This window comes from Eleutherodactylus coqui, chromosome 10, assembly GCF_035609145.1.
Source record: "Eleutherodactylus coqui strain aEleCoq1 chromosome 10, aEleCoq1.hap1, whole genome shotgun sequence".
NCBI classification, from domain to species: domain Eukaryota; kingdom Metazoa; phylum Chordata; class Amphibia; order Anura; family Eleutherodactylidae; genus Eleutherodactylus; species Eleutherodactylus coqui.
Genome location: NC_089846.1, coordinates 76,955,851 through 77,068,413, shown reverse-complemented (window position 1 = coordinate 77,068,413; position 112,563 = coordinate 76,955,851). Strand labels below are relative to the sequence as shown.

Genomic DNA, 112,563 nt, shown 5'->3' with positions numbered 1-112,563 from the left:
ATCTTTAAGATCAACATTATATAGTAGACAACAAATATACATATAATAAATTACAATAAATTTAGTTGCATTGATCTGATTATGCAGCATTAATATAAACATTGGCAGCATTATTTGATGGGGTGTGGCAATTTTTTTTTTTTTTATGTTCACCCTGTTGGACAGATTCCCTAGAAACTGCCCTGCCTACTGCTGGAGGGGAAATACAGAATTGAATTTGAGAGCAAATTTTAAAAAGTAGTTATTGATTCAAAATGTTGACTGACAGTGCAGGTATGGAGTTGGAAGGGAGCCGGCAATCTGCTTATGCATGAGGATCTCAGTTGTCTTCTGTCCGCCCCTTTGCCGAAGGCTGAGGTGGACAGTTTTAACTATACTATGCCCACAGGAGCACTTAGGCTGGGTTCACACAGGGCGGATTTGCCGCGGTTTTGCAGCGGATTGCCGTTGCATATCCGCACTGCGGCAAAACCGCTGCGTTTGCAGTGCAATGCAGCACAAATGAGATTTGCCAAAAAGCTGTTCTCACAGGACGGATTTTTTCCGCACAGCCGCAGTGCGGAAATGCAACTGCGGCGCGGTTTTAAAAGATGCAGCATGTTCATTCTTTCGTCGTTTCCGCAGCAGTTTTTTGTCCATAGACCTCTATGGACGCAGCCAAAACCGCACCAAATACGCGACAAAAGGAAAAAACCGCTGCGGAAAAAATTTTTCCGCAGCAAAATCCGCAAGCCCAAATTAACCTTTGAAGCGGTTTTGGCGCAGAAGCAGTTCTGCTGCGTCAAAACCGCAACGGAAAAACCGCAGCAAAACCGCAACAAATCCGCCCTGTGTGACCCTAGCCTTAGAATTGCACGTACTTCCATGCATAGACTGCAAAAAGTAGTTGCAGTAGAGCCGCAGACTAGTGTGCAGTAATTACCCATGCAGTTTTGTGTTATGACCAGCAGATGGCGGATGTGACCGATTACGTGAGGATTTGTCACGTTGTTCCCACAATGTTGCTAAAAGTAGTATGTAATGATAATAGCAATTAGCTCATAAACAGCGAAGCATTAATGATGTGTGATCAGCTTGTCATTATGTCCAACAGGTAGTATGTAGATCATAATCATCATTCAGGCTGCAGCTTATAGGGAGATCATCACTGATTCATCCTGGGATCACTAAGACTTATAATAACAATAGTAATAGTACAGTAATACACTTCCTCCCTCCTGAAATCTACCACCAGGTCATGCTCTATAATGCAACGGGACCAAAGACAGATGATTGACGTCACTTATAACGATGTAAATAAGGAGAAGCGCCAAACACGACTCATTGCGTGAAGACCATGTGGGGACTGGCTCTGTTTGTCCATAAAGAAAAAAAAACATGGCTTGTCCTGTCGATATAAAGGAGAAAAGTGACAACCAAAACAGACACAGATATAGCTGACAAAGATGGCGATAATTGTCCAAGCCCCTTTTAGCTACCAAAACAAATTAGAATGATTTTAGAACTCTTATTCTAATATTCCACCTACATACCAGTTTATATCTGTAACACAATACCCTTTATGTACAGGAATATAACTACTATAATACTGCTTCCTATGTACAAGAATATAACTACTATAATACTGACCCATATGTACATGCATATAACTACTATAATACTGCCCCTATGTACAAGAATATACCTACTATAATACTGCCCCCTATGTACAAGAATATAACTACTATAATACTACCCCCTATGTACAAGAATATAACTATTATAATACTACCCCCTATGTACAAGAATATAACTACTATAATACTGCCCCTATGTACAAGAATATAACTACTATAATACTGCCCCCTATGTACAAGAATATAACTACTATAATACTACCCCCTATGTACAAGAATCTAACTACTATAATACTGCCTCCATGCACAGGACTATAACTACTATAATACTGCCTCCATGTACAAGAATATAACTACTATAATACTACCCCCTATGTACAAGAATATAACTACTATAATACTGCCCCTTATGTACAAGAATATAACTACTATAATACTGCCCCCTATGTACAAGAATATAACTACTATAATACTACCCCCTATGTACAAGAATATAACTACTATAATACTGCTCTCTATGTACAAGACTATACCTGCTATAATACTACCCCCTATGTACAAGAATATAACTACTATAATACTACCCCCTATGTACAAGAATATAACTACTATAATACTACCCCCTATGTACAAGAATATAACTACTATAATACTACCCCCTATGTACAAGAATATAACTACTATAATACTGCCCCCTATGTACAAGAATATAACTACTATAATACTGCCCCCTATGTACAAGAATATAACTACTATAATACTGCCCCCTATGTACAAGAATATAACTACTATAATACTACCCCCTATGTACAAGAATCTAACTACTATAATACTGCCTCCATGCACAGGACTATAACTACTATAATACTGCCTCCATGTACAAGAATATAACTACTATAATACTACCCCCTATGTACAAGAATATAACTACTATAATACTACCCCCTATGTACAAGAATATAACTACTATAATACTGCCCCCTATGTACAAGAATATACCTACTATAATACTGCCCCCTATGTACAAGAATATAACTACTATAATACTACCCCCCTATGTACAAGAATATAACTACTATAATACTGCTCTCTATGTACAAGACTATACCTGCTATAATACTACCCCCTATGTACAAGAATATACCTACTATAATACTGCCTCCTATGTACAAGAATATAACTACTATAATACTGCTTCCTATGTACAAGAATATAACTGCTATAATACTGCCCCCTATGTACAAGAATATAACTACTATAATACTGCCCCCTATGTACAAGAATATAACTACTATAATACTGCCCCCTATGTACAAGAATATAACTACTATAATACTGTCCCCTATGTACAAGAATATAACTACTATAATACTGCTCCTATGTACAAGAATACAACTACTATAATACTGCTCCCTATGTACAAGAATATAACTGCTATAATACTGCCCCCTATGTACAAGAATATAACTACTATAATACTGCTCCCTATGTACAAGAATATAACTACTATAATACTGCCCCTATGTACAAGAATATAACTACTATAATACTGCCTTCTATGTACAAGAATATAACTCCTATAATACTGCCCCCTATGTACAAGAATATACCCAGCTGTGTTGTTGGCAACAGCTGCACGCTGGTCTTAAGCCCGGACAAATGGTGAGGCCTGGGGAAAGCAGTGGAAAACTACTCCTCTACCACTGCCAAAAAAAAAAGCAATAAAACCAAAGGCGTCCAAATATAATGATAGAAGGGTGGGCCTCCTTGGCTGGAAGGCACCGATCAAGCCACCACGGACGATCAAGGACGAAACTCGAAACAACTTGCGCATTAATGATGCGGGTATGACAAAGCCATGTGGTCGCTGGTCTGCTGATGCAGCTACAAGCAAAATGTTTTGTTTGCATTTCTCAAAGATTCACAATATTCGCACGTGGAACGTCCGTGGCATGAAGCCGGGCAAAATGGAAATCCTAAAAAATTAAAGGGAACGACTAAACATTAACCTGTTGGGTATCAGCGAGCTTCACTGGACAGGCAACGTTTTCGTCAATAGCGATGATTACACAGTTTGTACTCAGGCAATGACATCATCAGACGCAATGGAGTGGCATTCATTGCAAACAAGGCAGTCGCCAAAGATGTCTATTGCTTCAGTTCCATAAACGATAGGATAATATCTATACGCAATCCCTGCCAGCAGCCATCAACCGCCCCCTGCAGTCATACCGATTCAGCCACTATACGGACTAACCATTGTCTGTGTGTATAGCATCCCTCACTCTCCAGCCTCGCCATACCATGCACATCTCCAGCGTCGCCATACTGTGCACATCTCCAGCCCTTTACCTTCTGTATCCCCCCATTATCTGTAGTATGTAAGCTCATTGGAGCTCCTCACCCCTACTGTCTCCATAAACCGATCACTACATGTGACTGGCGTTTTGTTTTTATTTCCCCTGTCTTGTAAGTGCTATAGAATATGTGGGCGCTATATAAATAAAGATTATTATATAGTAGTAGTATCACTTATTATCAGTGCAGCTTGTACTGCATTGTGATGCCATATATCTGCTGTGAGGGTTAATAGGAAGTTTACACACTATAAACAGTCTCCGCTTTCACTTTCAATTTTAGGATCCTCCAACCTTGGCTTCACTGCTTGTGTGTTTCATAAGTATAGAAAAACCCTGCATAGAGTCAGCGAATGGGTGAATATCTGGCATTTCATGAATGGGTCACAAGAAGGCTGTCAGTGCAGGAGCCTCACCAGTTAGCATCAGGGGTCAGTACAGAGATCTCTCCCATTATCTATTCATACCCAGGACTGTAACAAGGGAACGCTCTAATAACTGTGTGTGTGTGTGTGTGTGTGTGTGTGTGTGTGTGTGTATGTATATATATAATATATAAAATATAATCTCAGGAGACAGTAAAGAGATCTCTCCCATCATCTATTTATACCAGGACTGTAACAATGGGGCGCTCTTTATGTCTATAGAAAAGGTTTCTACACTGACATAGGAGGGGGTTCTTTACTGTAAGAGCAGTGAGACTATAGAACTCTCTGCCTGAAGACGTGGGGATGGGGAACTCGATTAAAAGAGTATGAGGGACGTGGACATCTTTCTTGAGTGTTACAATATTATATTTTATCATTAATAACTTCAAGGTTTGGTGGTCCGGGGATTATTCCGATTTCCAAATTGGATACCGGCGATCGCGTTAAAGTCAATGTAAAGTAAAACAAAGTTAAAGTTTCAGCTCCCCTTGCGGATCCGATCCGTAAGGGGAGCTGAGAGTACTCCCCTCCGGTCCACCGCGCTGTCCGGCGTCTTCTTGATCCTCCCCGGCCCTGCCGCCGGCGTGTGCGCATGCATGCCAGACGCATTAAGTCACGCGCATGCGCAGAGAGCCGGGGGACCCGGGAAATTTAAAAACTCCCTGCTCCCGGCTAGTATGAGTAGCTGAATGCGGTTCCCGGTCACATGATCGCTGCTATCCAATGGATAGCAGCAATCATATAAAAGTTTTAAAAAAAGTTAAAAAGTGTAAAAAAAAAAAAAGTTTGTTTCAGCTCCCCTCATGCATCATATCCATGAGGGGAGATGAAATTAGGTACCTAAAGCCCCCAGATTTATCCGCGGACCTTGCCTGCCTTCTGCGCACGCGTCCATCGCCAAAATGGTGGACGCAGGCGCAAAAGCCGCAGATTGGCAGGGTAATTTAAAATCTCCCCGCACCTGGCTACTAAATGTAGCCAAGAGCCTGGAGATGTCATGGGGTGCCATGGTACACGTTTCCCATTACGTAAAAAGTAAAAAAAAGCTCAAATGTTTTCACCTCCCGTCACGGATCGGATCCGTGAGGGGAGGTGAAATTACTTAAATAAGGCCACTGGCGATGTCCCCTGATGGGATCCTTATCCGCAGACCTTTCCCCAGTTTTGGCGCATGCGCCCATTCCCAAAATGGCGGACGCAAACGCAGAAGCTGGGGAGGGCAAGAGAAAATTTAAAATCTCTACTAAAGGTAGCCAAGAGCTTGGAGATGTCACGGGGGGCCGCGGTAAGCGGTCTTCGGTCACGTGATCACCATTATCCAAAAGACAGTTAAAGTTTGACGCTTCGTTCAGTTTGGGCCCAGTTGTGCATCCAGACAGAAGATTAGGGCCACAATGGGTATGTTTCTGAACACGGGACAAATGGAGATATAAATTTTGGGGTGAAAGTCTTTATTCCTATGTGTGCTGTACAACAAAAAAAATATTTTTAAAATGACATAATTGCTAAAAAAACAAAAATCGTAATTTTTTTCCTTCTGCTTTGCTTTGATTCATTTAAAAACGGTGGGGGTGCAGTTTTTAAAATGGGGTCATTTGTGGGGGTTCTCTATCATTTTGGCCGCTCAAGGGGTCTACAATGGGGCAATGAGGCCTAAAACGCCTTCCAGCAAAATGTCTGTTCTGAAAACCACCCGTTGCTCCTTTCGGTTAGGGCCCCATTGTGCATACGGACAGAAGATTGGGGCGACAATGGGTATGTTTCCGAACACGGGACAAACGAGGGTATCCATTTTTGGGTGAAAGCCTCCATTCATATGTCTGCTGTCCAAAAAAAATGGTTTTAAAATCACATAATCGATTTAAAAAAAAAATCTTAGTTTTTTACTTCTGCTTTGCTTTGATTCATTCAAAAACTGTTGGGTCAAAATACGCAGTACACCCCTAGATAAATGCGCTAAGAGGTCTAGTTTCCAAAATCAGGTCATTTGTGGGGGTCTTCCGCGTTTTGGCCGCTCAAGGGGTCTACAAGTGAGCAATAGGGCCTAAAACGCCTTCAAGCAAAATGTCTGATCTGAAAGCCACCGACTGCTCCTTTCGGTTTTGGCCCCGTTGTACACACGGAGAGATTAGGGCCACAATGGGTATGTTTCTGAACACAGGACAAACAGGAGTATCCATTTTGAGATGCAAATTCTCATTTTCATGTGCACTATAGAAAAAATTCCTGTGTTTAAAATGACGTATTTGCAAAAATATGAAATTCTTTTTTTTCTACTCTAAATTGCATTAATTCCTGAAAAGAAACTGTGGGGTCAAAATACTCCTGACCCCCCTCAGTGAATACACTAAGGGGTGTAGTTTTTAAAATGGGGTCATTTGTGGGGTTAGCTATAATTCTGATACCTATGAGCCTTTGCAATCTTGGCTTGGTGCCAGAAAATAAAGTGTTCCTCAAAATGTTGATAATTAATGTTAAATTTGTACGTCTCCTAAATGGTTAAAAAACAAAAGTTTTTCAAACGTGCATTCAGAATAAAGTAAACAGATGGAAATATATATCTGAGCAAAAATTTGTACAGTATGTTTGCACATATTGGAGATATTACAATTGAAAATGTGAAAAAATGACAATTTTTTTCAAAATTTTCCCAATATTGGCACTTTTAATAAATATACACAAATTCTATGGGTCTATTTTTACTACCTAAATGAAGTACAATATGTGGCGAAAAAACAATCTCAGAATCACTTGGATATGCAAAGCCTTTATGGAGTTATGATATGTTAAGTGACACGTCAGATTTCCAAAATTTGGCTCCGTCACTAAGGCGCAAACGGGCTTCGTCACTAAGGGGTTAATATAAAATAAACCCAAACAGGCAAACAGCAAATACACAGTGTGTGTCAGTGGCATCAGACATCGTTCACAGTTTCCAGTCCAGCCACTATGAATTATTTGTAGGCCTTACATACCTAGCAGTGGTTTTCAGCAAACCACAACGTTAGTTGATAGGTTACCTAAAACTACACCAAGTTTCTTCTTCCATTCTACTTAGAGTTCTGTTTCTTCTCATCCCCCATCTCCCTCTCTTCTTATCTTCTCTTTTTCTATCCCCTACTCAGTCCCTCTTTGTCTCCCTCTTATCTCCATCCCTTGTTCTTTCTTTCTCTTTATTTACTATACCTTTCCTTCACTGTTGGTTTAACAATAGAGATGAGCGAGCACCAAAATGCTCGGGTGCTCGTTACTCGGGACGAAATTTTCGCAATGCTCGAGGGTTCGTTTCGAGTAACGAACCCCATTGAAGTCAATGGGCGACCCGAGCATTTTTGTATTTCGCCGATGCTCGCTAAGGTTTTCATGTGTGAAAATCTGGGCAATTCAAGAAAGTGATGGGAACGACACAGCAACGGATAGGGCAGGCGAGGGGCTACATGTTGGGCTGCATCTCAAGTTCACAGGTCCCACTATTAAGCCACAATACCGGCAAGAGTGGGCCCCCCCCCCCCCAACAACTTTTACTTCTGAAAAGCCCTCATTAGCAATGCATACCTTAGCTAAGCACCACACTACCTCCAACAAAGCACAATCACTGCCTGCATGACACTCCGCTGCCACTTCTCCTGGGTTACATGCTGCCCAACCCCCCCCCCCCCCCCGCACAACAGTGTCCACAGCGTACACCAAATTGTCCCTGCCCAGCCTTCAGCTGCCCTCATGCCATGCCACCCTCATGTCTATTTATAAGTGTGTCTGCCACAGGAAAAGCAGGCACACACTGCAGAGGGTTGGCAGGGCTAGGCAGCGACCCCCCCATAAAAGGGGCGGGCCGATAGTCCACAATGCTGTACAGAAGCAATGAGAAATCCAATCCTGTGCCACCTCCATCTCGAGCTGCACACGTGGGCATAGCAATGGGGAACCTATGTGCCACACACTATTCATTCTGTCAAGGTGTCTGCATGCCCCAGTCAGACCGCGGTTTTTTATAAATAGTCACAGGCAGGTACAACTCCGCAATGGGAATTCCGTGTGCACCCACAGCATGGGTGGCTCCATGGAACCCACCCGCTGTACATAAGTGTATCCCATTGCAGTGCCCTGGACAGCAGAGCTAACGTCAGATGAAATGCAGGTGGGCTTCGTCCCACACTGCATGCCCCAGTCAGACTGGGGTTCTTTACAAGTGGACAGATGTAGTAACTCCCTGTGGACCCACAGCATGGGTGGGTGCCAGGAAGCCACCGGCGGTACATAAAAATATCCCATTGCATTGCCCAACACAGCTGAGGTAGTAATGTCGTGCTTAATACAGGTGGGCTTCGGCCCACACTGCATGCCCCAGTCTGACTGGGGTTCTTTACAAGTGGACAGATGTAGGTTAAACTCCGTGTGCACCTACAGCATGGGTGGCTCCCTGGAACCCACCGGCGGTACATAAAAATATCCCATTGCATTGCCCAACACAGCTGAGGTAGTAATGTCGTGCTTAATACAGGTGGGCTTCGGCCCACACTGCATGCCCCAGTCAGACTGGGGTTCTTTACAAGTGGACAGATGTAGTAACAACTCCCTGTGGACCCACAGCATGGGTGGGTGCCAGGAAGCCACCGGCGGTACATAAAAATATCCCATTGCATTGCCCAACACAGCTGAGGTAGTAATGTCGTGCTTAATGCAGGTGGGCTTCGGCCCACACTACATGCCCCAGTCAGACTGGTAATATGTACCTTAACAGTAACCTCATTGGTGGTAATGTGGTGGTGACTGCGGACCTGGTAGCGCGGTTTTATGTAGTTGGTTTTCGGAATGTGGCCAGGATTAAGTGGGCCGTGGGGGATGGTGGTGGTGCTCTCTTGTTGTGTCGTTAAAGGTGAAATTCTTGGACTGCCACCAGACGGACCAATGCAAAGGTATTTGCCAAGAATGTTTTCATTGTTGGAGGAGGAGGGGGATGTTTTGGAGGCACTATGTGTCCTCTACACGTGTCCGTGGTTATATGCACCTTAACAGTAACAGCGTTGGTGGGAAATGGCCTCGCCGCCATCATGTCTTTGTGAAGCCTCTGTTTCCACACCCCAGTGACATACTATTAGCAGTGGTATAGGCAGAGCCCAGAATTATTAACATTTCAGCGGTAGCATTAGGGACAGGCCCCACTAACATATCACTAGCAGCAGTATAGGGGGAGCGCAGTCTTAGTTCCATTTCAGTAATAGTAGCACTCAAGACTGGTCCCAGTAACATTCCCATTGCAGCAGTTTAGGGAGATAACAGTCTCTTTCACATTTCAGTAGCTGCAGTACAGACAAGGCCCCAGTTACATTTATGTAGCTAAAGTGTAGGCCAACCCCACACACCTTTCTGTACCATGAGTGCAGACTAAGAACATAGAAATTACTATGATTACACTGTAGGTGAGGGCCCAAAAAAATTGGTGTACCAACAGTAGTAATGTACCTCAGAAAAAATTGGCCATGCCCAACCAAGATGGCAGGTGAAACCCATTAATCGCTTTGGTAAATGTGGCTTAAGTGGTAACTAGGCCTGGAGGCAGCCCAGTTTAACGAAAAATTGGTTCAAGTTAAAGTTTCAACGCTTTTAAGAGCATTGAAACGTATAAAAATTGTTTAGAAAAATTATATGAGTGAGCCTTGTGGCCCTAAGAAAACTTGCCCGTTCGGCGTGATTACATGAGGTTTCAGGAGGAGGAGCAGGAGGAGGAGGAATATTATACACAGATTGATGAAGCAGAAATGTCCCCGTTTTGGATGGTGAGTGAGAACGATGCTTCCATCCGCGGGTGCAGCCTACGTATTGCTTAGGTATCGCTGCTGTCCGCTGGTGGAGAAGAGAAGTCTGGGGAAATCCAGGCTTTGTTCATCTTGATGAGTGTAAGCCTCTCGGCACTGTCGGTTGACAGGTGGGTACGCTTATCCGTGATGATTCCCCCAGCCACACTAAACACACTCTCTGACAAGATGCTAGCCGCAGGACAAGCAAGCACCTCCAGGGCATACAGCGCGAGTTCAGGCCACGTGTCCAGCTTCAACACCCAGTAGTTGTAGGGGGCAGAGGCGTCACCGAGGACGGTGCTGCAATCGGCTACGTACTCCCTCACCATCCTTTTACAGTGCTCCCGCCAACTCAGCCTTGACTGGGGACCGGTGACACAGTCTTGCTGGGGAGCCATAAAGCTGGCAAAGGCCTTGGAGAATGTTCCCCTGCCTGCGCTGTACATGCTGCCTGATCTCTGCGCCTCCCCTGCTACCTGGCCCTCGGAACTGCGCCTTCTGCCACTAGCGCTGTCGGATGGGAAGTTTACCATCAGTTTGTCCACCAGCGCCCTGTGGTATAGCATCATTCTCGAACCCCTTTCCTCTTCGGGAATGAGAGTGCAAAGGCTCTCCTTATACCGTGGATCGAGCAGTGTGTACACCCAGTAATCCGTAGTGGCCAGAATGCGTGTAACGCGAGGGTCACGAGAAAGGCATCCTAACATGAAGTCAGCCATGTGTGCCAGGGTACCTGTACGCAACACATGGCTGTCCTCACTCGGAAGATCACTTTCAGGATCCTCCTCCTCCTCCTCTGGCCATACACGCTGAAAGGATGACAGGCAAGCAGCATCTGTCCCCTCAGCAGTGGGCCAAGCTGGCTCTTCCCCCTCCTCCTCATGCTCCTCCCCCTCCTCCTCAACGCGCTGAGATATAGACATGAGGTTGCTCTGACTATCCAGCGACATACTGTCTTCCCCCGCCTCCATTTCTGATTCCAAGGCGTCTGCCTTTATGCTTTGCAGGGAACTTCTCAAGAGGCATAGCAGAGGAATGGTGACACTAATGATTGCAGCATCCCCGCTCACCATCTGGGTAGACTCCTCAAATTTTCCAAGGACCTGGCAGATGGCTGCCAACCAGGCCCACTCTTCTGTAAATAATTGAGGAGGCTGACTCCCACTGCGCCGCGCAAGTTGGAGTTGGTATTCCACTATAGCTCTACGCTGCTCATAGAGTCTGGCCAACATGTGGAGCGTAGAGTTCCACTGTGTGGGCACGTCGCACAGCAGTCGGTGCACTGGCAGATTAAACCGATGTTGCAGGGTCCGCAGGGTGGCAGCGTGCGTGTGGGATTTGCGGAAATGTGCGCAGAGCTGGCGCACCTTTCCGAGCAGGTATGACAAGTGGGGGTAGTTTTTCAGAAAGCGCTGAACCACCAAATTAAAGACATGGGCCAGGCATGGCACGTGCGTGAGGCTGTCGAGCTGCAGAGCCGCCACCAGGTTACGGCCGTTGTCACACACGACCATGCCCGGTTGGAGGCTCAGCGGCGCAAGCCAGCGGTCGGTCTGCTCTGTCAGACCCTGCAGCAGTTCGTGGGCCATGTGCCTCTTCTCTCCTAAGCTGAGTAGTTTCAGCACGGCCTGCTGACGCTTGCCCACCGCTGTGCTGCCACACCGCGCGACACCGACTGCTGGCGACATGCTGCTGCTAACACATCTTGATTGCGAGACAGAGGAGGAGGAGGAGGAGGGTGCTTTAGTGGAGGAAGCATACACCTCCGCAGATACCACCACCGAGCTGGGGCCCGCAATTCTGGGGGTGGGTAGGACGTGGGCGGTCCCAGGCTCTGACTCTGTCCCAGCCTCCACTAAATTCACCCAATGTGCCGTCAGGGAGATATAGTGGCCCTGCCCGCCTGTGCTTGTCCACGTGTCTGTTGTTAAGTGGACCTTGGCAGTAACCGCGTTGGTGAGGGCGCGTACAATGTTGCGGGAGACGTGGTCGTGCAGGCCTGGGACGGCACATCGGGAAAAGTAGTGGCGACTGGGAACCGAGTAGCGCGGGGCCGCCGCCGCTATCATGCTTTTGAAAGCCTCCGTTTCCACAAGCCTATACGGCAGCATCTCTAGGCTGATCAATTTTGCAATGTGCACGTTTAACGCTTGAGCGTGCGGGTGCGTGGCGTCGTACTTGCGCTTGCGCTCAAACTGTGGCGCTAGCGACGTCTGGACGCTACGCTGAGAGACATTGCTGGATGGGGCCGAGGACAGCGGAGGTGAAGGTGTGGGTGCAGGCCAGGAGACGGTACTGCCTGTGTCCTCAGAGGGGGGTTGGATCTCAGTGGCAGGTTGGGGCACAGGGGGAGAGGCAGTGGTGCAAACCGGAGGCGGTGAACGGGCATCGTCCCACCTTGTGGGGTGCTTGGCCATCATATGCCTGCGCATGCTGGTGGTGGTGCCTCCCCAGCTAATCTTGGCGCAACAAAGGTTGCACACCACTGTTCGTCGGTCGTCAGGCGTCTCTGTGAATAACTGCCACACCGTAGAGCACCTTGACCTCTGCAGGGTGGCATGGCGCGAGGGGGTGCTTTGGGAACCAGTTGGTGGATTATTCGGTCTGGCCCTGCCTCTACCAATGGCCACCGCACTGGCTCGGCCTGTGCCCACACCCTGACTTGGGCCTCCGCGTCCTCGCCCGCGTCCACGTCCTATAGGCCTACCCCTACCCCTCAGCATGGTGTATTACCAGTGATTTGATTTCCCAGCCAGGAAATAAATTGGCGCAAGCCTGCTGTTAAACTTAGCTGGCTGCGTTTGATTTTTTTTACGTTCTCCACCCAGCACACACGTACCCAGAACGCTGAGGACTGTCAGAGGCAGGCCAAATAGAATTTTTTCCCTTTTTTTTTTAAAGGAAAGGCCCACTGCGTATATTCAATCAATAATAAATGTGTTGTGGCCCCTTCAATGTGTCACAGAACTGCAGTGTTGCAGAGTTATTAACTACAGCAGAGCGGTGATTTCCCAGGCAGGAAATAAATTGGCGCAAGCCTGCAGGCCAAATAGATTTTTTTCCCTTTTTTTTAAAGGAAAGGCCCACTGCGTATATTCAATCAATAATAAATGTGTTGTGGCCCTGCAATGTGTCACAGAACTGCAGTGTTGCAGAGTTATTAACTACAGCAGAGCGGTGATTTCCCAGGCAGGAAATAAATTGGCGCAAGCCTGCAGGCCAAATAGATTTTTTTCCCTTTTTTTTAAAGGAAAGGCCCACTGCGTATATTCAATCAATAATAAATGTGTTGTGGCCCTGCAATGTGTCACAGAACTGCAGTGTTGCAGAGTTATTAACTACAGCAGAGCGGTGATTTCCCAGGCAGGAAATAAATTGGCGCAAGCCTGCAGGCCAAATAGAATTTTTTCCCTTTTTCTTAAAGGAAAGGCCCACTGCGTATATTCAATCAATAATAAATGTGTTGTGGCCCTGCAATGTGTCACAGAACTGCAGTGTTGCAGAGTTATTAAAGGAGATGTCCCGAGGCAGCAAGTGGGTCTATACACTTCTGTATGGCCATAATAATGCACTTTGTAATGTACATTGTGCATTAATTATGAGCCATACAGAAGTTATAAAAAGTTTTATACTTACCTGCTCCGTTGCTGGCGTCCCCGTCTCCATGGTGCCGACTAATTTTCGCCCTCCGATGGCCAAATTAGCCGCGCTTGCGCAGTCCGGGTCTTCTCCTCTTCTCTATGGGGCTCCGTGTAGCTCCGTGTAGCTCCGCCCCGTCACGTGCCGATTCCAGCCAATCAGGAGGCTGGAATCGGCAATGGACCGCACAGAAGCCCTGCGGTCCATGAAGATAGAGGATCCCGGCGGCCATCTTCAGCAGGTGAGTATGAAGACGCCGGACCGCCGGGATTCAGGTAAGCGCTGTGCGGGTGGTTTTTTTAACCCCTGCATCGGGGTTGTCTCGCGCCGAACGGGGGGGGGGTTTAAAAAAAAAAAAAACCCGTTTCGGCGCGGGACATCTCCTTTAACTACAGCAGAGCGGTGATTTCCCAGGCAGGAAATAAATTGGCGCAAGCCTGCAGGCCAAATAGATTTTTTTCCCTTTTTTTTAAAGGAAAGGCCCACTGCGTATATTTAATCAATAATAAATGTCTTCTGGCCCTGCCTACACAATTCTGTCCCTGTAGTATTACTGCAGGGCGCAATGCTCTGCATGGCCGATTTGGAAAAAAAAAAATGTGCAACACTGCTAACTGCAGCCTCCACACTACTGCACACTGTTAGATGTGGCCCTAAGAAGGACCGTTGGGTTTCTTGAAGCCTACACTAACTCCTAACACTCTCCCTGCCTAACCACCACTTCTGTCCCTGTAGTATTACTGCAGGGCGCAATGCTCTGCACGGCCGATTTGGAAAAAAAAAAAAATGTGCAACACTGCTAACAGCAGCCTCCACACTACTGCACACTGTTAGATGTGGCCCTAAGAAGGACCGTTGGGGTTCTTGAAGCCTACACTAACTCCTAACGCTCTCCCTACAGCAGCTCCGGCACCAGCAGCACTGTCCCTCAGTTATCTCACAAGGCATCTGAGGCGAGCCGCGGGAGGGGCCGACTTTTATACTCAGGTGACATCTGATCTCCCCAGCCACTCACAGCAGGGGGGTGGTATAGGGCTGGAACATCACAGGGGGAAGTTGTAATGCCTTCCCTGTCTTTCAATTGGCCAGAAAAGCTCGCTAACGTCTCAGAGAGGAAACTGAAAGTAACCAGAACATCACGTGGTACTCGTTACGAGTAACGAGCATCCCGAACACGCTAATATTTGCCCGAGCATCAAGCTTGGACGAGTACGTTCGCTCATCTCTATTTAACAACCACTTGAGTTAATATTAAGCAATGTCCTGGTATTTGCGAGCCATTCTCTAAAAAAGCCAAGTAACACAGAGCCACTCTGAGCTAAAAAGTTTAGTAAGCACTCCAGAAGGGATCACAAATCTGACTATATACCAGCTGAGGTATGGACTTTCACCCCCAGCTTGCAGTCCTATCCGGAGTACAAATAGCTGGTCCTTCGGCGACACTGCTACAGTTAATTGTAATTATTACTTTTGAATTCTGTATTTGTTATAACTTTAAAATTAATAAAAAGATTAAACATAAAACTGCACCAAAAACTAAACAAATAAAATGGAAACATGAAGAAAGTAAGGGGCATGTGGGTGGTGGTGGAGGTGGTAGAGGATGGGCCAAGTTGGCACTTCAAGCAGCTCCCACTGAAGCAACAGCCCATATTCTGCAGGTGGCGAGGCAAGCCCGCTGCCATTCCTTAGAAGTAGTTCTGCCATGCGTTACATTCACAGCACACAGAACAGGTCATAGAGTGGATGACACAACATGCCTCAAGTACCAACACCTGCTCTTCCTCCTAGTCACACAGCAATAAGTCTACACCAGTCGGCCAGTCCCTACTTCATCCTATGCCAAATCCCTCGCACCCTTTGAAGCAGTCCAGATGGATAAGTCTAAAGAGCTGTGTGACCATTCAGTGTCATGGATGTCAACCTAGCAGTCCAAAAAACCAGAAGTAGAGGACCAAGACATTGACTGCACTGATGCCCAACCATTTTCTTTCTCCAAAGAGGAAGATGGTGAGTCAGTGCGTGCGCTCAGCCCTCTACAGGCAATGTGTACTCAAGAGGATGTGGAAACAGAGGCGACAGCTCCCGCTGCTCATAGAGTCCATTCAGGAGGAGAAGGATAATGAAGAAGAAGAGGAAGATGATGACGTGTTTGACCCAACATGGACAGATATGGAGAGTCATTATAGCAGCTCACAGGAGAGGAGGAAGAGGCGGATGTTGTGGGGCACAGCACTCTGCTAAGACAGAGAGTAAGGTGTCACAGACAAACATAAGGGCCATACCGCCACCATCAGCTACTAGCCGCAGCAGCGCCACCATCAGGCCACTTTTGCAACCTGGGTTTTCTTCTAAACCGCAGATGATTACAGTAGAGCGGTCATCTGTAAGATCTGTGGTAATCTTTAAAACACTGCAAGAATGTAAATAACCTCAACACAACTTGTATAAACAGTCACAAGAACTTCTCATCACCCGCTGCCTTGGACAGCCCACCCTGGCCAGAGGACAAAAAGCCAGCCTCATCCTGCTCCCTTTTCCATTGCTGTAGCTGCCTCTTCTGCCATCTCTCTGCCTGTTCATGCAGAAGCCTCTGAACATGAAGGGCCTGTGACTAGATAAGAAATGTGCCCCCCCCCCACCCCCCAAGTCTGAAAATTTTCGCAGTTGTTCCCTTCAGTTTTATTTTCCTGGCACCTGCCTTGTAAGGAATTAAAATAGTCCCCTTAGGTTTCCCTCACACAGGCGTTTACTGTGGTTTCAGCAGCGCTGACATGCATTCTGTCAGCGTTTTAGTTGCCTTTTCAGCACAGATGAAAACACAGCCATGGAAGCTGAATGCCAGAACTGTATGAGGGAGGCCTTGTATTCACCTAGCTGGTGCCGCCTGAGTCCCTCCCGCTGTTCTCTGGCGACCCTACAGGCTTCCGGGAACTTGTCATTGCCGACAGAGCATCTCTTGATGCTAATGGGGTATGAAAACCCCGCCTCCAGGAAGAGATTGCTCTGATTGGCTGAGCCATGCTGCCAATCACATTGCATGGCTGTGATTGGTTCATCAAGTGTTGGCTCTGATTGGCTGAGCCACCGCTTGATGAACCAATCACCGCAATCTCTTGCTGGAGGTGGGGTCTTAAAACCCCATTAGCATCAAGAGATGCTCTGTTGGGGATGAAAAGTACCCAGCAGCCTGCCTAGAGCTCCGGAGAGCAGAGGCATGCACCTGGATGGCGCCTGCTAGGTTAATGTTGTTTTTTTTTTGTTTTTTTTGTAGGTAGTACAGCCAGCGCTTGCGTTTAGCGCTGTCAAAAATATGGTACCAAGTTGTGCCACGTTTTCATCAGCACTGAAACCACTGCGCATTCATTTCAATGGACGACGCAGAGCTAAAAACGGCCAAAGATAGAATGTGTTAAAACGTTGCGTTTTAACACTTGTGAGAGCAGCCCCATTGAAATGAATAGAAGCATTGTACAGCTTTTAGTGCGGCGCTGAAAAAGCATTGCTAACTGCTGTACAAAAACGTCTGTGTGAGGGAGGCCTTAAGGGTGTGGTAACCAGTTGGTGGCCCCTTTAAGGACTGTAGAAGCTTTACCCCTCCTCTCCTGTCACCCTCCTGGTGTTTAGGAAGGGGCTGGGCTTACCTCTTCCCTCCTACAGCGGCTCCCTCAAGCGGATCATTTTTCCTCCTTCCCCTTAATTTCAGATATAATTTCTTTATTACTGCTTAGAATTTTTTTTTATAATATATATATTATATTTTTATAAATAATGAATGCATCTAATAATTCCTTCATGATAAACTTGAACAACATGATTGTTGCCGAGGTGAGGTGTTACTTTACATGTTTTCAGTTTTCTTGCAGTGTTTCTTGCAAGTCACAACAGGAAGTGTGGGGTGAGAAATGGGGAAGTTGGTGCTGTGACGGCGGGCGGGCCGGGTGGAGCCTGCAGGTGGTTTCTAAGAAAATGAAAGTTTGCATAAAAAAAAATGTTAATGTTCAGTTTTAAAGTTAATAAATGCTGCAACCAACTCATCCTCCAGCTATGGGAACATAAAAATATACCACCCCAACCATCCACAAGCGCAGAGCCTGAACACAAGCAGTACACAGCTGCTTGCAATGGAAATGCTGCCCTTCAGGCTCGTGGACACAGACACCTTCTGCAACATGATGCTCCGTGCCAACCCACAGAACCAGATGCCCAGCCGCCAGTTATTATTCAAAAAAGCCATCCCTGCGCTGCACCACCATGTGAGTGGTAACGTGTCCCTTGCACTGAAACGCTGGCAGGGTGCACCTGACCACGGACATATGGTCCAGCTAGCATTTCCTTAACCGCACACTGGGTCAATGTCCAGCAGGTGGGGCATGAAGCCAAAAGTGGTGGTTCACGTTTCATGGTACCCCCAAGAGTTGTGGGACATTCATGCTGGTGTGTCTCCTTCTCCTCTTGCTTCCCCTCCTCTACCTCTTTGTACCACCTTTCAGCACCCACATCGGCACAGATATCCATATGTGAGAAAATCCAGCCTCCATCCAGCAGAACGCATGGTAAACGCCAAAATGTTGCCCTAAAACTCATGTGTCTAGGAGTGCAGCACACGGCTGAGGGGCTGTTGACAGATCCAGGCTAGCACATGGCTGATCCTGCACAATCAGAAGCCAGGCAAGGCTGGCAGCCCTTCTCCTCGGCTCTAACACACATACCTTGCCTGGCCCATGTGATGAAGCTGGCAGTGCAGTGCTTCCTAAACAATTACCCAGGTTTACATCCAGTTTGGAAGGTCAGGAAACGATGCACACACTTTTAGTATTTACACCCAGCCGCCTCTCGTCTGGCGGGGCTGCAGAAAACACTTTGGGCTACTACCCAACTGTCATCTGTGACATGCCTAGGCAGCGTCCGAGGAGCGGGCCTACAGTCAAGGAGATAGCGGGGTAGATAGAGACCTTGTCATGGGGCTCTACCATCTCCTTCCCTGGGGGTAGCTTGGGACCCGACCAAGTTACTACTGGGGAAGGTCACAGGCGAATAGTAACCAGGAGTTACCTTTATGTCCTTTGTCACTCGTGATGCCACCGTCCTGCCCTCTACAGTGAAGCTTGTCGTTGGAAATAACACAGGGATAACTTTCTGAACAAAACCAAAAACGGTCTCTAATGTCAGTCTACTGGAACCTCATAATGATTTAACAATAGATTGGCACAGATACAGTAAGAGAAGGTGCTGCGACAGGGAGGATACTTGGGGCAATCCGGACAATCCACAGTCTTAGTTATCTGTGTGATCCTGCTCCAGGCAACTCTTTATCTCTCTCCAGCTCGCTACTGGTCAACACTCACACTTCCTGTGCCTGAATATGCCAAGCATCTCCTGACTCAGTACTTAGTGGTAGTCCTGATGCATCCTAGGTGGAGTAATCCCGGGCCGCACATCAGGGAATCACTCGGCCTCTTCCATGACTCCACACACCGACTGATAGGGCAGTGTCTGCGTGTAGGTAGACTCTTCTCTCACTGGCTAGCTTGCAGACTCTTGCCAGACTCACACCAAAGCTCAGAACAACCCTTGCCTTTTCCTTCCAAACACATAAATCTCACAAGGTCACATGATCTATAACATGATGCATTTCTCAAACATAACTCATACATTAACCCATTCAGTGCTGCAGAGGTGCAATACATATCAAATGCATACAACATAGAAGACGCTGACAATACCATTGCACAAGACAAACACATTCAACACTATGGAGGGACCTCACTAACTCTGGGCCACTACACCTACATGGTGGAATATCACATTGTTATGTTGCAGAGGGTAAGCCAGCAGCAAAGAGTGATCATGGAGTACCGGATGCTGTATGCCGTTAACAGGCGCTGTACGGAAGCCGGTCGCTTGATGCCTGTGGACTGGCTGTAGATTAAAGACATGTGTGCCTGCTTTGAGGAAGCGACCAAAATGGTCAGTCGTGATGAAACCATGATCATTATGGCCATCCCTGCTGTCTGCTTGCTGGAACACACTCAACAGGACTTCCGGGGACAATGAGGTGTTGTTGTCACAGGAAGAGGTGAAGGATGGATACCAATCTCCCAAATGTCTGGTCAGTCCGCCATTACAAACATATTTGGGCATGAAAGGGGAGGGCGAATTTTCCAACACTTTTCTCCAAAACCTTTTTTTTCCCCTGAAAAATGCCTCGCATCCGTGGTTAAATCACATGTTCACGAGTGCGATATCACGCTCAGCAGTGTGTACGAAGCATATGGGTAGGTCGAACAGACTTGTGGCATGCTGTTTTTCTATCATTGCAGCCTGTAGTAAAAGCACAAGGTAGGACTCCCAGCCAGCGCTTATCAATGATAGTCCAACAGTATGTCCGCTCCCGTGTGGATGTATTCAGACATGGTGTTGGCCCCTTTGACTTCTGAGTATCTGAGTTGGACGAGTGACCAGGACGTGTACAACATGATTTAGAGGTTCTCGCCTGCCCCGCTGTCAGTGTGGTGTGCTATCAGACAGGCTGTTCAGCACAGCTGGGGGGTGATAACTGACAGACTCATCTGCCTGTCCACAGGCAATGTGCTGCACCTGATGTTTATAAAAATAAACCAGGCATGTATTTCACCTGACTTCTGCACCACCGCGGCAGATTCCACTCATTAGTGAGCATGTCAGCAATATTTACTCACATATGACTGAGTATAGATTTATATCTCAAAGACCACACTGTGCCCTCAGGGTCCTGCTGCTGGTGGTGGTGCTGGTGCTGCTGCTACTGCTGGTGGTGGTGTTGCTGCTGCTTGTGGTGGTGCTGCTGGTCTTCTTCTGCTTTCACCATGTTTTCTCCTCCTTCTCCCAAAACGAAAATCTTCCAAAGCACAAGAAACATCTGTAATTCTACAGCTTTTCCTTGGAGGAGGTCCGTGCTTGACTGTTGTGTTCACCTGCCAGAATTTGTCCTTGTAAAATTGTATGACGTTGCTTTTAAAACAAGCATCTGACCTGCTGTCATTCTTGGCACCATTTTTGATCTAGGAGACCCTATGTGGGCCTTCTTGTTTTTTCAGTGACACCCCTGTGCTACAATTGACCCTCTATTTTGAACAATTTGTGGAAGGAGCGCAGTGTTCCCTAGAGCTCTGGCTGTATTCCTATGCAATCTGAGGGGCTTTGGCTGCGTTGGGGACCTTCTAAAGCACAAAGTTAATGAACCACTTTTTTTTTTTTAACTTCAATCATTTTTATTCATTTAAAAAAAAAAACATTTTACAGTAAACAAACAAAACCCTCCCCATCCCTGCCGATACACAATCTCCGCAGAAATCAGTGCAGTTATTCATAACGTATACCAATAGAGTCCAAATATAATATCTGTAGTAGTCTTTGTCTTATTTCCTCTGTATATCACCCAGCAAGTCAAGAACAGCCCAGCAATAAAATAAGCCCATCAGTGATAACAGAAGGTATGAAAACAAACAATGTCACATAACTTATAAAAAAAAATTTTCCACACAGTTTTAGTATTTTGCAGTTAGACCAATGTCCAAGTATTTTTTAGAAACACTCTGGGTGCATCAAGCCAGTGTTACGCAATCAATTTATGCAATATATATGTTGTGGTAACCTGCAGGTTACTCACTTTTTAGGGATTGCCATCTTCTCCATTCAGGATGTTTGGCACTATAAGCATAAAGGCTCAGGACCACGAAGTTACTTCAGATTCTGGCTTCCATCAGTCCTTATTTCATACACAGCAAACATGTAGATGTACAGGGTTCACAAGCACAGTGTCCCCGTCACTATCCCCCACCCAGGGTGTCTAGAGGGCGTCCTCTTTTGTCAGACCTTGTGACGGGCCCAGTCTGGTCCACGCCGGACGTCAGGCTCCCAGTTCCTGATGCTGCCTCTACAGCCTCTCGATCTGCAGATAGCAATACTTGAATCATTTTTGCATAGCATGCTATTGGCAGCATTTGCTGTGGAATCCGGAGTCGGTTGCCCGCTCCGGATTCCACAATTCAAATCTGCCCGTGTGCATTCACCCATAACCCCATTCTTTTGGATGAGGTCATACACATTAGCGATGCTTTCCTGCATAATGCAGGAAACAAATCGCAGCACGTTCTATCTAGCTGATCTCGCATCGCAGCGCCTATTGTTTATAATGGGAGAAGCCCTGCAATCCTCTGCCGCGGCCGACCGCTGCTCTGGAGGATCCCTGCATCCCCAAAGTGATGCAAGGCTGTCTTCCCATGAAAATGCCTCGCATCTATGGGGATTTCACATGGTGGGAGCGCGATATTGCATTAGTATATAATAACTTGAACCAATTTTTAAAAATTGGGGCCAAAACACATCGCTAGTAAAACTGTTATGATCGTGTGGGCAAACGGGGCCCACACAATCCGGACCAAGGAGGACTGGGTACGCACGCAAAAGTAGCACACAGGTTTCAGGCAATATATACCTGATTTGGAGTGAAGCAATTGTGAAATTACTGTGCATAATCTATTAGCCAATCCTTCTGCTATAATTTTAATGTCCACCGTTAGAAGTGATGTGGGCCTATAAGGATCAGCCACAAAGGGGTCCTTCCCAGGTTTAGGTGGAACGATAATTACAGGGAGTTCTTGCCTATTAATCGCTTCTTTAATCACTGCCTACAATTTAGGGAGCATCGTCCCACTGAGTTTCCTATATAGATGTACCAGTAGGCCATCCATACCGAAGTCTTGTTATTAGTCGTGGACTCTACTACCTTCTGTAACTCCTCCGAAGCGAATAGTGAGTCCAAGTAGTCCACCTGCTCAGCAGCTAAGCGAGATAAATAAATGCCCATCAAAAACTGACGGATCTGCTCGGCCTTATACTTAACCCTGGATGAGCACAAAATGAAAGCAAAGTCTCTAATACTAGTAGTATAAGTATCAACTTCCCCAGAGGAACTTCTCAACCCAGTGATATATGTAGAACCCATCGGAGCCCTGGCGAGTTAGGCCAACATGCGTTCGGTACGCTCCCCTTCCTCAAAGAAATGTTGTTTCCAAATCAGATTGCATCCAGACCTCCTGAGTGTCTGCTGGTTATTAAGAGCCCCGGGGTGTATGTATTCACTTTCCATCTCTATTAATCTGCCCTGAAGCTCCCAGCCAAGCTTCACTGTACCCCTTTAGTAGGGTAATATTCTGACTAAGGATAGGCCTTCATGGCGTCCCCTTCTACACATATCAGTAGACCAGTCATGTTTGGCTATGAATTCCTCTAGAGACCCGACTCCAGGCAGACCCAGTGTATGAGCTTTATCTGGACTGTTCCACTAAAGGCAGCACATGTGTTTGGTCACCACTGAGATTTGTTTCTCTGTTCAATTTTTTTTTACTTTTCTCTTGTTTAAACCCCTTTATTTCTGTTCCCTTTCCTCAATTTTTTAGATTTATTTGCTCATTCATTTTCATGCTTGGACGTGTTCCTGTTCTTCAGTATTCAGTGTGAACCGTTCTTCGCACACAGCAAGCCTCATCTAACAAATGAGGGTAACAAAACATGCAAAAACATTGGCACTGTAGAGAAGTCCCTTTCCCTGAGCGCACTCCATCTTTTGTCAAGGTCATAATTGTGTGGGTTATGTCGTAGCGGGCAGAGCGGCTCTTTCACACTCCAATTATAATCCGCCTCAGAAGATCAATAACAATCTGTAATGATTGATTGGGGGTCAGCGGAGAAGCCTTGCAGACGCCTGTCAGTCAGAGCCCAGATCGATGTCCGCTCTGTGAAAGTCCTTCTTCAGAACATACTTGGAATTTTAAAGGGTTTGTACAGGATTAGAAAAACACGGCTGTTCTCTCCCCAAAACAGCACCACTCCTGGCCGTAGGTTGTGTGGGGTATTGCAGCACAGCAGCATCAAAGTAAAGGGGATCTGAGCTGCAATACCAAACACAAGGTATAGACAAGGGTGGCGCTGTGTTTAGAAGAAAGCAGCCATGTTTTTACAGCCCTGGAAAACCCCTTTAATTGGGAAGAATTTTTTAGTCCCATCTATTTTTTTGTATTGTCAGTTTGTAGAACCAGTGGTGTACGCAATAGAAACAATTATCTTGTTTCCATATTGTGGTGAGAGGGGGTCTATTAAACCCTCCGAGTCCAGCTCACACCAACACAGTCCTCCACTCCTTGCTGAAACGTTGAGCTCCAGGACCTTTACACCCTCTCTGGTCATTTAGTGTCTATGGAGAGGGGAATCCCTTGTAGCCTTGTAGTTTCTTTTGCTGAAAAGCTAATTTGCATACTTTACCCATGGAGCATTGCCTGTATGGCTCCATACCAGCTGGGTTCCTCAATGAAAAAAAGTCATCCAAGTACAAAACTTACATCACCATATTGAATGGGGACAGGGCTAATCTAAATTTTGTGGCCAGTGCAATTTTCCCATAGATGGGAAAAATGAAGGCCAGCCTATCCATACCTTTGATATAATTCACAGCAGCTGCATGGCTCTGAAATCACCAGTTTTTGTCTGCATGCGTCATACACAAAATATGACCAAACCCTCCAATGGACCGTTCAATCCTCGGCAATGGTCTTGGCTCCTCCCCCCTTCTTACACATTAACACTGACCATTGTCAACTGGCCTAAATCTCCATCTCCCTTGAGCATCCCAGATATTGTTCATGCACAGTTCTAGGATAGGCATATGGCCGTGACCTGCGTACAGAGATCGGGCTTGCCCGAACCAGTTGTAGGGTGTGAACCGCCTATCATGATTTGGTCCTAATTTGCATATGCTGCTGATTACAAAACTAAATATCTGAATAGATTGATCTTCATTTCCCCATCAATTGAGGGGATTTATAGATGGGAGAAAAATGGGTGACAGTGTTAGTTCAAAGAAATTCCTCTCTTTGTTGGAGGTGAATAGAAACACCATATTTATATTCAGAAGAAATAGAAATATTTAATGTAGAATAAGATAGTCCTACAATATATAATACACTAGCGTACCCGTCGCGCGTTGCTGCGAAGACAGACAGACATACATACATTCGTTTTTATATATCTAGATGACGGCAGCAGCGACCACTGAGGTTTTGTAGGCGGCTGCTTCCCCCCTTGCAGGCTGAATAAAATAGCCGTTGTGTGGAACATCCAATTTATCCGGCTGCTGTGGCTTCTTGGGAAGATAGCCTAGTACATGTTTGCCCACTTCCAACTCCAATGGAGACTGACTGTAAATGGCTGGCGTGCTCTAGTATTTATGGTTCCAAGCTGTACGTGTCATTGCATACAGTCTATCTATCTATCTATCTATCTATCTATCTATCTATCTATCTATCTATCTATCTATCTGGGTTATTGCATACAGTCTATCTATCTATCTATCTATCTATCTATCTATCTATCTATGACATCAGGAAATGAGAGAATTAGATTCCGTACGTAAAATTTGAACGCTAATTCTTTGGCGCTTTGAATTGAATAATCGAGTTGGGACCCATTAACTTTTCCTATTTATGACATAATCAATGCTCGAGCCAAATTTCAAGTTTCTATGACATTGGGAAGTGAGAGAATTAAATTCCGTACATAAAATTTGGACGCTAATTCTTTTGCGCTTAGAATTGAATAATCGAGTTGGGATGAGACATAAGGCCTTGCCCATAAGCATTCCCCAACCTCCAAGAACTGAACCTACCTACCTGAATGAGATTTTGTAGGCCGCTGCTTCCCCCTTGCGGGCTGAATAAAATAGCCGTTGGGTGGAACATACAATTTATCCGGCTGCTGTGGCTTCTTAGGAAGATATCCTAGTACTTGTTTACCCACTTCCAACTCCAATGGTAATTGGCTGGCGTGCTCTAGTGGTTCCAAGCTGTACGTGTCATAATAGAGCCTTAATGACATCACAATGCAGCTTATGAGAACATGTTGGGGCATGTTCGCGCGTTGCTGCGAAGACAGACATACATACATACTACGTTTTTATATATCTAGATGACGGCAGCAGCGACCACTGAGGTTTACCGCTGGGGTATGTCACTCTTATTACTAATGGGGGGAGTGTCACTATTATTACTGCTGTGGGATGTCACTATTATCGCTGGGGTGAAGGTGTCACTATTACCGCTGGGGTATGTGTACATGTGGCAGAAATGGGCAGGGCTCTTTCAGAATAGACCGGGTGCAGATTTTGACTGCTTTTTAGATGCGGAAATGCTGCAGAATTTTCCACAGAAATCTCCGCTGAGCACATTCTGCAGTATTTCCGCGTCCAAAAAGCAGTCAGAATCTGCACCCGGTCTATTCTGAAACAGCCTTGTCCTTTTTAGAACGACGGGGGTAAAATCATACGTTGTGATAAGCCCCGCCCCCTGACGTGTTGGCACTTTGCGATACATAAGTGGGTTTTGGGTTGTAGTTTGGGCACTCGGTCCCTAAAAGGTTCGCCATCACTGGCCTAGTACATGTTTGCCCACTTCCAACTTCAATGGAGACTGACTGTAAATGGCTGGCGTGCTCTAGTATTTATGGTTTCAAGCTGTACGTGTCATTGCATACAGTCTATCTATCTATCTATCTATCTATCTATCTATCTATCTATCTATCTATCTATCTATCTATCTATCTATCAGGGTTATTGCATACAGTCTATCTATCTATCTATCTAATTAGATTTTGTAGGCCGCTGCTTCCCCCTTGCGGGCTGAATAAAATAGCCGTTGGGTGGAACATACAATTTATCCGGCTGCTGTGGCTTCTTAGGAAGATATCCTAGTACTTGTTTACCCACTTCCAACTCCAATGGTAATTGGCTGGCGTGCTCTAGTGGTTCCAAGCTGTACGTGTCATAATAGAGCCTTAATGACATCACAATGCAGCTTTATAGAACATGTTGGGGCATGTTCCAGGGCGTCCGATGTTGATGACATCAGTGATGACATCACAATAGCAGGTGGCTTACTTATTCGATCTACGTGGGGGGGGGCGTAACTTTCGACGACGCTCGCGCGCCATTTATCGTAGGATATTTGTACTATGCCTATAATCTTCCCAGGAGTGTACTCAACAACTTCCCAAAGTTTCATGGCGATCGGATGAATGGTGTAGTAGCGCATAAAGGACAAACACGCACGCACGCACGCAGACAGACATACATTCAATTTTATATATATAGATTGTACAACATGATGAGTGCTGGACCCACTAACTGGCAAACAAGTCCAGAGCAGGATAAGAACCTGGTGGACGGAGTCCAGAGAAGAGTATAGGGGTGTAGGTAATAACGGTACATTATATCAGCTCTACTACACCATCCGCTCCGGAGTATCTCGGCTTGCTGGGGCCTTATATCACTGCTCTGCTTTGTATGTTGACTCAGTAGCTAAGAGCACTCAATGTCGAGTGAGCACTGATTGCTGAGGTCATGTTTCAACTTAACTTGGTATGGTCCAAAATATGTTTCACTTTATACAAATTTCTAATTGACAAAAATGGAAATGGTAGCCAGAATTCGACAAACAATTCCAACTTCTCTTGGTCTTTCTAAATAATAGTTTAGTCATATGTTATATGATTATCTATAAACCCGGTATGGATGGGATTCACATTAAAGCCTTGGGATTGCCAAAACTAAAAGATGATGTAGGACATTGAGAACGACTGACGCCAACGATCCCTCATTTTTTTTGCTCCAACATACTCATAGCCATGTGGCATAGATTCGTTGTCTAGAAATATTAGGAACCAATGGCTATTGTGACCCACTGAGTCAAGGATTACTGCTGTGTACCTTGGTCATTGAGGTGTCTCCACCTTAAATCTATGGATTATCGTTCAGCAATAAAAAAGAGATTCCTGGACCAACATAATAAAATGGATAAACAGGATGAGAAAATTGCTGTTGAAAGCTGTAGAGGGGCTCATAGGTGTCCAAATCATAGAATGCAACCTTTCCATTGTCATAGTCTAGAAATGTTCCAACTCTCTGTATTCGTCTAGGTTCCTGTATTCGTATGCCATTGAGTAAACTGGGTCCATCAGGCCTTGGTATGTTGGTATGCAGATTAATAGGCTCTGGAGGTGTAGACAGAGCATAGTAACCTTCTACCGTTCCTCTGATGGCCCATATCCCAGCCTCTGGGCACTCTCGTTGCCCTCCTGTCCTCCGCACAGTCTTGTTAGCCACCCCAAGAGACCAAAATTTTCCATTTTGCTCATGGATTTCTGTTTCCCAGTAGTGAGTGCCATGCTGGAACGACTTCTGACCGAGGACACAGGGCTCTGTGTCAAACCTCTCATTATTATTGGGAACATTTTGAACAACTTCACTGGATGAGATGTGCCGTCTGTCCGGTGAGACAACGAGACCAGAGTAAGCGGTGAGAGGGTCAAAGAAAATGGATTCTGAAAATAAGTTAGAAGAGTAATAAGACATTTTTCCTTAGAACAAAGTGATAATCTGTACTCCTAAGTATAATTATGGGGAAGCTTGGGTGAGTGTAAGAAAATAAAAAGATGTCATGTGATTTGCCTTTCCAAGGTATTTCCTGTCTTGACTATCTTCAAGATATAGGGCTGTATTCATCTATCTCCCTCTGGTTGACAGACTACTGGGAGGGGCTGGTGAGGATACAGCGGTCATGCTACACATTGGCACTAATGACAAAGTTAGAGTGAGGTGGAAGGTCCTTAAAAGCAATTTCAGGGAACCTAGATGTAAGCTTAGGATAAGGACCTCTAAAGTAGTATTTTCTGAAATACTGCTTGTTCCACGTATCACACCAGAAAGACAGCAGGAGGTTAAGGAGGTAAACAAGTGGCTCCGGAGTTGGTGTAGGAAGGAGGGGTTTGGGCTCCTGGAGTACTGGGCTGAGTTTGCTGTCTGCTACAGGCTCTACCGTAGGGATGGGCTGCATCTTAATGGGGAAGGGGCAGCTGCGCTGGGGGAGAAAATGGCTACCAGTAGAAGATTGGAGGAGTGTCACTCTCTTTGTTCTTAGCATTGGACGCACAGGACATATGAGTAAGATCTAATAGGGTATTCATCCCATAAGAAACAGGCTCTAGAATGAATCACTGAAAAGTGATCAACCTCAAAGGTCCCTACAAATGGGGTGGTCTTCTGCTAGACCTTTAGGGTCCATTACTGTGCCAGAGTCAGGGGCCCACTAGAGGACCCACTTAAACTCTGGCGTGCCAGATCCTGGGTAATCCTATGAATAGTTAATTACAATAGAACAACAAAAAAAAATTCAGCAGTATGTAAGACCTGGCTCACACGAGTGTGTAGGTACAGCATATTCCGTGCGTGGGTCTTGCGTGTGTAATACGTTGTATCAATCTGCCATAGGCGGCCATGTTGCCACTCACAAGATTGCATGAAATACACGTACGAGGAAACTTGCAGCATGTAATATCTTGGTACATATTATACGTGCATACACCCCAAGATAGTACATGGTGGTCAGCGGCTCACAGCCATAAAGTATGTCATTGCATACTGACTGAGCTGCACGCTGTGAGATACGCTCATGTAAGCCCAGCCTGATTGTTAATGGATGTATAATGCATCTCCTACCTCTTCTGATGGATACTGTTCTCCATTCTGAAAATAAAGCAGGATAATAACAATAATAAATACACAAATAATTAATAAATACTAATAAAGTAAAAATGCAATCATCTTCTGTGACTAGAGGACGGCTGCACGCACATCCTGTAGGATTCTTGAAGAGTAACATGATCAATATATCAAGAAGGTCACATTGGAGCTAAACAGGTTGTGGGAATAATTAATGATAACGCCGCTCGCCAGGAACCGACGAGGTCAACGCGGCACGAACGGAAGCCGCCCCGGAGACCGCTAAACTGCTGGATTGGCAAATGTCAAAAATGATGCTGCACAATAAAAAACACTTCAGTTCTGTATTAGTTCACATAAAAATAGTGGTTGAACAATGCATATTTGTAATTTTCCAATTAATGTCTCGCTTCCTTTATTTCAGGCTGTACAACCCCTTTTAAGGGTTGTTCTAATGCCTCTGTAATAAACAGTAAAGCAACTTACTAAACAGGCGATTAAAAGGAAAAAAAAATTCCGTTTTGCGTATACAGCTCCTATGTAGACTTATGTGTCTCCATGGTAACAGACTACAACTTTTGTCATGCGTTACTCCGCTTCCTTTCCCCATTTACTTTCCTGTCTCTAGATAAATGGAATGGGAGCTGCGAACATGGAGGAGTTCATGACTGCAAGATAAGATTAGACAGGTTAGTTTGCCATCTGTCACCATGGAAACGCATTAGGCTGCATCGGAGCTGTGAACACAAAACAGTTGAATATTTGTAAAGTTAAAATCTTATTATTCTGTGATGCAAGGTAACCGAGGCGGGACAGTGATAGCGTAGAGCAGGAATACTCACCAACTTCCCATCTGAGTCGCTCTGAAAGTACAAGAGTAGAGATTTCAGATGAACATGTATGGATAGAGAGAGTGCTGAGCTCATAGCAGGGGCTACTTTACTGCAAGCTTCAGCAGGAGGTACAGGAGTCAGTGGGACAAAATACAACCAGTATTATTCACTACGTGGACTTTCTGAATCCTCAGCCACCCATGCTACTCCATGATGGGGAACCTGGAAGCAAAAGTTCAATTTCCCTGCAGCGTCCCCTCAGGGGAAACAGGGCATTACATTACATAACAACTTCATGCTTCATTTAACCTATGGTGGCGCTGTAGGAGAAATGAACACATGGTACTTGTCCGCTTCGCACTTCCAAATTACAGCTATTGTTTAGGGTTTTAGCACGGATGGGGGACACCCTGTAATCTGCTTAATGTCAACAGAAGAGATTTACACAAACTGGAAAATCCCTCCAACAAAATCCCTTTTTTCACCTTCCCAGGGGCACTATTACTTTGACTCCACCAGTAGAATCATGAGTGCAGCTCTGGAGTATAATACAGGTTGTAACTCAGGATCACTGCATGATAAGTAATGTATGTATACAGTGACTCAACCAGCAGAATAATGAGTGCAGCTCTGGAGTATAATACAGGATGTCACTCAGTGTCAGTACAGGATAAATAATGTATGTACACAGTGACTCCACCAGCAGCAGAATAGTGAGTGCAGCTCTGGAGTATAATACAGAATGTAACTCAGGATCAGTACAGGATAAGTAATGTATGTACACAGTGACTCCACCAGCAGAATAGTGAGTGCAGCTCTGGAGTATAATACAGGATGTAATGCAGTGTCAGTACAGGATAAATAATGTATGTACACAGTGATTTCATGGCATTTCTGTCAGAAACATCTCCTACACATGTGAACACAGAGATGATAGCAATACGCATTAAATTGGAAACCTCACTGAAGACAACATGTCTGGATTCATTATGATAGCAACTTGTGGCGCTAATTCTTGGATGTTTAGAAGGGTTTATATTAGGAAATGGAGAACAATAATTGGTAAAACATCTTGCCATCTTTTCAACCAAATGGGATCAGCAAAACATTTGCCATGGCCATAGGCGACATCTACCACCGAATCTAATGTCTATTGGGAGTGATGAGTGAACTTTTGAAAAGTTTGGTCTAACCTGTTCCCGAAATTTCAGTAAGAAGTTAAATTCTAACTGAATTAGTTTGAACCAAACAAGAGCTTCACCACTGGTGAATAACACTGTCCAAGAGCCATAAAAGTCCTGTAACATGTCCTGTTAACGAAGAAAAAGAAGGAAAAATAAAGAACAAAATGGATAAAAGGAGGAAAAAATAGGGCAAAAGAACAAGAATAACGAAAAAGAAGAAAAATTATTCTTTTTTCTTCTTTTTCCTTATTCACATTTTTTTCCTTCCTTTTCCTTTTTCTTCTCTTAGCATTTTCGGCCAAGATGAACAACCCAAGGTTCGGGTTTGTAACAACGTTAGACCCAAAACAGAGTTCGACTGTTTTGGTTCACTCAACACTATTTTTGGGGAGTAACAAACAGCCCCTCAACAGGACAAATCCGTAAGCTTGAGTCTACGTCCAACTTTAGTGATGACATAAACTGGTGAAAAGAGAAAAGTAAGGATGAGCGCCATCTCTGCTGGAGACACTGAGATGATGGTCTGAAGACCTCAGAATGTTCTGTCATGGGAAACCTTATATGGGCTGCTCCTTGTAGATCACCAAACCAGGCCATTGAATCCCCAGAAGGTTGGGATCTGTATGGCCAGCTCTTACTTTGATTCCTTCTGAGTAATACAGAAGAACTGCTAGTAAGTGCAGCTTAATTCGGTATTATTTTGAATATTCGTGACACAGTAACTGAACCTTCCGAGACATCTCAAGTAATTGTACAGCATAATAGAAGTCCTCACACGTGGACTCCCACAAGAACAAATTACAAGGTAGATTGATAGGAATTGAAGATACAGAAGACTGCAGCCAGGTGTAAGATTAGCAGTTCCAGCACTTCTACAATACTGTGTAATGAGTCAGCCTGATGAGCTGAGTCACAAGGGAACCACAAGAGCTTCTGTAGACCACATTCCCACACAGCGAAAATTGTGCAAAATGCATTCATCTAATTCAGATTTGGTGATATTAAACACAAGCATGACTTAGGAGCACTTACCGATACGGCTATCCTTTTCCTTGAGCTGCATTTCTGCAAATGTAAAAGTGGAAAATAGGAGGTTTAGAAGTTGGTTATTGTAGAATAGTTGAATTGTTGACAATATGAAGAGTATTACCTAGATTTTTAATAATTAAAACTACACAGTGAATTAGTGACAAAATACTTTAGGGGTGGGCTTCAGTGAGGAAAGTCATTGGTAATGAAAAGTAGAGAGAATCACATCTTAAATTAATGCATAGAACCATATATGGCTTTAAAATCCCTGCACACCCCTCCCACTCACCCTGCCCCCCCAATAACCCTCACTTCGGAAAATGCAGGTCAGTTAGGGAAATTAAAAATAGACGGATCCCAAATGACTTTTTGTACCTTTTAAGTTTTTTTTATCCCTCTTCTTCTAATTTCAATTGCACCAATTTCTAGAGGAGGGTTGGGGGGTTTTAGCCCACAATTAGGAGTTAAATGTTAAGCCCCATTTAGATGCAACGATTATCGCTCAAAATTCGCCCAAACGATGGCTTTTGAGCGAGAATCGTTGCGCGTAAATGCTTAAATCTTTCACTCCTTCTCCGAACGATGATTTTTTGGTGAGCATAAAATCCATTGCTCAGCTGGAGAGAGATAGTAGGGACCGCACGCTGTGTTCTCCATGGGAGCAGCTGATTACATTGTATTCAGCTGACAGTCCGCGGCAACCCATGCGAAGACAATTCAGCTGAGTGCAAAGTCCAGACCACTCGCTGGGATTTGCAAACAGCCTTTGGAGGCTCATTTACACGAAAATTAGTGCCCATTAGTACTTTATGCAAATGATCGCTACAACTCAATATTTCAATCGTTTGAAAGATTGTATTTGCGTGTAAATGGGCCTTTAAAGGTTAAGATGTTTATGACACTTCGAAAATATAAAAATTCTTTTCTTTATTCATTATATCAATAGACTATAAGTAAGCGAGAAGCTCTAAAGATCGGACGGAGGGGAGGCACTGCTGCACCGGAAGGACATCACCGTGAGAAGAGAAACATTTCAGGAGGAGAATGTAATGTGGCACCCCGCATGGTCCTCTCCTCACCAGCTTCACTGGGTTTACGGCTTCTTCTTGTTACTGCATGTGCTAATATGTTTACGAGAAAGCCTTATTTTTGATATAATGTAATGCTGTTATTTTTACACTCATTGTTACTTCAGAATTAAAAGTCAATAAAGATAAAGAAAAAAGAAAACTACAAAGTTAAACATTTTCAAATTTTCTAATCTGTTTTTATTTTCTGAATGGAGATATTTTATTCTATTGTCTGTACATGACTGTGTGGGCGGCCATCTTACCCGAGCTGCAGTTAACACCATTAAGAGATATGCTTTAAAGCAGTCTCATAGTCCATAGACACAAAAGACAGGAAAGACCCATTGACTTCTATCGGAGACTGTTGTAGGCATGCTCTATGGTCTGTGAAAGGGGTAGGAGGGGGTGAGCTGTGACATTACCTATAGGGAATGGTGGACCTGTGTTATCTATATATAGGTGTCACCTCTCAGTGTAATCCTGCCTGTGCAGGGAGAGGAGGAGGTGAGCTGTAGCACCACCTATTGTGAATGGTGGATCCTGTGTAATCCTGTCTATACAGGGAGGGGATGAGGTAAACTGTGACTATTGTGAATGTTGGCTCCTGTGTTATCTATATATAGGTGTTACCTTTCAGCGTAATCCTGCCTGTGATGAGATGACGGCTGAGAAGTTTCCTCTACAGAACAGGAAGTGTCAGACTATTATTACTGGTAGTGGTCAGTGTGCAGGGAGGGGCAGGAGGTGAGCTGTGACATCAGCCTATCATTAGTCCTAGTGGTTAGTGTGCAGGGAGGGGAGGAGGTGAGCGGTGACATCAGCTATTATGAATGGTGGGTCCTGTGTTATCTATATATAGGAGTCACCTCTCAGTGTAATCCTGTCTGTGATGATAATGAGATGACAGCTGAGAAGTTTTCTCTGCAGAACAGAAAGTGTCAGACTATTATTAGGCTTAGTGATTAGTGTGCAGGTAGGGGAGGAGGTGAGCTGTGACATCAGACTATTATTAGGTTTAGGGCCCTTTTTTTCAGGGAACAATTACAATTTAAATTGGCGTTGAATTGTGCAAAAATGCATAATAATTATTCATTGTAAACATGACCAACACATGAATGATGAACGCTAATTTGTTTCCTTATTGTTCATGTTACGCAAGCATAAAATTCATTGTTCGTCTTTTGCCTGTCATTTAAGTAAAAGGTGATTGTTCAGCCGTTAGCAGACCCTTCCCAGGCATTTTCAGACTTCCCTCACAGACCAACCAGGGACTGAAGAAGCTGAACGAAATTATGGCATATATAGCTGTCCTACACGGGACATATATAGCAGTGCTGTTGGTATATGGGCACTATATGGTAAGATCATTTAGACACGGTATGGGGGTATTTAGTCACTGAATAGTTGTATTATATATACTGTATATACACAGTTAATGAAATTACAAGAAAAACTAATTGAAGTGAGGGGTGCGGTGTGTGGGGGCATGGCTACTTTGTTGCCCAGGGTCGAATTTGCTATAAAGTTGACCCTGTCCTATAATTACAGTAATTAGGAATAAGGCCGGATGGGGCCATAAAGTAACTGCCAGGCCTCCAGTAGACTGAAGGTCAACCCAGGAAACTGCAAGTAGGAGAATTAACTGTAAAAGCAGGAAAATAAGGATTGTATCTGTACAAGTTCTGGCAATCAATGTAAAGAAGAATTAAAGGGGTTGTCAGACTTATTTTTTTTAATATAGCTGTGGAACCCCCGCGTCCAAAACTGTAAAAAAGCAGTATACTCACCACAGCGCCACAACATCTGACAGGTCCTCTGACCTGGGGAAGTCCCATATACCGGTCACATGACAGATTCAAATCTAGAAGCCCCAGCAGGTTTATGGGACGTCACTGATGACATCCAATGTCGGGGCCTCCTATTGGCTGCAGCAATCACGTGGGTAAACAACCACTTAAACACAGCAGTCCAAGTAAACAGCAGCCAGAGATCTAGTTGAGCATCAGCAGGGGGGCAGCACAATGCAGGGAGGTAAGTATTGTTGTTGTTTTTTTAATATAAGGTTCATCTCCCGACCAGCACCAAGACTGTTATTACTCAGAAAACTCCTTTAAAAAATGTTGGATACTTTACTATGAAAAAAATAACATACAGCACCCCTGACATAAATATCACATTTTTGTAATGAATTTGCTATTCCTGTGTGACGCTTTAGGTGAAAATGACTGAATGGGGGTGCTGTTGAATTGATGTCTATGGAAAGAACACGCCTGCAGTGGTAGATAGTGGTACTGCAACTGATGCATTGCATCGAAAAGTGCAAGAAAGTTGGAGGACATGATCCCAAATGAAAAGCCTAATCGTGAAAAGTTCTGCAAGATGTGTTATAAGATTATAATGTTTGCTTCATTTATAAAAATATTCTTGCATTGAAATGTGAAAATTAGCTCATCCATCTCGCTGTGCTTCTATATTACCGTTCCTCTTTTGTCTGGAGTAGAAGAGCCAACTCACTACTGCGGAAACAGCGATGGTGAGCATCAGGAGTAACCAAAAGACAATTGCCCAGGGCGAGGTGCGAGGAAACAGGTCATCTGCAAGATAAGTGACAGGAAAGGAAAAAAACAGGAAATTAATGATTGCCTATAGGTACAAGCTAAAACAGGCTATTACCAATCATTTTCAAAGAGACTTAAAGGAGATGTCCCGCGCCGAAACGGGTTTTTTTTTTTTTTAAACCCCCCCCCCGTTCGGCGCGAGACAACCCCGATGCAGGGGTTAAAAAACCCACCCGCACAGCGCTTACCTGAATCCCGGCGGTCCGGCGTCTTCATACTCACCTGCTGAAGATGGCCGCCGGGATCCTCTGTCTTCATGGACCGCAGGGCTTCTGTGCGGTCCATTGCCGATTCCAGCCTCCTGATTGGCTGGAATCGGCACGTGACGGGGCGGAGCTACACGGAGCTACACGGAGCCCCATAGAGAAGAGGAGAAGACCCGGACTGCGCAAGCGCGGCTAATTTGGCCATCGGAGGGCGAAAATTAGTCGGCACCATGGAGACGAGGACGCCAGCAACGGAGCAGGTAAGTATAAAACTTTTTATAACTTCTGTATGGCTCATAATTAATGCACAATGTACATTACAAAGTGCATTATTATGGCCATGCAGAAGTGTATAGACCCACTTGCTGCCTCGGGACAACCCCTTTAAGAATCTGTGCTTCTTTGTAAATCCCGCCCACAAATACAGGTCACACCCCCATACTGACAGCTAATGTGCCTCCATATCACGACAGAACGGTGCCAGCATAGTGCCCTCAATAAGCAATACTGCCAGCAGAGCGTTCCCCATGAACAGTATCATGACATAGGGACGAATGATAAAACTCTTTTTCCCTAGCCACTAGGGGAAGCTAACCGCATACGATCATACATAGCTCACAATGGGAACATTATCAATATATATGCAGTAGTTTTTCCCTAGTAGTGGGAACCTCCAGTATTTTGGGAGACTTCCAGACAATTTGGGGGAGTAGACAAGTATTCTATAATCCTCAATATGGTATTAATCTATTTAATCTCTTGGTGACATCGGGATCTGAACCTGCCGTATATGTGCTGAATGCTGGCTGAAAGTACAGCTAACATCCCCCCACATTTGTGGAGATAGGAAATAACTCTGGTCGAAGTCATTACTGCTTTAGATGTCACAGTGAGTGCTGACTGCAACATTGAAATGGCCTGACAGAGCTACCCCTCTGTCCCCCAAATGTCCTGACAGAAGTACCCCTCTGTCCCCCAAATGACCTGACAGAAGTAGCCCTCTGTCCCCCAAATGGCCTGACAGAAGTAGCCCTCTGTCCCCCAAATGGCCTGACAGAAGTACCCCTCTGTCCCCCAAATGGCCTGACAGAGCTACCCATCTGTCCCCCGAAATGGCCTGACAGAGCTACCCATCTGTCCCCCGAATGGCCTGACAGAAGTACCCCTCTGTCCCCCAAATGGCCTGAGAGAAGTATCATCTGTCCCCCAAATGGCCTGACAGAAGTACCATCTGTCCCCCAAATGGCCTGACAGGGGTACCATCTGTCCCCCAAATGGCCTGACAGAAGTACCCCGCTGTCCCCCAAATGGCCTGACAGCGCTACCCATCTGTCCCCCGAAATGGCCTGACAGAAGTACCCCTCTGTCCCCCAAATGGCCTGACAAAAGTACCATCTGTCCCCCAAATGGCCTGACAGAGGTACCATCTGTCCCCCAAATGGCCTGACAGAAGTACCCCTCTGTCCCCCAAATGGCCTGACAGAGGTACCATCTGTCCCCCAAATGGCCTGACAGAGCTACCCCTCTGTCCCCCAAATGGCCTGACAGAGATATACATTTGCAAAATAAACCGCAGAGCAGCACACAGGAATATTCCTTAAAATATATTCAGCAGCCTAAGATGCCTCCTTTAATACTTCTCCATAAAACTGGCGACCCTTCGGCCATAACACAGCCTTTGTCAAGCATAAAATCACACTTAAAAACAAGCTGAAATATAGCTATACACGTACACCAATCACATATGAGGACACAAGTCTCATATATGTCTGTCCCCCAAATGGCTACTACAAAGAGATTACAGGGTACCAATTGGTTGATTTTCTCCTATTAAGCCCCATCTGTGGCAGGGCTTAATAGGCTTAGGTTAAATACACAACAGGTTGGGCTCCCGATGTCACCAAGTAGATTGCACAAGCAATCAGAGGATCGCAAGTTCAAGTTCCCTAGTGGGAAGTAAAAATAAATAATTGTTTGATCATTACAATAATAAAAAAATATTAAAAGTTTAAATATTTATGTTTTAACATAAACATATTTGGTACCCGATCTATTAAAATAGTGTATTTTTTATTCTGCATGGTAAATGCCGTCAGAAAAAAAGATACACAATGCCCAAATTATGTTTTATTTGTTCACTCCATCACCAAAAACAAATAAAAATTCTATAAAAAAAACAACCCAATAACGTTTTACGTGTCCCAAAATGGTACCATTAGAAACTACAGTTCACCCTGCAAAAACCAGCCCCCCCTGCACCATTAGTGTGAAAATAAAAACGTTTTGGTGGTTAGCAGGTGGTAACAGAAAGCTATTTTTTCAAGATATTTCATTTTCTAAAAGTAGTAAAACATAATTAAAAAACATATATATTTGGGATCTCTCGAGTTATCATCGTTACTGCACCGTGTGCGCCGTAGAAAAGCAAAAAAAAAACCTAACAAACTGACTGTCTGCAGGCGGGTAAAGCACCATTTTAATGAAAATAAGCAAAAAAAAAGTATATATGTTTGATTTTCAAGGAATCCCCATCACAATCGACATGTGCGCCATTAAAGCTCCCACATGAATGGCAGATCTATCGGATGTAGCGCCAACTATCTGGGCTACTTTACCATTCAGCAACCTGGGTGACAATCTCTATCGGGGCTCCAATAAAAGCCAACTTGCTCCTACAGACTGGCGGCCGGGGGGGGGGGGGGGGGACACACAAACTTTTAAGCGTTTTCGTTTTGTATAGGTGGAATAATCCTTTTTACTTTCAGACACAAACCTGAGACTGTCACATATGAGCCGGTCTCTTTCCTTGTCACAGGATGTCTCATCCCGCAGTAGACCGCTCCCTCAGAGGAGGCATTCAGACGAATACGACTTGTCACACGGATGAGCTCCATCTTGTCTGTGTCATTATCCGCATTACTTGCTTCCAGGTCTCCATTTTCCTTCTTCCAGAACATCGCTGGTTTTGGAAACCAACCATCAGAGGAACAGGAGACGACCACGGCACCGCCCTGGAGAGCAACAGCGAGCAGCGGTGGCGACCCCGACCCTATGGGAAGCAGAGGGTTACTGCACATTGCTGGGACTAAGGACAGACTCGGAAGCTGTCGTGCGCCACTTTTATTATTACACAATGACACTTTTTACTATACATAGATGATAGGAATTATGGCAGCCGTGACAACCACTCAGCAATCTGCTTGAAAGGCGTTGTCACGGTGGAGGCGGTCGCCCACTTCAGACAACCTTTCTATGGAAGGGGGGGGGGGGGTTCGTTTTCTGCAGTAGTTCTCTGCTGTCCCTCCGATCCGCTGGTTCCAGGTCCCGTTACTGGCAATTCATGATGGCCGATGCAATAAAGTGACTAACTAATCCCCACAATGCATTGCTAGTGTTAGACCACAATGTACTAATCCTGCTCTCTGATTGGCCTGAGTGGTTTATGTGATCAGCACTGGCCAATCACACAGCCGTGTACATTATGTAGTTAGAAAAGCGCTACATCCATCTACAGCCAAAAACTGCACCCTCCACCGACCAACAGCCGTCCTAACGGGAAGTTATCACTGCATTACTGACCGTCATACCCTCCACCGACCAACAGCCGTCCTAACGGGAAGTTATCACTGCATTGCTGACCGTCGTACCCTCCACCGACCGACAGCCGTCCTAACGGGACGTTATCGCTGCACTGCTGACCGTCGTACCCTCCACCGACCGACAGCCGTCCTAACGGGAAGTTATCACTGCATTGCTGACCGTCGTACCCTCCACCGACCAACAGCCGTCCTAACGGGAAGTTATCACTGCATTTCTGACCGTCGTACCCTCCACCGACCGACAGCCGTCCTAACGGGAAGTTATCACTGCACTGCTGACCGTCGTACCCTCCACCGACCGACAGCCGTCCTAACGGGAAGTTATCACTGCATTGCTGACCGTCGTACCCTCCACCGACCAACAGCCGTCCTAACGGGAAGTTATCACTGCATTTCTGACCGTCGTACCCTCCACCGACCGACAGCCGTCCTAACGGGAAGTTATCGCTGCACTGCTGACCGTCGCACCCTCCACCGACCAACAGCCGTCCTAACGGGAAGCTATCGCTGCATTACTGACTGCCACACCCCCCCCCCCACCGACCGACATCCCATTTTCTTTTCACCAGTTGGGACCTTGCATTCATCAGGTCCCTGACTGTATGTAATTCAGCGGACCTAAAGAAGGGCTGTCGCCCCGAAACGCATATTTTAATGCTGACTGTTTAGCAATGAAGGAGAAGTTGAACCTAATGGTTCCAATGATTTGCCTCTAGAGCCATGCACCGAGCCCCAAGGAGTTTCTGTTCACTAACATCCAGTATCCAGCCAGCGGTGCCTCTGTAATAAATTCTACACTTCAAACCCACGCGGCCCTTGCCTATTCTTTAGGCCACTCCTACCACACAGGTTTTGCTCCACCCATTTGTTCTATTCTGCAGCTATATTCCAGATCACTGGGGAGTTTTAGAATAAAAGCACTTTGAAGTGTGACTGTTTGACTGAACTCTTGAGTCAAAGAGGCGGCTGCGCCGGACGTTCCCCACCGGCAGGATGCAGAATGATAGCTCTCTTGTACACAAAAGCAGGGAGAAAGCCGTCAATCCGCATGCTGTAAGTGGAGAGAGACCACTGCAGACCACCTCAACCGTGTTTATTCTGAAATACCGCGGCTCTTGAGAAGACTTACATGGGGTCAGCAGGCACTCCGGTCTTGGACTCATGCTGCCTTCTCCATTCAGGAAAATGTTAAATCCTGATCCCTAGTACCTTAGAGCAATGCATTGTGGGAGCCCAGTTTACATTTAGTGATATATTGGGTTAATCTAGGGCACCTATTGAGATAGAAGTCACTTTCTCCCGTGGTGACCCAGCAGAAGACCCTACGAGCTCGCCCTTCTCTGCGGCCCCAGTATGTGGCTTGTAGAGCAGCTTTATGTCAGGAACTTATTGAGCCCATCTATGGTTAACATAGGATGACTGACCCACAACACGGAGCTCCATGAAAGCCTCTTCGTCCTCCTCTGTAGCGGTGGAATTTTCCACGAAGCAGTGATATTTCCCGGAATCGGAAAGTTGGACCTTGTGCAGAAGAAGTGACAAATTGCCACTTTCAGGCCTTTCCTTCATGAACACTCGGCCCCGGAAACCTGCGCTCTGCTGCTGACGATCCTCAATTCCATCTTTCAGCAAGAAGACAACAGTTGTATAGAGGTTATGGAACCAGCGCACTTGTAGCCCAACCGCGGGCAGCGCTGGGTATAGGGTACACGGCAAGACAACATCTGATCCCACCTCTGCTACCAATGCTGTAACTGGAGAGCGGACCTCAAAGCGCCCTGTAAGAGATGGAAATGGGGTCAGAATGGCAGGACCATGAACCCTATTGTACCGCAGTATCTGATTGTATAGCCAGAGAAACAGGGGTTAATTAAAAGATAATGTGGTCTCCTTGCGAATGGAAGGGTCCTGGCTAAGTGAAAACCTTGCCTAGCTCAGGGAATGTTGGAAACTGGCGCTTTGCTGAACTGCAAACCATCTGATCCCTGGGGTCTACCCTCTAGAGTCCCCAGCAATCCCAAAACTAGCACCCCTGAATGCCCCAAGATGAGGAGCGGCAGTGCGCATGCTTGAGCGCCACTCCACTTACTTTTATGGGATGGAGGAAGATTGCCGAGCTCGTCCATCTCTACATGCCCCACAGAAGTGAATGGAGAGGTGGTCAACGATGTGCATGTCCACTCCCGTCTCACGGGGCATTTGGATGTGAAATTCTCTGAACTGCTGGATTCCCAATGATCGGACATTGGTGGACAGGGAACAAATGCCTTTAATGGGGTCTCAACTTGTGTCTAAACTTATTCTGGCATCTGCGCTTTTTCCTAATCCACAATCCTAGATCACTTGTGGAGGAACTCTCCAAAGTATCACTCCATGGATAAGTACCGCACCGCACAAACTTAGATACATAAACCCAACAGATGAGAGAGGATAGGATTAGATACACAGCTCAGCAGACTTTGGGCAAAAACACACGGCGGCACAGAGAGCAGCGGCGCCTGAACGAGAGGAACTTCTTCCCCTTCGCTGACAGATCAAACTCAGTTGGAATATTCCCGCAGGACATACGTGCCGCCTGATCCTCCCTGCATGAGGGAAGGACCCCAGCAGTGCCGCCAGGAAGTCCCAGCAGTGAAAACGAAACCACTGAACTCCATAGATATCAATGGTCTCGTTTTGTCCTGTTATGCAGCCGTCATTATCATGTATAGGAGAGAAAGACACGTCTGCTGCTGCCCTGTATCACACCTGATAGACTTAGATACAGCAGCTCACAAGGTAGTATGATAGGATTAGAAACACGGCTCCGCAGACAGTATCACACAGGACAGGATTAGATACATGTCTCAGCAGACTGTATCACACAGGATAGGATTAAATACAGCAGCCCAGCAGACAGTATCACACAGGATAGGATTAGATACTCGGCTCTGCAGACAGTATCACACAGGATAGGATTAGATACTCGGCTCTGCAGACAGTATCACACAGGATAGGATTAGATACTCGGCTCTGCAGACAGTATCACACAGGATAGGATTAGATACATGGCTCCGCAGACAGTATCACACAGGATAGGATTAGATTAAGTAGCAAAGCAGACAGTATCACACATGATGGGATTAGATACACGGCTCAACAGACAGTATCACACAGGATAGGATTAGATACATGGCTCCGCAGACAGTATCACACAGGATAGGATTAGATACACGGCTCCGTAGACAGTATCACACAAGATAGGATTAGATACAGCAGCCCAGCAGACAGTATCACACAGGATAGGACTAGATACACGGCTCCGCAGACAGTATCATATAGGATAGGATTAGATACATGGCTCCGCAGACAGTATCACACAGGATAGGATTAGATACAGCAGCCCAGCAGACAATATCACACAGGATAGGATTAGATATATGGCTCTGCAGACAGTATCACACAGGATAAGATTAGATACAGCAGCCCAACAGACAGTATCACACAGGATAGGATTAGATACACGGCTCAGCAGACAGTATCACGCAGGATAGGATTAGATACACGGCTCAACAGACAGTATTACACATGATGGGATTAGATACACGGCTCAACAGACAGTAGCACACAGGATAGGATTAGATACATGGCTCCGCAGACAGTATCACACAGGATAGGATTAGATACACGGCTCCGTAGACAGTATCACACAAGATAGGATTAGATACAGCAGCCCAGCAGACAGTATCACACAGGATAGGACTAGATACACGGCTCCGCAGACAGTATCATATAGGATAGGATTAGATACATGGCTCCGCAGACAGTATCACACAGGATAGGATTAGATACAGCAGCCCAGCAGACAATATCACACAGGATAGGATTAGATATATGGCTCTGCAGACAGTATCACACAGGATAAGATTAGATACAGCAGCCCAACAGACAGTATCACACAGGATAGGATTAGATACACGGCTCAGCAGACAGTATCACGCAGGATAGGATTAGATACACGGCTCAACAGACAGTATTACACATGATGGGATTAGATACATGGCTCAACAGACAGTATAACACAGGATAGGATTAGATACAGCATTTTATTATAAAAGTAAAAAGCATAACAAAGGATAACAAAATAACAGCAACATTTGAATACCTATATACCCTCTACCCACACCCATAAACCCACACCCCGTACCCATATACCCTATACCCATCCCCGAGTCCACTGCCAGCAAATACCAAACGTATTTGTAAAACATACAAGGAATAAAATAAATGCAGACCTCCTCCCTTTCCCGCAGGGCACCGACCAAACCCTTTCACGCATACACCCACTCATCCATAACACAAAACATAATACCAACCACCCACAAACACACATAATACACACAGTACACAATAAGACATAAAACATGACATAACACCAATAAGCCACAGCCCACATACACAAATACCTAAAAAGCATGGGCAACCCCGCCAGCCCCCACCCTCAGGCCCTCCCAGAGGGGTCCCGGTTTGGGTCCCTTACACAAGTAGCTGACAGCCACTCAGATATGGGTTCTCTTCAATTCCACATCCAGACAAAAGAGGGGGTCACATAATTTGCTTCCAGGAGACTGGGTTGTCCCCAAAACACATGTCAAAAAAAGCTTGGAATGGAGAGCTGATGATCCCAAGCAGCTCCAGCCAACAATCGCTAGTTCCATCAAACTGCAAGGACACTTGGATCCACGTCGACCGCTGCAAGGAAATGTCCCCCGAACCTCAACAATCTTCACAAGTCTGTTTTTATTATTCTGCATAGTTCCTGATATAAAGGGCCTCAATGACTTGTTAGAAGAGGACTGGGACAATAAGTTTGTGGAGCACCATGAAGTTATTGCTGATGGGTTTAGACAGATCAAATATCAGGAGCTGTTGGATATGTACACGTAGCCTGCTAGCCTCGAAGACCATATGTGGCCGGACCTCTGAAGCAAGGGGAACTATCAGTTGGTCAAGGATGCACCTGACTCCACTACAGGTAATGGTAGGAGCCCAGATATACGTTGCAGGTCGGGGCACGGATACAGGACCCTGGTTAATACTCAACTGCGTGCTTCCAAACCAATGTATAGACATTAGGGGAAAAGGCGTCACGCCAAAGAGGATAACAGAAGAACAGATGGAAGCAAGGAAGACGTGTGATGACCCTCCCTCAGTGCTGGAAATCACCCCCTTGTATAAGGGCTCCTGCACACGGACAAATTTGATTTCCGCTCACTGCAGAAAAATAGAAGCATGCTCCATTTCTGTGTGGTATCCGCCTGGACGGCTTCCATTGCAGTCAATGGAAGCCGTCCATCTCGCAGCCCTTCCACTATCACCATTGCAGAAAGTTTGCGAGATCCACATCATCTCTTAGTGTCGGCGCAGCAAAATCTGTACTGCGCATGCGTGCCGGCCGGCGCTTCTGCAGTACAGATAAAGAAGAATTCGGACAGGTATGTGGGGTCACCTGCTGGGCACAGGGTCAGATCCCGCTGCAGGATCTCGCATACCATATACGATCCCATTGTGTGCAGGAGGCCTAAAAGGGGTAACACCTCTGATTAGAGGAACACATAAACTTTACCATGTTTGCATAATAGAGAAAAAAAAAGTTCTTAATTATACTCCACTGAGCATGGGGTTGGACCCAATGACCCTGGTGGTCTTTCCCAACTCTACCATTCTGGAATTCTGCAGCAGTCTTTCCCGTTAGTATTTATACTAGTAATTATTAAGAAATTATAGTACCAGTGTTTCTGGTGGCACAATGCGCCATTTACTGATATAATATAGTGAAAGGGATTGCAGTTGGTCACAGGTACAAACTAACAGAGGCGGACAGCAGCTATATGCTTACAGGAACTGTAATGAGTCACTGGGGCTCTGAGCTCCGCCCTTGATCACATGATGGTGACGTCATCACAGGTGCTAAACCAGCAGAGCCAGACAACAGCCATGTGGAGTGCATATTAGCCTTTTACTCCCCAACTCCACACCACTCGCAACCTGATTGGTTGTTTGGATTTACTCATTCACAGTGATTGGTTATTTGGTTTGGCTGATTCACAGTGATTAGTTGTTTAGGTTGGCTCGTGTAGAGGTGGGAGTAAAAGGCTAATATGCGTGTGGAGCTCCGGTGACTGATCACATGAAATCCCTTATTCAGTGCACAGGAATGAAGGGCCTGTGATGACATCACCATCATGTGATCAGGGGTGGAGCTCAGAGCCCCGGTGACTGATCACATGACAGTGACATCATCACATGTAACTCAGATAGTCACTCACGGACAGGTGGTCGTTAGTATTTTGATTAGTAATTATTTGAAAATAATAGCACCAATGTTTCTTGTGGCACAATGCGCCACACAGCACCACTACATGCACGTCACACACACACACAGCACGGCTACATGCACGTCACACATACACACAGCTCAGCTGCATGCACATCACACACACAGAGCACTGCTACCCTGTTTCTTTGAAAATAAGCCCTATCATGATTTTCCATGATTTTTGAGGATGCTTGAAATATAAGCCCTTGTCCAAAATTAAAGGGGTTGTCCCGCGGCAGCAAGTGGGTCTATACACTTCTGTATGGCCATAATAATGCACTTTGTAATATACATTGTGCATTAATTATGAGCCATACAGAAGTTATAAAAAGTTTTATACTTACCTGCTCCGTTGCTGGCGTCCTCGTCTCCATGGTGCCGACTAATTTTCGCCCTCCGATGGCCAAATTAGCCGCGCTTGCGCAGTCCGGGTCTTCTGCAGTCTTCTATGGAGCCGCTCGTGCAGAATGCAGACTCCATGTAGCTCCGCCCCGTCACGTGCCGATTCCAGCCAATCAGGAGGCTGGAATCGGCAATGGACCGCACAGAAGAGCTGCGGTCCACGGAGACAGAGGATCCCGGCGGCCATCTTCAGCGGTAAGTATTGAAGTCACCGGAGCGCGGGGATTAAGGTAAGCGCTCCGGTAAGCTTTCTTTACCTCCCTGCATCGGGGTTGTCTCGCGCCGACCGGGGGGGGGGTTGAAAAAAAAAAAAACCCGTTTCGGCGCGGGACAACCCCTTTAAGCCCTGCTTACAGTTAATAAAAAAGTCAATTTAGATAGTGTCCAGGCAGCTATACATGTAAAAAAGTGAAATCTTTTTGAACAAAAATTAATATAAAACACTGGCTTATTTTCAGGGAAACAGGGTACATGCACGTCACACACACAGCACTGCTACATGCGCGTCACACACACACAGCACTGCTACATGCACGTCACACACAGCTCAACTACATGAACGTCACATACAGCTCTGCTACATGAACGTCACATACAGCTCTGCTACATACATTTTTCATCGCATACAACAGGGAAAACAAGCAGCACAGCAGAGTCCTGCACACACTGATCACCACCTGGTCATGTGACCCCAAACTCTTCCCACACAGGTGACTGTGGGACCAGAGGCGTAACTTGAAGCTTCTGGGCCCCAAAGCAAAACCTGTAACAGGGCTTTCAACTAAAACGCTTTATTCATAGTACTGGGCTCCCTATATGGAGACGAGGGGCCTTATGGGCCCCCTAAGGCTCTTGGACCCAGGTGCAACCGTATCTCCTGCATCCCCTATAGCCACACCCCTGCTGTAAGCACACGGCCGCTGTCTGGCTCTACATGTTTTTAATAAATTGAAGGACCTGTGATGAGGTCACCGTCATGTGATCAGGGGGCGGAGCATGTAACCCACCTACCCACGGACGGACGGACAGGTCGCCGTTAATAGTCTGATAGTGTGCCGACATGAAGCAGACAAGTGGTTCCCTAACATGACAGGGGTCTGCATCCTAGCGAGGCTCACACCAGCCAACTTCATACTTACACATAAGAAATTATCGTATAGGACTATCCCTAAACACCCCTTAGGAGAGCTGACAATCATGCTGCACCCAATGGTAAGCCTTGTGTTGTTTCTATGAATCCATTGAAGAGGGGCTTCAGTATGCTTTTCATATATCCCGCCCTCCTTTAGATGTGGGACAAAGTAGTGCAAGTCACCGACTACCTGGAGGATCAGATATGTGCAGTATTGGATCTGGTTAATCAAACGCAGACAGTACAATCCCAGATCACTGTGGTTACTGATCAACACAGCTTAGTACCTAATTATCTCAGAGCGGCACAAGGGGGCACCAAGTAATAGCCCCACAAGCTGCCACTACGTCCTCAGTATTTAATCCTGCCGATTGGGTTAAATCCATTGGGGGATGGCTCATGGGAATCATCCATATTACTATTGTGCCTCGCTACTTGTTCAGAGTAGCTTTATGCTACCTCCCAATATTCCATAAGCTTTGTAGGAAAGGAACTAATACGGTAACCAGTGTGGTACACGCTAGACCAATATGGTAACCAGGGTGGTACACACTAGACCAATACGGTAACCAGTGTGGTACACGCTAGACCAATATGGTAACCAGGGTGGTACACACTAGACCAATACGGTAACCAAGGTGGTACACGCTAGACCAATACGGTAACCAGGGTGGTACACACTAGACCGCAGCCCTATGATGATGTATATCCAATGCATTACATATACTGCCACCTACAAGGGAAAGTTTTCCTCAGTCCTGATGGAAAATGGGGTGAAGAAAGTCCTATAGGGCAGTAGCCCTAGTAGGTGAACAGGTTCCCATGATTCCTCCTTCACTCAAGCCGATAAAGATATACTCGTTAGGTAAAAGTATTATTCAAAAAAATGGGAAAATATTAAATTATATTTTATGCAGTAGTGTCATGTACAGAATATTTGTGCCGTGTGCATAGCAGGAATTACGTGTGCAAAAGCCACATTATACTGAAATTTCACTAACAGGGTCTCAGATGCTGAGCATGCAGCTTTGTCATAATTAACATTTGTAATGTTTTACTAAGTATCACACATGCTGTAGATTTTGAATTGTTTAACCTCGTGGTGGTTGTTATACTATATAACCACTTGCACTGGAACAGTAAGGCCCCCTGCACACGGGCAGAAATTCCGTAGTGGGATTTCCCGCAGAATTTCCGCCAGTGGAAGCTGCCATAGGATTGCGTTAGAAAACACAATCCTAGGCAGACGGCCGCGATTTGTCCGCGCGAAATCATGCGCAGAAAACAAATCGCGGCATGCTCTATTTCTGTGCGGGGCTCACAGAGCCCCGCACAGAAATGTCACTCCCCGGCCGCCGGCTCCGCTCTATGCATGCGCCGGCTGTCTGGCAGCCGACACATCAAGGAGCCGGAGCTGCGGGAGAGGTGAGTACCTCGCTGGTCCCTGCAGGGGCTCGGGTTGGGTCCCGCTGCGAGAATTCTTGCAGTGGGATCCGACTCGGCCATCTGCAGGCGGCCTATGACTGAAGGAACGCTAGAAACTGACAGGTGTTCCTGTGTTGACTTCTCTGGTGCACCGCCAAATTTAGATTCATTGACTGATAAGGCTTCAATACCCTTTGAGTATCACTTAGGAACAGCTGAATACTCTAACAGACACACCTACCTCTCTCTCCTCACTAGTTACACCAGTACATGCGCTGCTTTTTCTCTTACCTCTCCCAAATACTTCTCCGGTAGCAGATACCCAAACATTTAACACTGCACGTCCCCCCACGCCTGCAGAGGAACAACCCAGCCCCAACCCTTTCTTTAATAACATAAGACAATGGACTTCCAGCCACACATATGAGACGTCTTTCAGCCCTGACCCCCCTCCACCACCACCACCACCATAGCCATACCCCATGTAAGTCCGCCAAAAAATTATGGTGGGAAATTTCGCGATCATTTTTACGGGAAATGAACCCTACAGCCTTCAGCCCTGCTACCCGTCACTACATTTATAGCTTCACATGAGTAGCCCATCACCAGGCAGCCCCCCTCACTGGGGATTTTAGGGGGTCCCAAATGCCAAACCACCCCCCACATCTGCCATCTTAACAGTGGGGCCACATGGGCAACCCTCTTTTTTGGGCCAATCGCAGGGCTGTTTTGGGGCCATCCGATGCCAGATGACCCTCTTTTCCTCCACCTTCCTGGATTGCTTGGGATCACCCGTTGCTGGGCAACCCCCTCTCCCTAGGCCTACCACAGAGCCCTTCAAGGGCCATCCGATGCTGAATGACCTCCACCCTCTCAGTCTCCTTTTTTGGGGCACCCGTCGATGGGCAACCCCTCTACTCTGAGCCACAGGACCCCACTGGAGGCCACATGACACCAAATGACCCGCCACTTTTCCCACAGCTCTTTTTAATATCTTTGGGTCACCCGAGGCTAGATGACCCCCAAACTTAAAAGACACCCCTCCTGTTACTATGAACCTGGATAGGGGGGTTTGAACTGGGATGTCCAGCACTCTCCCCCTTCCTGTGCACTGAACCCACATTAGCAGGGTCCAGGCTGGGTCGGACAAGTGGGTTACCAATACAGCTACCTCCCTTTCCTGGTTCAGAGGCTTGCCCTGGGAGGCTGATGTACCGGTACTCCACATGGGTGGTCTTTTTGCCACCTTTTTTAAAACAGAGACTCTCTAGGGGATTCCACGTGCTTTATGTACACCATTAACCTTCCTTCCGGGCCGCTGTCCTCACCCTTTTCTCTACAGGAGTCTGAGCTTGAAATGAGGGTACCTTGCCTGGTTGGAAGCTCACTGCGCAGGGACTGCTGACTATCCGCTGCTCTCCAGCAGAGGCCTGCTCCATGTTGGACACTGGGTAGTATGTAACATCACAGACCCCAGCCAGACTCGGCTGAGACTCTTCAAACCGGTCACCATCCCCCAAATTCTCTGCAAAGAGACTTGCATCCTAGAGATGGCCACCCTCCTCTCAAGCAGGGTGAGGATCTCTCCTTTTAACCCCTGCATGACCTGGTTGTATTGAGCCTCCTTATAGGCCTCTGGCTGCCTGGAACCCCTCCTGGATCTTTCTGATGGTGCTATAAGCCTCAAGTTACTCCTGGGCGTTTGCAGCTATCCTGAATGATCCAGGGGCCGCAGTGTCCGCAGTCCTCGATGCTAGGAGGGCATTTGCTGGAACTTCTTGTAGCCCAGGTCCCGGAGGGCTGCTGTCCCCCAGCCTGGTTAGCCTGACAGCCACCTTAGGAGGGGTGCAGAAGGCACATCACTGCGCCTCTGGCTCGATCTCCTCAATCCTTCCTGGGTAGCCGTTGGCAGTACATCCCCGCCCTCTGCTGGCCCGGAGAGTGGAGACTGTGGACACGGTGTGCATGGGATAGGCTTAGATACACGGTGTGCCTAGGATAGGCTTAGATACACGGTGTGCCTAAAATAGGCTTAGATACCAGGTGTGCCTAGGATAGGCTTAGATACACGGTGTGCATAGGATAGGCTTAGATACACGATGTGCCTAGGATAGGCTTAGATACACGGTGTGCATAGGATAACCAGCAGCTTCCTCCTCACGTCACGTCCTGCGTGGGTATGTAGTCACTGCACTGGCAGCCACCAGGCCTCCCTCTAACCCTTGCCAACAAAGAGCAAAAGTCCCTCGAGGTAGCCAAAGGAGCTGCAATCACGTACACAGAAGCTGGACTGCACCACAGGAAGTCAGGCAGGGGTATAGCCGCTCAGCAGACGGTAGCATACATGGCAGGATTAGGCCTCCTTCCCACGGACGGATTTCCGCTGCGTAATACGAGGTGGAAATCCGTTGCGTTGCCCGCTGCTATTAGGTTCTATTGAACCTAATAGCTCAATGCTCACGGTGCGGAATTCCATCGCGGAATTCCGCACCGTGAAATCTCCCGTCCAAATAGAGCATGCTGCGGGTGTACGTGCGGCCGGCTTCCATTGCAGTCAATGGAAGCCGTCTGCTCACGCTATCTTCCGCTGTGGCACAGCGGAAGATAGCGTGAAATCGCCTCTCCGCCCACCGCCGCCGCGTCATATGACGCGACCGGCGCGTCATGTGACGTGGCCAGCGCGTCATGTGACGCTGTGGGTGTGTCTTGTGACGTGGCCGGCGTGTCACATGCCGCGCCGGTGTGTCACATGCCGCTGCGGCGCGTCACGCCGAAGCATGATGCGGGACCCAGGACGCCGGATCCGCTGGTAAGTATTGGGTCTCTGGGGGGCGCCGTGACGGGCTTCTCCGCGGCGGAGCCAGTCACGGCCGTGTACAGCCGGCCTTACATACAGCTGCTCAGCAGACGGTAACACACGCAGCAGGATTAGATACATGGCTCAGCAGATGGTATCACACAGGATAGGATTAGATACATAGCTTAGCAGACAGTATTACACATGGTAGGATTAGATACACAGCTCAGCAGACAGGATCACACTGGATAGGATTAGATACACGGCTCTGCAGACGGTATCACACAGGATAGGATTGGATACATGGCTTAGCAGACAGTATCACACATGGCAGGATTACATACAGTCGCTCAGCAGACGGTATCACACATGGCAGGATTAGATACAGTGGTTCAGGAGACGGTATTACATATGGCAGGATTAGATACAGCCGCTCAGCAGACAGTATCACACATGACAGGATTAGATACATGGCTAAGGAGACAGTATTACACATGGTAGGATTAGATACAGCTGCTCAAAAAGTATGATCCATGGTAGGATTAGATACAGCTGCTCAAAAAGTATGATACATGGTAGGATTAGATACAGCTGCTCAGCAGACGTTATCACACATGGCAGGATTAGATACAGCCGCTCAGCAGATGGTTTCACACATAGCAGGATTAGATACACAGCTGAGCAGTCAGTATCACACATGGCAGGATTAGATGCAGACGGTATCACACATGGCAGCCGCTCAGCAAACGGTATCACACATGGCAGGATTAGATACAGCCGCTCAGCAGACGGTATCACACATGGCAGGATTAGATACAGCCGCTCAGCAGACAGTATTACACATGGCAGAATTATATACACATCTGAGCAGTCAGTATTACACATGGTAGGATTAGATACAGCTGCTCAAAAAGTATGATACATGGTAGGATTAGATACAGCTGCTCAAAAAGTAAGATACATGGTAGGATTAGATACAGCTGCTCAGCAGACGTTATCACACATGGCAGGATTAGATACAGCCGCTCAGCAGACGGTTTCACACATAGCAGAATTAGATACACGGCTGAGCAGTCAGTATCACACATGGCACGATTAGATACAGCCGCTCAGCAGACGGTATCACACATGGCAGCCGCTCAGCAAACGGTATCACACATGGCAGGATTAGATACAGCCGCTCAGCAGACGGTATTACACATGGCAGGATTAGATAAAGCTGCTCACCAGACGGTTTCACGCATAGCAGGATTAGATACACGGCTGAACAGTCAGTATCACACATGGCACAATTAGATACAGCTGCTCAGTAGACGGTATCACACATGGCAGGATTAGATACACAGTTGAGCTGTAAGTATCACACATGCCAGTATTAGATACAGCCGCTCAGCAGACGGTATCACACATGGCAGGATTAGATACAGCCGCTCAGCAGACAGTATCACACATGGCAGGATTAGATACACATCTGAGCAGTCAGTATTACACATGGCAGGATTAAATAAAGTCGCTCAGCAGGCAGTATCACACATGGCAGCCGCTCAGCATACGGTATCACACATGGCAGGGTTAGATACACGGTTGAACTGGAAGTATCACACATGACAGGATTAGATACAGCCGCTCAGCAGAGAGTATCACACATGGCAGGATTAGATACACAGCTCAGCAGACCGTATCACATATGGCAGGATTAGATACACGCTTAGCAGACAGTATCACACAGGATAGGATAAGAAACAGAAGCTCAGTGTGCACTATCACACAGGATAGGATTAGATACACTAGCTCTGCACACAGTATCACACATAACTGAATTAGATGCAGCGGCTCTGCAGGCAGGTAGGCTTAGATACAGCAACTCATTAGGCATTATCAGAAACAATAGGATTAGATACAGCAGCTCAGTAGGCAGTATCACACACTATATGATTAGATTGAGCAGCTCTGCAGACAGTATCACACAATCAGCTTAGATACAGCAGCTCAGTAGGCAGTATCACACACTATATGATTAGGTGCAACAGTTCTGCAGACAGTATCACACATACTGTGTTCCCCTGAAAATAAGACCCTGTCTTATATAAATTTTGGCCCCGAAAGAGGCACAGGGTCTTATTTTCGGTGGATGTTTAATACAAATCTAGCATGGCCCATCCGGCTCCCTCCCACTAGTCTCCGACGTTCTTGGAGGCTTCCTTGCCGTTCTCAGCAGTTACAGAAGATCGCTTGCTGGTAATGGGGTTCGTAAACCACGCCTCAAGGAAGCGATTGCTCTGATTGGTTTTTTGAGCGCCGCGGCTCAGCAAATCATTGCGGCGCTTGATGAACCAATCTCAAGCATCGCTGTGATTGGTTCATCGAGCGCTGAGTAATCGGCTGAGCCGTGGAAACTTGGGAAGCAATCAGAGCAATCGCTTGCTGGAGGCAGTGGGGTTTACAAACCCCCATTACAAGCAAGCGGTCTTCTGTTAGCGCTCAGTATTGCAAGGAAGCCTGACGGAACGCCGGAGACCAGCTGGAGGGACACGGACGGCGCCTGCTAGGTAATTTTTTTTTGGTCACATAGTGTGGGGCTTATTTTGGGGTTGGGCTTATATTTCTAGCGCTCCCTCACTGAAAATCAGGGCAAGGCTTATTTTTGGGGTAGGTCTTTTTGGGGGGGAAACACAGTAGTAGGCTTAGATACAGCAGCTCAGTAGGCAGAATCACACGTGATAAGATGAGATACAATAGCTTTGCACACAGTATCACACATTATAGGCTTAGATACATAAGCTCAGTAGCACACGGTCTCTGAAGCTTATTTAGAGTGAAATTCAGTGACCTTACATGATAAGGCATGTAGCTGTATGTGTTTCTCTGGAGGGTGTATCACACAGGATAGGCTTAGATACACTGTGTGCATAGTAACCCTGACCTACTCTCCTTGCACTGTACTTGTGGTCACATATCACCAAACACTTCCTCCTCACGTCACGCCCGGCCTAGGTATGTAGTCACTGCGCTAGCAGCCACCAGGCACCCAGATGGCATCACGTTTTATTATAGGTAAATAAAGAGGAACCACCCACCAGTCAGTGAGACCACAATACTGGAGGGGTCGGGGACCCAAGAAGGTCCTGAAATAATGGGGAACACAGCCCTAACTAGTCAGACCACAGCTCTGGAGGCCTCAGGGACCCAAGAATGTCCTGAAATAAAGGGGAACACCGCCCTAACTAGTCAGACCACAGCTCTGGAGGCCTCAGGGACCCAAGAATGTCCTGAAATAAAGGGGAACACCGCCCTAACTAATTACTCAGACCACAATACTGGAGGCGTCAGGGACCCAACAAGGTCCTGAAATAAAGGGGAACACTGCCCTCACTAGTTAGTCAGACCACAATACTGCAGGCATCGGGGACCCAAGAAGGTCCTGAAATAAAGGGGAACACCGCCCTAACTAGTCAGTCAGAACACAGTACTGGAGGCGTCAGGGACTCAAGAAGGTCCTGAAATAAAGGGGAACACAGCCCTAACCAGTTAGTCAGACCACAGCTCTGGAGGCGTCAGGGACCCAAGAAGGTCCTGAAATAAAGGGGAACATCGCCCTAACTAGTTAGTCAGACCACAGCTCTGGAGGCGTCAGGGACCCAAAAAGGCCCTGAAGTAAAGGGGAACACGGTCCTAACTAATTACTCAGACCAGAATACTGGAGGCGTCAGGGACCCAACAAGGTCCTGAAAAAAAGAGAAACACTGTCCTCATTAGTTAGTCAGACCACAATACTGGAGGCGTCAGGGACCCAAGAAGGTCCTGAAATAAAGGGAAACACCGCCCTAACTAGTTAGTCAGACCACTATACTGGAGGCGTCAGGGACCCAAGAAGGTCCTGAAATAAAGGGGAACACTGCCCTCACTAGTCAGTCAAGTCCCAATACTGGAGGCGTCAGGGACCAAAAAGGTCCTGAAATAAAGGGGAAGACCGCCCTAACTAGTTAGTCAGACAAGTGTACTGGAGGCGTCAGGGACCCACAAAGGTCCTGAAACAAAGGGGAACACTGCCCTCACTAGTCAGTCAGATCACAATACTGGAGGCGTCAGGGACCCAAAAAGGTCCTGAAATAAAGGGGAACACTGCCCTCACTAGTTAGTCAGACCACAGTACTGGAGGCATCAGGGACCCAAGAAGGTCTTGAAATAAAGAGGAACACCGCCCTAACTAGTCGGTCAGACCACAGCTCTGAAGGCGTCAGGGACCCAAGCAGGTCCTGAAATAAAGGGGCCGCCGAGCTCTTCTAGAAAGATGCATTGGCTCGCATAGTTCAATAGTGTGTTCATTTCCTTCCGGCTTCCTGGAGACGCCAGGCAGCGTACGTGATACCGCTACATGGTGCACTGTCATATAGTACACAGATAGTTGTATCATGCTACATATCAGTGGCATGCAGCACAGTACCCTGAGGACAGGCCATTCATAGGCTACAGAATATCTACAACTATAACAAAAGATAAGATACTATACAGTACCAACACACAAATATTTAAGGAACATAACACCCATGACCTGCAAAATAATACACCGCAGAGCACCACCACAAAATGCACAAGTAAATACCACCATGCACTGCAGAAGTAATATACTTTACAGCGCCACGTGGGGGCAGTCAACAGAGAGCAGTAGCTTCTAATAAGGAGGCTGATGGGGATTTCGCCTACAGCTTTGTGAGAAGGGCTTGATCTGGTTGGGTTTCAGTCTTGCAGTTAGGCGATGTTGTAGGATGGGACTCTGAGAACTTCCCAGGCTGCAAATGAAAACAGCAACTTCTCCCCCAGGAAGTGCAGCTGCTGAATAACATCCGAGTGCCTGAGAAGCTCTGCATACCTGAGGCTGCAGGGAGCAGCAGCAGCCAGGTGAGCAGCGTCTCCATGCCCAGTCTGTATGATACAGGGTATCCTCTACTGTAGGAGAAGCGCCCCTCTCTGCCTGGCGCCGCCTCTCACACCCAATACAAGAAGCACATGATCAGAAGAGTCAGATATCACACGATCAATGGGAAGAGCTGAAGCGGAAGACACCGGCGAAGATGGAAAGTTGGTGCTTGTTTCTGACCCTCCTGGCTGCAGCAGTCTCAGGTACAGTGACCCCCAGATCTGGGGACCTCTATACTGATATAAAGGCGTGGGACTGTGTGCACTACTTATCATACTCGCTTCCTACAGAGCCAGGAAGTCTAAATATACAACAGGACAATCACATAGAGTTTAGAAAAAGAGGAATAGAAAGTTTATTCTAATTCTATCCACATGATAGTATAGTACAGTGCCCAAATAATAGTGCAATATACTGCACAAATAATACACCACTATAAAGTGCCCAAATAATAGTGCAATGTACTGCACAAAAAATACACCGCTATAAAGTGCCCAAATTATACACCGCTCTAAAGTGGCAAAATAATAGTGCAATGTACTGCACAAAAAATACACCGCTATAAAGTGCCCAAATAATAGCGCAATGTACTGCATAAATAATACACCACTATAAAGTGCCTAAATAATAGTGCAATGTACTGCGCAAATAATACACCGCTATAAAGTGGCAAAATAATAGTGCCATGTACTGCACAAATAATACACCGCTATAAAGTGCCCAAATAATAGTGCAATGTACTGCACAAATAATACACCACTATAAAGTGCCCAAATAATAGTGCAATGTACTGCACAAAAAATACACCGCTATAAAGTGCCCAAATAATAGCGCAATGTACTGTATAAATAATACACCACTATAAAGTGCCTAAATAATAGTGCAATGTACTGCACAAATAATACACCGCTATAAAGTGGCGAAATAATAGTGCAATGTACTGCACAAATAATACACCGCTATAAGGTGCCCAAATAATAGCGCAATGTACTGCACAAATAATACACCGCTATAAAGTGCCTAAATAATAGTTGCAATATACTGCACAAATAATACACCGCTATAAAGTGCCCAAATTATACACCGCTATAAAGTAGCCAAATAATAGTGCAATATACTGCACAAATAATATACCGCTATAAAGTGGCGAAATAATAGTGCAATATACTGCATAAATAATACACCGCTATAAAGTGGCAAAATAATAGTGCAATGTACTGCCCAAATAATACACCGCTATAAAGTGGCAAAATAATAGTGCAATGTACTGCACAAAAAATACACCGCTATAAAGTGCCCAAATAATAGCGCAATGTACTGCATAAATAATACACAGCTATAAAGTGCCTAAATAATAGTGCAATATACTGCACAAATAATACACCGCTATAAAGTGGCGAAATAACAGTACAATGTACTGTACAAATAATACACCGCTATAAAGTGCCCAAATAATAGTGCAATATACTGCACAAATAATACACCACTATAAAGTGCCCAAATAATAGTGCAATGTACTGCACAAAAAATACACCGCTATAAAGTGCCCAAATAATAGCGCAATGTACTGTATAAATAATACACCACTATAAAGTGCCTAAATAATAGTGCAATGTACTGCACAAATAATACACCGCTATAAAGTGGCGAAATAATAGTGCAATGTACTGCACAAATAATACACCGCTATAAGGTGCCCAAATAATAGCGCAATGTACTGCACAAATAATACACCGCTATAAATTGCCTAAATAATAGTTGCAATATACTGCACAAATAATACACCGCTATAAAGTGCCCAAATTATACACCGCTATAAAGTAGCCAAATAATAGTGCAATATACTGCACAAATAATATACCGCTATAAAGTGGCGAAATAATAGTGCAATATACTGCATAAATAATACACCGCTATAAAGTGGCAAAATAATAGTGCAATCTACTGCACAAATAATACACCGCTATAAAGTGGCAAAATAATAGTGCAATGTACTGCACAAAAAATACACCGCTATAAAGTGCCCAAATAATAGCGCAATGTACTGCATAAATAATACACAGCTATAAAGTGCCTAAATAATAGTGCAATATACTGCACAAATAATACACCGCTATAAAGTGGCGAAATAACAGTGCAATGTACTGTACAAATAATACACCGCTATAAAGTGGCGAAATAATAGTGCAATATACTGCACAAATAATACACCTCTATAAAGTGCCCAAATAATAGTGCAATATACTGCACAAATAATACACCGCTATAAAGTGCCTAAATAAAGGCTTACGTTTTTTTTTAACGCTGTGATATCGCTGTTTTTTTTATACAACAGCTAATATCATACTATACGACGCTGCCTCTCACCTGCTCCGTAGGCTTCCTGCTGTCAGCTCTCCCAGCAGCTTGTAGTGGCCTCAGTAATAATCGTGACCCCCACAGTGGCCTCAGTAATAATCGTGACCCCCCACAATAGCCCTTAATAATAATCGTGACCCCCACAGTGGCCTCAGTAATAATCGTGACCCCCACAGGGGCCTCAGTAATAATAGTGACCCCCACAGTGGCCTCAGTAGTAATGCTGACCCCCACAGTGGCCTCAGTAGTAATCGTGACCCCCACAGTGGCCTCAGTAATAATCGTGACCCCCCACAGTGGCCTCAGTAATAATAGTGACCCCCACAGTGGCCCCAGTAGTAATGCTGACCCCCACAGTGGCCTTTGTAGTAATGCTGACCCCCACAGTGGCCTCTGTAGTAATAGTGTCCCTAATAGTGTCCCTAGTAGTAATAGTGTCCTGCACAGGGACCTCAGTCATGATCGTGTCACCTACAGTGGCCTCAGTAGTAATAGTGACTCCCACAGTGGCTCCAGTAGTAATAGTGACCCCCACAGTGGTCTTAATAGTAATGCTGACCTCCACAATAGCTTCACTAGTAATAGTGACCCCCCCCCCCCCCCCACAGTGGCCTCAGTAGTAATGCTGACCCCCACAGTGGCCTCTGTAGTCATAGTGTCCCTAATAGTGTCTCTAGTAGTAATAGTGTCCTGCACAGTGGCCTCAGTCTTGATAGTGTCGCCTACAGTGGCCTCAGTAGTAATAGTGACTCCCACAGTGGCTCCAGTAGTAATAGTGACCCACATAGTAGCCTCAATAGTAACAGTGACCCCCACAGAGGTCCCAGTAGCAATAGTGTCTACCACAGTGGCCTCAATAATAATAGTGACACCCACAGTGGCCTCAGTACTAATAGTGACCCCCACAATGGCCTCAGTAGTAATGCTAACCCCCAGAGTAGCCTCAGTAATAATCGTGACCCCCACAGTAGCCTCAGTAATAATCGTGACCCCCACAGCGGCCTCAGTAATAATAGTGACCCCCACAGCGGCCTCAGTAGTAATAGTGACCCCCACTACAGTAGCCCCAATAGTAATGCTGACCCCTACAGTAGCCTCAGTAGTATTAGTGACCCCCACAGTAACCTCAGTAGTAATAGGGATGCCCACAGCAGCCTCTGTAGTAATAGTGAACCCTACAGTAGCCTCAGTAGTAATAGTGACCCCCACAGTGGCCTCAGTAGTAATTGTGTCACCCACAGTGACCCTCAGTAGTAATGCTGACACCCACAATAGCCTCAGTAGTAATAGTGACCCCCACAGTGGCCCCAGTAGTAATTGTGTCACCCACAGTGGCCCCAGTAGTAATAGTGACCTCCACAGAGGTCGCAGTAGTAAAAGTGTCACACAGTGGCCTCAGCAGTAAAAGTGTCCCACACAGTGGCCTCAGTATTAATAGTGACTCCCACAGTGGCCTCAGTAGTAAATGTGACTCCCACAGTAGCCCCAGTAGTAAAAATGACCCCCACAGTGGATTCAGTAGTAATAGTGTCTAAAACAGTGGCCTCACTGGTAATAATGACCACCACAGTGGCCTCATTAGGAATAGCGACCCCCACAATGGCTCCAGTAGTAATGCTGACCACTTACTTGCCTCAGTAGTAATAGTGCCCCCCACAGTGGCCTTATTAGTAATAGTGACCCCCCCCACACACACACACACACACAGTAGCCCCAGTAGTAATGCTGACCCCACAGTGGCCCCAATAGTAATAGTGACTCCCACAGTGGCACCAGTAGTAATAGTGACCCACCACAGTGGCCTCAGTAGTAATGCTGACCCCCACAGTGGCCTCTGTAGTAATAGTGTCCCTAATAGTGTCCCTAGTAGTAATAGTGTCCTGCACAGTGGCCTCAGTCGTGATAGGGTCACCTACAGTGGCCTCAGTAGTAATAGTGACTCCCACAGTGGCTCCAGTAGTAATAGTGACCCACACAGTGGCCTCAATAGTAACAGTCAGCCCCACAGAGGTCCCAGTAGTAATAGTGTCTACCACAGTGGCCTCAATAATAATAGTGACACCCACAGTGGCCTCAGTAGTAATAGTGACCCCCACAATGGCCCCAATAGTAATGCTGACTCCCACAATAGCCTCAGCAATAATCGTGACCCCCACAGTGACCTCAGTAATAATCGTGACCCCCACAGTGGCCTCAGTAATAATAGTGACCCCCACAGCGGCCTCAGTAGTAATAGTGACCCCCTACAGTAGCCCCAATAGTAATGCTGACCCCTACAGTAGCCTCAGTAGTAATAGTTACCCCCACAGTAACCTCAGTAGTAATAGTGATGCCCACAGCAGCCTCAGTAGTAATAGTGAAGCCTACAGTAGCCTCAGTAGTAATAGTGACCACCACAGTGGCCTCAGTAGTAATTGTGTCCCCCACAGTGACCCTCAGTAGTAATGCTGACACCCACAATAGCCTCAGTAGTAATAGTGACCCCCACAGTGGCCCCAGTAGTAATTGTGTCACACAGTGGCCCCAGTAGTAATAGTGACCTCCACAGAGGTCGCAGTAGTAAAAGTGTCCCATACAGTGGCCTCAGCAGTAAAAGTGTCCCACACAGTGGCCTCAGTAGTAATAGTGACTCCCACAGTTGCCCCAGTAGTAAAAATGACTACCACAAAGAATCCAGTAGTAATAGTGTCTACCACAGTGGCCTCACTTGTAATAATGACCCCAACAGTGGCCTCAGTAGTAATATTATCCTCCACAGTGGCCCCAGTAGTAATAGTGACCACCACAGTGGCCTCATTAGGAATAGTGACCCCCACAGTGGCCTTATTAGTAATACTGCCCCCCCCCCCACACACACACAGTAGCCCCAGTAGTAATGCTGACCCCACAGTGGCCTCAGTAGTAATAGTGACTCCCACAGTAACCTCAGTAGTAAAAATGACCCCCACAGTGGCCCCAGTAGTAAGTGTCTACCACAATTACCTCAGTGGTAATAATGACCCCAGCATTGGCCACAGTTGTCATATTATCATCCTCAGTCGCCCCAGTAGTAATAGTGACCCCCACAGTGGCTTAAGTACTTGTTCTGGATCCGACTATCTCCAGCAGGATGTGGGGTATTCTGTAGCTTCCTAATTATATAGTATGGCATGCGCACGCATGAAGAAAACTAATTGGACACAAGTTATCAGTCTTGAATCTCAATCAGCTCTGGGGGGTTACAATCCCAGAGCTCTAATTTATTAAAACACATAATACCTGTCCCCTTATGGGCGTATAACATATGACATACGTAATGTATATTTATTTTTATTGGTTAAGTTATATAGAATCTCCTCCCTCCCCCCGCTTCCTCAGGTTCCGTGTACAAACTAGCCTTTGTCCCCTCAACATGTGGTCAAGCAAAGACCAGTTCCTTTGTCTCAGAAGTTGAGGAGAGGAGGGTAGGGCCAGGGAGACACCCAAAATATACTTTCAGTTTAACTGCATACCTATGTAATTTAACCCTAGAGTGGCTGCATTGGAACTTTACATTGGACTAATGTTATAGCACACATCATTTCATTATGGTAATTGCTGGACAATGGCATAATGAAACAATGCCGCTATCAGCCTCTACAGAGTCAAATCACTACAGCTGTGTAATACATCTAGTTTATACAAATCAATAGACATTTTACACTAATTAATCATCATTTCTGCTACATACTAATACTATTACCAATGGGGCTGATATAGGGGACACTATTAGCTATATAAAGTGCCAAAATATCAGTGCGATATACTTGTTATTTTTGTGCGATGTGTAATTAATATTAGAAAATCCTATTGTCTTTCTCGCGAGAAAATAGCGAGCAGCAGAGAGGTGTTTGCGAGAAAAAAGCAGAGCTGACGCTCAAAAATTGCGTGAACAAAGACTAGTAAATCGCAGCAATATTGCGATCACCTGTGTAAACCAACTTGAGACGTAACTGCATGCCGAGTTGTACAGCAAAACAACAACTTCTTCTGAAGGCCAAATTGTTTTTTGATAGAGAGTGAAATGGTAAGAGCATTATGTCAAATAACAGTGTTTTATTCTGGCGGAATAACAATAGTATGTCATCCTCTATATCTTTTATATAAAACGCAAAATCTCTTTGTGTCATATACAAATCCACAGTTCTGGTCCGCTCTGAGTTAAATTTTTCATGTGCGTTCTCCATCACACGAGACAATGAATACTGCCGGAATTAAAAATCGAAAACTCACCAACTTCCTCTGTCATTTTTGTTGCCAATGACAACCAATCACAGCGCAGCTTTCATTTTTTTATACTGCTGAGGTAAAGTGAAAGCTGTGCTGTGATTGGTTGCTATGGGCAACACAGATTTTATTTTGAACAGCTTCTTATAAGATTGTGGGGCTCTGCTCATTTTTTTGACCCCCTTTATATACATTTATATACATATATCATCTTATGTGTATATATATGTTATACACACACACAACACAAGGGCATATCGCCAAAAATATATATATTTCACACACATACACAATGCACAGTTATATCACCTAGTGTGTGTGTGTGTATGTGTATATATATATATATATATATATATATATATATATATATATATATACATACACAACACACGGGCATATCACCCAATATATGTATATTGCACAAACCTACAGAACACACTAGTATATCACCTAGTATATATAGAAACGCACAAATAAATAAATATATATATATATATATATATATATATATATATATATATATATATATATATATATATATATTGTAGTGGTGCAGTATCAGAATGACCTGCAGAGTGTGCTAGTCAGGCAGTCTGAAAGTAAAGGATAGGGTTAATACCTGATGGGTGTAGCAGGAATTGGTTGCATAAAAGCCAGTTCCTGCCAGAAGCAAGTTACAGTTTGGCAGTGCAGGACAGGCTGCAAACTGAGGTCCAGTGTGGACCAGTTGGGTCTGTCACCCGGTCCGACGGAGGAAGACCACTCCAGACGCTCCAGGAGGGGTTAGTGACAGACCTCCGTGGGTTGTGAACCCCAAGCTTATGAGGACTGTGTATGACTTGTTGGATGTGCTGTTAATAAAGGCTGGCAGGAGCCAGACCTAAAGAAACTTCTATTGCTGGGGCCTGTTTTTGTGTGAGGCGGCCATTCCGGTTTCCCAAAGTGGCAAGCAGATCCCAACTTGTCACTATATATATATATATATATACACACACAACGTACAGGTATATCACCTTGTCTGTGTGTGTGTGTGTGTGTATGTGTATATATATATATATATATATATATATATATATATATATATATATATATACACACACACACACAACGCACCAGTATATCAGCTAGTACTACATAAATAATACAGCTTCGCAGTGTGGTGGCAGCCTGCAGTACTTTAGCTATTTGGTGATATCAAAGATAGGACTGTCGGGCATATAGCGCCTGCCAGCTGTCCCGTGGACTACCGCCCAAATATCCTTTCTGTACTTACACAGGAGCAATAGTCCAAGTGAGTGGAGGCCCAGTTATAGGGGTCGTTTCGGCCACCTCTGCTCACAGTAATCAGGAGAGGATTCAACCTTGAGCAGCTCCCGCTTCCACGGACGACGGGTTCTTGGTTTGTAGTTTTGCTAAAACTAAGTCACTCAACAGTTGATCTAGTTCTCCCTCAGCACCCGATCAGCGGCCGCGCGCGCGCCACAATTATCACCCAAATTTGTTGTTCTCTTTCCTAGGCAGTGGGGTTTGAAGAGAGATGAGCAGTTTGTCAGCTTCATAGCTCACTCACATGGGTGTCCCCGCTTGTCTTCTACATCCAGCTGTTTTCTGCACGGAGCGCCCGGCTGTTATACAGCCGAGCACTCCGTGCCAGGTATGCAGAATAGGCTTGGACCGCTCTGTTCTTCATACCCAGCTGTCATCAGGGAGCGGGATACAGCTGAAACAATAGTATCAGCTGTATCCCGCTGTGAATCCCTGATAACTGCTGATGATTCAGCACGCTGAAAGACAACGATAAGCGACGGCTTACCCAAAACTGCACGATGTCAGTGCAGTTACACACAACAATTATCGCTCAAAACATGGCTTTTGAGCGAATTTTGAGCGATAATCGTTGTGTCTAAATGGGCCTCAACTCAGTAAAACCCCTCTAATATATGTGTCAATTCAGTTTCTTCTTAAAGGGGTTGTCCCGCGCCGAAACGATTTTTTTTTTTTTTCAACAGCCCCCCCGTTCGGCGCGAGACAACCCCGATGCAGGGGTTAAAAAAGCAAACCGCACAGTGCTTACCTGAATCCCCGCGCTCCGGTGACTTCTTACTTACCGGTTGAAGATGGCCGCCGGGATCTTCTCCCTCGGTGGACCGCAGCTCTTCTGTGCGGTCCATTGCCGATTCCAGCCTCCTGATTGGCTGGAATCGGCACACGTGACGGGGCGGAGCTACCAGGAGCCGCTCTCCGGCACGAGCGGCCCCATTCAGAAAAGAAGAAGACCCGGACTGCGCAAGCGCGTCTAATCCGGCGATTAGACGCTGCAAATTAGACGGCACCATGGAGACGAGAACGCTAGCAACGGAACAGGTAAGTGAATAACTTCTGATAACTTCTGTATGGCTCATAATTAATGCACAATGTATATTACAAAGTGCATTAATATGGCCATACAGAAGTGTATAGACCCACTTGCTTTCGCGGGACAACCCCTTTAATTCTGTAATTCGGAAACCACCCACAGGGAAACTCCAGGCTGTTGTCACTGTGTATTTCTGCTTTGTGGTTCCTTACTGAAAAAATGCAGCATCCATGGAGACACTAGTAATCTCTTGTAGATGCTGTAGTGAGTGAGAATTAACCTATCTGGCACAGAAAGCAGAAATTCTGGTAGTGAATACATTGCATTTTAATGACTGTGCCCACATGCCAGGACAATGAAGCAAAAAGCAGAAAAGAGTCTTAAAGGGGTTGTCCCGCGCCGAAACGTTTTTTTCTTTTTTTTCAATAGCCCCCCCGTTCGGCGCGAGACAAACCCGATGCAGGGGTTTAAAAAAAAAACGGATAGTACTTACCCGAATCCCCGCGCTCCGGTGACTTCTTACTTACCTTGCGAAGATGGCCGCCGGGATCTTCACCCACGGTGGACCGCAGGTCTTCTCCCATGGTGCACCGTAGGCTCTGTGCGTTCCATTGCCGATTCCAGCCTCCTGATTGGCTGGAATCGGCACACGTGACGGGGCGGAGCTACGAGGAGCAGCTCTCCGGCACGAGCGGCCCCATTCAGAAGGGAGAAGACCGGACTGCGCAAGCGCGTCTAATCGGGAGATTAGACGCTTAAATTAGACGGCACTATGGAGACGAGGACGCTAGCAACGGAACAGGTAAGTGAATAACTTCTGTTTGGCTCATATTTAATGCACGATGTATATTACAAAGTGCATTAATATGGCCATACAGAAGTGTATACCCCCACTTGCTTTCGCGGGACAACCCCTTTAAGGGGCCATAAAAATCTATAAGAATATCATTACTATAATACTGCCCTTTATGTACAATAATATAGCTACTATAATACTACCCCCTATATACAAGAATATAACTACTATAATACTGCCCCCTATGTACCAGAAACGTGTGTATCTGGGTAAAGAACTGGCTCAGAGAAAGAAAGCAGAGGGTGGTAATAAATGGCTCATACTCTGATTGGACCACAGTCACTAGTGGGGTGCCACAGGGCTCAGTATTAGGCCCCATTATGTTCAATATATTTATCGATGACCTGATAGAGGGACTGCACAGTAAAATATCAATATTTGCAGATGATACAAATCTATATTAGACAATTAATACAGTGTAGGACAATGTGCTGCTGCAAAAGGACCTAGACAAGCTGGGGGCTTGGGCAGAAAAATGGCAAATGAAGTTCAATGTGGATAAATGTAAGGTTATGCACATGGGCAGGAGAAATGGATGTCACCAATATACACTTAATGGGGTACTGCTAGGGAAAAGTGAGATGGAAAAAGACCTGGGGGTACTAGTGGACTGTGGACTTAACTGGAGTAATCAATGCCAGTCAGTTGCGGCAAAAGCCAATAAAGTCTTGGGGTGTATAAAAAGAGGTATAGGGGCGAGGGACGAGAACATTATTCTTTCACTATATAAGGCACTTGTCAGGCCCCACATGGAATACTGCGCACAGTTCTGGACAACGGTGCTCAGGAAAGATGTTACAGTGCTTGAGGGGTTCAAAGAAGAGCAAATAAACTAATAAATGGAATGGGAGGACTGGAATATCCAGAGAGGTTATCAAAATTAGGATTATTCACCCTGGAAAAAAGACGGCTAAGGGGCGACCAAATAACTATGTATAAATACATGAGGGGACACGGATCTCTCCCATGATCTGTTTATACCCAGGACTGCGATGGTAACAAGAGAGCATCCGCTATGTCTAGAGAAAAGCAGGTTTTATCACCAACAGAGAAGGGGTTCCTTACTGTAAGAGCAGTGAGACTGTGGAAATCTCTGCCTGAGGATGTGGTTATAGCCAAATCTATAGAAGACTTAAGGAGGGGACTAGATGCCTTTCTAGAGCGGAAGGATATTATAGGATACTAGCGTACCCGTCGCGCGTTGCTGCGAAGACAGACATACATACATACATTCGTTTTTATATATCTAGATAACAACCAATCACAGCGCAGCTTCCAAGTTACCTCAGCGGTATAATATATAACAACCAATCACAGCACAGCAGCTTTCATGTTACCTCAACAGTATAATATATAGCAACCAATCACAGCACAGCTTTCATGTTACCTCAGCGGTATAATATATAGCAACCAATCACACCACAGCTTTCATGTTACCTCAGCAGTATAAGAAATTGCAGCCAATCACAGCACAGCTTTCATTTTACCTCAGCATTCTCAATATCCAGCAATTGTCTTGCGAAACGTTCGGCGGATGCATCATTTTGTAGTTGAACACGCTTGCTCGTTATGGCTTTTGCTTTTGTGCTTGAGATGGAAATCAAACGATCTTTGTCTGGGGGGCATAACTGTCGACGATGCTCGCACGCACGCCATGTATCATAGGATAGTTGTACTATGCCAGTAATCTTCCCAGGAGTGTACTCGACAACTTCACAAAGTTTTATGGTGATTAGATGAATGGTGTAGTAGCGCCAAAAGGACAGACAGACAGACATACATTCCTTTTTATATATATAGATGACATCAGGAAGTGAGAGAATTAGATTCCGTATGTAAAATTTGGACACTAATTACTTTGCGCATAGAATTGAATAATCGAGCTGGGACCCATTAACTTTTCCTACTTATGACATAATTAATGCTTGTGCCAAATTTCAAGTTTCTATGACATTGGGAAGTGAGAAAATTAGATTCCGTGCATAAAAATTTGGACGCTAATTTTTTTGCGCATAGAATTGAATAATCGAGTTGGGACCCATTAACTTTTCCTATTTATGTCATAATCAATGCTCGTGCCAAATTTCAAGTTTCTATGATATTGGGAAGCGAGAAAATTAGATTCCGTACGTAAAATTTGGATGCTAATTCTTTGGCGCTTAGAATTGAATAATCGAGTAAGGACCCATTAACTTTTTCTATTTATGACATAATGAATGCTCGTGCCAAATTTCAAGTTTTTATGACATCGGGAAATGAGAAAATTAGATTCCGTACGTAAAATTTGGACGCTAATTCTTTGGCACTTAGAATTGAATAACCGAGTTGGGACCTGTTAATTTTTCCTATTTATGACATAATCAATGCTTGTGCCAAATTTCAAGCTTCTATGACATTGGGAAGCGAGAAAATTAGATTCCGTACGTAAAATTTGGATGCTAATTATTTTGCGCTTAGAATTGAATAATCGAGTTGGGACCTGTTAACTTTTCCTATTTATGTCATAATCAATGCTCGTGCCAAATTTCAAGTTTCTATGATATTGGGAAGTGAGAAAATAAGATTCCGTACGTAAAATTTGGATGCTAATTCTTTGGCGCTTAGAATTGAATAATTGAGTTCGGACCCACTAAGTTTTCCTATGTATGACATAATCAATGCTCATGCCAAATTTCAAGTTTCTATGACATTGGAAAGCGAGAAAATTAGATTCCGTACGTAAAATTTGGACGCTAGTTCTTTTGCGCTATAATTGAATAATTGAGTTGGGACCCATTAGCTTTTCCTATTTATGACATAATCAATGCTCGTGCCAAATTTCATGTTTCTACGCTATCGGGAAGTGAGAGAATTTGTGGCAATGATGGAAACCGAACAATCTACGTGGGGGGGGGCATAACTGTCGGCGACGCTCGCACGCGCTCCATTTATCATAGGATAGTTGTACTATGCCTATAATCTTCCCAGGAGTGTACTCAACAACTTCCCAAAGTTTCATGGCGATCGGATGAATGGTGTAGTAGCGCATAAAGGACAAACAGACAGACACGCAGACAGACAGACACGCATACATTCAATTTTATTTATATAGATGACATCAGGAAGTGAGAGAATTAGATTCCGTACGTAAAATTTGGACGCTAATTATTTTGCGCTTAGAATTGAATAATTGAGTTGGGACCTATTAACTTTTCCTATTTATGACAGAATCAATGCTCGTGCCAAATTTCAAGTTTCTATGACATTTGGTGACCAGCGGGTTTGTAGTTCCGGGTCTTACAGTCAGGTAGGAACTATCAAATGTTGATCCAGGGATTATTCTGATTGCCATTATGGAGTAGGGAAGAAATTTTCCCCCTAATGGGTTAATTGGCTTCTGCCTCTTGGGGTTTTCGCCTTCCTCTGGATTAACTAGAGGGTGGATATAGGCTGAACCAGATGGACATTGTCTAAATTCAGCCTAACATACTATGTTACTATGTACTAGAATATAACTACTATAATACTGCCCCATATGTACAAGACTGTCACTACTATAATACTACCCCCTATGTACAAGAATATAACTACTTTAATACTACCCGCCATATACAAGAATATAACTACTATAACACTGCCTCCTATGTACAATAATATAAATACTATAATACTACTCCTATATACAAGAATATAGCAACTATAATACTGCCCCCCATATACAAGTAAATAACTACTATAATACTGCCTCCTATGTACAAGAAAATAATTACTATAATACTGCCCCCTATGTACAAGAATACAACTACTATAATACTGCCTCCTTTGTACAATAATATAAATACTATAATACTACTCCTATATACAAGAATATAACTACTATAATACTGCCTACTATGTACAATAATATACCTACAATAATACTGCCTTCTATGTACAAGAATATAACTGCTATAATATTACCTCCAATGTACAAGAATATAACTACTATAACAGTGTCTCCTATGTACAAGAATATAATTACTATAATACTGCCCCCTATGTACAAGAATGCAACTACTATAATACTGCTCCTATGTACAAGAATATAACTACTATAATACTGCCTCCTTTGTACAATAATATAAATACTATAATACTACTCCTATGTACAAAAATATAACTACTATAATACTGCCTCCCTTGTACAAAAATATAACTACTATAATACTGCCTTCTATGTAAAAGAATATAAATACTATAATACTGCCTTGTATGTAAAAGAATATAACTACTATAATACTGCCCCTGTGTGCCAGAATATAACTACTATAATACTACTCCTATATACAAGAATATAACTACTATATTACTGCCCCCCATGTACAAAAATATAACTACTATAATACTGCCTTCTATGTAAAAGAATATAAATACTATAATACTGCCTTCTATGTAAAAAAATATAACTACTATAATACTGCCCCTGTGTGCAAAAATATAACTACTATAATGCTCCACCAATGTACAAGAATATAACTATTATAATACTGCCCTCTATGTACAAGCATATAACTACTATAATATTGCTCCCCTATGTCCAAGAATATAACTACTATAATACTGCCCCTATGTACAAGAATATAACTATTAAAATACTGTCCCCTATGTCCAAGAATATAATTACTATAAAACAGCCCCCTATATAAAAGAATATACAGTAACTACTATAATGCTGCTCCCTATGTACAAGAATTTACCCGCTATAGTACTGTCTCCTATGTACAAGAATATAACTACTATAGTACTGTCTCCTATGTACAAGAATATAACTACTATAATACTGCCCCCTATGTACAAGAATATAACTTGTATAATAATGCTCCCTATGTACAAGAATGTAACTACTATAATACTGGCTCCTATTTACAAGACTATAATTAGTAGAATGCTGCTTCCCTGTGCAGCGTCCCTTAGCGTGATCGTGGACACATGGCATACACTGAGGAGCTCAGAGGGCAAGATGCTGGCTTGTCACAGTTGCACTTACCAGGTTCCCTCCCAGAGAGACGTACGCAGCCAAGACGAGGGCAGCGCTGGACCTCTTCTGGGCATCCCTAGGATAGGGATTCCCAATAAATGGTAGAACAGGTGCAAAGTTTGTCACGGATGACGCCACCGTTCTGGTCCCCACCGGCATGGACATCTGTGAAGAAATAATTGAGTCACAGTCAGTGATAAAGTACCTCAGGACCCCGGGAACAGTCAGGGTCTGGTATAACTTTACTTCAGAGAAATTTCAACGATACACAAGGTAGAAATTACAGATTGACGAAGTGCAGGAATTAGATAAGCTAGAGTACCTCCACCTGGCAGTCCCAGGCTACAGGACGCTCAGGTGTGAAACAATTGTGAGTCACTACCTCTGCACGAGGCCTTGAAAAAATGCATTTACTTGCTGCTTACTCTCTCTCTTTGGGGGCTCACTCTCTCTTCATAGAAGCAGGCACTCCAGCAAATCTCTCCTCCTCTTCCATCTTCACTGCATGAATGTTGAAGGTGCCCCCATGCAGCTCCGTACTCTCTCTAGCAGTTCCTGAAGATGGACCCTTTCCCACTCTCAAGCACTCACATTTATAGCCTCTCTCATACCACGTGACAGGACATAAATTGATACATTTACAGACAGTCAGCTCACACTTTGCAGACATTAAGCTCTCACTTGCTGCAGCTGTGCAATACACATAACAGAATGACAAGACAGTTTTGCACAGAGGATCTACATAAGACATTACATGTATGACATTATGAAGGGGGCCAGAAAAGCATGTACTGGGCGGTTACACTTGTACAAGAAATGCCCCAAAGGGAAAAGGTGAGGTATTAGAGCCCTCTGATTTCAATGAGAGTTCCATTAGTTTCCAAGTCAAGTCAAACAGGTTTGATGCATTCTTGAGATTGGTAGAGTCTTGGCTCGCAGACCCCAGAGATAACCTCTTTTGACGTGTCTCAGTGTAAGGTGGTAAGATCACTATATAGGCTTGTACAGTACTCCTTAAAGGGGTTTCCAGTGAGAATACTATTGATAATTATATCTCATTGAAATCCATGAGTGTTGTGCCTACAGTTACAAGCGCCGGCCACTACACAGAGGTCGGGGCAGAGACTTCCACTCTGACCTCTGTGTATTTGCGGCACTGACAGCATACGCCCGCTCAGCTGATAAGTGTCCTGAGGGACGGACCCCAGCTGATTAACAATTGATGACCTAGTAGTTTTCTCTCTGGAAAACCCCTTTAAAGTCAAGATTTACCTTCTGCATCAAAAAATTCTCTAACTTTAACAAAAGGAGCATTTCAATCACAGGGCAGTTGTAAAGGCAGGGGATACAATTTTGTGTATGTCCCCTGAATATTTTCCTGTGCGTGTTGCTCCCTACAGAGTCTACAGACCAATGGAATCCTGTACTTGGCACCCTGCAAAGATAAATGTGATTAGGTCTGATTTCCTACCAATATTGATCTAATGCTGCTTTTTTTGAATTGATCTTCACTTAGAATCTTCTGTCAGATTTTCAATAATAGAAATCTCTGAGCCGTACCAAAGGGGTGCGATTTCTGTAGAGCTCTCTCATTCCTGAAATCATTGGACTACAGCAGCGTGATCTTCTTACCTATAAGTCAGGCATATTACAACCCCACTTCCACTGTCTAAAATGGTAAGAAAAAAGAATGCAATGATTTGAAAATCTCAACTAACCATATTTTATTCCTAATAGAACAAAGAACAAATCAGATGGGGGAGGGGCGACATTATTGCATTTTGTTTTTAAAAAAATTAACTCATTAAGGCCTCATGTCCAGGGGTGGATTTGAGTTGCAGAATCTGCTATCGTCACCCGCAGAGAAGATATGCAGTTCAAGCTTCCCTTAGGAACCTCTATGCACACATGCGGATTTGGTTTTTGGATTTTTTGTGCGGAAAAGAAATTGCAGCATGCTCCATTATACCGCAAACTCCGCGCAGATGGGCTCCATTGATCTCCATGGAAGTGAGCAATCAGCATTGCATCCGCAATTCAATTGCAGATGCATTGTGGATTTGTAGACAGATACCTCTCTGGTTGCTTGGAGACCAAGCAGGGAGGTGGGGAGGAGGGGAAAGGCAGTCACTTTGGGCCTGTGATTTTTTTTTTTCTCCACACTGAAAAAAAAAAATCGCATTTGTGATCGCCAGCAAGCATTTAAAAATCATCTTCCGCTGCCGAAATCAGCGCATACCGTGGACATGAGGCCTTGGAAATTGATGACAGCAACACATCCCACAAGAGTTGGGTGGGGCCGTGTCTACCATTGTGTCGCATTCTCTCTTCTGGAAGTAAGGAGACCAATTGCTGGAGTTTTTGGAGAAGAATGTTGTCCCATTCTTGTCTGATGGACGATTCTCGCTGCTCCACAGTCCTCAGTCGTCTTTGCTGCAATTTTCATTTCATAATGCGCCAAATGTTTTCTATTGGTGGAAGGTCCGGACTCCAGGCGGCTGGTTCACCCCGGACTCTTCTTCTGTAAAGCCATGCTGTTGTGATGGATGCAGTATGTTGTGAAAAGTCCGGACTGCAGGCAACCGGTTCACCCCAGACTCTAAGGCCGCCTGCACACGGGCGGAAATCCCGCGGCGGGATTTCCCAAGGGATTTCCACCACTGAAAGCCTGCTTAGGAGTGCATTACAATACGCACTCCTATGCAGACGGCCGTGGTTTGGCCGTGCGAAATCTCGCGCGGCAAACAAACCACGGCATGTCCTATTTCTGTGCGGGGCTCGCAGAGCCCCGCACAGAAATGTCACTCACCCAGCCGCTGGCTCCGGTCTGCGCATGCGCCGGCTGCCCGGCAGCCGGCACATGAAAGAGCCGGGGCCGCCGGGCGCGGGTAAGTACGTGCTCCTCCCTGCAGGCGCTGGGGTCGGGTCCCGCGGCGAAAATCCTCGCCACCGGATTCGACCCGCTTGTCTGCAGGCGGCCTAATTCTGTGAAGCCATGCTGTTGTGATGGTTTGTAGTATATGGTGGAAGGTCCAGACTGCAGGTGGCGGATTCACCCCGGACTCCTTCTGTGAAGCCATGCTGTTGTGCTAGATGCAGTATATGGTGGAAGGTCCAGACTGAAGGCGGCCGGTTCATCCCGGACTCTTCTCCTGTGAAGCTGTTGTGATCAATACAGTATGTGGTAGAAGGTCTGAACTGCAGGTGGCCGGTTCACCCCGGACTTTTCTTCTAAGAAGGAATGCTGTTGTGCTGGATGCAGTATGTGGTGGAAGGTCTGGACTGCAGGTGGACGGTTCACCCTGGACTACTTTTCCGTGAAGCCATGCTGTTGTGATGGATGCAGTATGGATCCAGGTGGCCGGTTCACCCTGGACTCTTCTTCTATGAAGCCATGCTGTTGTGATGGATGCAGTATGTGGTGGAAGGTCTGGACTGCGCGTGGACAGTTCATTCCAGACTTTTCTCCTGTGAAGCCATGCTGTTGTGATGGATGCAGAATGTGGTGGAAGGTCCGGAGTGCAGGTGACAGGTTCACCCCAGACTCTTCCCCTGTGAAGCTGTTGTGATGGATGCAATATGTGGCGGAACGTCCGGACTGCAGGCGGCCAGTACACCCCCGGACTCTTCTTCTAAGAAGTCATACTGTTGTACTGAATGCAGTATGGGGTTTAGAATTGTCTTGCTGAAATATGCAAAGCTTTCCCTGAAAGGGACGTTGTCTGGATGGATGCTTATGCCATAGGTACTAATGCATACCAAAACCACCAGAGATGCAGAACTGTGTGCTGATAAAGAGCTGGGTGGTCTCTTTCCTATTGAGTCCGCAGGACACAGCATCCATGGCTTCCAAAAAGAACTGCAAATTTTGATTCCTCTTACCACAAAACCATTTTCCATTTTGCCTCCGTCCATTGTAAATGAGCTTTGGCCCAGAAAAGATGCCGGTGTTTCTGGATTGTGTTGATATATGGCTTCTTTGTATAATACCTCTGTAACTGACATTTGTGGATTGCGAGGTGAACTGTGTACACAGACAGTGATTTCTGGAAGTATTCCTGAGCCCATGCAGTGATTTGTATTATAGAATCATGTCTGGTTTAATGTAAATAAGGGATATGGAATAAATCCTCCACAGTGCCACCTATTGAAAGGCAGCATTCCTTCAAGCCCAAGTCAGACATTTCATACAAGCCTTGTTACAATGACTGGGAATTACAAGCAAAGCCAGACTCCATGTACATACAGCTGTTTCAGGGTTTTTGCCCTTCATCAGTGTACTGCAGGAGTCTGCCTTTGCTAGTGAGAGGCCTGGGATGGGGGTCAAAAACACTATCTTTTCTCCTTAGGGAGAGCAACTATAAACTAAGTAAGGAGACTGAAATGGCCATGCACGCTCCTCTGGGTAATATGCAAATAAGGGAGATGGAATAAATCCTCCACAGTGCCACATATTGAAAGGCAGCATTCCTTCAAGCCAAAGTCAGACTTTTTATACAAGCCTTGTTACAATGACTGGGAATTAAAAGCAAAGCCAGACTCCATGTACATACAGCTGTTTCAGGGTTTTTGCCCTTCATCAGTGTACAGTAGGAGTTTTGCTTTGCTAGTGAGAGGCCTGGGATGGGGGTCAAAAACACTATCTTTTCTCCTTAGAGAGAGCAATTATAAACTAAGTAAGGAGACTGAAATGGCCATGCACGCTCCTCTGGATAATATGCAAATAAGGGAGATGGAATAAATCCTCCACAGTGCCACCTATTGAAAGTCAGACTTTTTATACTAGCCTTGTTACAATGATTAGGAATTACATACAAAGCCAAACTCCATGTACATACAGCTGTTTCAGGGTTTTTGCTCTTCATCAGTGTACAGTAGGAGTCTGCCTTTGCTAGTTAGTGAGAGGCCTGGAATGGGGATCAAAAACGCTATCTTTTCTCCTTAGGGAGAGCAACTATAAACTAAGTAAGGAGACTCAAATGGCCACGCACGCTCCTCTGGGTAATATGCAAATAAGGGAGATGGAATAAATCCTCCACAGTGCCACCTATTGAAAGGCAGCATTCCTTCAAGCCAAAGTAAGACTTTTTATACAAGTCTGGTTACAATGACTGGGAGTTACAAGCAAAGCCAGACTCCATGTACATACAGCTGTTTCAGGGTTTTTGCCCTTCATCAGTGTACAGTAGGAGTCTGCCTTTGCTAGTGAGAGGCTGGGACAAGGGTAAAAAACGCTATCTTTTCTCCTTAGGGAGAGCAACTATAAACTAAGTAAGGAGACTGAAATGGCCATGCACGCTCCTCTGGGTAATATGCAAATAAGGGAGATGGAATGAATCCTCCACAGTGCCACCTATTGAAAGTCAGACTTTTTATACATGCCTTGTTACAATGACTTGGAATTACAAGCAAAGCTAGACCCTATGTATATACATTTGTTTCAGGGTTTTCGCCCTTCATCAGTGTACTGTAGGAGTTTGGCTTTGCTAGTGAGAGGCCTGGAATGGGGGGGTTAAAAATGCTATCTTTTCTCCTTAGGGAGAGCAACTATAACCTAAGTAAGGAGACTCAAATGGCCATGCACGCTCCTCTGGGTAATATGCAAATAAGGGAGATGGAATAAATCCTCCACAGTGCCACCTATTTAAAGTCAGACTTTTTATAAAAGCCTTGTTACAATGACTGGGAATTACAAGCAAAGCCAGACTCCATGTACATACAGCTGTTAATGTAGTGACGCCTGAGGGCCTATAGATCTTGAGCATCCATTACTGACCATCGGCCTTGTCCACATAAATTTCTCCAGATTCTCTGTATCTTTTGATGATATTATCTACTGTAGATGGTGGGATATTCAGACACAATTTCTCACCTCTGACCATATTTGCTTTTAAGATACTTGGCCTCTCTAACATTCTCCTTCTATACAGTCATGTGACTTAGTCGAAAATTGACCCTCTAGCTGTTTTTTACTAGGACCGCTTACTCAGCCAGCCTTGTTACCCTTGTCCCAACTTTTGTGAGATGTGTTGCTGCCATCAATTTCTAAATGAGCTAATTTTTGTGAACAAAATGGAAAATTGTCTACCATCCCCACTTCCCTCTGTTTTATTTGTTCCACTGTGAATAAAATATGGTTGATGAGATTTCCAAATCATTGCATTTTTTTTTCTTGACATTTCTTTACATTTTACACAGCGGACCAACTTTTCTTGAAATCAGAGTTGCAGTTTATTATGAAAGTTTTTCTATAATTACCGTTTCCCTGAAAATAAGACATACCCTGAAAATAAGACATAGCATGATTTTCCAGAATTTTTGAGGATGCAAAATGATTTATCAGGCTTTTTGAGGATGCTTGAAATATAAGCCCTACTCCAAAATTAAGCCCTGCTAACAGTTAATGAAAAAAGTCAATTTAAATAGTATAATTTTTGTTCAAAAAGTTAAACCTTTTTGAACAAAAATTAATATAAGACACTGTCTTATTTTTAGGGAAACACGGTAGTACAAAATGGACTCACGCGTTCTATTGGAGGTTGAGTCTGCGGTGGTTCTGCAGCATTTCACACTACATTTACATGATCTTTTTTTTTTTTCTATGATTCACAAAATCACATTAAAAAAGTTGTCCAAAAAAGGTTCCTGTATGTCCTTCTCCCATTCTTCGTGAAACGCTTTCATTCAGGGACACAGTTGCCGCTTATAGTCGTGGACTGCAGTGAGCTATCTCTCCCAGGAGAGGGCACCAGTGACAGTATAGATGTGCAGGATGTTCTTACATTTTGCTTACCATTGCTCTGATTTTCTGATAAGTTTTCTTGGTCTTTCTATCAGAGATTTGTAATTGGTTTGTGTCCGGCTTCGGCTCAGGATGGCTCAGGCCCACCCCAGTCAGCTGCAAATGTACTTGGGGTCTAGTCCGGGGTCTGTAATTATTTAAGGGGTCTACTTTTATATTTTTTGCAGGGTCTGGTCTGGGGTCTTATTTTTGTATCACATCTGGCCCAGAGCCTATATTTGTATATGGGGCCTGCAGTACCTTAGGGGGTCTAATACTGTAGTCATTTAGGAAAAAAGGTGTCTGTATTATAGGGGTCTGAGGTTTCTGTTAATTTAGGGGAGTTAGTTTTATATTAGTCTAGGGGGTCTGGTCTGTAGTCTGTATTTGTTGAGAGTGTCTACTTCTCTATTAGTTTAGGTAAGGTGACAAGATTTTCCCAGGGTCAAAGCGGGACAGAGGGGTGTGGTCATGGGCGGGGCTTATCACAACATATGATTTTCCCCTCATCGTTATAAAAAGTACAGGGGTGGTTCCAAAAATAAATTAACTGCGTACCCACAGCTGAAGTCATACTATGTGGCGCTCCCCTCGCCGCCTCTGTAGACTTCCAGCTTTCAGCGCTCCCCAGCTTCCGGTTCCCAGTGGCCAGTAGTGGCCTCACCTGACTAGCATCACCTGACCAGGCCGCTGGGCACCAGACGCTGGGGAGCGCTGACAGTGAATAGCCCTTGGAGGAGGAGAGGGGGAGCGCTGCTGTGTATCTCCAGCTGATTTCTAATCAAAATCTGCACCAATGGTACAGATTTTGACTGTTCTTTTAGATGCAGAATTTGCTGCAGAAATTTTCACTGTGGACATTCTGTAGTATTTCTGCCATGTGTAAAGATACCCTAAGTCAGCTTGAGGTATGCTGCCATGTGCAGAGCGGCCTGAGTAGTATTAGTGTCCCTTATATCAGCCCCTGTAATAATAGTGACCCCCCCCCCCTCCCCCACAGTGACCCTAGCAATAATAATAGTGACCCCCCACACACACACACACAGTATCCCCAGCAATAATAATAGTGACTCTACCCCCCTACAGTATCCCCAGCAACAATAGTGATCCCCCACAGAAGCCCCAGCAATAATAATAGTGACCCTCTCCACAGAAGCCCCAGCAATAATAGTGACCCCCCCCCCCCAGTGATCCCAGCAATAATAATAGTGCCCCACACACAGAGTATGCCCAGCAATAATAGTGGCCCTTGTCCACAGAAGCCCCAGCAATAATAATAGTGACCCTCTCCACAGAAGCTCCAGCAATAATATTAGTGACCCTCTCCACAGAAGCTCCAGCAATAATAGTGACACCCCCCACAGAAGCCCCAGCAATAATCGTGACCCCCACACACACACACTGTATCCTCAGCAATAATAGTGACCCCCTCCACAGAAGCCCCAGCAATAATAGTGAACCTGCCACACACACACACACACACACATACACACACAGTATCCCCAGCAATAATAGTGACCCCCTCCACAGTATCCCCAGTAATAATAATAGTGACCCCACACACACACACACACAGTATCCCCAGCAAAAATAGTAACCACCTCCCCCCCACACACACACAGTATCCCCAGCAATCAACTTGCGCCCCTATACCAGCCCAGTGACCCATATATTTACGCTCCTCCTGATCTTCACAGCGCAGCCAATCCTCTCAGCACTGCTGTGCTGCCGGTGGGCGGAAGTGTGTGTATTGCAGCGCCTCCTCCCCTCTACTCTTCTCTCTTCTCCAGAGGAGAGCTGAGGGGGGGAGGATCCAGATGCACACACTGTTATCCAGGGCTCTAAACAAATGCCTGTCCCGCTGGGGTCCCAGCGCAGGGTGTGACACTGGGTCCCAAAGCAGGACTGTCCCGCCTAAATTGGGACGTCTGATCACCTTAGTTTAGGGGGTCTGGTCTAGGGTCTGCATTAGTTTAGGGGGTCTGGTCTAGGGTCTGCATTAGTTTAGGGGGTCTGGTCTAGGGTCTGTATTTGTTTAGGGGGTCTAGTTCTGTATTAGTTTAGGGTCTGGTCTGAAGTCACTTTGTTTAGTGGATCTGAGATCTGTATTTAGGAGGTCTGACCTTGGGTCAGTACTCGCTTAGGGGGTCTTGTGCTGTGTTTTTTTAGGTCGTCTGGGTCAGTGTTTAGGATCTGTATTTAGGGTCTCTGGTCTGGGATCTGTTCTTGTTTAGAGAGTTTTGTCTCTATCTGTTTATGGAGACTGGGATCTGTACTTCGGAGGCCTGAACTAGGGTCGGTATTTGCTTAGAGGGTCACGTTTTGTATTTGTGTATAAGAGCCACTTCTTTATTTCTTTAGGGGTCTGTATACATTGTGGGATGGGATGAAGGGGGCCATCATATGAAATAAAAACTTTTGTGCACCCCTTAATCCATCGCTTTTCGAATCTCACTGATGTCACTTTTCAAAATGCAGCCCATTCACTCCCATAGAGAAGAATGTGTAACGTAGTATACGGAGTTTACTGAATCCCTCTGCATAGACTAGTACAGCTCACTGCACTGTGCTATATAGTCAAAAATTCTATACTGACACATACTACGCCAAAAGTGAATGGGGCCTATTGTATATTCTTGCACGTTCGCCAGAAGTCTTTTTAGTGCTTATGCTGAATGCAGTGCAGAAATATATTGGGAACAGAGCCTTGGCCGTACCGCAGAGCCTTAGACGCCATGCACATTACATAAATGGCCTATTGATATCATCAGCACTTGTTACCAGTTTCTCCTACCAATAGCAGCTTGTTGGAGGATGCCTAATCTCAACTATCCCTTTAATGTACGGGTAGACGCATGGGGAATGTCCCTTCTGAAGACACCTTGCCAGATATGGTCAATGGCAGCCGCTGCAGCTGGACTGGAATTTTCCATCCTAGTATTTTTAGTGAAAAGAATCTCAGCCAGGAGCAGCTGGATGCTATTTACTATCTGGGAGGAACGCTACGTACATAGGGGTGTCATGCAGGATGGGACAACCCCTTATATCAACTCTTTGGAGGTTACACGTTGCCGCCCGCAGCCATGCGGTCCTCAGCAAATAGTATCTGGAGTCCAGACTGCAAATACCGATACAAAGGCTCTATCTGGAGGGAAGGTTTTGTCAATATCTGAGCCTGTTGAAAGCGGCTCAGCTGAAATGAATATAACCTCCAGTCCTGGAGAAAAAAAGATGGTCTACTAATGAGGGGCACTATTACTACTGGGGTGATTATGGGGATCACTAATACAACTGGGTCTACTAATGGAGGTCACTATTACTACTGAGGTCTCTATGGGGATCACTATTACAACTGGGTCTACTAATGGGGGCACTCTTGCTACCGGGGCCACTATGGGGGGGGGGGGTCACTATTACTACTGCGTCTACTAATGGGGTGCACTATTACTACTGGGGCTACTATGGGGATCACTATTACAACTGGGTCTACTAATAGGTAGCACCATTACTACTGGGTCTACTAATGAGGTGAAGTATTATTATTGGGGCCACTATGGGTGTTACTATTACTACTAGGTCTACTAATGTGGGAACTATTACTACTTGGTCTACTAATAAGGTGCATTATTACTACTGGGGCCACTATGAGGGTCCTTGTTACTACTAGGTCTCCTAATGTAGGCACTATTACTAATGGGTCTGCTAATAGGGGGCACTATTACTACTGGGACCACTAATAGAGCCACTATTATTACTGGGTCTACTAATGGGGGGCACTATTACTACTGGATACACTATGGGGGTCACTATTACTACTGGGTCTACTAATGGGGGCGCTATTACTACTGGGTCTACTAATGAGGGGCACTATTACTACTGGGTCTACTAATGAGGTGCACTATTGCTACTGGGGCTAAAAATTTGCCATTGTCCCTCTTGTTTTTGTTCATAAGTTGTGAGGTATGTCATTAGACTCTACACCTGTTGTCATTGGCCAGTGCTGCCCCCATGAGCCTGGCTGACCAGTCAGAGCAGCATGCAGAGTCTCAGACTACTGGTACTGATACCCAGTTTGTCAGAGAAGTGGTGCAGCTATCTTTGGCTCTGCAGGAGGGTCTACCAAATGTGGACTGTCGGTATCGTCAACTAATCTGGCCATGTTTGCACATGTTTGATCGAATGAGAACTGATGTAATTAGCACTACATGAGAGAAAAACTCAAGAGTTTTGGGCCTCATTTACAGGGACTGTCAAATTGTCAGACTCTCTTTGTTACCCATAGCAACCAATCACAGCTCAGCCTTCATCCTCCCACAGACCTATAAGAAGCAAGAGCTGCACTGTGATTGGTTGCTAGGGGCAACAGAGACAATTTTACTGCTAGAGCGTTCTAAAAAGTGAGGCCTCTTGTCTCATGAATGTCGTCTCAGAATGAAGTTTTTATGACGCTCTACAGTTACAAGAAGCAAAATGACGACTCTGCAACAGCGTGCACGAACACACCGCCAGCAACAGCACCCTCAAGTATCATATATACGACTTCACGTGTTCTTTTAAAGTGCTAATTGTCCAACAACTAAAGCCAGATGGCGAGCTGCGTAGACAGGAATCTGCTTGATTGTATCTACAGCCACTTTCTTACAAACATCTTGGGGGACATTCGCAAAATGTTCTATGCCAGCTTCTGGCGTAAAAAAGCCACACAAGTATTTGTCCAAAAATTTGCAACTTTTTCTTCTCTCTGGGCCTTCTCGACACATTTTTGAAAAGTAGGCAGGGCTTCTGGGAGGGGCGTCGCCACCACAAACCAACAGGTGGCCCCTGTCCATGAACTACTGATGACCCATTAAGAGGGTAAGTCATCTTTTTTTTTTCAAGCAAGCTTGAAAAAAAACGTGGAGGTCGAAACGTAGCTATTGTCTTGCACGTTTTGGGAGAATAAAAATCCTTTCTGCTTTGCACCAACTCGTGCTGCCAAGCCTCCTTTTCTTACTACTTCCATTTGGATAATTTTGAGGACTTGATTTTTGGATCCTCGTGCTCGGCTCGACTGCCCAACCCGGAGTGGGTGATTGAGGAGTGCTGCAGGTGTATCTTTATTAAACTATGTACCATGGTCATGTGATTGTACAGTATGATATTGTTGGGGTTTCCTTGCAGCAAGTGCAGGGGCTCATCTCACTAATACATATTCATATGAGTCTGCACAGGTAAAGCGTCCATACACAACATTTGCAGCCCTCAATTTGGTGGGTGCCGACACAACAACCTTTTATGGTGTCTTATTGATGCACTATAATGAATCAGGTAAGGATAGAAGAAAGTTTTGTATTTTAAGTATAAGAAGCCGAACCCCCAGATGTGTAACTATGAAGCTCCTGGACCCCGATGCAAAGAATGCTGCAGGGCCGCCACCTACCATGTGCCAAGTATAACACTTGAGTCTTCTTATGTGGGGGAAGAGCCTTTAGCCCCAAGGAAACTAAGGCTGGGGTGCAACTGCTACCTCTGCACCCACTTCTAACTACACCCTTTTATGTCTGACTCATCTCAAACATGGAGAAGATGATATTGGTGGAGGTTGTTTTCATCTTGTGACGCTTCACCACAAATGCAGCTCATTGATTCCAGGTCCGTCCTTGACAAACCAAACTTCTCTGCACTAAGAATAGACGGATATTTAGATAATTCCTCCCTTTACATTAATAAACTGCATACATTTGCTTCCTGCGCCAGCCGGTTCTGTCTCCTCCATAGCAGATCCCTCATTGTATTGTTAATGTTTGTGAAGTTTTTAGAAAGGTGGAGGCGAAGCAACTGGTTCATTATACTTTACAAGTAGTATCTTTAATATATATATTTGTATATGACATGGCGTGAGAAAAACATGCTGGCTGATGGGACGTCAGCACCCTCATACCCCCCCCAATTCAGGAGTAGTCACCGGGCCTGTAACAGGAGTAAATACACAACTGTTAGTCTTTTGTGGGGTGGGAGTTGGTCACAGCATGTATTAAGTGAACATTAACTTACGTTCAATTGTGTAAACCTTCATTTTCTCTTAAGTGAAATAAAAATAAAATCTTATTTGTACAGCGCCAGCTTATTCCGCAGAGCTTTCAGGTAATTTTTTCATTTATTACCCCACACCAAGCTGGGTGCTCATTTTACCGACCTCAAAAGGATGAAGGCTCAGTCAACCTTGAGCCGGCTACCTGAGCCGTACGGGGATTGAACTCACAACCTTCAGGTCATGAGCGAGAGCTTAGGTCTGCATTTCTGCTGCCTTAACAATCTGCGTCATACGAGGCACAGCTTCCCCATTTCTCACCACACACCGCCATGGAGGAGGTTGTGTAGCCCTACACGGCACTCCGACGCCCACCTAGCAAAAACAAGCCTTGCTCCACACCATTCTGGACACCATCTGAGGTACCAAAATGGAGTTCTCACACGTACCACCACCCCAGACCTGAAATCCATAAATCTTGAGATATAAGAATTACTGGTGTGCCGGGCTTTCTCTATCACAGCGGCGTCCCTGGCACCTTGTCAAACTACCCGTAGAGCTATCTGAGACCACAACATAATTACTTCTTGAAAAAAACCAATTCTCCTAAACTCATTAGTGTCAGGAGCTCGGCAACCCACGGAGAACAGAGGTCATTTCTGCCTACATGGATAACCAGGACAGCCAGGCCCATTACCCCTTGACTGATGTTGACAACTTCTGGGAGGACTTGGATCCACCACAAATCACAGATACCATGCCAAAGCACACCCACCATTCGGAAGCCCAAATCTATGCCACCAGGTCTGCACTTAGTACATTGAGCCACCCAGAATATATATGAATGGCCTAGGAACCAAACCATCGGCAACTGGAACCTACAAACAAAGAAGTTAGAAGGTGCAGATTAAAGCAACAGCTCCGGCCTAATGTACCTTGCAAAACACTCCAATCACCATCTCCCAACCCTCATCACATCATTCTGGATTAGCTCCTGCAGCATCCGGCAGAGAAGCTCCTTGGTCATACCTGTACCTGGCAGCACGGGATTTAACGGCACCGATCCACACGTCCCGTCAGAGGGAGCCGCAGTGAGAGGAAAAAGGTGATCCCAGCCCTTTCCCGAAACAGCACGAGGAGGGTGAGGGGAGAAGAAAGGCAAAGCTTCTACACCCCTTAAGGGGGCCACCACCTAATTACTTAGCCCTTTATCTGGGAGAAAAAGAGGGGGAGGGTGACTATTTGAACCGCATCGAAAGCAGGTGACAGGGGGATAAAAGATAAGGGGACTACTACTTAGATCTCTTCCCCCCTCAGTCCGGGGGCATGCTCCTTAGTAAATCGCATTCCCTTCAAAATCACATTGCAGTACCGCTCATGACCACTAGGGGCATTTTTTCCCAAGCCTATACTGGGCAAGGCAGTTTGTACACTATGTTATGCAGGAATGGTGTGTACCCTATACCTGTATACAGTATACTGTATTTCTTTCATGGAAGAATATATCAGTAGTATCCGGCCTGTAGTTGGCAGTGCATCTTGGGAGTTGCAGTTTAACACAGTATTTAGGGGTCTTACAATCAAAATATTTTTTTTAAAAGAAGCCTAAAAAGTTAACAAAAGTGTGTTTCACTGGTGGGAATAAAAGTTTACCCATATTAGTTATGTCCAACCTGCTGCACTTAAGCTGTTTTAAACTACAGCACCGAGTATGCCATGCCTGCCTGGTCAAGTCATTTTGGGAGTTGTAGTTTCGTAACAGGTGGAGGATGTCTGCCACCACTGCCTAACAGATGACTACACCCTAAGCGTCATTACAATGCAGCATCATTTATGGTCACTAGCAACCTTCAACTTGGCTGTTCTATCTGGAAGCTGCCACTGTATTCAAGTGGATAGGCAACCTTGGGATGGATGGGGACCTAGAGTCCACCAGAGCTAAAGCCGCTGCGAGGGAGTCAATATCTCCTGCCTCAGCCATCGAGCTACTCCAGCCTACGTTTTTGGATCAGTTGTTGTACGGGAACTATGACAGAAGTATCAGTGGGATTGGTGGCACTTGATATGACAAGGGGTGAGGAGTGCTGCTTGAATATATATATTTCTGTTAGGACTGGTCCACAGAATTTCCCCCGATAGTAAGCCACTTGTATGACCCAATGTTCTGGCTGTGACAGCTGTGAGGATTTGCCTGGGCATCAGCTTTTCGGCTGACGTCGTCCTCACTCATTAGATTGATGCATTCTCCTCTTTCTGTTATAAATGTGTCTTATTGATTAGAAACTGAATGTAAGAAGTCGCTGAGACCCAACAATAGCAACTAAGAGCTAAATCCCCTAATAGTTCCGGAGCTCGTGCAGAAGCTGTAAGTGATTATCGAGGACCCCTCATCACCAGCTTATTTCTGAGCCGGTGACCGTGTCATTACATCCCCTCCTGATATATCATTATCACTAACAATCCAGTGACACGTGTGACAGCCGCTATGAGGCCAGCAGCTGGGACGTCAATGTCCTTACCATCCTTGTGGAACAGGACCAAGCACCCAAGATCTGTATCTGTATCCACATTTATGTTGCATTTAAGCTCTTGTAAACACGGGGACACATTCATAAAGTCAGTTGCAAATGGTGAACACGCGTGTGCCGTATTTATATTGAATCTTGTCGCCATTTAGTTTTTATTTGCACACATGTGAGCCCACAGGGGAGAGCTGTGCGGGTTATGCAGGGTGGGTTGTGTGCAATTTTAACACTTTGACTTCGGCCTAGTAACACATTTATATGTATTATATTATACTGACATGGTGCCCATATAAATAGTGGTTTATAGTGCCAAGATAACTAGTCCACTACAGCCCTCAGATAAAAATAGTGCTGTATAGCATCCAACTATATAGTGCCTTAGTGTTCAGATGAATAGTGCCTTACAGTGTCCAGATGAATAGTGCCTTGCAGCGTCCAGATGAATAGTGCCTTACAGCGTCCAGATGAATAGTGCCTTGCAACGCTCAGATGAATAGTGCCTTACAGCACTCAGTTGACTAGTGCCTTACAGTGTCCCGATAAATAGTGCCCTACAGCTTGCAGAGGAATAGTGCCTTACAGCGCGCAGAGGAATAGTGCCTTACAGCGCTCAGATGAATTGTGCCTTACAGCGCTCAGGTGACTAGTGCCTTACAGTGCTCAGGTGACTAGTGCCTTACAGCGCACAGGTGACTAGTGCCTTACAGCGCTCAGTTGACTAGTGCCTTACAGCGTCCCCATGAATAGTGGCCTACAGCTTGCAGATGAATAGTGCCCTACAGCTTGCAGAGGAATAGTGCCTTACAACGCACAGATGAATAGTGCCTTACAGCGTCCAGATGAATAGTGCCTTACAGCGCTCAGATGAATAGTGCCTTACAGCGCTCAGGTGACTAGTGCCTTACAGCGTCCCCATGAATAGTGGCCTACAGCTTGCAGAGGAATAGTGCCTTACAGCGCGCAGAGGAATAGTGCCTTACAACGCACAGATGAATAGTGCCTTACAGCGCGCAGATGAATAGTGCCTTACAGCACTCAGATGAATAGTGCCTTACAGCGCTCAGATGAATAGTGCCTTACAGCGCTCAGATGAATAGTGCCTTACAGCGCTCAGATGAATTGTGCCTTACAGCGCTCAGGTGACTAGTGCCTTACAGTGCTCAGGTGACTAGCGCCTTACAGCGCTCAGGTGACTAGTGCCTTACAGCGCTCAGTTGACTAGTGCCTTACAGCGTCCCGATGAATAGTGCCCTACAGCTTGCAGATGAATAGTGCCTTACGCGCGCAGAGGAATAGTGCCTTACAGCGCGCAGAGGAATAGTGCCTTTCAGCGCACAGATGAATAGTGCCTTACAGCGCACAGATGAATAGTGCCTTACAGCGCACAGATGACTAGTGCCTTACAGCGTCCCGATGAATAGTGCTCTACAGCGTCCCGATGAATAGTGTCCTACAGCTTGCAGAGGAATAGTGCCTTACAGCGCGCAGAGGAATAGTGCCTTACAGCGCACAGAGGAATAGTGCCTTACAGCGCGCAGATGAATAGTGCCTTACAGCGCTCAGATGAATAGTGCCTTACAGCGCTCAGATGAATAGTGCCTTACAGCGCACAGAGGAATAGTGCCTTACAGTGCACAGATGAATAGTGCCTTACAGCGCTCAGATGAATAGTGCCTTACAGCGCTCAGATGAATAGTGCCTTACAGCGCTCAGATGAATAGTGCCTTACAGCGCTCAGATGAATAGTGCCTTACAGCGCTCAGGTGACTAGTGCCTTACAGCGCTCAGTTGACTAGTGCCTTACAGCGTCCCGATGAATAGTGCCCTACAGCGTCCCGATGAATTGTGGCCTACAGCTTGCAGATGAATAGTGGCCTACAGCTTGCAGATGAATAGTGCCCTACAGCTTGCAGATGAATAGTGCCTTACAGCTTGCAGATGAATAGTGCCTTACAGCGCGCAGAGGAATAGTGCCTTACAGCGCGCAGAGGAATAGTGCCTTACAGCGCGCAGATGAATAGTGCCTTACAGCGCTCAGATGAATAGTGCCTTACAGCGCTCAGGTGACTAGTGCCTTACAGCGCTCAGATGAATAGTGCCTTACAGCGCACAGATGAATAGTGCCTTACAGCGCTCAGTTGACTAGTGCCTTACAGCGCTTAGATGAATAGTGCCCTACAGCGTCCCGATGAATAGTGGCCTACAGCTTGCAGATGAATAGTGCCCTACAGCTTGCAGATGAATAGTGCCTTACAGCGCGCAGAGGAATAGTGCCTTACAGCGCGCAGAGGAATAGTGCCTTACAGCGCACAGATGAATAGTGCCTTACAGCGCTCAGATGAATAGTGCTTTACAGCGCACAGATGAATAGTGCCTTACAGCGCTCAGATGAATAGTGCCTTACAGCGCACAGATGAATAGTGCCTTACAGCGCGCAGATGAATAGTGCCTTACAGCGCTCAGATGAATAGTGCCTTACAGCGCTCAGATGAATAGTGCCTTACAGCGCTCAGATGAATAGTGCCTTACAGCGCGCAGATGAATAGTGCCTTACAGCGCGCAGATGAATAGTGCTCTGTGGAGTCCTGTTAAATATTACTCATTTTGCCCAGGCAGCTCTGTGCATCATTCACATGATCCTATCAGCACTAATTTAATGTATAACTGGTTACATTGCCCACATAACTAGTGCCTACTGGCATCGTGACATTCAGGGACTGTAAGACCATGGCGAATCAATGACTCGGTGTCGTAGTGAAAATCACACTTGCATATTTCACTCAAGTTGCAAAATAGTTGTGCAATTTCGCACTCCCATCTCTCCTGTTGGGGTGCAACTTCTAAACGAAGGTTGCTTCTTGGGTCAACCTGGCTGTCAGCTGTCAGCACCCCTAGGGTTGCACATGTAATGCAATGGTGCCCACCCATAGCCATCCAGACTGACCATCCCTGCCACTCAACCAAACAATATCTTCGGCAACATCAAACCTATGTCTGGAGGCTGAAGATGTTCCTGGTGCCGAGGGTAATCATTGGCCCCGCCAGCTGCTGTACAACATTCCAGCACATTTTCAGTTCCCATCACAGACATTCCTGACACTTTGTGCAAACAAACAGGTTCCACTGGTGCAGCAACGAGATATTCCAATCATGGGCTTATTATGAAGAGACAGTGAAGAGCAAAGGTGACCCTTAATATAATGTCACACACTCAGGATGCCCCACGGCAATGGCAAGGACTATTTAGGTCCGGCCCATTTAGTGTTGCAACACTTCTGCTTGCAACATGGACAATTCCTATGAAGTCAACATTAGGGAATTGCTATTTTTAACTTTGAGCAATTTTTGGGAAGTCGCCAAACCAGAGGAGATGTTTTAAAGGGGTTGTCCAGGGTCAGAAAAACAGGGCTGTCTTCTTCCAGAAACAGCACCACACCTGTCTACTGTTTATGTGTGGTATTACAGCTCAGCCTCAGTCACTTCAGTAGAGCATTGCTGCAATACCGGAAATAACTGATGACCAGGTTTGGTTTGGACTGCTGGTAGAAAGTAGATAGCCACTCCGCAAATAATAGATTCTTGCTCTTACTGCCTTCATAATCTTCCCTGCCCAGTGGCGCACCCAAGTGAATGGGGTCGGCTGCAGTTCCCTGCACAGTCAGATGGCTGGTTGTATTGGTGCAGCAGAGGATCATTCTCAGGATCGGTGGGGCACAAAGGTTGGCCCAGTGACGAACACAGGAGAGATGTGGCCCCATAGCAAAAACTTAAATGGACCTACCATTATGGTATCCGGTTTTGCCAACCAGTACTGGAGGGCCTGGTGTTTTGTTTCCCATTCCTTACTCTTTCTTGGACCAAAATCTCCAACTCCTCGTTTGCTAAGAGTGCAGTTTCTCTTTGGAGAAAGGATCTGCATGCATCGCTGCTACCCAATAACAAAAGGCATGGTGCAAGCAGAACCTGGAATATGTTTACTGCTGCTACTAAATGGGGACTGGTGATGGGATAGGGGGGCAAAACATGCGACAGTCCCCAAAATCTTGGACTGTCAAGCGGAGTCTGGGGTGGTTAGGACGAATGTTACAGTATACTGTATATGTTCTACTACATTATAGGAGAATTATTAACCTCTTCTTGATGTACATGCTCCATGCTGGGTATGGAGAACAGGGCTGGACCACTCTGTTCTTCATACCCAGCCTGTCATCAGAGAGTGGGATACAGCTGAAACAATAGTATCAGCTGTATCCCGCTGTGAATCCCTGATAAGGCTCATCGTCGTCTTTCAGCGCGCTGAAAAACAACGATGAGTGACGGCATAACGAAAACTGCACGATGTCAGTGCAGTTACACACAACGACTATCGCTCAAAAGATGGCTTTTGAGCGAATTTTGAGCTATAATCGTTGTGTTTAATGGGCTTTAATGCAGTATAGGCGTTCAAACAATTATGAGCTCAAATGCCCTGTGGGGTCTAAAAAGAGTACAAAATAGGTTAAAAATAAAAAATTCACAGTTGTCACATCAAAAAATAACATTATTAATCCAGCCATCAGAAAATAAAATACTATACCAGGCTTGTAGTTTTTGCTCTCCCCTCCAAAAAAAAAAAAAGAAAACTAAATAAAAAGTCAGTTTTGCTCTACTTAGAAGTGTCTCCAATACATTATGTGGTATGTTAAGTGGTACCATTGGAAAATTACAACCCATCGTGCAAAACAGAAGTCCTCATGTAGATATGTTGCCGTAAAAATAAAAAAATAATGATTTTTTTAAAATGTGGAGATGGAGCCGCAAGCGAGCATAGCCTCACCGTTGGCTTCCCCGCACCCCCCATAGGGGCTATAGCCTGGGCGCTATATTGAAATGCTATTTTATAATCTACGTTTGTTTAGTTTGAGAGGCTTCAAGCCTCATGTTTTGTATGTCCCCCCCCCCTCTCTTCCCCCCCCCCCCCGTCATAACCCCTATGGGGTGTGGGTCTCGGGACACAAAAAGCACTTGCCTTTCCCCCATATAGATGGCTAACGTCTCTATGTGCTCCTACAATGTAAAAGGGTTCAACACCCCTGAAAAGAGGAACCAAATTCTCTACCACCTACACAGGAAGGGGATCATGGTCGCAATGTTGCAGGAAACACACTTTAAGGCGGAGTGTGTTCCGCGTCTTTCCTCTAGATATTACACCACGTGGTTTCATAGCCCTCATCCCACGAAGAAGGCAGGAGGGGTGTCAGTAGCGTTGCACAAATCGCTCCAACACACTGTCCTAGACCACGAGACAGATCCAATGGGCCGCTATGTATTTGTAAAGTTGGAGGTTATGGGTGTTGCACTATCTTTTGCTAACGTATATCTTCCCAACCAGGGTCAGATTTCCCACGGGATCTCCACCTTGAGAAAATTGGATGCCTTCGCCGCTGGTTCCAGAGTGATACTAGGAGGAGACCTCAATCTGGTGATGGACCCGGAGGCGGACTCATCGGCGGGTAAGTCCCCCATCTCACACACTGCACGGAGGGCATTAAAACGGGAGCTGGAGAGGATGCACCTGATAGATTTGTGGAGGATCTTGCACCCGGGTGTCAGGGACTACAGCTTCCACTCAGCGGCCCACAATAGCTACAGTCGCATTGACTATTTTCTTATTTCGCACAGCCTCCTTGACTATGCGCCGGCGTGCTCAATGGGCCATTTCCTCTGGTCGGATCACGCCCCAATATACGGGGAATTAACAGACATGGGTAGACGGCCACACTCGAACAGGTGGAGACTCAACGAGAATCTTCTTAACGACTCGCTCTGCGTCGGGGAAATTAAGAAAACAATATCAGACTTTGCGGCGAACCACAGAAAGGACACAACAAGTCTCCCGGTTAAGTGGGAAGCCCTCAAGTGCGTCCTAAGAGGGGTTTTCATTTCCCACGGCGCTCGCCTCAAGAAAGACCGATCCGCCAGGTTGCAAAAGCTCCTGGGCGATCTGGCCATAAAGGAAACCCTCAACAAGGGGCACCCCTCGGACGCGATAAAAGCGGAAATCTCTGTGATTCGGCACCAAATTCTCCAAATTTTAGACCAAAGATCCCTAGGAGCTAGAGATAGAATGCGCAGAAGCGCCTTCGAATATGGCGATAAATGCGGGAGGTGGCTCTCTAGGACGCTACACCCGAGACCCCCTATGACTCACATTCCCAAAATACAGGCATCAGGAGGAGTAGTTCACGCCACTTCCCAGATCTTGGAGGTATTTCGGTCATACTATAATAATCTGTATGACCTGAAACAGGGCTCCGAGACAACACATAACACAGGGGAGGAAGACGCACGGGAATACCTTAACAGCTTTGCACCGAAGACCATGGACTCAGCTGTGTTTGATGATCTAGAGGAGGATTTCTCGCTGCCGGAACTCTCCGGCCTAATCAAAGAACTCAAAACGGGCAAGAGTCTGGCCCTGATGGGTTCACCTCTAAATTCTATAAAATTTTTAAAGAAGAAATTTCCCCGCTGATGCTGGGAGCTTTCAACGCGGTAAACAGGGGATGTCCCTTCCCAGCCCAGGCCCTGCAGGCTCACATTGTGGTCTTACCCAAGCCGGGAAAAGACTCAACAGTTTGAAGCAACTATAGGCCCATCTCACTCATTAATACCGACATTAAAGTATTTGCCAAGCTGTTAGCAACCCGGCTGCAACCCTTCATCCCGAAGTTAATTCATAGGGACCAGGTGGGGTTAAATCCACGTCCCTAATGTCGAGGGCCCGTGAGGCGGGGATCCCGCTCTGTCTCATGGCCGTCGATGCCGAAAAGGCCTTCGACAGAGTAAAATGGAGCTTCCTAGAGGCCACTCTGCGACACGTGGGCCTGGGACCCAGAATGAGAGAGAGGATAATGGCCCTGTATAAGGATCCAACGGCCAGGGTAAGGGTTAATGGGGTACTATCAGACCCCTTCCCCATTCACAACGGAACCAGGCAGGGGTGCCCGCTGTCACCCTTCCTCTATATTTTAACAATGGAGTCGTTGGCCAATGCTATTAGGGGGAACGAATCAATTAGGGGCGTCAGGGTCGGGCACGAGGAATACAAACTGTCCCTGTTCGCTGACGACCTCCTGATATACCTTTCCTGCCCGAGTGTTGGTATCCCGGTCCTTTTAAGGGAATTTGATAGGTTCAGTGATAAAAGTAACTTTAAAATCAACCTCCAGAAGACAGAGATACTGAACGTTTCGATCCCCCAGGCAGAGGAACTCAGATTGAAAAAACAGTTCCCATTCAAATGGCAAAGCAAAGCCATCAAATACTTGGGCATTCAGCTCCCAGTAGACCCCTCACACACATTTAACTTAAACTACAAACCATTTCTAGAGAACCTGGAAAAGGACCTGAACATCTGGAACCCCCTGTTTTTGTCCTGGAGCGGTAGAATCAACTCTGTCAAGATGGTGTCGCTCCCAAGGTTCCTTTACCTATGTCAGGCCCTCCCCATCCGACTGCATAGACAATATCTGCTGCAGCTACGCTCCCTAATTACCAAATTTGTCTGGCGAGGACGCAGGCCCCGACTAAAGCAGAGTACGCTGGCTAGGACCAAGGATAGGGGAGGCCTGGGGCTACTGGACTTCACCCTATACTATAAGGCTAATATAGCGAAGTGCGTCCTCGATCTCCTCAAACACAGTGAGTCCAAACTTTGGGTCAAAATGGAACTTGACTCAGATCCAGGCCTGACCCAGGGGATGTTTTGGGTCCCGGGCGGCCTGATCAGAGACTACCCCGGAGTGTCACCCCTACTGAGGCTTCTGGGGGAGGCTTGGTCGGGCTTTGCCAGAAGAGATGGGCTGGTCTCGATCCGGGGTCCTCTTACCCCTATTTTAGCCAACCCCCAATTCAAGGCTTTTGTGACAAACAGAACCTTGCTGCTGACCCCAGCAATACAGGTTCCACGTCTTAGAGATGTGATAAGCCAAGGGGGGATAAAGCCGTTGGCGGAGTTCTTCGCGGAGTCCAGGATTCCGCCGGGAGCTTGGATGGTATACTTACAACTGAGGGGCTCGCTGGACTCCCTGACACCCGGCTTGAACCTATCTAAAGCCCTCACACCCTTTGAGGTATTATGCATGTCACCTGAATCTACTGGGCATCTTATTTCATTACTATACAGGTTAATGCTGGATCGTGAGATGGGGGACGAGCCCCCGACGTTTACAGGAGCGTGGGAGGGCGAACTGGGGAAAAGCTTCTCTGCAGAACAATGTCAGAGGTCCTTCATTCTAAAGCACAAGGCAACGGTGCATTCCAGGTTGCATGAGCTAAATTATAAGATCCTGTCCCACTGGTATACCACGCCAGACAGAATACACAAAATGTTTCCCCAGTCCTCCCCCCCACTGCTGGAGATGTCTGAGCGGACAGGGAAATATGGTGCATATTTGGTGGGCTTGCCCCCGGTGGCGGCACTATGGAAGGAAGTGGAGGAGTTATACAATAACTTATCAGGGGCAGGCGTGGTGTTCTCGCCTGAGCTGGCCCTACTGTCCATGTTCCAGGGACCTATCGTCCAGGTGAGAAAGGGTCTATTGAAATTTTTCATACTGGCGGTGAGGCAGATAATTCCAAGGCTCTGGCGGGACACCGCGAGCCCCACTAAGACCCACTGGGTCGAGGCAGTGAATACGCTGGCCAGATTCGAGGAGATGAGGGCAGAGGAGGATGCTACGGTGGAGAAGTTTTATGCAACATGGAGGCCATGGTTGGACTTTAGGTTGTCACCTGGCCTGGGGGACTGGATTTCTAGGACAACAAATGCGTCGTAAGCACCCAGTGCCCTGACAGCCTCCCGCGAGCTGAACGGGCCATATCGCTCTCCCTCTGGCGCAGGGGACCTCAGATATGATGATACCGGAACCCACCCACTAGTGGAGTTGCCTAACCAGACCATAAGGCTCGCGCAAATCGGTACCCAACAGGCAAGCATAACCCACTACCCGGACCACCCACACCCCATCCCCCCCCCCCCCCTCCAATCCCCTTATGGGCTCCTAGGAGCCTTCCCTCGTTTAACTTTTTTTTTGCCTGTTTGTTTGTCTCTTTGTCTTGTTCTGTTCCACCTCGCGGTCCCCTACCCTGAGGTGGGACCGACTTCTGTTAATTAAAAGGAAAAGGCTGGGCGGAGGCAAGCCAGCAACGAACTCCACGGAGGAGAGGTGGTGGAGTGGGAGAACGGGCGCATCAATAAGTATGTATACGTATCGATTGTACTAATGTATGCGATGCTTCTCTGGCTTGATTATTGTAACATGCTTTTCCGCGCAAATAAACACTTATTTAAAAAAAAAAAAATGTGGAGATGGAAAAATGAAAGTAAAAACAAAACAAAAACTAACAAATGCTGGAAGTGGTTAATTTGAGCAGGGTCCTCCATAGAAGGTAGGAGACTCCAATCATATGCTGCTTCCTGCCCCCACCGCTTGCCACCATCCCTCGACAGTAAGGCTCAGTTTGTTCTTACCATCAGGCTTCCTCCTGCTTCGTTTGCAACCATTTGGATCTGTAGAGGGTCTGATGGTTCCCGTGAGGAAGGGACATGGGTATAAGCCAAGTCTACCCCTCATCATGGGCCCCATAGCAGCTGTATTGCTGCCTCCTTGGTATCCATCCACACTACATGCATTGATTTGACAAGCAGAAAATGTACAGATCTAGAAATAAAGAAACTATTAATAGAAACTAAAGACGTATCAGTAAATATTTGGTTTGTGTGAGGTCCTGAGCTGGGTGTACCCTGAGATAAGACCAAAGTGGCCTTGTAGGTACGAGGTTTATCAGTTCTCTACAAAGGACACTGCCTGCAACTTGTCCATCACCGGGAAATAACCCAACTTTCTCCTGATCCTCATCATACTGTACAGAAAGGTGTAGGACGCTCTTAACTTTGACTTGACTTTGCCCTTCCAGTATTAGTTTGCTCCACATTCATATCGAAGACCCAGTCTTTACTTCTTGGTTCGATATGTGTATTAAAGAGTTGCTGAGCCAGGGGCCTCTAGCTTGGATACAAGATGTGATACAGGCAGGCATGAAGGCTCAAGTACCCAGTCGTACCACCTGTAGCTTGGATACAAGATGTGATACAGGCAGGCATAGAGGCTTTAGTACCCTGTTGTACAACCTCTAGCTTGAATACAAGATCTGATAAGGGTAGGCATGGCGGCTCAAGTACCCTGTTGTATCACCTCTACCTTGGATACAAGATGGGATTCGGGTGGGCATGGAGGCTCTAGTACCCTGTTGTACCACCTCTAGCTTGGATACAAGATGTGATACGGGTGGGCATGGAGGCTCTAGTACCCTGTTGTAACACCTCTAGCTTGGATACAAGATGTGATACGGATGGGCATGGAGGCTCTAGTACCCTGTTGTACCACCTCTAGCTTGGATACAAGATGTGATACGGGTGGGCATGGAGGCTCTAGTACCCTGTTGTACTGCCTCCAGCTTGGATACAAGATGTGATATGGGGGGCATGGAGGCTCTAGTACCCTGTTGTGCCGCCTCTAGCTTGGATACAAGATGTGATACGGGCGGGCATGGAGGCTCTAGTACCCTGTTGTATTGCCTCTAGTTTGGATACAAGATGTGATATGAGTGGGCATGGGGGTATACAGGTTCTGTATGGTATCCTGTGGTATATCGCTGCACATTTGGTATAACTGAGCCTTTAGATCATGCATACTCTGAGGCTGTCAAAGTTGGCATTGCAGATGGTTCCATACATGTTCTGCTGGTGATAAATCTGGTGACCTGGCAGCCACGGAAGTGTGACAATGTTGTGGGGGCTCCTGTGACCCCCTTGTGTGCGCGGCCAAGCATTATCCTGCTGCCTATTGGAAATCGCCATGAGAGGAACACATGTGGCTCCAGGATGTCCTGAACATATAACTGAGCTGTCATTGTCCCTCCTACCACTACTAGGAGGGACCAACTGTCGTATGCAATGCTCCCCCCCAGACCATCACACCAGCAGGGGACAGTGTGCCGCTCTGCAGCAAAGCCAGGTTTAAGGCGCTCCTGGAAATAGTTCAGTCACCGGGGGTTTGTAATGTTGGCGCCCCTGTCTCTGTATGGAGGACAATGAAACAGTGGGAGCAGCTGGTGCTTTTCAGACGATCAGACCCTCCTCTCCACTGGTGGTCTGTAGGGGTCATCCTGAGCCTGGTCACCTTGTGTGCCCCCTTTCACTGGTCCCAACACCTCCTAACAGTCTGGTGAGACAATCCTCTCTACTTGTGGTCTGTAGGGAGCGTCCTGAGCCTGGTCACCTTGTGTGCCCCTATCCACTGGTCCCAACACCTTCTAACAGTCTGGTCAGATGGTCTTATCTACTAGTAGTCTGTAGGGGGCATCCTGAGCCTGATTGCCTTGTGTGCCCCATCCACTGGTCCCAACACCTCCTTACAGTCTGGTCAGACGCTCCTCACTACAGGTGGCCTGTAGGGGGCGTCTTGAGCACGGTCACCTTCTGTACCCTCACACATCCACTGGTTCCAACACTCCCTTACAGTCTGCTCAGATGGTCGTCTCTACTAGTGGTCTGTAGGAGGCTTCTTGAGCCTGATTGCCTTGTGTGTCCCCATCCACTGGTCTTAACACCTCCTAACAGTCTGGTGAGAACGGCCGGTGGGGACAATTCATTAATACGATCATCCAGCTTCCCACATCCCAATAATGCCCCCCCTCGCAGACTATGGTAATGGGATGAAATCTCTTCTCTACATCGTAGAGGCATCTAGTGGTCAACAAGCTTTACAAGCGGAAGAAGAGGTCACCACACACAAGGAGCCTCCGAGAGCCTTTTATAGGCCAGGGGCGGAACCATTTTTAGGCCTCATGTCCATAGCCGGGTTGAATTCCTCATGCGGAAGCTCGCTGCGGAATCCAACCCTGCCTGTGGACAAGGACCTTGCGTACCTGTGGTACTATTGTACCTTGTCACCACCGGAAGCTAGGGGATTGACACGGAAGGCATGGAGAAACATCCCTGTCATGTCCCTAGCTCCCAATTGGCTAAATTCTCTCCTCTATCCTGCCCTGTGACCACCCCACCGCCGGGCGCCACCCTGCTGTAGCGGCAAGATCAGCCGAGCGGTGGCGGGCACACTGTCCTCCCCAGTTGCTGTAGTGGCTGAGGGCTACTCCACTCCCCATCTGCCTCTCAACAGCATGCCGGTGACAGCTGCTGAAGAAAGATGAGGCAGGGAAGCAGAGTAGCTGTCAGCGGCTGCATCCCCTGAAAGTGCGGAGAGCATTGGACGGGCCTCATCCACTGCGCTGAGCACCGCTACAGCACAGGGGAAAGACAGTGTTGGCTGCAGTGGCGTGGGCATGGGTGAGGACAACAGTGTTTTCAGCAGTGGGGCGCCGATCTCTGTGTGCATGGCACTTCAGAGCTGACAGGGCAGCGGGGACATGCAAGAGAATCAGACTGTATTAATTTTTGTCTTGGATGGAGGCTTAGGGTTTGTTTTCGTGTTATGCTTACATTATTAGCTCTACATGCTTTCGTGTTATAGCTGTAATAATGTAAGCCTTACAGCAAAACTAACCCTAACCCTAAGCCTGCAACCCAGCCGAAAATCACTACAGCCTCTGCAAGGATCTTCAACAATTCAACCAATTGGGAGCTAGGGGCGTGACAGGGCTGTTCCTGCATACAAGCCCTGTCAAACCCCTAGCTTCTGGCGCTGACAAGGTGCAACAGTACCCGTAACTGTCTGGGTTTTCTGTTTTCTGCACTGCGGATGTGTGTGGAAGCGCCGATGCACATGTGCAGTACGTTTTTTGTTTTCAAACTCCTGCTTTGCCGCAGAATCCGCAGCCCATCTGCAATGTCAATTTCGGATGGGCCGCGGATCGGATGGCTTCCATTGACTTCAATGGAAAACGTGCGCACGGAATCCACACTACAGTGGAGCATGCTGCGATTTGTATTCCGCATGCAGAATCCAGAAGGCTAATCCGCATGTGTAAATTTAAGTGCGGACGCCCATGCTTCCCTGCAAGCGGCTTGAACTGTGGATCTTCTGCAATTCAAATCCTCCCATTGACATTGGGCCTTAGGGCCTTTGGTGACAAGACCGTTCATCTAATCACCACAACTCTCATCATTTACAGATCTGCCTGAGATGGCAGCATGCCGCGGTCTGCAGCAAAACGACAACTTCTTTTGGGGGCGGATTATTACAAAGAGTGTAGTAGTACCGATGGTCTGGAGACCTAGCATGTAATTTTTGGCGTCTTCTAATTTGGTAACCATTTGGTTGCTCTGCTGTTTCAGGATTTCTCAATACTTTTCCCATGACAATCTTTCTCAGTGTCAATTGATGGAGGATTAGCGTATTTTATAACTGTAGGACTGGGGAGACCTGCTATTCCGGAGTCTATGAAAGCTGTGTGCCACCCTGATTACATTCATTTGTTCATTCATTTCCATTTTACATTTTTTTCATTCACTTTCCCGAAAATATTCAAAAATGATCTCGTTATAGCAAAAATAGAAACCTAGACAGAAAAATTCTGGTTCCCAGGCAGTGAAATTATGCATTTGATATGAGCGGCTATTTGGCTTTAAATGGTCATGTATATTCTTCTTCCAGCTGACCTCCCGCTGCAGCGGAGAGAACAGAGACAGCAGGGGTGGCTGACAAGCTCTGTATGGAGCTCTCTGCCCGCGGCACAATCTTAGTCACAATGTACTGGAAGCAGAAATGACTCTTTATCTCATTCCACTGTCAGCAGATATGATGATGTACACGTTATCCAGCCGGCTGGTGACACTTCTGCAGTCTGGACACATCACTATCTGATATTATAATGCAATCATTCTCAGTCAAGGAATCCAGATCTTGTATGAAAAATATCAGATGTATCAAATGTTTGCAAAAGATCATAATCGGCATAGACGATGGCACTAATCTAACATCTATCAGCTCAGAGGTTTTCCCCAATATGCCACGAGATCTCATAGTTGAGTGTTTCCATGTTTTCCATAGTTGAATCCTGCGAGGAAGTGGTTTGCATAAATATCACCAATTAGAGTTAAGACCATTCACATGCAGGTCTGACTTCCAATAGTAGAAGACTCTCCTCTGGACATCCATGTCCTGATACGATTATCAAAGGCTACTCCTCAGTGATGACACAGGACACGGCACGGACCAAACTGTTTACTCCTTCCATCAAGTGGCGGGCAATTTCTGCACAACAGTTTCCCGACATCATGGCAAACAGGGATCAGGTCTAGGTAAGAACGCAGTACACTTTGGGCTGGCATAGTCCACCACTTGATCAGTTGTAGTGTTACACAGTCTTTCAATCAGGAGGAGGAGGTTCCCTTTGTGGAATCCAGGCAGGTCATACCGGTCGAAGATGTCCGGGAAGCTCCAAGGCTTCTCTCTTAAAAACACTCAACTTCTTGCACCTTCAGGCATTGCATGCACTTCCATGAACCTCTCATTATTGCCAACACACACTCCTCCCATTAGGGTATTTCTACCATACACCCATTGATCTCTCCAATCTGGTTGTTGCACCTCTTATATGGTCACCGTACCAGACCTGAGGGCCTCTCATATGGACATCCACTCCCAACAGCACACCTTCAATAAGTATTTTTACCAATTGTATACTAGAACCTCCCCAAATAACTCCAACTTGGGGGAAATTATCCCTTCACACACCCACACACACACAGGGTTCTTATAAAATTACTCTTTTAAAGCCAAATGGTATTTGTGGGAACTTTGTGCAATCACACTGTTATGAAAAAAACAGTCCATTGGAAATACCTATAATTCTGGCGACTGGAGCTGTAAGTGGCTGCCAGATGCCTATACTGTCACCTATTTTCATGGGAATCCATTGGACACACATGGGGGCCATAGAAATCGCTATAGGCATTGCAGAGATAGCAATTTCACCTTGGCCCTGGTTTCTGAGGAGGCCCAAAGACCTCCCAACCAGTTAAGAAGAGACCTGTTACGGCACTCTGCCCCCTGAGCGCCAGATGGGGTGCCCTGATCTTCCCGCACCCCACTGTCCCTGCCTACTTGCCTCGGTCCTGGCTAACCCCAGGCGGACAACTGGACGGCGGTCCCTGCCCTGGCTAGGGACCTGGCGACTGACAAGAAGCAAGCTACCTAATGGGGGGGGAACAGAGTGCCGACAGGGGAGGCAGATGGAATCGACCAACCAAACTTACAAAGCTGGGCTGGAGATGGAGCTCACAGGCAAACTGACAGGACACTGAATAGCAACTAGTGCTGACTGAGACAGACCAGACTAGAGGCTAACAGAACCGACAGAACAGACTGAGCAAAGCATAGCAAGAAGGAGCTGACAGACAACTAGGGACTGGCTGAGGAAAACTGCAGACAGCCTGACTAGATGAAAGCAGAACCAATAACTGGCAGTGAGCTCAACTCACTGCCAGTCTTTTAACCACACGGCTCCGCCCAGGGGCGGAGAGTGGGAGGAGGCCACTCCACCCCCTGCTGTATAAGAAGAACGGAGGAGTGCGGGCGGCACCCTACCGGCGGACACGCCCACGCCACCGCCCACCGGCTGCCCCAAGCTGCTGGGATGCCCTCGACACAGGGCTCCAGGTCGCCGGAGCGACGCGCGCCGACCACGGGACCCCGTGCCGCGCTGTATGGTAACAAGACCAGTATTAAATGTGGTACTTGCATTGGAGCCCAGGACCTCAGGTTACTTCTCTTTCTAACAGCACCATAGTCATTAGATTGTTGGTGGATCCCACCAAAATGGATGGTATTCAGGGGTTAAACGAGTAATATTCATGAACCTATGAGCCATGTAGAGATAACTGCAATCAAAGCGCATCATTTATCTATTTCCCTTATCTCTTATAGGTGAATTTCATCTACAAACACAGGAAACAAAAGAAGTAGCAGAAGTGGGGTCAGATGCTTTTTTGTCGTGCACCTTGTCATGTCCACAGGGACTCTCTGAGTTGAAAGTGCACTGGTTTCGTTCTCATTACTTCTGGACGGTATACTTACTGGAGAATGGAAAGGAGGACAAAGAGCGTCAGAGTCCTAAATATAGTGGAAGAGCAGCTCTCCGGGCTCAGCCTGAGTCAGGGGACTTGACCCTAGCATTGCACAATGTCAGCCTCTCTGACGCGGATATGTATCATTGTTTAGTGGAGAACTCCACCAGCAAAGACTCTAAAGAAGTGGTCATAGAGCTCATTGTCATAGGTAAGTGTGACATTCCTCCAGGGATTCTTGTGAGGAGTCCATCTTCCATACAGCAAGGTTACGGTTAGGTTACCAACCAATTGTTCCTCCAGCAAAAAGTCCCATTAAGAATACACCTTCCACATGGTGCAATTGCAATTTTTCTTTCTCCATAATGTCTTTTTCAAAGGTACGCAGTCCCTGAAGTGAGGTGAGAAAATTCTCTGAGCAGCTATGTTGTTTTCCACCTCCGGCAACAAAATAGTTGCAAGTACTGCCTCATCCTGTCTTCTGTTTCAGTCTTGTTCTGTTCTTCTTCCTCTCCCTTCAACCCATCAAATATCTAATTTAAGATATACCTTTGGTCTCGTTGTTTGTACTTCAAGTAGAAAGTTTGGCTTGATTTGGTCAATGATCAACTTTTCTTCCATAGTTCAATTTTACTCAACTGTTGTAGCTCTCGTCAAGCCTTCCAGTGACCTAATAGTCTATGTGAGATATCTTAGCCAAGGCATAATCAATGGAAATGACCATCACAGATTTTAGGTGATACAATGTGGGTGAGAGAACAGCAGGAGATCACGATGGCCCATTGTGCCAAAATAGTAATTATATTAGAAAAGTCATCTCTTACATTTGGAGGCGCTTGCAACTTTTTAGTCTAAAGCTAGGTTCACACGGGGCGGATTTGCTGCGGAAATTCCATGCGGAATTTCGCCGCGGCAAATCCGCATGCGGCCGCTAATCCGGGGATTAGCCAGCCATGTGGATGAGATTTCTCAGAAATCACGTCCACACGGGACGGCGAATCCGCTGCGGTTAATCCAGCAGAAACCGGCTCCTCTATGGGAGTGTTGGCCGCAGCGGAAGAGCAAGTGGCTGGGCCGCTTCAAAACCGCCGCAGGTTTTGAAGCAGCGGTTCTCCCGGCGGAAATGTCGCAGTTTTTCGCTGCGGCCAAACCGTGACATTTCCGTCGGGAATCCGCCCCGTGTGACCGTGGCCTAAAAGTAGTGCCATGCAGTGAATATGGCCCCACTGTATCACCGACTGATTGGACTTTGGGCTACTCCTGCTTTGAAGGGTCCCCTAAATTTTACCTTTTAAGACCTGTTTGAGGAATATGGTCAACACTGCAGGGAAACTCTATATCGTTTCCCCAAGAATAGTCTCAGTGCAGTGACAGTTGACACAGATGGGCCAAATAGGCATCATAGCATTGTACCAAGGGAGCTGGAGATGACATAGTATTACAGGTCAGGGCAGGCAAAGTTCATGCAATACAGTAAATCAACCTGTAGGTCAGTGCAGGTGGCAATCAGGCAAGATGGATTCAGAAAACAGGCCAAGATTGGGGCAGATAGAGTTCAGATGGCTATAGAGGCAAAGGTCAAAACCAGGTAGCAAGCAGAGTACTGGAACACGTTCACATAAAAACTAATGACATTTTGCTCAGATACCCTCCAGTTTTAGGAAGTGCCTTAAATAATCCAGGAGGTGTCTAGATAGGCTTGGGACAGGAAAGCTGGGTGCACGTTGGCCTTTTGCGATACAGGCCAAGCATATGCAGGCATCCGAAGGGCAGAGGAGACAGCAGGAAGGATAGTGTGGCATCTGCCATACAGAAGACCCTAAGGATGTCGGCGACCATGGCTCAGGAGGAAGTGAGAGAAGTTGTCGCCCACTGCGGCCCACAGTCATAACAAATAGACAATAATTATATACAACTGAAAATATCCTTTATTGAATGTCTCTTTACCAACCAACAAAAATATTGGAATGGCGGTTGGATCATTAGCAAATTGTCCAATATACGGGTGGCTTTGCCTTGACTCTGACTTTCTAAAAGCATTGTGATTTCTGCGAGTTCTTCACCTCCATGATCCTCCGAATTGTGTGGAATTTGCTTTGTCCTCCTGAATTGTTTTTCAAGGTTATTGCAAATAACTTTTTATGGTGCTTTCTAACCTTGAATTCACTTGTCAAACTAGTGCACAACTATCTACATGAGACAGATGGTGAACAAGCTGCTGTGGGAAGGAATGCAGTGGTGTCGTCGGGTACTTACATACATAGACATATGTTGGGATTTCAGGCCTTGGCGTGTCACATCCTGTAGGTTGACAGCACAGCACTGGTCTGGCAAACAGTAATTTTGGCAGCATATTCTTCCTGAATGTTTTAGTTTGCAAATTCCTGGACTTACTGCTGGAAGTCACCAATACAACAGAGTCACTTGTAAGAAGGAACAGCAGATGACAGTGAAACAATCAGGCTTTATGAGCAAATCCAGAAGTTCTTGTCTTTGCTAAATGTGCATGAAACGTAATGACAATATCTGCTGGAACGTTTTGATCTATAGTTCTCCTTCTTAAGACTATCCTTGGAGAGGCTTCATGCTAGATGATGCATTAGGCATAAAATACTAACCTGGCAACCCCAATCTTCCCAAACTGGCCGCATGTATTCTGGGTTCTCCAAGAGCTCCATCTGGCCTGTGAAAAGTCCTTGTTTGAACCTTTTTTTGCAGTAGCTTACTCTCCAATAAGCACTTGTCGATGGGCACAGAGACTTGGCAACTCTTCCTTTGTATGGGCATGCAGTGACCATTATAGCTGGAGCCACCTATAAAAACTTTATGCCCACAAGACAAAATGTTTGGCTCCCCTTTCTGCAGCAAGGATTGGACCAAGATATTCGACCCTTTAATGCATGTAAAACATTGAAGAAGTAAGCAAAGATGAGCAGTGCTCCCAACACATATTTTAGGTTTGTTTACAGGAAATATCGATGACAGATCTCGAACTACGTAACTGTGGTGTTAAGATAAAGTATACCTGTCAGTTAAGGATGGTATAAGAGTTAACATTAACTCTTTCTGGTGGTCTAGGGCAGTTTAGGAATAATAACTTCCTTGGTTATGTAAATTGTTGAAGCAGATAGTACATTTTATCCCTGGTGGTCTAGGGTACACAGAGGTACTATCCGCTGTGGTTTAGTGTGATTTAAGGTTACAGGTTATGTTCCTTATGGTTAAGGGTAGTTTGAGGGCTCATTATTATACTTTTGCTTGTATCTAATGGTTTAGAGTTTCATGCATTCTATTCCTGGTGGTCTAGGGTTGTGAAGAGGTGAATAGTAATAAACCTACTGGTCTAGTAAAGAGGTTAATTATTCATACTCTGCTCAGTTCTGTTTGAATTGCTTAGCATTAACAGCTCAGGTGAGCCTCGAATGAGACTTACCAACCCTGTATACCGGATATTGGGCACAACCCTGATCTTAACCCTTATCAAGGGTGTAGCTATAGCAGAAGTAGCAATTGCACCAAGTCCTGGTGTCCAAGGGGGCCCAAAGGCTCATCTTTCACATAGGAAGGCACACGTGGTAGTTCAGTGCCCTTTACTCTTGTCCCCATTAACATCAATAAATGGATATATGATTTGAGCTTAGAAATATCCGTATATAGTATACAGCTCATCATTCTGTATATTCCCTACACATCTCATTGTCAGGGATGATGGACAGAAGATGCCGAAAATCAGCAATAAATCTTTAATGTGACATTTTACCTCTACACTGGATGCGTCATTCATGCTAAAGAGACGTAAAGGTCATCTTTTCCAAAAATACAATATAATGACTACAATCTGCTGAGAATATTAATAATGCAAAATTTAGCTCTTCCTGCTCCTCATTGGGATCATCATCAAGGTTTTTTAAAGTTCATCTCTGGACAAAAACTAAAAAAATCATCTTTTGACTAATAAGACCATCTACATCCCACTCAGTCTTGGTCATCTTTGTTCCTTGGCTAGGCTACAGGTTGTGCATTTGTCCCAGGGGCAAGTTTCATAAGCCACCTGATAGTCTTCGAGTCTAGAAAAGGCTCTCTTTACTGGGTCAGTCATTATTCAATAAGAGCGGCTGCGGACATAGCTGGCCTTGGCTATGTGTGTCCTGTGCAGACACAGTATGCCTGCTACTAACTTGTAGGGGGGCACTAGACAGATGTAGGCTGAGGGAAATTGTCCACCTTAGGACCGTCTGACCAGATTGATGCCTGACTATGATTAGTTTTTTTAAATTTCATCACTTTATGACTGTGGGTCACACTGATGAGCACGATTTTTTAATTACATGATGTCTGATAATGATTGGGTAAAGACTATGTGATCTTGCTGTCTTTGGATCTCTCACAGATTTACTTTGCATGTTTTGCAGGGGAAGGCTCCGTCCCTGTCTTGGGAGTCTCTTTGGAAGATAATTCCATTGGCATCTCTTTTGTCACATCAGACTGGTTCCCAAGCCCCAAGATGCACTGGGAGGTGGATGGTAGCATGGTGGTCACAGATAATCAGGATATCATTCGCAACCAGAGCAATGGCCTGTTCCAAGTAGAGAGCAGAATTTTGCTCAAACGCCCCAGCGATGGACATGTGTACGCTGCAATGCGGCATCCAGTGACCAGGAAGGAAGTTGGACTTTATATGGAAATTGCAGGTAAGTCTGATGGTACTTTGTCTCTACCTTGTAACATTAAATGCTTATAACACCCCTTCACCCCTGCATGTACCACAACCAATGTGTTAAAGGGATTATAACATGATTACAAGTTCCACTCTATCCACAGGGTATCTACAGGATAGAAAATAACTTGCAGATCGGTGGGGGTCTCACCACTGAGACCCACTCTGATCTCAAGAACAGGGGTCCCGTGCCCCCCTCCTCCTCACTGCAGAGTAACTGCACATCCTGCGATGAGTTGAAGACTGAATGGAGCGCCAGTCGCACAAGCACACCAGCGCTCCATTCACTTTCAGTGGGACCGCCAAGATACCCGAGCAGCATCCGCTCAGGTAGTTCCGTCAGCCCCACTGAAATGAATGAAACTCTGACCGCTCATGCTCGGCAGCGCTCCCTTTATGCTGACGTCACTGCAGGGGGAGAAGCAAGCCTGCAGTGATACGAGAATGGGATATCGAAGTCCCATTCCCGAGATTGGGGGGTCTCAGAGGTGGGACTCCCACTGATCTGCAAGTTATCCCCTATTCTGTGGATATCCTGTGGATTGGGCAGAACTTCAAATTCTGATACAACGCCTTTAATAAGTCTGTACTTTATGTTTGCCATTGTTCTATATCACTAATCATTTATTTGTCTCTCTAGCGGACATGTTTCCTCATCTCTCAGCGTGGGCCTATGCCTTCATCTTCACCGTTGTGATATTGACAGCAGGAGCCATAATTACAATTATTTACATTAAGAAGCAGCACAGACAGAAAGGTGGGACTTAAGGGGGTTATCTGGTTTTAAAACGTATTTTCAAATATCCGTATTAGGACATTATAAGTGAATGGGGAGGTCCTGTTCAGACCCTAATCTACTTGCCAAAGTGGAGAGTGGCTACAAAGAACATCTCCTCTGGAGGACCCAACAAGTCCATACATTTTACAGTCAGCCCATTGATGTCAATGAGCACCATGTAATGCTTCTTTTCTCCTGTAGGGGAATTTAGTAGTCAGTTCCAGGTTTCTCTGTAGATCACAGCTGATTTCTGGGGGGTCAAGGCAGCAGGGCGCTTTGTAATCACTTTGCGGAAAACCTGGACTATCTGAGTCATTTTTATAATGTATCCATAAGAAAAGTCTTCCTTTACTTGCATACTTTCAGCTTCAAGATAAACCCACTGACTTGTGATGGTATCTAATCTTATTTTCTTCCTCTGTTTTAGCGAACCTCCAAAGAACCGTAGGTGAGTAACACTCATCATCCTATACAAACCAGGTTTAGGGACCGGTATCCGGGTGCGTGTTTTCTCTAATGTGGTTTATCTGTTTTCACAGACGCCCTCTCTGCTGATGTAGGTAAGTCTTGAATTACAAGCTATAGATGATAGTGTAAAATAAAATCTAAGAATTAGGAATAAGTACAATAAAATTCCATCCAGTAACCATTTATCTGGTCCAGAATGTGCCAAAATGAAGAAGTAAAAGTGCCAACCAAAGTGGATGTTAATCCTGGATTTCTCCTTATTCTCCCGCTTTTTAAAACTTGTAACTGCATAAGGATTTCCTAATTTTTATAAAATCCACAATCTTGGATGAAAAAACTATTTTGGGTGGTCGCCCCGTGTCTTCAGAAGACATGATGATTGTCGGCCATTGACCTTTACCCATCGATGGCAAGGTGGCCAGGTCTTCTCTCTGTGCACTGGCCCACAATGCCCACGTCACCTCGTCTCCCTGGATGCTACGGTAGCTGAAGGGGTTTCTTAAATCCTAGTAAAGCTCCATGGAAATAAAAAAACGTTTCATTTGTAAGCTAAAGAGTTGTGTACAGTTGGAATAAATGTTCGGTGGTTCACTTATTTTATGTCTTACTTTTTTTAGCGTGGAGAAAAGCGGTTATGACTCCGGGTAAGTGACCATATTTATCTCCCATGGTTTTCTACTCATCGTCTCTTACAATTTTGATGAGTTTCACCCTCCTGTTTCAGAATACATTACATTATGTCCTGAGACTGCGCACCCTGAGCTGTCTGTTACCCCCAACTTCATAACACTCATGAATGTACCACCACAGGAGCCACCAACTGCAAATGATTCCCGTTTTGAAACTGAGCGTTGCTGCCTCGGACTGCCGTCCTTTTACAGTGGCTCTTATTACTGGGAAGTCGAATTAGGAAATTGCCTCGAGTGGGCTGTTGGAGTGGCTTCCCCCGAGGTCCGGAGAAGAGGACAGGCCTACATGTTTCGTCCCCAGGAACATATTTGGTGTATTTCTCGTTTCGTGGAAGACGTTAAAGCTCTAGACACTCAAGAAGCACATCTGCCAGTAGCAAACGGACAGCTTAAGAGAGTTGGGGTCTATCTAAATCTATCCAAACTGCGGCAGCTTACTTTCTATGATCCAACAAGTTGGGATATCCTCTATACATTCAATAACGTTGGACATACTAGAGGAAACGTCTTACCCTTTTTTTGGTTAGGGAGAAATGGAGACATGGTGAGGTTAATGAACAGAGGACAACAATAGGTACAAAAAAGGAATAATGGAAAGTTTAAAGGTGATCTTCAGGAATGATCTCACATCACCTGGACGGTTCATTGTGATGTAAACTATCCATATGGTAGTACACTAATAAGATGAAGCAAGCCAGAAAGGGAAACGGACCCTTCTGCAAACTTTACATTCTTGTTCGGGACAATTCGAGAAACAAGGCTTTTGAATGTAGAACATATGTCTTTCAATCCAGTGTCCTAATAATACAGCACGTGACCAAGAAGCTCACAAATTCATCATGCCTTCTGTTTGATGATCTGGAATATTCGTGTTTACTTCTTAGCAATGGATTTGTTAACTCTTAGTGACCAAGCTTTTTTCCATCTTCATTTTTTCCTCCCCCCTTTTAAAAAATCGTAACTCCTTTATTTATCCATCGACATCGCTGTATGAGGGCTTATTTTTTTGTGGGACAGGATGTATTTTTCAATGGTGCGTTTTAATGTACCATATAATGTACTGAAAAACTTTTGAAAAAAAATTTGGAGAAAAATGGAAAAAAAAATGAAATTCCGCCATCTTTGGTTGCGTCTCGTTTCTACAGTGCACAAACTGCAAAAAAAATGACATGATAACTTTATTCTATGGGTCAGTACGATTACTGCAATACAAAACTTACAAAGCTTTTTTTTTTTTGCTGTACTGCTTGTATTTTTTTTCATACATATTAAATTTTTTAAAGTTATTTTTCTGCCACCATCTTCGGCGCGTAATAGCTTTTTTATTAATCCATCGACATGGTTGTGTGAGGGCTCATTTTTTGTGGGACGTCCTGTAGTTTGTGTTGGTATCACTTTGGAATACATACGACTTTTTGATCACTTTCATTGTATTTTTTCTTGAAGACAGGGTGACCAAAAAAGTGAATTTCTGATGTTCTTTATTTTTTTTTCTGATGATGTTCACCGTGCGGTGTAAATAATGCGTTACTTTGATAGATCAGACTATTACGGATGCAGCGATACCAAATATGTATTTTTGATTTATCATTTAGATTCTTTTATTGCAAATATGGCAAAAGGTTTTGTTCTTTTTTTAACTTGTATCACTTCTTTTTAATAATTGTTAAAATTTTATTGTTCTTATATTTACTTTGTTTTTTAAGTCCCATGCGATACTTTCATCACTCTTGCAGTATGATGTGATGATTGCATCTCACTGCTATCAGGCAGTCAATCAGGCCACCCCACGGGGATGACATGATAGGCATACTGCCATGACTGCTCTGGGGCCTTTCAGAAGGCCCCCGGCTGCCATGACACCCACATGGTTCTTTGTGATGTCATCGCTGAGCGCCGTACGGGACCTCTGAACATCGTTTGGGACATTTAATGGGTTAACAGGTCCAATAAGCCGTGCGATCTCTCTTCATACATAGACCACCAATAAAGGCCATCCAAAGGCGTATCGGCGATCGTTAAGGGGTTAAAGCCAGGAGTTTAGCTGTAGGTTGTACAGAGGAAGCAGTTGCACCCGAGTCCTGCTGTCGGAAGGAGCTGAGCCCCTCTGATACTTGAGCAGATGGTGGTAGCTGCGGGCTCCGTTATACATTTTTATGTTGGGGCCCAAAAGTTTCAAGCAGGGAATTAAATCTAGGGGATGTAGAGGTAGCCACTCTATGGGGTCCGAGTGCCCTTTGTCACATAAGAGGACACCAGTATTATAAATGGCACACGGTAGGTCGGGGACCCTGTTACAGATTTTGCATTAGGGCCCAATAGATTCTCATGACACCTCTGGATACAAGTTACCAGCACACCCATCCCCACTTAAAGGGCTCTTTCAGTTATGATCATGATTGATGCAGCATATAATCCTACAATGCACAGTATAGATTTTTTTAAGGCAATTGTCACCCATATATTTTTGTATGTATTAAAATTATTTCTATCTACATATTTGTGTCTTCTAATCTGTTTTTTCTGATGTCACATGAAAATAAGAAACTGAAGTCAGTAAAAGACTCAGTGACTTCTAGGGTGGAGTAGTGGGCATGCTCTGTGAATGCAGTGGGTGTGCTCTGTGAATGCAGTGGGCATGCTCTTTGAATGCAGTGGGCGTGCTCTGTGAATGCAGTGGGCGTGCTCTGTGAATGCCATGGGCACCCTCTGTG

General features: G+C 45.8%; 2 protein-coding genes across 5 annotated transcripts; one reads left to right on the top strand and one right to left on the bottom strand.

Moving 5' to 3' along the window:
- Positions 1-26,990: 26,990 nt before the first annotated feature.
- On the bottom strand, positions 26,991-80,342 carry LOC136580635 (butyrophilin subfamily 1 member A1-like). Of its 3 annotated transcripts, none has more exons than XM_066581354.1 (10): positions 80,268-80,342; positions 71,819-71,974; positions 41,701-41,744; positions 41,391-41,588; positions 39,141-39,416; positions 36,021-36,137; positions 32,477-32,509; positions 30,270-30,290; positions 29,425-29,451; positions 26,991-28,250 (listed from the first exon to the last, which is right to left on the bottom strand). In XM_066581354.1, the coding sequence occupies exons 4-10, from the start codon at positions 41,533-41,535 to the stop codon at positions 27,667-27,669; spliced, it is 1,203 nt and encodes a 400-aa protein (XP_066437451.1). In that variant the 5' UTR covers positions 41,536-41,588; positions 41,701-41,744; positions 71,819-71,974; positions 80,268-80,342; the 3' UTR covers positions 26,991-27,666. The 3 variants fall into 3 exon arrangements, with proteins under 3 accessions (XP_066437451.1, XP_066437450.1, XP_066437449.1); XM_066581353.1 differs by lacking the exon at positions 80,268-80,342 and adding an exon at positions 72,235-72,802; XM_066581352.1 differs by lacking the exons at positions 71,819-71,974; positions 80,268-80,342 and adding an exon at positions 56,951-57,161 and having other exon boundaries at positions 41,391-41,744.
- LOC136580636 (butyrophilin subfamily 2 member A2-like) lies at positions 56,791-112,337 on the top strand. 2 transcript variants are annotated; one of them, XM_066581357.1, is made up of 9 exons: positions 56,791-57,201; positions 92,497-92,617; positions 103,058-103,408; positions 107,610-107,888; positions 108,555-108,671; positions 109,120-109,140; positions 109,232-109,252; positions 109,778-109,804; positions 109,885-112,337. In XM_066581357.1, the coding sequence occupies exons 2-9, from the start codon at positions 92,590-92,592 to the stop codon at positions 110,421-110,423; spliced, it is 1,383 nt and encodes a 460-aa protein (XP_066437454.1). In that variant the 5' UTR covers positions 56,791-57,201; positions 92,497-92,589; the 3' UTR covers positions 110,424-112,337. The 2 variants fall into 2 exon arrangements, with proteins under 2 accessions (XP_066437454.1, XP_066437453.1); XM_066581356.1 differs by lacking the exon at positions 92,497-92,617.
- Positions 112,338-112,563: the final 226 nt, after the last annotated feature.

Coding starts and splice junctions, on each gene's coding strand:
- LOC136580635 (XM_066581352.1), bottom strand. CDS start 56,996: ATGGAGACGCTGCTCACCTGGCTGCTGCTGCTCCCTGCAGCCTCAG. Junction 39,417..41,390: donor CATGGAGCTCCGTGTTGTGG/GTCAGTCATCCT, acceptor TGCTTCCCATAG/GGTCGGGGTCGCCACCGCTG. Junction 32,510..36,020: donor CTCCAGACAAAAGAGGAACG/GTAATATAGAAG, acceptor TTACATTTGCAG/AAATGCAGCTCAAGGAAAAG.
- LOC136580636 (XM_066581356.1), top strand. CDS start 57,153: ATGGAAAGTTGGTGCTTGTTTCTGACCCTCCTGGCTGCAGCAGTCTCA. Junction 109,253..109,777: donor CGCCCTCTCTGCTGATGTAG/GTAAGTCTTGAA, acceptor TACTTTTTTTAG/CGTGGAGAAAAGCGGTTATG. Junction 109,805..109,884: donor AAAAGCGGTTATGACTCCGG/GTAAGTGACCAT, acceptor CTCCTGTTTCAG/AATACATTACATTATGTCCT.